At 35.9% G+C, this 110,948-nt stretch overlaps 2 protein-coding genes across 2 annotated transcripts; one reads left to right on the forward strand and one right to left on the reverse strand.

Annotated features, from left to right (window-relative positions):
- The first annotated feature begins 31,889 nt into the window (after window positions 1–31,889).
- Window positions 31,890–68,840, forward strand: LOC129004633 (eEF1A lysine and N-terminal methyltransferase homolog). The gene is made up of 12 exons (XM_054433181.1): window positions 31,890–32,204; window positions 33,054–33,176; window positions 39,814–40,027; window positions 40,158–40,376; window positions 50,274–50,455; window positions 54,045–54,128; window positions 61,392–61,581; window positions 62,058–62,241; window positions 62,508–62,683; window positions 63,219–63,354; window positions 63,584–63,712; window positions 68,511–68,840. Exons 1-12 carry the CDS (start codon window positions 32,113–32,115, stop codon window positions 68,771–68,773), a joined length of 1,992 nt encoding a protein of 663 aa, XP_054289156.1. The 5' UTR covers window positions 31,890–32,112; the 3' UTR covers window positions 68,774–68,840.
- Window positions 68,841–71,346: 2,506 nt separating this feature from the next.
- Window positions 71,347–100,101, reverse strand: LOC129004707 (elongator complex protein 3). The gene is made up of 11 exons (XM_054433272.1): window positions 99,853–100,101; window positions 89,848–90,095; window positions 88,734–88,937; window positions 87,576–87,730; window positions 86,103–86,274; window positions 76,432–76,548; window positions 75,562–75,746; window positions 74,567–74,732; window positions 74,123–74,263; window positions 72,518–72,686; window positions 71,347–71,473 (listed from the first exon to the last, which is right to left on the reverse strand). Exons 1-11 carry the CDS (start codon window positions 99,878–99,880, stop codon window positions 71,400–71,402), a joined length of 1,659 nt encoding a protein of 552 aa, XP_054289247.1. The 5' UTR covers window positions 99,881–100,101; the 3' UTR covers window positions 71,347–71,399.
- Window positions 100,102–110,948: the final 10,847 nt, after the last annotated feature.

The following is a 110,948-nucleotide window of genomic DNA, read 5'->3' on the forward strand; positions in this document are numbered from 1 at the left end:
CATATTTTGAGATTCATATAAAATGTATTACGCTTGAACATATCTGTTACGTTTCTGTAAGTAATTCAATGAGGAGCGGTATAACTGAGGTCCATTTGAAATTAAAACTTGACACAGGTGTTTCCATAGCAAATTATATTTAACAATTTAGTTGTATATCAGCTGACTTCTCTCTGACATTTAGGCAGATACAGAGCTATATATATGTACTATATGTCGAATGCTTTAAGGTAATAGTAAATATTAGCGAAAATATTAATTGGTACATACTAAATTAACAGACATTTAATAACACTCAAAATAATTATACAATTCATGCACTTAAACTACAGTATAGAAGATATTTTTTCCTACAGCTACTTGACAAAGCGGGCTGTCTTGTACTGATGATAGCATGCAAAGTTGCCAATTGTTGCATTTACTTACTTTTGCTGCACTCTTTTTACTTTAGCCGCACCCCAGTATTTCAACCAAACAACAAAAAACAGTGTGATTTTATAAGGCACGCAATACGTGTGAAAATAAGTTGGTAAAACTTAAAGATACTACAACTACGATTAGATGGTGCGGTGTTTTCCATTTCGTTCAACGCTTGGATTTAACCTTACATAAAACGTGTTGTTTAGTGTTTGAAAGACTAATTTTGCTTTATTATAACTGTAGGAAAAATATCATGTGTAACACGGGCGCAAAGTGTCTTTGCACACTAGTTACACAAATAGCTAATTTAATTAACATTTTACTGATGCATGAATGATCGAGTCAAAATCAACGTTCTTTTTATATTAGTTTACAAATAAAATTACCAAAAGTATAAGAAGAAATGTCATTTACATTATGTATTCGAAAAACTATATAAAAAAAATTACATTTGTATTTTGTCAGGTTTAGAAGGCCTAATGAACATACTATCTTAAGGATTTGTATCCTTACGGATCCAGCTGATGACATTTTTCACGTCCGTTGCCTTTGAAGGTGTTTTCTTTTAGGTGTATGGTGCTATTTTAAAAACAACTATCACCATCAATTGAAAACTATCTAATTCGATACTAGGACTGCTATGGTATCGCAGCTAAAGAATAAAACACACACCGTACATTTTACTCAACGGCGAGAGATAAATATCTATAAACCGGTGACCTTCCGGAATGCAATCCTCTGCGAAAGACACCCATTCCCAGTTTTACACGACCAAAAGATCACTGTCTTCTCTCATGATCACTACTAGTCCCAGAACCATCAACAATCTACGGAATTCTAAGGATTGGACCGGAGACCTTTATCCAGAGTATCCTGTACAGTGTTAACAGTCAAGGTATCTCGTGTAACGGTGAAGCTCTGCCAGCTTCTTGTAGCCAGACTGCAGATGCCAGGCAGCAGGCAGGTGGCACGTGCCGCCTCCAAATCTCTTCAACACCTGTTAGTCTACCTGTCTCACCACCCAGACCTACAATCGTCTAATGATAGTGTACTAGGGAGTTACACGGGGGTGGTTCTTTGTGGTGAGGACACGTCGAGGAATTCCTCATCAAGTAGACCACCACACAACGATGTAAGAACTAGTAGAGAACTGAGTTGTCTATCATTGCCACCCAGTGTGTTGGCTATTCGAAGATAAAAATGCTCTTACTTCATCACTAATAAATATTTATTTTGAGGGTGTTTCTTACGTTTTCTCAAAGGAACAACTAATTATAGATAAATCGTTATTTAAAAGCTCAACAACAAATGGACCATGGATTCAGAAATGACCCCAGTAGGGATTGAATCATATACAACTGTATCTTTAAATTAAAATGCGAACCGTACTACTTGGATACTATGCGATGAGGGGAATCTACTAAGGTTTAGTCTAACCTTAAACATGAAAGATGAGCGCGCTATAAGGGCGATGGCCTATGTGGCTTTTTTAATAACTAAGATCGGAAGTTTCTTTAGCCAAGGATGACAGCGGGAATCAGTGTAACAAGAGGAAAAGGCACCCTTTTCTCAGTATAGAACCGACGATAAACACAAAAACACAATAAAATGTATGGCAATATTATGAGAAACAGAAAAATTTAATTTAGACTGTATGGACAATATAATTGCTGGAAAGGTACACCTCAGTCCCTTTATCACAAGTTTTACTAGAATCAAATCAGGACCGGAAACATCAGGTGACTGTATGTGATGCTGAGATGTCCAATGATGTCATCTGAGAGTTATGTCTTTGGACCACCGCAACAGGAACAATGTCAGCTCCAGTTCTGGGTAACAAATCCCCAGAATCGTCTTATCCCATTCGGTTCCTCTGTGATAATCAAACGACTGAATTCCATTGTATTAATTAGGCTATATTAATTATATCAATTATTATTAACACGTTTTTATTAGCTCGCTTTCTTGTCCGGTACAAATTTTGAAATCAATTTTATACTAACTTCCAGATGAGCTAGAGACTTGAAACTTGAAACATAGCTCACAAATGGAAGACAATGCAATATTTTATAATTTAATTTTCATATTTCCCTTTGGCTACGCCCCATGGGCTTATTTTTGTTAACTCGCTTTCTTGCAAATTTTGATACTTCCCGATGAGCTAGAGACTTGAAACTTGAAACATAGCTCAAAAATGGATGACAATGCAATATTATATCATTTAAATTTCATATTTCCCTTGGGCTTCGCCCCGTGGGCTTGTTTTTATTAGCTAGCTTTCCTACAAATTTTGATATCAATTTTAAACGAAGTTCCCGATGAGCTAGAGACTTGAAATTTGAAACATAGCTCACAAATGGATGACAATGAAATGTTATATAATTCAATTTTCATATTTCCCTTGGGCTACGCCCCATGGGATTTTAAATTTCACATGTTTACATTTTGAAAGAATGTAAATACATAAATTAATTTAAGTCAGCTGTAAATACTTAAATTTGACAGTTCGAAGAGCAGAGGTTAAGAGGTACAGGAGAGAGATTCTTTATACAAACACTAGCAGAGTACCCGTCCTTCGTACGGGGTTGGAATATAAGTATAAAATGCTTATTGCAGTTATACTCAAGCTTTGCGTTTGCAATAAAGGAGGACACAGTTTGATAAAATTTGCTTTTTTAAATTTACAGTATTCTATAGTATTCTTCACATATTTATAAATTATTTTCCACTTTTTAGTGCGTTAAAAACCTTTTGTTTTAAAAAAGTTTTTTATTTATAAATTATTTTTTAAATAGGGACGCCACTATAGTGTATTTGAAGGATAACTTGGTACTAATTTGTTAATGGGAAGGTAACTTATATCATTTTATGATTATCTTCGTACAAAAATAGATTTTAATACTAAAACTAGTTAACTCCTCTCAAGTTTTTTTTGTTCAAACTAAAGAATAATGGATTGTTATAAACAGCCTTTATAAAATAAAATGAACTTGCCAAAACGTCTATGTGAAACATTAGGACGTAATAAAATGCAAAAATCCTGCACCTACTTCATTTTTGAAATTTTTACAATTTTACGTAAATCTAATTTGAATAGCACCTAAATTACAAAAATGTACTACCCTTAATAAAGCAACAAGCTTATGTCATAACTTCATAACAGTTTTAAAACAACTCTTTGAGCCCTGCGGCTTCTCAAAATTGATTTAACTTTGCTTCTCTTTTATCAGGTTCCTAATTTGCACTTTTTATTCTTACAATGATGCAAATATTTATATTTGAAAATCCCAGCAATATCGCTGTGCCAGCGACAAAATGTGGCGTATTTCAAGCACAGTGATCAAGGACAGTTGGGTACAGTTTTGGACCATTTAAAACTATTAACGTATGCAAATCTGTTATTTAGTGAGCAAAGATTTATTTATTTTCTACTGCTATATCATTTCATAAGCATTATACTAGAACCTCAGTACCGTCAAAAGCGTTCTAATGTCTTTATTTTCCATGACAAAATCAGTCCATTTTTAATATTTTGATAAGGAGTCAGAATCGTAGTTTGTTATCGCCAAAAATACGAGAACAAGGTACAGCGCAAAGGCCACTAAAACTTAACAAAAGTAAGAGTACCCATAAAATAAACAAACAAACTTCAAGAGGTACATACTATTTAAGTATATAAAATAAAGAAACGCTGTGTAATTTCTTATCAACTAAATATTCCCTAAAACCATGATTAAATGTTGCTTAAATCCTGCTTAATGCCACTACGAGAATACAAACCGTTTAAACGTTTACGTTTTCTACTGGCTCTATTCACCATCAATTGCGTAACAGATTGGCATTCTCAACTTCATTAGATTTCCTTCCACATCCGCTGCACTTGGCTGACGTGCAAGTTTTTCACGAAAATTAGTCATTCAGTGTGAAAAGCGCATATCCAGCGTTTAAGCTGCAATTAGTGGTTTTGCGCGGTTTAATTGGCGACCAATGAAGAACTTACGGAGCCAAATACGGAGCCCGTTTACGGATAATTGGTCTCTTACATGGATAGGATTGGAGCGAGTAGTGAGGGTGAGGCGCGGCGTGCATTATTCATCCCGGGGTCGCAGCTGCTGTTCTGATTTCTGGCCTGAAGACGACAGGTGCATCCTCTACGAAACGTCGTCGTCCAAAGGTAAATGTAGTTGCTGTTTAGCGATAAAGTGAGGTTTAAGATGACAATGACAATGGTTCCTGGAATATTCCTGTTAACTAATCGAATTTAACTATGACCACTATAACACCCTTCCACTTTGGTCTGATTATCTACGAATAACGTTAAAACCGGTTTTGAGATGGTAAAATTGTAAAAAATGTGTGAAAACACGAAAAAAGAGTTTAATCTTGGTCGCTGGTCCAGTTTTCCCGGAGTATGTGAATAAGCATTATCATTTTAGGTATCACCGACCGACACACGCAGACATAAATTGATATTTAACTTGTTTGGCTCTCTTAAGACGGTCAACTATCAAACGCAAATTACCTATAAAAAAGTAAAACTCGATGATTCTACTTTAATGTACAGACAAAACTGTGCTTTATTTGTAGACAGAGAGATTGTCAAGTGATTTGTCTCCGGTGTCTAGAAGTCTGCTCAGACACAAAGCAGGTATGCGAAGGTGCGCGACGCGCGTGCTCAGACACCGCACCTGCGCGAGATGTGGGCTAAATCACAGGCGCAGGCGCTACCCGCATGTGGCGCACAAGCACCTGCTTACAACTCGTCAGAAGCAGCATTGTCTTTGGCGATGCTTTAGATTTTACAAAAGCTATAAGAAGTCTTCTAGCACATGTAAGTCTAGTAGAATCATAGATGTACCAATATTAATGTTATGAAAAACTGTAAAATGTATTTTAAAATAAGTACCGGGGGACCATAGCTCCGTTTTAGTTAATTGGGTTCAATAGCTAAAATAAAACAATATTGTAAACAAACATTTTATGATTTACGAAAAACTATTTTATTACAAGCCATTGACAGACATTTTGATCCCTGAAATAATAACAACTCTGTAATATAAAAGCATGCAATTTAACAAAAAATAAGATACATTTAAATGATATAGCTTAAGTTTAAGGGCTACTCGCACGGAATCTTTCTCCCCTCTAGTAATATAAATCCGTTGTTCTACTATTACTCTCACTAAAGACGGCGGATAAAATATGATATAAACAAAACCTTATTAGTTTCAAAATGGCTTCAAGATGTATTTAGTTTATTTGGAATGGATCAGTACTTCAGGGATTAAGTTTTGGTAAGAGGGCTAAGTAAAATAATCAGTATTTGATCGGCACTACTTCCCCCAAATCTAGTAATATTATCTTGGCTCAATAGATGTTTACAGTAAAATTTACTGTATTTTATAATTTGCTAGAATTCTGTGGATGGCTTGTTATAAACCCATGTGAGTAGTGACAAATCTTTTGTTTACTTTTCCCTTGTTATTTTGTCGAACCAACATAGTTACTTAGCAAACCATAATACAATGTTAAACTTTTAAATGTTCAAATGAGTTATGTAGCAAAATACGAATTTTCCTGAGGTAGTGGCTGTCACCAATCACCATTTTAGGGCTATAAGTACCTAATTCCAAAATTTAATTAAAATCCTTCCTCTGGATTTCGAGATATATATATATATTACAGACAGACAGACAAACAAACATAGTTCGTAATAGAGAAAAGGGTATGCTAACCGGTACAACGTTTGTAACAGTTACTAGGCATAAAATTACGTTAACACGTTATTCAGTGATATGCTACCTCTTCAAGGAGATTGCCCGCTAGGAGGCAGCATAACATCTTAAATATAAGCATAGGTTGATATGCACACCATAAAAGGTCAAAAGGTTACTGCAATAAAATTCCACATACCAGAACTTAAACAGCTGTTCAAAGTCATCTTGAATGTTAGAATTTGTACAATAACAATGTGATGTAATAATTGGAAATCCAATAAATATTTCACAAAAGTTCGCGTGTAAAATAAACCCTAAATTAAGAAAATAATATTTTAATTCCATTGTTAAGGAATGTTTTAAAGGTTGAAGGTGTTGGTATTGCTATAACCAGCTGATCTCTTGTTGTTAAATATATTATGTTATAATTTCTAAGAATAAACACTATCTTGTTTCGAATTGATTATTTAATTAAAATAGTTTTAATTAATACATAAATGAACATGGTGTCAGTAGTACCGAATCCACTGGACTTAAGTGACCCAACGCGAGTACGAGAAAACTGGGAAGTGTTCAAGAAACAATGGAAGAACTATTTGATATTAGCTGAAGCAGGAGCATTAGGTGGTACAAGGTTAAGTACACCTAAACTGAAGATGGCCATGTTTTCAACTGTAATTGGCCGTGATGGACTATGTTTGATTGAAAGAATACTTGGCTCCAATGAATTGACCCTGGATCAGGTAATTGAAGCTTTGGATAAGTATTTTTTAGGGACAAACAATTCTTTGTATGAGAGATTTATTTTTAATGGCATTGTTCAAAAGACTGATGAAACGATTAAAGACTTTATAGGTCGTCTAAAAGAGCAAATACGATTGTGTGACATTGATTCTTTAGCAAATCTCGACAAGACAGGCCTTGAAGATACTCTAATTTGCGACCAACTTGTAGTAGGTATAACCAATACTGAATTAAAAAGAACACTTTTGCGTAGAAAAGACCTAAAACTTGATGAGGCTATAGAAATATGTATGCATCATGAAACAACTGAAAGGTTTGTTACAAAAATGACAGTGAAATCAGAAGATGCGGCATTTCAAGCAAAGAGTAGACACTTAGATAACAAATGGAAGTGTCGCTTTTGTGGTAAAAAACATATTAAGGGAGCAAAAAACTGCCCTGCGTTTGGCAAAGTTTGCACCACCTGTAAAAAGAAAGAACCATTATAGCAGCGTGTGTCGAAGTTCCGGTAAAATTAATCTGGTCCAAGATAATGACAGTGAATCAAATCAAGATAGCCAAAGTGAAGAGGAAGTAATGGAACTTAACGATATCCAGTATAAAAAACGACTTTTTGTGAAAATGATGGTCAACAAAAAGCTCAGAAAGTTCCAGCTTGACTCAGGTGCAACTTGTAACGTTATGGGGCTACGAGATCTAAAAACTATTCTTGACAATGAGAATCCTAAACTTAATAGTAGCTCCACTACTTTGTGTTTCTATGGCGGGTCATCCCAAAACTCACTAGGCAGCATTGTGCTGAAAGCAAAATTCAAAAAGAATATTTTTGATTTAAAGTTTGAAATTCTGAATTCTGAGAGAAATCCTCTTATAGGAGCAGCAGATTGTCTTCGACTAGGTTTGATTACGACAGATGAAGAGGTTTTCCAGGCTCTCACAGCATCTAACCAAACAGCCACACATCAACATACGATATTTGATCAATTTCCTACTGTATTTGAAGGATTAGGGTGTTTTGAAGGTCTTTGCAGCATAAGAACTGACCCGTCGGTACCACCTTCAATAGCAGCACCCAGGTGACAACCTCTAGCATTGAAGAAAGAAATATGTGCTGAATTAGATAGACTTGAACAGCTCGGAGTCATCGTCAAGGTAACAGAGCCTACTGATTGGGTCAGTAGTTTAGTAGTAGTGAAGAAACCTAACAAGATACGACTTTGTATAGATCCTTTTCACCTGAATAAAGCCATTAAAAGATCTCATTATCAAGCACCAACTATTGAGGAAATAGCCCCACAGCTATATGGAGCAAAGTTCTTTAGTGTTCTGGACCTTAAGGATGGGTTTTGGCATGTAAAGCTAAATGAGGAATCAAGCAGGCTAACTACGTTTTGGACCCCCAAAGGGAGATTTCGTTGGACTAGACTACCTTTTGGTGTTGCTAATGCTCCTGAAGAGTTTCAACGAAGAGTTCACGAAAACCTTGAGGGCCTTGAAGGAGTTGTGGCAATAGCTGATGATGTTATGGTATTTGGAAAAGGAAACACCGTTCAAGAAGCTAAGATTGACCATGACAAGAAGCTGAATGCCCTTCTGCAACAAGCTCAGCTTAAAGGGTTAAAGTTTAACAAGGATAAGTGTAAAATAGGTGTAGAAAAAATTCCATACATGGGACATCTCATTACAGCAGATGGGTTGTGTCCTGACCCTAGCAAAGTAGAAGCTATAAGAAAACTTTCAGCTCCTACTTCAAAAGAAGAAGTCAAGAGATTTTTAGGCTACGTTGTGTATTTATCAAAGTTTCTACCAAGACTATCAGAAGTAGCAACACCGCTTAGAAATTTGCTGAAAGATGATAGTGAGTGGGTATGGGACAGCCCACAGAAAGATGCTTTTCAAAAGTTGCTCAAGATGGTCCAAGAAGCTCCAACATTAAAGTACTTTGACCAGACACAGAGTTGTGTTGTGCAATGTGATGCTAGTCAATATGGCCTAGGAGCTTGCCTCTTGCAGCAAGGTAAGCCCGTTGCTTATGCTTCAAGAACATTGACTAAGACTGAAGTTGCCTACGCACAAATTGAAAAAGAGTGTCTAGCTATTGTGTTTAAACTTGAACGCTTTGAACAGTATTTGATGGGACATAGAGATGTTATAGTTGAATCCGATCACAAGCCCTTGGAGGCAATATTCAAGAAGCCCTTGATTTCAGCTCCTAAAAGACTGCAAAGGATGCTTTTACGACTTCAAAAATACAGCTTTTGTGTACAATACAAACCAGGCACATCAATGCATGTAGCAGATTTTCTGTCTAGATCGCCTCTTAAAGAAACCGGCAGAGAAACAGTTGACGACCTAATTTTTCAAGCAGAGTTAGAGAACATTAACGATTTAGACAACATAAATATTACCGATGAGAGGATCAATGAGATAAAAGAAGAGTCAAGTAAATGCCCTGTTATGAATAATCTTGTGGACACGATTAAAAAAGGGTGGCCTGAGAAACGTATTCATGTTCCTCAAGATCTACAGGAATACTGGAGTGTTAGAGATGAATTATCAGCGGTAGATGGAATCGTAATAAAAGGAGACCGTATAGTAGTTCCACGTTCTTTGAGACCTGCCATGCTTAAAATTCTACATTCTTCTCACCAAGGAGTCGAGTCTTGTTTAAGAAGAGCAAGAGAAGTGTTATTTTGGCCGGGAATGGCTGGAGATGTTCAAAGAACTGTTGAAACATGTTGGCCTTGCCAAAAGTACGCTCCAGCTCAGAAATCGGAACCCTTACAGCCTCATAATACTCCAACAAGAGCATGGCAAAGAGTTGGAATTGACTTCTTCCAGCTCGGCAGTGACCACTTTCTTATAATGACAGATTACTTTTCATCATTTTTTGAACTGAAGAAAGTGAATTCACTAAAAACAGAAGGCCTGATACAGTTTTGTAAAGAACAGTTTGCTCGTTACGGAATACCAGACGTTGTTGTTTCTGACAGTGGTACTCAACTTGTTAGCCAAGACTTCAAGCTTTTTGCCCAGACTTGGATGTTTAAAATTGTTGTTTCTTCACCACATAATCACCAATCCAATGGTAAGGCAGAATCAGCAGTTAAAATTGCAAAGAGAATGCTAAAGAAGGTAAAAGAAAGTAAAGAAGACTTTCAAGCAGCTCTATTAGAGTGGAGAAATACACCACTGGCTTACTTGGGTGCAAGTCCTGTGCAGTTGCTAATGTCAAGATCAACAAAGACTCGTTTGCCCATAACAGAAATGAAACTAAATCCAAAGATACACATAGGAGTCACAGACAAGTTGAAGGAAAAACAAGAAAAATACAAGAAGCACTATGATAAAGGCACTCAGGTATTGGACCCACTTAAAGTTGGACAAAAGGTATTGATACAGAAGAGACCAGACATGAAAGCAGAACCATGGACGCCTGGCGTAATAGTGTCACTAGATGGGTTGAGAACTTATCTTGTATCAATTGAAGGAAGACTATTCAGACGCAATAGAAGATTTATTCGTCCATTCAAAAGTTAAAGAGGGAGATGTTGGTATTGCTATAACCAGCTGATCTCTTGTTGTTAAATATATTATGTTATGATTTCTAAGAATAAACACTATCTTGTTTCGAATTGATTATTTAATTAAAATAGTTTTAATTAATACATAAATGAACAGAAGGTTTACTTGCACTAATTAAAGTCAATGGTATGCCAGAACATGCAATATATTAATTAACAAGTGTCTACAATGTAACAATGTATAGGGTGTGGTGAGCGTCGAACAAATAACTGCGTTCTTCTCCTATCTTAGTGATCCGACGTAAACTACGATACCGTAAATAAATCCTAAATTAGCAATCAGTAATCATTTCAGCCCTATGAATCATTACAATTTTAATTGTGGTTAAATTTGTCTGTAAGCTCGGGGATTTCTTAGTACCGAGGAGTTTAACGAAACGCCCATATACGGTACCATAATAATACTCATCAGTACCAACAAAAGCCACATCTCTACTTTTGTAATCAATGTTAAATGTAGCAAAATTGAAAAAAATTGTGGTACTGAAATAGACATTTCATTCATCAGGCCAGATGGATACAATTTAATGTTGAATAAGAACCAAGTTGAATATACTTATTAGGGTGTGCACTGTTTCAATATAAAAATAGACATGCCATCTAATATGTCAAGGATATTATATATTTGGTTAACATAAGCATATGATTAAATAGCAACATAACAAGAGTATTATTATTTTGTCGTGCAATCAAATCCAATAATATAATTATCAATTTAAAACAATCGATTTGGTGGATTCGTATATCAAATTTTAGGGCGTATGTTTAATCTATGGCTTTGCCGACACCTTGCGATTCACCCTGTATAGTCCCTCGTCTCATCATGACCTAGGGCCCAGCTGTCCTCCGCTCTCCAACTGTTGCTAACGGCCTCAGAAGCCCAGGTGACTCTGGCTTCCGTTACGAGTGCCCGTCGCGCGTGCCACCATTGGACCCTCATATACGTGATTAACATGCAGCTTGGATTCATACCATTATTTGTGTATGTATACGCCATTAGCATTTTTTCCGTGCGTAAACGGTCCTTCTTAGATACATCCTCATAGTCCAGTGACAAATGACATCTGAGTCCAAAACCGCCCCCAAATTGACACTAGCAAACTTCCAACATGAATGCATAAAGCTCACACTGGCCACATATTTGGCCAAATAGGCGATTGAAAACGCATTTAGTATTATAAATGTTTATAAATAGAGATTATGGGATATTTTCTGTATTTTATCGGTCAATTTTAGGTATTGGCGTTAACCTTTGGATATTTAAGTGACAATCTACAGAAATCATATTAAGCAATTTTTTCAAAAAGAAATTGAATGAGTCATCCATAGTATGAAACAGTACAGTATAAAATGTCTAACTAGTTCAATCTTGGATAAAAAGTCGTTGTATTGACTTTTTTACAGAAATCATTAATTAAAATCTACGACCTCTTTGGTTGACTCAAACTACGTTCGTATTCATCTATGCTATAACTGGCAACACTTTAACATGAATTGGAACGTCTAGATCTATCCATAGTCAAATATACTGTATAATCAATGCTTAATATAGTCAAACGCTTTATCGAGTTAACAGGCAACACGAATGGACACAAATCAAACAATCCACGAAAACATCGATAAGCTGATTATAGTGGTAATCGAAACAGAACATGAAACTTTCCCGATGATTTTATAATGCAAGAAGTCAGTAATCATATGTCAAACATGTTATCAGCAGGACATCGTTGCATAATATAAGGAGTATCGGTCTGAAGAAGCTAGGATACGTGTCTATCTGCATTACCGAACGTGTTATTAGGTCTTTATTGCTGGAATTACACCCGTTATTGCACAGATACTAACGTCGATTGCGCAATTCCATGTTCAAACTGTCACTTGAGTATCAACATGTTAAATATTTATGAGCCAGCTAAAGTTGCGGTAATTGTTATCGTGTATATTGTGATTGTTAATGTCTTCGTTAAATGCATTGCTGTGTTTATTGGTTGATTTTATTTTTTTATGATTTCATGATTGTGTATTAATGTTTTATTTCCTAAATCCTTTTTTTAAAGTCTGATACAAGGACAAGGAGTACTGATAGTAAGTTCATTCTCCTATAGCAAAGTCGACCTGAGCTCAAGTTTTACGATCGAGGCGAAGTCAAGGTCGGAAAATGAGCTAGGGTTGGAAAGACACTTTTTGCCCGTGTGATGAACTATATTTTTCGTCATATTAAATAGTTATTTAGGCTAAGGGTACAAAACTAAAATACTTTGTTGTAACGATAACCTCTCAAAACGACTTCCAGCTTGTTTTCACTCCCTAAGGTCTAAAACAGTTTTACTCTCTAAGGGAGAAAAGAGCTGTTTTATAGCAAAGCACATAGTATCGCAACACCGAAAACAGGCAGCAGCAGTATACCGAAAACAAATTCATTTCAAATAAAAATGCATAAAATTTTACCTATTTCATAGCAAAATATTACTAAATCCTATTTAGTAAAATATGTAATAAACAATATACCTGAGTTTACATTATCCCTAAATTTCAGTAAACGAACACTATACTACTATGAACAGTAATACTTTCATATACCGGTAAGTGAGTTTTGGTAGTTTTTGCCCTTAGCATAGATAAAAGGAGTCTACTTTTTTTAATCTATGCCCATAGCCGAACGAAAAAGGTATACTAAAATATTAATTATGTACATTACTCTGAGAACTTGGGACACCCAATGGCTATTGGCACCATACTAGCCCATATGGTAATTTTTGGTGACACTAAAGGGATTTTGGTATCATATTATGAGTCGTTGGGGTAATTTTCAACCCATAAAAAGGCACGACAATGTAAGAACTCTATATTAATTGAAATAGAAAACATTTATTATTCAAAATCGACAGGCTATACGGGAAAGAGTGTGAAGTGTGTATGATGAGGTAGGAAGTACGTTGGAAGGAACAGCACTGTCTCTATTTACCCCACAGTTGAAGCAAAATGCTCATGACAAGTATCAGGGCGTCAGAGAGTTATAGGAATATGTCGCTCTACAATTTTGATACACATGATTGTATAATCACCTGAGAAGATGCGGTGTTTAAGTAAATTGTGTTCGGATGTTGATTTGAAGATTGAATTCTTTAGCGAAATTTTAATTAATTTTTAGGAGCATTAGCTTCCACGACGTTTCAGGATCTGAAATCTAAACCCGTCTTCAGGCGAGAAAGAGCCTAGAACTATATTACATAGCATAATTAATACATATTGGAGTTAAACCAATCAGTGATAGTCAGTGTCTGAAAAAAAACATTTAAACGTCGATTAAATTTAAATAAAAAAACACATAGAGTAATCAACAGTAAAATACAGTTTATTCTATCAATGATGTGATTTGGTGTGTAAACGATTAGGTTTGCTGCTACAGGGAAGATAATAAATTGTTTAGTGAAATGCGATTAGCTTTGTATGAAATAAATAAATCTGTCAGATTAGATCAAATATTATATCTTTTAACAATCAAACTAGTTTACCAATTCTCGGTACCGGTAGTAAAAACATATGAGAATTTAGATGTTGTTTTTTTTCTTTTTTTCTACATAACCATATTTTTTTCAACAACGCTTCATTATAATAAACTATTTTTTAAGCTTTACAAAATGGTTTGTAAAGAAACTGCAAAATTTTAAGTTTTTAGGGTTAAAAAATGGGACAACTCAAATTTTACCCCCTTTTTACATTTCGTTAAATTCCCATAGAAAATAAAACTCCGATCGTGCCGTTTTTTCGAACAAGTTCGTATGAATGTAGAAATTGAGGTTTAGGCTACGCGTTTGTATTAAATTTCAACAATTTCGTGTTATTTTTATTTGAGATATCGTGCTAACGGACTCAGTGACTAGAAGTACAGAATTAAAAGTTAAACCATGGATAAAACATACTTCACTGTATCAATTTTGTTATTCTGCTCAATTTGGAATCGCGCTACACACTTTACTGACTGATCCATAAAATGATCAATTAGTGAACATATGGAATCTATGTAATTGAATCGAGCAACCAAAATTGTACTACTGAATAAATATGGTAATTTCGTTACAACTGTTAAATCGTTGAACCTGTAACAGTTTTGGTAGGCCTAGATTAAAACAGATTAAAGATTATTTAGTACTGTAATATTATATTATTATAGCGGCACGACTCGCTTAGTATTAGTAATGAATGATAAGAAACAAAATTTTAATATTTTTAACATAACGTTTTGTTAGAGTAAGTAATACAAAATTACAAACAGTTGTTGGCAACTGTTTTTTCTCTTTTTACATTGGCCAATCGTAGACGTAAACCATGTTAACGCCTTGAAATGTTTGCGCCCATCTCAAATCATGCACATTACACTGTTGCAAGTTTCTTAAAAATAATAATGTTCAATAATTGTCGATAGTTTAACTGATTAGGCCTACTTGACATCCCTAACTTGAGTCATTTAAGTGTTCTTTACGTACTAAATCGTTTTGAGTGTTTGAGTTTTTAAGTCATTAACATATTTTTGTTTTGTTTTAATAAGGGAACGGTCTAATCACTGGCAATGTTATAACATTTTTTAAATACTGTACTTTTTAATTCAAATAGCGACCATACAAATGTTGGTATTTTAAGCCCAAGTAAGAATTGAGATGAGTGTAGGTTGAGTGGCGCGATCTTGTAGTCTTTAAGGCCAATGAATAAAGACCACATGCCGACATATGCAGCCTGATAATGACAAAAGCACAGACTAGACCACTTAGACATTAATTGTAATTCAATTAATATCATATAATCTACAGTATGTTTTAAAATCTTTAAGAAACATGTCCGATCCGTCCATACTTAATAGTTTCGACCGGATGTTGGTTTAAAACATTATGAAATAATTGGTAAATTTGGGTTGAAAACAACGAATTGAGCAACAGAGACCACGTTCACCCACCTGGGAGTGGGGATTGCAACTACAGTCCCATATTGCACCGCATTTCGAGATTTATTCTGAACGTTTGCTATCAGGGGTTCAGAGCTTGGTAGGAGTTATCATGTTGAGAATCATTAGCAAGTGAGTCTAATACACTCTCATTTGTCTAAATTGGCTGTTTATAAGTTTATTAAGGCTGCGATTACATTAGAGGCATGCTTTGGGTAAGTAAAATGGTGGCGCACGCTTGGCCAAGCTTGCCCTTTGAAACAAAATTGTAACAGATTACTGGAAATCGGTGGCGACTTGGCCTATCCTGCGACTGTTACGACTCTAGTCGCGCGGCTGAAATAAATGACTGCTTTAATGCAAAGTAAATGCAACCGTTTCCTATCGAGCGTCTACAGCCGCGCGACTGAAACGACTCGAGCCTATCCTAGTAGCCTATTACGGAATTAATTCAGAACTTTACCGGAATTAGTAAAGATTTAAGTTTATACTTTTAAAATTTAACTTGACCTTAATTTTTCATAAACGGTATGTAATGCTTCTAGACTATTATCTTTGTTTATTTTAATTGTTATTTTGTTTGTATAATTATTGTGGAAGTAAATTTGATTTGATTTGAAATTATTTCTGTTGTGTGAGTCGATTGTACTCTAAAATAATGTGCCTTGGAACATATTTTCATCATGTTGAGAAGGAGTTTAATCAATACTCTTGACGTGAATAGGTTAAATATAGTCGTAATAAAACAGTTTTTATTAGATTTTATTTTGTTTTGTCAATTTACGTTTAAAATCGAGTTATGTGCCGTGGTGAGATAACGGCGAGGTACACATCGGAGCAGGGGAGTTTAGTCTGCGCGGAATTACCCCACGGTTAAGAAGTCTAATGCTCATGTTGGGTATCAGGGCGGCAGAACACGGCTAGAGTCCATGTCATGTCGCCATGTTTTTTTATGGGAAGAAACAAAGTATGCCTACTATTGTGATTTACAATTGTTCTAAAAGTTCAAAATGAAAGTCAAATTATAATATATTTACATTATTACTCATTGTGACTCTTGGTTGAAATATATTATTGACTAGCAGAGTGCCCGTCCTTCGTACGGGATTGGCATATAAGTATAAAATGCTTAGTACTGTACAGTTATACTCAAGCTTTACGTTTGCAATGGGGAGGACACAGTAGGATAAAATTTTCTTCTTTAAATTTATGGTATCTATAGTATTGCACATCTACCTGAGCCATAATGTTCTACCACTTCACCCAAACAGTAGAAAATTATTAAAGATTCACAAAATATCACAAATTATTCGTGAAATTAAAAACATAAACATAACACTGTTAACAGACAGTTATCATTGCGTATCAGTTTTTTGTTGCTGCTTAATTCAAATTAGCTGTTTTTATAAATGAACAAAAAATAATTGTGCTGCACCCTGTTGATAAATCGTTTAACTTTCTTTTTTAACTTTTAATGCTTTGCATATCATAGAACCAACCTTTTTAGTTAATACAGCTGACTAAATTATTTAACTACATTTAAATACGAGTTCTCATAAGGTTAACATGGGACACTCTAGAGCCACTAAGGCGGAGCCCGAAAGGATTTTTGAGATAAGAATATGCCTATATGTCAATCGGGAATTTTAGCTATCATCATTCCAAATTTCAGCCCAATCCGTCCAGTAATTAACACGTGATTGAACTTCAAACAAACAAACAAACTTTCACATCTATATATATATATATATATAATCCAATGTATGTTTGTTTGTTTGTTTGTTTGTCCTTTATGGACTCCGAAACCGCTCGACAGATTGTAATGAAACTTTCAGGCATTATTAAGCATTATTCAAGGTTGGTTTGTGTGAAGTTTGGTGCAGATCCGTCAAAAGGGCTCCGCCCCAGTGGCTCTGGAGTTTCCCATGTTAACCTTATGAGTACTCATATTTAAATGGATTTAATAGTATATTTCGTACCTAGGGCCGAAAATAAGGTTTTGCCGGCTCGAGATAGTTTTTATCGATCGAGAGCTGTAAAACCATTTCGGTCCGTGGTACGAACGCTATTTTTCGCCACACTACCCCTATTACCCTATTACCACAATTCACCACTATAATAATGCCCACTGATAGTCAACACAACTACAACTTATGTGAAAAAGGTTATGGGAAGAAATAATTTGAGGAATCAGCAAAAAAAAAAAAAAAAAATAGTTGCTAGGCAACGGTGACAATAACACAATTCTATTGCAATGCTATGGATTTTGATTGTGTATCTAAAATGCATTCATGTTTTATGTAAGTAAGCGGACAGCTGATTTTGCGGCCCCGGCCTGTAAAAACCTGCTCGGTCCCCAAATTACGATGACTGCTGGCATGGCCAGCAAAACGTAACTTTCAACCACCAATTATATGTAATACAGCCAAAAACATCACAGTGTGGTGAAAAGAATCTTAACAGCTGCTTCAGCTACACAATTTGATTCTGTGATGTTCAATAGCATTAAAAAGTTAATAGGTTTACCAATAGGGTGCAGCACTATTATTTTTTTAAATTTATGAACACAGCTAATTTGCAATCAAAAGGTGAGCGAGCTTAGCGAACGAACTTCAACCTGGAGGCGAGTTAGCGCAGCGAACGAGCTCCAACCTAAAGGTGAGTAGCGAACTAACTTCAACCAGGACGTGGTTGAGCCATGCGAACGAGCTCATCTTGAAAATGAACGAGCATTTGACATAAAACCACATTAGGACAGGACGACGTCTGTCGGGCCAGCTAGTTTATAATATTAGTAAGAAGATAAAATCAAATGTTTAAGCTGCGACCAGATTCCTCCTGCCCCTTCAAATACAAGGACGCAACCTCAACACACATCCGCATTGAGGATAAGTAGTGACTTTGAAGGCAGCACCTTTTTATTCAATGGCCATGTCTTTAATAATTTTACTCTTCATTCTTTATTGCTTTTCAAGCCTGTTTGACTTTGGTTTTTTCTTGCCTGTTAAAATTTTTATTTATTGTTTACAAAAATGTTATTCATATATAAATATTTTAATTATTGACTATTTTTATAAGAGTCTTCATCTGCCTTGTTAATTGTTATCCTGGTTTTCATACTAAGGTTATTAATTGTTATTTATTTTTATTCTTTATTGTAATAGTTAACTGATGGCCGTTATTGTTATTGATACAATTATGTCGTAAATGTATTAAAAAGTGGTATTTATTGAAAAGTAATTTTTTTAACAAGTAGGATGGTTCCTATCACTCGCTCCAAAGAACTGTTGAGTTTTACTGACGGCTTGTTTTAGCGAATTCCCCATATAGGGAATAAGCTATTACCGTAGGTCTCATGGTAAGACCTAGACCCAGGACCGATTTACTTTTTCGTTTTGAGGTCCCCAGAGGCCAAAAACACCATCCGTTCAAATTCATATATATATATATATATAGTTTGCTTGTTTATGTTATGGATATATTTTAAACAAATTTGGCAATTTGGTTTATTTCATACTAAGCTATCAATATTTCAATTGAAAAAAAAACACACCTCAACATCTTCCCCGTAGCAGCAAACCTAACTACTCACTAAAATTAATGTTATAGGAAATAAATCTGAAAATATATAGGGAATATTTTAGTAGAAATCAAGCCGGGTAAATGGAAATTCGCTTAGTATGCAGGTTTGCTGCTACGGGGGTATTTTATCTATCAAGAAGTCATCGATTTTTCATCATGTTTCTATTCTGAGTTACGCTCCACCATTGCCACATCAGGAGAGTAGAGACATCTCTGACTTGACTGCAATCATAGATAAAAGTAGTATAGATAGCCTATGTCTACACTTCTTTTAATCTGTGCTTCAATCGAGGTGTTGGAGGCAGACGTCAAATGTCTGAGGCGGGAGCTGAGAAGGCCTCGGGTACGATACGAATGGCGAGCGGTACCGGTAAACGGCTCGTAAGTTGCGGTGGTGGCTACGATACAAGCGCCACATTTATAACGCTCATCAAATTTCCCCAGTTTTATGAGCCAGTAACCTCGGCGGATCCGCCAAGAGTGTCCCTGGCCTTAGTCGAAAATGGTAAACTATGCTTGCCTGCAAGACGTGTTGCAACTATTGTTGCTATCTGACTATTATTCGCCTTTAAAGAAAAACTTAGATTTTAGAAAAACCTTAACCCTAATTTGGTCCCATACATTTCTGGTGACAGAAGTGATTGAAAACTTCCGTGCTGGTCATTCCACAAACATTCCCTAGACTGCACCTCACGTATCGACCCGTATCGCATGTTTTCTGCTGTTTCCCTGTCATTTTAGGCCAAAATGAAGCATGACTCACCTGAGCGGCGAGCGGGGTTTCGCGAAAATCGGTTTTGACTTGGAACCATGAGCGGCGCTGAGCGGTGCCACTTAGAGCCGCTCGCCGCTCAGACGTATCGTGGTCACCCTCAACAAATTTACACGCAACTAAATGAGACCCGATGTCAGAGCGGCGCCGCTCATGCCGCTCGCCGCTTGCCGCTCGTAACGTACCCGGGGCCTAAAAAAACGGCGAACTTCGACCAACTTGTTCACTGAGCTAGCAGCTGCTGAGTTGGATGCTGTCACACACAGACAACTTGAATCATCCCCAAACAAAACTGGAGAGGAGATGCACCGCTACACAAGATGTGTCTCTTCCCGCACCGGCCACACCGAGTTCACCTCAACCAAAAGAGACAAAAATCTCAGAAGAGAGCCAAAAACCATTTAGAGATATTTTTGTGATTGGTGATTCCCATCTTCGGTTCTTCACAAACATTGTTGCAGAGAAGGGAGCATATGTAGAGTGTTGTCCAGGAGGTGTATTTATAGAGATAAATACCCCACTGCAGCAAACCTGCCGACTAAGCGAATTTCTATTTGCCTGGATTGATTTTCAATTAATCTATTAAATTAACTTTTATGTTTAACGAGTACCTAGGTTATCTGCTACAGGGAAACTAATAAAGTGTGTGTTTTTTTTTATTAAAATATCAATAGCTTGGTATGAAATAAGTATGGTTTAAAGCACTACTACGATGAAAGCAATGTAATTTAATTTACATATTTACATTTTATTAAAAGAAACGTTGTGACGAGACAGCTCCACATTGTGGAGACCAGGCCCAAGTGTGAGAGGCGGTATGGGCCAAGTGTCCCATTGTGCCCCACGGTTTGAGTCGGTTGCTCACAACTAGTATCAGGGTGACAGACTTCAGGAGGAATCACATCCCACCGTAACTTATTATTGCAAGGTATTTGATTACATGAAGATGAAGGTGGGCTTACTCTTTATAGCCTTATGTTTAATTTATGGTAATTAGTATGTATAAAACTGTTTCTCTCCACCTTATGCTTTAGTTAAATGTTTTATATAATTTGAAACTATAATCGGGTCATAATTTATGCATGCTTTAAATTACGATTCACCACTTAACCTAACACACCATTGCATATTATCACTTACCGTACCTAATCTTATCTCCGAGAGCACTGAAACCTTAAGAGGATTCTGGTCTCCCATTCGCTTCTATACCCTGCCTATTCTAAAGTAGATCCCAGTCTGGAGATGTATTTCATTAATTGGTCTTTTCACTTTAACAATTAGGCCTCGGGTACGATACGAGCGGCGAGCGGTGAGCGGCAAGCGGCGAGCGGTAACCTGAGCGGCACGTAAGCGGGGCGGTGGTGGCTACGATACAAGCGGCACATTTATAACGCTCATCAAATTTCCCCAATTGTATGAGTCAGTTTAGTTGAAAATAGTAAACTATGCTTACCTGCAAGACTTATTGCAACTATTTTTGCTATATGACAATAATTGTTTGCCTTTAAAGAAAAACTAAGTTTTAGAAAAACCTTTACCCTAACTTGGTCCCATACTTTTCTGTTTTAAAAGTGTTTTAAAACTTGCTGTTGGTCATTCCACAAATATTCCCTGGACTGCACCTCACGTATCGACCCGTATCGCATGTTTGCTGCTGTTTCCCTGTAATTTTAGGCCAAAATGAAGCATGACTCACCTGAGCGGCGAGCGGGGTTTTCGCGAAAATTTGTTTTGACTTGGAAGCATCAGCGGCGCTGAGCGGTGCCGCTTACCGCTCATTTAGTTGACATGGGAACGCCACCTAGGTCTGTCTGTATTTTAACCCATATATATGAGTGGAGTGGAGGATGGATGTATAATGCTGTGAGATGATCTGTGTGTTACTGACTAGATCAGCTGTTTCATCAGTCCGGATCATTTATTTATTAAAGCTTAAAGCCCAATGATCAGGGACAGCTGGGTACAATTTCGAACCATCAAAAAGCCACTAACCTTTTTATTCTTTTTTCCTTCCAAGTGGTCGTCAACCTTGTGATACTCTTTGGAATACACTTTTAAAAGTTATGTGTATCCTCTCCACCACGCTTAGCCTGTTCATCCGAGCCTTCAGCCTTTTACTTTTGGAAACCACCCCTATATCTGGGTGATTATACATTTCTAGGTCTCTGTTCTTTCGTATCTCTCAACCTCCCTTATCTTGTACTGGTCCGTATACAGTATTTTCTCTGCACTTTATTCTTAAACCCAGCAATACGTTTTTCGGTTCTTTGGTGAGTGCCCATGTTTCTGAAGCACACAGTGCTTCTGGGATAGCCATAGTATGGTATGAATCAATTTTTGTTTCTTTTGACACCCTGCAGCTATGTCTTTTACAGTACTACTTCTTTTATAGTAGATATGTCTATACTCCTTTTATCTATGCTACTACTCCGGTTTGAAACCAGCACTGAAATCACATATTGTTAGCGGCGGCTGCTAGACTTTTTAGAAATTTACAGCTTAATTTAAAAGAACTAAACCCCTAAACTAAAAATTATAGCTTCGACATTCCCTTCATTTTAAAATTATCTTTCGTTTAACACAAAAATCATGAAAATTCGTCCAGTGTCTGATTCTCAGCATCGTGAAATAAAAAAGCCCTGTCACGTTTTAATATTAAGAAAGAAGACTAGTTAGTTTGGCTTACGGTGGCAAGCCTACAAGCCACAATTTATTGTTATTGTTCATATTTTTCTTCAAACTACAGTGAATTATGTACAGTACTAATAATACATTCAACCAGAAATAGATTTTTCTATTTTAATAACCTCGTGTGATAGGAATGGCTGATAGTTCAAAATACGACAAACGAGCGGGGTCACAACTCCACTTTAAGAAGAAGACTTAATTAATTAATACTCTTGTCGTGAAAAGGTTAAATATAACCGTAATAAAATTGTTTTATGATATTTCATTTATTTTTTGTCAATTTACTATTTAAAATTGCGTTATGTGCCTTCATGAGATAATGAATGGTACCGGTGAGAGAGAGAGGGGCCTGTTCGGAATTACCCCACGGTTAAGAAGTCTAATGCTCATGTTGAGTATCAGGGCGACAGAGCACTGTAGGGACATAAACCGCGACACGTTAGAGCCCATACTAATGTCGCCATTGCCGCCTATTGTGACACGATTTCCTCTACAGTAGGCTTAAATACGTTAAGCTGACATTGAAAATGCACCATGGCTTAAACACGAATTGGGCCGAATCTTTTGAGACCTTAAACGTTGAAATTGGTCCACAAATAAGGGAGGAGTTACAGTAGTGTTCACAAAAAACAGCCCTCACGTATTAATATAAGAGACTAGTGCACCTATTGCTCGAATTCGAGCAATGTCAAAGTATTACAGGCGTTTTTCAAAACGAATAACAGTCATAATTTCCGATGACTTAAAAGAGTCAACTCAAAGATAAAGTATCAATCACTCCACTCCAAAACGAACTCACTCTCAAAACGAACGTTCTTGTGTGTATCATGTGTTTACTATGAACAGCTGTAATTAATACAAATCAATCGTCTGTTTAAGTAAACAAAATCTTTTCTTCATAAGAAATACGTTGGTATTTTTAATGATCTGTGGGGCAAAGTCCGGGCACTTGTACAGGTATTGGTGAAAAGGGGCGACTACACAGAAAATACTTAATTTTATTAATTTTGACACATCGTTTCTAAAAATCCGACCATTATTAATGGAGGAGTAGTGTTTCGTAGAAATTACCTTCATGTATTATAAGGATAGAAGATTTATATACCTGGATACATAATTCTCTATATATAAATGCGAAATTCCTATCAACGCACAGGTCAAACCATAGCACCTAGAAGCATGAGATTTTGCATCCATATTCCTCTCATTGCCTAGGAAGGCAAAAAGAAGCGAAAGAAGGTCAAAGTTAGCATGGATAGAAGTTCATGTAGGAAGAATAATTTGTTTTGGGCTTTTGTTTACATTTGTCTGTAATTTATTTAATCATCAGCTGTTAGACTAAAATTAAGTTCATGTATTCAAATTATTGTTCAAGTAGGAAGAATAATTTGTTTTGGGCTTTTGTTTACATTTGTCTGTAATTTATTTAATCATCAGCTGTTAGACTAAAATTAAGTTCACTAAGGTTATTTCGGACCATATAAACATCATAGTTTTTATTGTGGCATTTTAGTTGTTTACATACACAAGTTATATCATAGATAAAACCATAGACTAACCAACACAAGAGAGTATGTTTTATCTATGATAAAACATGATAAAACATACTCCCTTAGTAGATTTCTCATCCTTATGGGACAGCTGAAGACAATTTTATTGTTAGTTCTGTACGGTTTATGTAGAGGTCGTGTTTTGTTTACAATTTGTTTCCCTTTATTACAGTCATTTAAAACCTCGTTTAACCAAATAATACGATCTAATCATAAACAATAACTTGTCCCCTAGTTATATAACCAAACAGTAAAGCACAAATCAAGAAATTAACCTTAAAATATAGAAACAAAGTTTCGTCGACACTAGCGCCCAAGTGTTACGACATGAACTAGACACGAAAAACGTGCTTCAAAATTTACAATGGGATGAGAAGTCTGGTTATATACACGAAAGTAGAATTGAACTTGGATTTTGCATTTTCATTTTTTTAAACTTATTATATAGTTCTGTTAATACTTTTGTAGTTGTTTAAACTGTTTCATAGTATGGACACTAAGGTTTTAAATGTTAGGCTAATGGCGAGTTCGTTTCACACAATATCATCCACATCAGAGGAAATGGTGCGTGTTTATTTACTTCATTCTCATTCATAATTCACCTTACACACATAAACACTAACTGTGCGAAGCAATTTTTGAACATTTTGTGACGAACTGGGACTACTTCTCAATCACATCCCACGACAGTGAGAGGAATAATTCTAGAGATACTTCTATGAAATGTCTAGGCCGTTTACCTTTGGTGGGTTGTGTAAGCTGGTTGCGGCTTCACAACTATTCCCATTTGCTTTGTCATTAACGCAATCCTGTGAAAAGACTCAGATTTACGCTATCCCTGTCTAACGGGCACTTCGACGTTTTAGAGCCACGAAAAGAAGAGCCCGTTTCTCCCAATTAATTGTCAGTTGACCCCGGAATCTCAACAAAATACAACAAGGCGTAAACGGCGTAGCAGGTGCACGGATAAACAAAGTAAAAAGCAGGTGAAGAACGCAAGCACAAAGTATGAACCAACTCATCCTGAAAGACATTCATCAAAAATTCAACGAATGGTGAAAAATCTAGCAATGGCATATAGGCCTAATCCGAAAATAAACTATGAAGGAAATAGCTTGAAGCTTGGTGGTGATAGATACCATGACGTTCAAATGTAAGTACTGTGAGGCCTTAAAATGGAAAGAAGAAACCCAGGGGATTTGCTGCAATGGTGGTAAAGTGCAACTACTACCTTTGCAGCACCTTCCTGAACCTTTGTGCAGTCTGGTCATGGGAAACCACCCTGAGCATACACACTTTATTGACCGGGTGAGACATAAGAGCTGCTTTAATATGACATAGTTTAGAGCAAAACAGGTTGTAGTTGAATTGTTGACTGATGGTTGTAGGCACTTAAACACTCTAATTTATTAAAAATATCAACCAATTTGAAAGTTTCCGTAGCGAAGCATGGGTATTCCGCTAGTATCCCTATATATTAATTAATAAACCACATAAGTAAACCAGGTGCTCAGGGACAAAATAATAAAAATAATGCATTACATTATATTTTTTATGTCTAGTCAGTTAAAATCAACTTAAATGATAAATTCCATCATTCGAGCAGTTTCGCTTATGCTACGGGGAACTAGACGAAAAATTCGAAGCATTCAATTTGAAGATAGTGCCGCAATTCCCCCATTGCTCTATTGAGCTTTCATTTTATTTTTTTATACATCCCAAGTAGCTAGCATTTTAAAATTTAATGTTTTATTATTCAAAAACTAAATGATAAATCATAGTTTCCTTGTTTGCTTGTGCGATTTTTTGTAAATTTCATTACATTGTGCCAAACAAAAAAATTATACTTAAAGATCGTTTTCATACATTACTTTGACAAATTTGAACCCTAAAGGGCAGTTGGTATTATTCCATCATCAGCTCTAGTGCTCTAGAGAACTTCAGATTAAAATAGGAAATGTCAAAAAGTATCGATCAAAATCAATAGAACAATACGATATGGGAAAAGAGTGAGTTAGTGAAGAGGATGAGGAGCCACGCCACTGTCTCATCTCACCCCACGGTTGTAGCAAAATGCTCATGGCAAGTATCAGGGTGACAGAGTATTTGAGGAATAAAGTCACTCTACAATTTGATATACACGGCCGCCATCGGGGCGTAGTAGGCTAAAAATTTATTATTATTTTACTTTTTAATAGTCCTAAAATAATCAACAAACCATTCGTTGTTTTATGTTTTAAATTTTTTTCAGAAATTAAGATTGCCTAATTTTATTGTTACCTAAAATACTATTCACTAATAATAAAAAAATATTTAATGAAGACTAGCAGAGTATCCGTCCTTCGTGCAGAGTTGGCGTATATCAGTGTGCTTTGGAATTTTGGCGATGCCTTGCGTTTGCAAAAGGTAGAGCAAGTGAAAGTGGTGGGACAATTTGGTTTAGGATATAGTAACATATCTACCATTGATTTCATAGATTTTATAGAAACAAAAACTAGCAATGTACTTTTTGAAATGATTTAGGAGATTTACAACACTTACACGTTTAAAGGGGTAGCGGATTTTTATCCCCCTGGAATTTTACCCCCTGGGAAAACGTGACGTCACAAACCAGGGGGTAAAATTCCGGCCGCGAACTTTTGAGTTTCGTGACATCAGCTCGATGGATTAAACGCGGAATTAAACATATATTTTCACGGTTGTGAATTTAATCAGAACACATCAAATTATAAAAACCTAGAGTGTACGGCTCGGATTTTTACACCCGGAATTTTACCCCCGGAATTTAACCCCCCGGAATTTTACCCCCGGATTTTTACCCCCGGAATTTTACCCCCCGGATTTTTACCCCCGGTATTTTACCCCCTGGCCAGATATATAAATTAGTGAGAATGATTAATTATCTTCATTCTGTAGTAAACATTTTATTATTAAGTAGCCTATATTAATTGATTTGTAATATTAACTAACCGAACAGGTTTTTAATTTTAATTTTGAGATTCTAGTAATTAGGATTCGATCTTTGAAGCTAACAGTTGGTTAATATGACGTATAAACAATCAACTGAATGATAATTGTTTCGAACATTTCTTTACAAAATAAATAAATAAAGATAGGGTACTAAATAATGAAATGTTTACAATAAATTAAAAACAGAAATAAGAAAATCAAACATTCAATTTCGAAAATCGGCCAGGGGGTAAAAATCCTGGGGGTAAAAATCCGGGGGTAAAAATCCGGGGATAAAATTCCGGGGGATAAAAGTCCGGGGGTAAAATTCCGGGGGTAAAAATCCGGGGGTAAAAATCCGGCCCGTACATCTTCAGTTGTCTAAACGCTAGTTATATGGACAGCTCCACATTGTGGAAATCAGGCCAAGTGTGAACATGGGCCAAGTGTCCCATTGTGCCCCACGGTTTGAGTCGTTTGCTCACGACTAGTATCAGGGTGGCAGACTTCAGGAGGAATCACATCCCACCGCAACGTTTTATTGCAAGGTATTTGATTACATGAAGGTGGGCTTACTCTTTATAGCCTTATCTTATCTCCGTGGGTACTGAACCCTGAGGATTCTGGCCTCCGATTCGCTTCTAAGCCCTGCCTATTCTAAAGTAGATCCTAGTCTGGAGATGACCTTTATTAATGGTCTTTCCAATTCATCAATAATCAATTACTTGACATGGGGACGCCACCTAGGTCCGTATTTTAACCAAAATATATATATGAAGGATCAATGTATAATGTTGTGAGATGATCTGTGTAGCTTTGTTACTGACTAAACTAAGACCAACTGTGGACAGCTGGGTCCAATTTCGAACCATCAAAAAGCCATTAACTTTTTTTCTTCCAAGTAAAATAAAGATAGGGTTATTGTCCAAAAATATTTTTTCAAGCACCAAAGTGGTCATAATTTAAATATCTAGTATACTGTGCGATTAGATATGTTCTTTGTAGTTTTGAATTGTTCTCCAAGGTCCATGGATGCTAGTGGCCATCTTGTATCTAGTATATTGTGAGGAGTTAGACCGTCTAGGCTCCAAGAACTCAATAGAATTCATTTATATATTTTGAGAGTCCCATGCCTCTTTAAAAATAAGGTCTCTTAAAAGTTACACTCGCTTAGTGTTGTAGAGAGGTGAACGGTTGAAAGAAACATAATACTGCTACAGGTGTGACCAAACGTTTAATAAAACAAAACAATTTAGGAAAACAAAGAAGCACAAAGGGTGACAAAACCAAATAAGACTTTTGAAAAAAAAAAACAAAGATTAACAAAGTAAGAAAAAGATTTAGGGTTACAAATTATATGACTTGATTGTTTTACATCTTTATAAATTTAATTATATTTTTTACATACTGCTAATGGTCCCTGAAGCACTCACACAGACTAAGCACTCCAATCTTCGTTGTTGCCCGCGGTAATCCTCTTGATTTTTCCTCTCGGGTCCTCCAATTCCAAGACTAGTCGCCCCTCCATCTTCTTCATTAGACCTTCTCATTGTCTGATTACCGATAGGGTGTTGCTTAGGTTAAAGTTGTTTCTCAGAAGTTATCCATACCGGCACCGGCCATCGCCCAGCTCACGTCAGCTGGGAAAGGAATTTGATAATCGATGCTCATGCTACACTGTTCACACCAACTGCTCGACTCCACTGGTTGTAAAGTGAACAAGTGTTCTGCTGCGTAGATGATCACCGCGGGTACAGGGTTAATCCCCCTTTCTTACAATTAACATTTTAGTAAAAAAATGTCATGACGGAACAACTCTACAGTGTGGAAATAAGGCAAGAGTGTGAGCACTCACTGTGGTTGTGTCCCATCTTTTGAGTCCATCTACCCCACGGTTTGAGTCGGTTGCTCACGACAAGTATCAGGGTGGCAGACTTCAGGAGGAATCACATCTCTACCGTATTATTGCGAGGTATATTTGAATCCCGAATAGTTTAAACTTATGTGAATTTTATTTTTGTTTAAACTTATGTGAATAATGTATTTATACATCGAACCATAAATGTTATAAAAAAGGATGATAAGCCACATCACATGAACAATATTTATTTACAGACAAACCAATGTTCAAATGATCTTTTATACTTAAAATTTGTTGTAGGCCTAGTGATATGCTTTTATAAAACTAGTTACAGTTCATAATTACTGTATCAACTTAATAATGCTGAAATATCGAAACCTATAGAATAGACGCAGATGATCGTTCACAGAAGACTTAGCTAGGCCTACTGGCCTACTTTCGGCCCACGCCTAGACCAGTCTTGCACATTAGATGATCTTTTACAAGCGAATGACAAAGCCATATCGGTAGCTAGTTTTTGGAAAAACGATGTCTGATTTCCGGACACGGAATGTAAGTACTGGCCTACTGATGCTCAAACCTGCCTATAGTACTAGTACGATCATTAAGAGCAAAAGAGCTGTACAAATATTATCACATTCGTAATAATAGTTAATGGTTGTATACGTTTCAAGAGATGAAACCCCTCTTCAAACTCTCCTCATTGGACAATAGTCAAGGCTTCAGTATCAACTGTCATAGGTGTAGGGTAACACGGGGTATTTTCTACTTGATTAACCCAATGTGAGTGCATATCGATTATATCGTTTCTGTTACAGACTCCCGGGGCTATACCATAAAATACACAGATTGCATGAATGTATGAATGTACCTAGCCTCGGACTTTACCCATTTACTACCGCATTGACTTAGAATATTTCAATGAAATTATCATTGATTGAATTATCGATTATATCGTTTGTGTTACAGACTCCCGGGGCTATACCATAAAATACATAGATTGCATGAATGTAGAATGTACCTAGCCTCGGACTTTACCCTTTACCCATTTACTACCGCATTGACTTAAAACATTTTAAGGAAATTATCATTGATCATTGACCTTATAATGGAGAATCCACTTTCTATTTAAAAATCCGAAGCCTGCTTTAATGTGTATTTGATTGGTTACGTTTGCGTTGATTATTGAGCGTTTCTCTAAAGGTTAATTTTAAATTTTACAATGAATTATAAAATGTCAGTATCTATTTTTAGGTATAACCAAAAGGATAACATATGTCATGTGGATAAATGGACAATTATATTTGTTCTAACTGAAAAAAGTAAATGAAACGTCAAATACCCAATACCCCGCAGCAAACCTTCAGACTAAGCGAATTTCCATTTGCCTGAATTGATTTTAAATTAAATCTTTTTAAATAACATTAGGTTTAACAAGTACCTAGGTTTGCTGCTACAGGTAGGCTAATAACGCGTTTTGTTTGTTTTTTTAGTAAAATATTAGAAGGTGATTTGTAATGTAGAATTTCCCATAAAAACTTATAAATGAACGGAAAAGTCGATTTTGATAAAAAAAAAAATGTGTATGTTGTAGCCCTTTAAATTATAAACAAAAAGGTAGAACTCCCATTTCTGTAAAAATTACGGTTCAAAAGTTATTGTAAATTATGTTAATTTCCCATTAAAAAACCCCATAAAATAAGAGAAAATCGTATTTTCGAAAGAAACCGGTTTGGATTGAAATTAGTTATGTTATAATCCTTATAATTCCAAACAACATATAGTGCAACCCCCCATAACTGTAAAAACATGGTGGTAGGGATGGTAAAAATTATTGTTCAAAAGTTATTGTACCGGTAACTTATGTTATTTTCCTATGTACACCCATTAAAAAAACTGAAAAATGGATTTTTTGAAAAAGAACCGATTCTGATTGGAATTCTTCTGTTATGGTCCTTATACTGTAATTCTAAACAAAATAGTGTGTCCCTTCAATCCTGTTAAAATCCCTGTTCAAAAGTTAATGAAACTTTTGTGATTTTACCTATTAAATATAAACTCTCATCGCTTACTCATGATAACGGTTGTTGATAAGCTAATGGGAGAAAGTATGTATGTGGCAGATTGCTCATACAGTTTTTTTTTTTTTTTTAGCGAATTTCCCTATAGGGAAGTAGCTATTACCGTAGGTCTCATGGTAAGACTTAGGCCCGGGACCGATTTACTTTTTCATTTTGATGTCCCCAGAGGCCAAAAACACCACTCGTTCAAATTTTTATATATGTATATATATATATATATATATATATATATATATATATATATATATATATATATATATATGTGTGTGTCCGTGAACACGATAACTTGAGTAATTTTTATCCGATTTTGATGAAATTTGGTTTGAAGGTGTAAGGCGGGATAAACTTGAATGAGTTCGCGATCCAGCATGATCGGACCATGGGAACAGGGTTTTATGGGGGGTTTTATGGGGTAAAAATTGGTTTTTCTCACTTTTGACCCTCAAAACACAAAATTTCCCAATTTTTCTCTAAACCTTCTTAAAGAGCTTAAAAAACAAACAATTCAGTATATCAAAGTGTTTTTGTACAGTTATTGGTTACGGAGAAAACTAAAAAAATGGTAAATTTAAAATTCCCATGTTATTCTTATGGAGAATATTGTAAACTGTTGTAGTTTGCTTGTTTATGGATATCTTTTGATCAAACTTGGCAAATATATTAATTTTATACTAAGCAATAATTATTTTACTTAAAACACACACTTTATTAGTTTCCTTGTAGCAGCAAACCTAGGTACTCGTTAAACCTAATGTTATTTAAATAGATCAATTGAAAATCAATTCAGCCAAATGGAAATTCGCTTAGGCGTCAGGTTTGCTGCGGCGGGGGTATTTTTTTTTTAGTGATGTTGTTAGTCACTATGCAAATGCAAAATATTCATCTGACAGTAGAAAAACCAGCTGTGTTTTTATTTTTGTGTTTGTTCTTTTTGTGGTTGGTGTTGGTAGCTCTGCTCTGGCAAACATGTGGTCATTATTGTTTGTTTACATGTTCACGTCCGTCCACGTCACGTTGACGTTAGGTTATGTTGTGTAAGCGTAAGGTCTAGGTTATGTGTGTCCTGTCTTGGAAATAATCCTTATAACTTGAATTGCAACTAATTCAAAATTGTTGAAAGGCTTAAGAAAATAGTGTGTGTAAACTCAGTTACATAGGTTCTAAACCATTACGATCTGTGAAATTAATATTTAACGTTTAATCTGCCAGTAGCCAGGTTAGGGAAATGAATTTGTTACCTAAAGCCACATCTGACTTCAGCCAAATAGGCTATTGGGACAGTTTCTTTAGAAAAAGAGGAAAGAGAGCATTTGAATGGTAGGTTTGATATATTTTAAAACCTCATAGCTATTTTAAGACGAGGACAAGAAAACAACAGTAGACTCCTGCTAACTTGATTTTATATCTCAAGCTATTATCGATCCCCTGTCTCAATAAATAAATACCGTAACCGTACACAACACAAAATAATTTATGGGTTTTATCTTACCCCTAAGATCAAAGGGTCACTAAAATTCTGTCTTTCATTTAAAGGCTATTAGGTACCTTTAAATACTGTTGTGTATTTTAATGATAACTAGTTGATTTCGGTAGGCTGTGTCATAAAGTCTTAAGTAGGCTTTATTATCTATCTTGGATTGTAGATGGTTCCACTCCAAGGTCCTAAGAAACTCATCCCCACCAAATGCCAAGAGTCTCTGTTGTTTTTATTTTTAAACTGGTCTCTGTCCGATCGCTCGGTTGGAAGTGTATTGAACAGTTCTGGCTTAACTTACTTCAATAAAAAAATGAAGGCTTATGCAAAAGTGCATCTTGGTTTATCCAGATAAGCACTTCCTCGGGTTTATCCAGATAAGCACTTCCTCGAGAGGTGTTGTGCTGATTTACTGTACCATGCTACATTAAGTCCCCATTAATACTCTCTTTCACGTAGCAAACAGAGTTAAGTACACATGCCTAACTTACTGACTAACTTATAACAAGTTAAGTGAACAGCACAAATGCCTGGCTGTGGTCCTGGCGGCCTACCGAAGCGATAACAAAGGCTGTAAGGTAAAATGAGCCACAACGAGGCTATGGAAGATAACCCCTGAAGTTTCAACATTACTAAGTTAGGCTATGCCTAGTAGGAAATTAAAAGTTAAATTAACTTATCCATCTGTTTAGGTATGGGGAGTACCCAGAACTGTGTGGAATATTGCATAAGTACATACGTCCTAAAGACAAGACACTGGTGATTGGATGTGGTAACTCAACTTTGAGTTCTGACCTCTATGATGTTGGATATAGGTAAGTAAACCTATCATCGGTAAAGTTTGCTTATTTTAATGACATAGAAGTTAGATCTCTTGTAACATTGACATGTCAAGGAACATAAACAAGCTCTGTCATGGGCTGTCCTAATTGGTTGTTATTTTTTACTATAGGCTACCTCATAGCACTTGGCCTCTGAGTTGGTGCCTAGGTATCAGTTTATATATTTTTTCCCTGCAATATTATTGAAAGAATTAACTTACTTACCGGTTGTTCTTACATTAAAGAAGCTAGGTAGGTACTACTGAATTCTCAGTAGGTACCTTACCTTCTCTTTGGGTCGACATATTCCACATTATTTCCTCCATAGTTTTAATTACTTTATATTTAAGGCCTATATTTAGCTTACCACCCCCTGCGGTTTCGGGGTTAGAATAGGATCGCAGCCCTCCCGGGCTTGTCGTAAGAGGCGACTAAAAGGGTGACTGACGTCCTCACTGGGAGTCCCTGGGAGTGCCCCTGTTGTGTTGCAGGGGCTGATGTGTGCTCTGCACTGCCGATGGGCATTCCCAGTGTGTCGTGAGGAGCCAGCCACTTCGGTCCTTGGTCAGGAAGTGCGGCATGGATGCAGAGGTCGGGCTCTGCATTGCAACAGGTGACCCCCGGCACGTCAGGTATCCGGTGCTGGGCAAACGGAGGTCGGGCCCCGGGGAACTGGGGTAGGGGATTGTCCCCGAGGGTATACCCGCTCCTGACTAAATCCGGGCCGTCTCTTGCCGCACGATGCGCTGGTAAACACATGTATGGCTTGTCAAAACCCCCCACCCAACACATTATTTAACAGCAGCTCAAATGAGCAAAAATCGAAGTCGGAAAAGGAGTGGAGCCCTTTTGGGCGTAGCTCCAAGGTCAAGAGGTCGCCACCAGCGAACAACGTTAAGGCAACTCCACCACCTGCAACCTTTAAGGGCTCAAATGAGTTCCCCCCACTAAGATCTCCTTTGACAAGTGGAGAAGGAAAAGTAGACGTTGAACCGGCGTTGACGGGAACCCTCCTGGAAAGTACAGCGCCGAAAATCAGCCCCCAGAGGTCGGATCCTGAACTTCAGCGTTACCGTCAACAATACGACGATGCTGATGAGGAGGAGTCTGACCTCCTGGTAGAGATGATGGACCTCATCAATAATATGGAGGGAACCTTGAAGCTCCGGACCAACGTAAACCGGTCAATCAAGGACGGTCTCCCAAAGGTGAAGGATCGGGTTGCCCGAGTTCTCGAAATTAAAGGCTTGATGAGACAGGCTTTAGTTAATGAACGGGAGCTTGTGAACCAAGTTTTAGCCCCTAAACTGAACGACAAGGGCGGGAATCAAAGGAAACGGGCAAGGAGCTCACCAGCGGAGAGCCCCGATCTTCCTGAATTGGCCAATCAGCCTCTGTCAGATGTTGAGCAGAAGGTCGAGGACAGGGCCACCCAGATGACACCCCCTACTGAGCACACTCCAGCTCTAAAGAAGCGCCCTCAGCAGACCAGGGAGCTTGCCTCTCTCCCAACGGTTGACGGAAGCAGCTCTATGAACTCTGCTGTGGCACCATCAAATGTGGGTAACTGGGAGAAGAGGCTTTCCCGCAAAGAAAAGAGGAAATTGAGACGAATGGAGGCTGTCTCTAACAAAGAACCTGCAGCAAGAGATCGAAAGATTGCTGATCCTGCTCCGGCGAGGGAGGTTCGTGGAAAGGCCCCCCCTGTTTCAAAGAAACCCAGGCCGAGAAAGCCCAGGGCTGAGGCAATCCTGATCAACCCCTTAGGGGGGCGCTCTTTTGCTGAAGTCTTGGGTCGACTCAAGTCTAAGGCCAAGCCAGAGGAGACGGATACGATTGTTAAGTCAATCAGGTGTACCCAGAATGGGAAAGTTCTCCTCGAGCTGGGGAAATCTGGTGACCGAGTGGCTTTTGCTGCAAAGGTCAGAGAGGCTCTGGGGGACCACGGTACTGTTCGGGAACTCGAGCCTAGGACCTCGGTGGAGATCCGGGACCTTGACGGTCTTTCGACTGAGGCTGAAGTCAGGGAGGCTATCAACAAGGCCATCCCTGATATCCAAAATGCCGACTCCCTTAAAGTATGGCTTACGCGGCCCAACCGCAGCGAGCAACGCATAGCTATCGCTGAAATGCGAAACCAAGATGCCAGCAAGCTGCTTAATCTCACACACCTGAGAATTGGATGGGTCAATTGCAGGCTCAGACGGAGGGTGGTTGTACCGCGATGCTTTCGCTGCCTCGGGTTTGGTCACTCTTCCCGAAACTGTAAAGGACCCGACCTATCCAAGAATTGTTTCAGGTGTGGCGGCTCGGGCCACAACAGGAAGAACTGTACCGCAGCAGAGCGTTGTTTTCTCTGCGCAGAGAAAGGCCAAAAGGACGCCTCATTAGGTCACATTCCAGGGGCTGGGCGATGCAGTGTTTTCAAGGCTGCACTCGACCTTGAGAAGGCTAGGTCTGGGAAGTGAGGATTCTCCAGGGTAACCTTGAGAGGTCCAGAACGGCTGACTCCCTCTTAGATCAGCTGGCCCAAGAGATCGGTGCGGACACCCTTCTGATCAGCGAGCAGTACCGTGACAGGGACCCACACTTCTGGTTCCCAGATTCTCTTGGTACTGCCGCTTGTTGGGTTCGAAACAGCACGGAAGCACCAGTGCGAGATCACGGACGCGGCCGAGGCTTCGTTTGGGTCAGGTGTAGGGACGTCACGTTTTTCAGTGTCTACCTTACCCCCAACGAGCCAATTCGGGAATTCCGTCTGAAGATTGACCGCTTAGAAGACAGTGTACGGGGTACCGTTGGGCATGTCGTTGTTGCTGGTGATTTTAATGCGAGGGCTGTGGAGTGGGGTATGACCTCTACAAACTCCCGGGGGAAATACATCCTGGACTTTGCCGCCAGGGCCGGACTTGTCGTCTTAAACGAGGGCGACACGCCTACTTTCCGGCGCCCCGGCATGAGAGGTACGATCCCCGATATCTCCTTCTCGTCGGAATCACTACTAGCACGGATCTCCAACTGGAGAGTCATCGAAGACCTCACGGCAAGTGATCATCAGTACATCGTTTTTGATATACTGGATGAACATCATAATCAGGCGCCTGTATCACGATCTGGACCACGCCGATGGAATACGGACAAGCTGGATGTTGAGAAGTTCACTGACGTAATCTCACGGGGAGCGCTGGTGAATTCTGCTGCACCTGTTGACGCCGAGGCATTGGTAACGTCCACGATGGAACTGATTGTCTCGGCTTGTGACCAGGCCATGCCACGCAGGGGACGCCGTCGCGATAAGCAAGCTGTGTACTGGTGGACTTTAGAGATCTCGAACCTTCGGAAAGCTTGTCTGAAAGCCAGACGTGCCGCTATGAGGGCCAGAAGATTCCCGGATTTCGAGGCTAAGTCAGCGGCTTATAGGGCTGCGAAGAAAGCTCTTCGTCGGGCTATCATCAGGAGCAAGGTTAGCTGTTGGAGGAGGCTTCAGGAGGATGTTGACTCTGATCCTTGGGGACTGGGCTACAAGGTTGTAACCCAGAAACTCGGCGCCCGATCACCACCTTCCGTCATGGAGGGCACCACCATGGACAGGATCGTCACCGCCCTTTTCCCGTCTCATCCTCGGCGGCCTTTTTTCGACTATGGCGAGGTAGGGGACATTCCACTCTTTAGCATTAAAGAGCTGGAATCATCTGTCCTCTCCCTGAAAAATAGAAAGGCACCTGGTCCTGATGGTATTCCCAGTGAGGCTCTCAAGAAGGTATTCTCAGTTAACCCCCTCTTACTGCTGAGAATGTACAACACATGCCTGTGCGAAGGGGTTTTCCCAACTCCTTGGAAAAGGGCTAGGCTTGTGCTAATCAGCAAGGGGAAAGGTGACCCGAATATGCCGTCGTCTTATAGACCCCTCTGTATGTTGGATGTGGCCGGAAAACTCTTCGAGAAACTGATCCGCTGCCGCCTGACGTCTGCCGTGGAAGCTGCCGGAGATTTGTCTCCTCGTCAGTACGGCTTCAGAAAGGGTCGGTCAACAATCGACGCGATATCCGAGGTACACAGAGCGGTAGAGCGTGCCGAGAGCTTCAATCATTACTCTCGCCGTATCGTGCTTCTTGTTACGCTAGATGTCAAGAATGCTTTTAACTCGGCGAGATGGGTCGATATGTTGAGCGCGTTGAGGAATAGCTTCCGCGTACCAGCATATCTGTTGAGGCTGATCGAGGACTACCTGCGCTGCAGAACTCTTAATTACGAAACTAAAGATGGTTCGCGGACGATGGATGTTACTTCCGGTGCCGCGCAAGGTTCGATACTCGGCCCAGATTTGTGGAACGCTGCCTACGACAGCCTTCTGAGATCTGAGATGCCAGAGGAGACCGTTTTAGTTGGGTACGCCGATGACGTCGCAGCCCTCATTGCTGCACGCAACGTTGAGCTAGCCCAACTGAAACTGAACCAAGTCATGCGCGTTGTAAACGCCTGGATGACTGATCATGGTCTGACACTCGCTCTGAGCAAGACAGAGATCGTCATCCTCACGAAAAAACGGATTGAAACCATCGTTCCGCTACGAGTTGGGAACGTAGTTGTCCAAACCACGCGAACCGCCAAGTACCTTGGTGTCATGGTGGACAACAAGCTGAGCTGGAGGGACCAGATCTTCCGTACGGCGGACAAGGCTGCTAGGAGTGTTGCTGCTCTTAGTAGGCTTATGGCCAATGTCGGTGGTACCCGGTCCAGCCGTAGAAGACTACTGATGTCTGCAGTCCAGTCCGTGCTTCTCTACGGCTCTGAGGTGTGGGCAGACGCGCTTAACAAGGAGGCGTATAGGTTGAGGCTCGCACGAGTGCAGCGTCAGGCGGCACTCAGGGTCGCTTCCGCGTACCGTACGGTGTCCGAACCGGCCGTTTTGGTGATCGCTGGAGTTATCCCAGTCAAACTCTTGGCAGCGGAGAGGAAGGCAATCTACCAGAGACAAGGCTACATTGGAAAGGACGCTGCAAGAACAGAAGAGCGCTCCCGCACTTTTCAGATGTGGCAAGAAAGCTGGGAAAGGGAGACTCGAGGACGTTGGACTGCCAGACTCATCAGGCAGGTCCAACCGTGGGTAGAACGGCGGCACGGTGAGGTTGACTATTACCTCACGCAGTTCTTGTCAGGTCACGGCTATTTTCAGTCGTACCTGCACTTGATGGCCAAAACGAATTCACCTGACTGCATTTACTGCCCATGCATTCCCGACGACGCGGAACACACTTTTTTCCACTGTCCACAATGGGATATGCTTCGCCAGGAGGCCATTCAACATCTTGGGGTGCTGTCGATTGAATCGATCTGTGAGACCTTGCTGAAGGGTGAGGACAACTGGGACTGCTGGTCGCACTTTGTCCGGAATGTCCTTCAAGCTAAAAAGAATGATCTAGATCGGAACATAGTCTAGATTTGATAAGAAATAAACGGCTAGACACGGCGTAAGCCCCTCGGGCGTAGGCAAACTCGGCCTAGTTCTGATGAAGTGCGACAAGTGTTCCCAGGCTAGTGTCCGAAGAGTAGAGGAGGTTTTTAGTGGGTAGTCTCTGGGCCTTAAGCCCGTTGGAGTCCCACACTACAGGCTAGCAACCTGTGTGCATAAATGCATTTTCCCACCTCTCCCTAAAAAAAAAAAAAAAAATATTTAGCTTACCAGCAGTTTTTTTTTTTCTAACGAGGTTGGCTACCTACAATATTTTTATAATTACAAACTGGGTTTGAATAGTAGGTGCTGTGTCTGTTTCATATTTTAATAAAGTTTGGCAGTTTTACCTTAAGGGTCCGCTCTACCCCTGCTGTTTCGTGTAAACTCAATGGTCTGGGGCAACATTGTTTCCGAAGGCTACATTTCACGTAGAATCAAAGTTAGGGTGTCATTTCAAAGAGGATTAAGTTATCTAAAATATAGTGGTTGCAATATATTTACTATCATACCATAAAGCCTGAAACTCTTCTTTTGAGTGTAAACAAAAAATGACAACTTTAAACTGCTGTAACTTATTATAGAGTCGTTACTTTAAAAATTTGAAACAAGGATCGCATAGGTTGTTACTTGTTCTTTAAAACCCCGTTTATTGTTTTTCACTAGCATGTATTAGGTAGCTTACAAATGCAGTTGCCGCGGACTAGCAAATTTGCAACTAGCAAATTTTAATCCGTAACGTAGGCTACCGAATGCAATTTTGCGTGTTGTATTATGTTCATTGTATTGAGGAATCCGAGCTGAGATAGAGCGCACCCTTAAGTTTTATTTCAACCTTTTCAAGATTTCCTAACCCATCTCTTTGAGCCACAGAGCATGCCTAGTAATCAGAAAGTTAGTTTCAATGAGCGCTAGAATGAAAAGTAGCCTATTGATGAAAAGAAAGGTTTAATCATTATTACTAAGCCAATCAGGATCCAAACCAATTTTGTCACTTCCTAGGTTCTGAACTCTATTACAGTCTCACAAACTAATCTTAGTGAACATTGAACAACAAGGTGCGTTGCAATTTACAGAAGGCATATTTGCCCATTAACAATCAGTTATTTTGATCGCCAACAAAACTAGTTTAGGCCTACTGTCTACCGTTACACATCTTCTTATGGACCTTTGTTTCAGACAAATTACCAACATAGATGTAAGCTCAGTGGTCATAAAACAAATGAAGGCCAAGTCCAAGATAAAACCTGGGCTAGAATATCAGCAGATGGACGCAACTAAAATGACGTTTCAGGACGCTTTGTTCAACGTTGTTCTGGACAAAGGAACTCTGGATGCCCTTATGCCAGACTCTAATCCAGAAACCATTGACAAAATAAATGCACTATTTAATGTAAGTTTTTGGACAATTTAATATATGTAGGCCTAGTCAATATTGCTACACTACTTGGGACAATTTACTTGAATTCCAGTGTTAAGCTGACTTAAAATTTGATTTTTAGCTAAATATTCTATTTTTCCAGGAGGTGGATCGAGTCTTGACACCGCTGGGCCGCTACGTATGCGTCTCCTTGCTACAGAGACACATCTTACAACATCTCCTAGACCAGTTCTCTGGTAGAGGATGGATGGTGAGGATTCTGCGTTGTCTTGAAGCTGAGAACAAGTCCGACTCTGGCATGACCCTCCCAGTGTTTGTCGTCATCTGCACTAAACTGAAGAAGATGCCGGGTAGCAAACCGGTTAGTTGATAGTCCTAATCACTAAAGTTGCAGTTTACACGGAGGCCAGTCGGCAGCTGCCTGCGGCCTCAGTTAGTATATTTCAAGTTACCTGAGACAACCTGCCTGCTTACTCGTGGAAACGCGCCTTAAGATTACTTCCTTCTGTCTAGTCTAAAAAAACCAGTGTTATTGGACCAATAGTACGAGTACTTGAAGCTGATACATAAAAGAAGTGATAAACTAAAATTTAAGGAAATTGTTCTTCAGTAGGACTTAAAAACGCTTTAATTTCAAATTAGGCCTATTTAACTTCATTCCACTATAATGTAGTGCAGTTCAAACAGAGTAGCCCTATCTCCATTCTCATTATTCATTCTAGCTCCTTAAGAAGACACAAAAAGTTAAATTATTTCAAATGTTTAGTTGTAACAGTTAATCAACTCAACACTTCTGATTAAGATGCTAACGGCAAGGCAATAGTTGCTGACTTAAGGAAAAATATTCAAGCCTAATCTTATTTCATCTTTATTCAACAATTGTACATTGTACATTGAATAGTGTCAGATTCCTAACCTAGTAAATAAAGTTATAAGCTAAAATTACAATTTATATAATACTAAGAAACTACTAATAAAATCAGGTTAATTGGGGAAACACCTCTTTAATGGAGTAGGGAGCGATTTCTATGAGATAATTTTTTAATTTGTTTTTAAATTTGATTGAGTTGCCAATGGGTTTTAAATGATTTGGAAGAAACCGTAAAAATCTTCTTCCGGCACAGGTGGGCTTTTTATTTGAAAATAAAAGATGGTTGCGACTATTTTCTCTTAGGGCTTTTCCTCTTGTATTGTAGCATAATTGTGCGTTATCTGATATACTTTCTTTCGCTATGAGAGCAGTTTCAAAAATGTATTGGGCAAACACAGTTAATATTTTAAAATTTTTGAAATGAATTTTAACACATTCATCATTTTTTAGTCCCATCATTGTTCTTAATGCCCTTTGCTGTAATTTTAAGATTTGATTAAGATTTTTCTTAGTTGTAGCTCCATATAAAGATATACCGTATGAAATGTGGCTATGGACAAGAGAATGATATATTGTTTTCAAAGTATTGATATTACATAGATATGACATCTTTTTCAAAGCAAATATCCCTGAATTTATCTTTGAGCAAACATGATCGACGTGGTCCTGCCAGGATAGATGTTTATCAACTTTTAAACCTAAAAAATCTATTTTTTCAACTTGTTTGATTTCATCGGAATCCAAAATAATCAACGGTTCTATTTTGTTTTTACATTGCTTAGTTGAAAATGATATAAAATTAGTTTTACTTTTGTTTATTTTGAGATTGTTGGATAGTAAGTAATTTTTAATATTTACAAGTTCTATAAAGGTATCTATTTCGATATGTTCTACTGTTTTTCCTGTAATTTTTAAGTTAATGTCATCAGCATATAAACACATATTTCCACAAGGTACACACGACAGAACATTTGGAATCTTATCAATGTAGCAAAGGAATAAAACAAGGCCTAGTATTGAACCCTGAGGGACACCAAAGTGATTAAGTTTTATTTCTGATCTGTTTTTTACCAGCCAATTATTTTTATTAGACATGATTTCAACGTATTGCTTTCTTTCCGATAAATATGATTTGAACCACGCCAAAATGTGACCTCTTACTCCCATATCTTCTAGTTTGAGTATTAGAGTTTGGTGACATACCCTATCAAAAGCCTTTGTAAGGTTCATTGATATTCCTATAACATTTTCGTGGCTATCAATTGAATTTATTATACTCTCAAAAAAACTTGAAGCAGCTGTAATTGTTGATCTGCCTGAGCGAAAACCATGTTGGCCACTAAATAGAAGGTTGTTATTTTCTATAAAAGACACTAGCCTAATTTTCATTGCCTTTTCAAATAATTTTGAAATAACTGGCAAAAGTGATATTGGTCGATAGTTTTCTACGCACTGAGGGTCCCCCTTTTTGAAAATAGGCACAACCTTAGCAACTTTTAATAATTTTGGAAAATGACCGGATATAAAAGATGAATTAATTAAATGAGTAAAAATTGGAACTAGTTCTTGTTTTGTATATTTTATTACTTTAACGGGAATTTCGTCGTGCCCACGTGAAGGTTTGTTACTTAAAGAGTTTATCAGTTTTTCTACTTCCTCACATGAAACAGGTTCACATCGAAATAATGTTTTAGATTTGACACAATTTGTTAGTACTGGCTGGTGATTATCTAACAACTTATTACAGTTTACAGAACCATTCTTTCCAGATAAACTTACAAAGTAGTCATTTAGTACATTAGATATTGCCCTGGGATCTGCAATAGTTGTTCCTTTGTACGCCAATGGTCATGTCATTCACTAAGTTATTTTCTTTGTTACCTACTTCTTTATTTATAATTTTCCAGGTTGTTTTCATAACATTATCCGAGTTGTTTATTTTTTTATCGTAGTGTAATCTTTTAGTTTTGTTTGCCGATTTTTTAAAAGTCTTCATTTTTGTTTTACAGAGGTTAGACAAGTTTTTGTCTTTTAATAATCTAGCTAATTTTGATGATTCCACGATTTCGTTGAATTCCTCCTTTAATGAATAAGTATACCACTCTCTACTGTTAGTTTGTTTCTTTATTACTTGTTTTGGAAATGCTGTGATAAAATGTGATTTGAAAATTTTATAAAATGTTTCGTATTTTTGTTCACAGTTCGCATTAAAAACTTCAAACCAGGACTCGTTTTGTAATGATATTTTGAAATTAATTAGATTTTCATCAGATAGGTTATAGTCTAAATACTTCAGTGACTCGTTTTTCCATGTTTTTTTGGTTAATTTATCAAGGGTCAAAATTTGAGCATCATGATCAGATAGATATGTAACCAGTCCCTCTATTTTTAGATTAGATTTGGGAATATTTGTCAAAAAGTTGTCTATTGCAGATTCCGAGGGCCCTACTACCCTTGTGGGAAAATCAACCAGATATTGCATTCCATGTCTAACTAGAACGGAGTTTAGATCCGTGGCATTCCTATCATTTCCTCATGTGTTAATATTTATGTCACCAGCCACTATAACATATTTATTCCTAGCTAGTACAATATCTAATAGCTTACTTAGCCTGTCTAAAAAAATTGGAACTTTAGAAATTGGTGATCTGTAAACTGCAACCAACAAGAATGATTCAGTATCGGATTTAAAACAAACCATGCTGCTCTCAAACTGTTTGTCTTCATGTAAGGATAACACTTCAGGAATAACAACTGGACTCCACTTCACAGCTCCACGCGCAAAGATGGCAACACCACCTCCCGTCGTGGTGGTGCGGCAGTAATGAGAAAGTAATTTAAATTTATTTACATGCAATCTGGATATCTCATTTTGATTTAATTTATGCTCTGTTAAAACTACTATATCGGGATTACTTTAGTTTAAAATAATTTCTAGTGGTTCGATGCGGCTTGCTAAATGTTGAATGTTCTGATGGAATATTTTTATTTTATTATTATTTTTATTGATAAAAATGTTTTTGGGCGGTGTTATTTTTCTTCCATCCCTAGCACGAGCGGGGAGTTTAAAGTGGAGTCCCGTGTGTTATTTTCAGATGGAAATACTACAATAGGGCTTGCACTCCCCACTTCACTGATAGAGACTTTTTCACTGATCCCTCCCCCACTGTATTCTTCTGCAGACTCCTCAGCGCTGGCAGACGCTTGTTTGACATCCTGTACTGTTGTGGATGCAGGTAGTGGCGATGGTGATGCCTGGGGTTGTGACTTCTCCTGCCCTGCTGTGATGTTGGTGGTAGGTGGTGTTGAGATGTTGTACCTCCTTAGCTCCTCAGCAATATCCTTTCGTAGCTGATTCACAAACTCATTGTGTTTTAGTCCTCTTCTGAGATGTCTGGTAGCTCGCTCATCATCCACAATAACCTTGACTGAGACTTTTGTGCTGCGGTGAAACTGAACAATATGTTTCGCAAACACGCTTGTAGGAATCTGGTCACGTATGCATCCCAGGGGAGAACAAATCAGTTCCTGCAGTTAGCCTTATTATTTGCTTGGATATACACTTTTTCCCCTTACTGTTCAAGTGCAGGCCATGTCGAGTGTGGTACCAGCGCTGGAGGAGATGCAGATCAAGAGTTTTAGCTTGAGGGAAATCTGCGAGCATACGTCTTATCATTAAATTTGTGTCATTTATAAACTTATTTTCAGGGCTTTCTGGTGTTAGATCGTATCTGTTAGGTATAGTAGACAGAATGAGATTTGTGTGCTCAAACTTGGGAATAGCCTCTGTCAGATACTGACAAACTGGATTTATTGGCGCTCGAATGACTGAACTAGTGATGTCATTTGTTCCTGCTAGAATAACAATACAATCTTCCTTTGTGTAAGTTTTGAAATAGGCAGAATTCATAACTTAGTGTAGTATTGGCTTAATAGGGGCCCCTGGCTGACAGTGGTTAATAACTTGGAGAACAGTACTAGCTCCGTGTTTTGTATGTTCGATGAATGCAGCTAAGCCCTGGCTGTCACTTGAGATGGATAACTTGTGGGAGTCTGATCGAGGAGCTGATACGTGTTTCTTCATTGGACCGGGCCTTGTATGTTTTGTTTTGTTTACATTGTTCTTCTTAGTGGTGGTTTCTGGAAGGTCGCTATTAACAGAGACTACATTCGATTGCGGTATTTCTGCTATTACGTCCAGAACTTCAAATCGGTTTTTAGTTACTAATTTTACATTAGGTTTGGACTTTTTTGTTTTAGATATAGTCTTTTTCGAGGGGATTGTCCTCCACTTATAGCGATTTTCATTTATTTGACTTTGTGATGCTGTCGCAATGTTGCAGTTGGGGACACCATTTGGTTTTACGGCTCCAGAATACCAGTCCGCAAAAGTTAAACCAATATTTCTTTTACAAAAGTGGTCTGCAATGTACTTAGTGTTAGCCAGTACATGGATCCCACATTCAAATGTCTGTTTCTGCTGGACACAGGGCATTTCGATCATGTTATCGGATTGTATTCCAAGTTTCGCAGCAACAGATTTTGCATTCTTCATATTCATAGAGTGGACAGAGTCAAAGTGATATGCGGCTTTGTTTATCCTATCTAAGAATAATAAACTCCAATGAGATCCAGTGTCTTCTGCTCCCCCGTCTGTGCAATCGCTTAAGCATAGAAATACATATTTACAGTTCTGGTATGATGTTAGCTTTAAGCTTTCTTCATAGATGTCTTGTGTACCGAGAGTAATAGTAAGGGTCACGGAGGGTCCTAAGAATAAAACATCTTTGTTGCCTAGGTTGTCCGACATGGCAGCGAAATAGTCGTTAAGGACAGAGTCATCTACCCATTTATCCTTGCCCCAGGACTTCTGTGACTGTAGTTTCAAAATATCGCATTTCATTGTGTCTAAATAAGATTTTAGTCCAGATATAGTAACATCTTTATTTTTGCTCTTTTCAACCAAGTTTTCATACTGCGAATTAGCTTTCCTGATTTGTTGTTGTAAGTCCAAATTTTCTGCAAGTAAGCAGTTATTTCTAGCAACGATGCTGTTATGTTGCAAATCCAGTTCTTTAATTTTATTTTTAAGTTTAAGCTTCTCAGTGTTTTCAGCATCCTGAATTGTAAATGAGTGGTTTAGATCAGAGGATCTTAATTTCTTTTCTTCATCTAATTTGTGTTCTAACACAGTGTTCTCTCTGAGAGATAGGTCTAGTTGGCTTGTCTTCTCATTGTTTTCAAGCATCACCTCGTCACAATGCTTTATTAGTGACTAGGTGAAACCCGTCAAAATCGACGGTTACTTTCAAGGCTTACGATAATTCATCTAACTGTGATACATTGAGTGAAATTATACATATTTTGATAATTTAGCATTGTTTAAAGAGTAATAAGTGTAAAACAATAATGATATTAATTGCGTTAGTTACCGAAAATGGTTGATCATTTAATGAATAAAATACTTCCCTTACCGTACGTCATCGGAGTTAATTACTGTAGTAAGTTATCTGGTATCTATTCATTTGGAAGAACCTTTAAATAGTATTACAATTGTACTGGTGGATCTTTTGTAGTTAAACACTTCCGTGATTTCATCAGTGTAATGCGGATTAATCTATGATTTTATTTGAAAAAAAATATCTGTTTGTTGGGAAGGCACGTTCTAACTTCAAAGGGAGGTATATCGGTTACAGTATAAGTTTGATTTTTCCTTTGTCACGTCGCGTCAGTTCATATCGTACTTCTGTGCCAATGAATAACTCTCTATCATAGTTTTGAGATATTGGTTGTGGGTTAAAGCTGGAATTCCTTGACAGGATGACAGTTAGCTGTCTCAGCCTTATCAATTACGTTTTCTATATTACGTTTTCACTAAGCTGAATGAATACATCGAAGTAACCTCTCTGAAAATTCTGCAGTATATAGCAGTTTTCCAGCTTAATGACTTTCTAAATCATGCACATATTTCTGCATAAATATTGTAAAATGTTTTATCCAGTTGCTGTAAACTACTTTTAATTTAACAAAATATGGACACAGCTCAAATGGGCACGGTGTACTTCTGCACTTGTATTACTTTGTACAGTATTGTTTGTATTGTACAGTATTGTACACAATCGAAGATTTTTCTAATGATTTAAAACATGTATGACAATAATCTCATGAACCTATAATGATCTGTCTAGAATAATGTGATAAAATATAGGCAAAAGTGGTGAAAAAGGCAGATACCAACCTGTAAAACAGATATAAGATAGTTCAATAAGAAATAATTGTAAGAGTTACTGTGATAAAAGGATTTTCCACTGATTTCGTAATGGAACTTTATATTGCAACACATGACATGATACAGAAGAAAATAAATTTTAAAATCAGAAAATAACATTGCAAATACCTCTTTTGGACAATTCAGTAACTCCCAATAAATGTGTGTTGTTTAAAATGCAATTTTAAAATTAACAGCTGTTTTATTAAAAAGTATTATCCACATGACCAAAATGTAAACAAATCTGTAGAGGGATTTTTAAAGGCTTCTGGGGCAGAGCCCTAAGCTAATTTACTTCGTTTTTCTTTTGATAACTCATCTACAGACCAAAACCTTTCTTTGGACACCTCTACCAAGTTTCTACGCCCAGCCGTTCTCTCAAATTAGTGGAGACAAAGTTTCCAAATAAATATTTAGATTCCCCCATGTTAATCTTATGGGAGAAACCCCAACTTTGATGGAAGATCCTACCCAAACTAATAAAGATATAAAAAAACGAAAAACACTTTGCAAAACTACAGATCAGGGCAATTTGTTTGACACTTTAATCATCAAAATCGGTCCAAAAATGAGGGAGGAGTTCTGTTCACAAAAATCTGCTTAGCGTATTATATATATAGATTCTAGTTCACATGTTAAATTACTTAAGTCTATTTCTGGGCAATTCGCTTTGATTTTATTTATTTCAAAACAAATAGCTGATATATAGTCGGTCATGCTATTTTTGTAGTCTGGAGATTCAATGACAATTTCCTCAAGCTTTTTCATATTTTATAGCTGAAGTAAAATAAGCAAGGAACAATGAGTGATTTGTAAATGAATGAAGGATGGTTCTATGAATGGCAGCGTAGCGATAATAGCTCCTGGAGTTCAGGTGACGGGAGATAAGGATTGCGGTCGCTGATAAGGCGGGTTTGTTGATTAGTGGTGGTATCTGCAGTCCAGATTTTGAAGCTCTTCAGAACAGAGGGAAATGTCTCATTATATTGTTGGCAGCAAGTCTTCAAAGTGTGCATGCGCCAACTTTGAAATAACGGTCGTGGACCACTTCAATTTGTAAAACTTGTAATAGGTTAGATTATAAAGACGTTGTAATAGTGTTCAGAATTGTGTAATCGTCCGTTATTAATGTAGTATTACGTGCAAAACACTTACGATAGATGGTTTCATGGGAGTAAACAGTAATAGAGTACGTCAGAACGGTAAAATAAGAGATTTTGCGGCACTTGTAAAAACTGTGTAGCTATAAGGCAGATCAGGTCTACCAACCAAGCTGATTTATTATTTTAGCATTTTTACACCTATTAATTCCGAGTATGTTTGTTACGGTACTGAATATATAAAAAGTGTTTGATATTTTTTGGTAAGTCACACATTGTTAGAGTGTAAACATTTCGACTCTCAGACTATTAAGTGATTAGTAAACACCTGAGTTCAACTTCAGCTAACCACCCTTTTAGCCATTTGATTATGCCGTAACTTAGACACTCCCACCTAAGATGTAGCCTATATCCATCTACAGTATCTAGAAAATATAAATTAATCAATATAGAGCCAACCAAAAATTTTTGTAAATAATACTGTCTTTTATTTATGAACAATCAAATTAATACACTTGATCATATCACCATATTAACAAAACACTGATAGAAGTTATCTACAAATACTATTTCAAACCAAATGTTTAGATTTAGTTGCTGTTTTTTTCAAATGCCAGTTAAACCCTAATCAGCTGCTTGATAAGACACTTGTTGAAGATGCACTTTACCCTGTCGGCTGATGCTGTCCGTCTGCCTATATCTGCAGACTTTGGTTCATCAGCTCATATGTTACTCCTTCCCTTTAGCCAGGCAAATATAAACATTGAACAAATCATCAAGTCTATCACATTTACAGTGTCATTATCAATTTCACTTTGCCGATTTAAGTGTTTAAGGTATGTTTCAATGGTGGACTCAGTTTATTTATTTTACTTTATATAGATTTTTTACATGAAGTTATGTGTAAGATAAACTTTTTTTCTCTAAGAGTGGTTATGGAATTACTTCTGGAAGAAATTAGTTTAGGTTAATATTAGGGATGGACGAGATTGGATTTTTTGTTCGAGACGAGATTTTTTATTTTTCATAAAATTTCGAGACGGGATTTCCCTTCTCATACACAACGGGAAATGCACGTTCAAAATTTTGACCTGATTTTGTAACATTGTTAGATGACTGTTTAAATACAAAAATAATGATAATAGGCAAGAATATTTACAATCTTTTATTAAAAAACATCAGCATAACTTAACATTGTTTTATTAATCACGCCTAACTTGTTAAAAATGCCTACGATTAGGAAACATAGTGATATCAGTTAGGATAGAGTTCAACTTATCCTAAAATAGAATAAATCATAAAATAAAAGCAATATTAATTTTTATATAATAATTTTTAATTTTTATATATTGTTATTACTTGTTTTGACTTTTTATAGTAATAAAACATTCCTCACACTGCTTACACTTAACAAAACTTCTCAAATGTTATTAAAGTAACATTATTAAAATAATTAAAGTAATATTTACATTTAAAGAATTAATTAAATAAGAACGCCTTCGCAAAGGAAGCGCAACTACCACACGCTCCTGTATTGCGGGTATTGCATGACTTTCTGCAGGCGTTTTTAATTTTTTTATTTTTTATTCTTGTCTCGATAAAAATCTCGGCTAAAAAGAAATCTCGTCTCGTGTAACGAGATTTAAAATTTCCCGAAATTTTGAGACTTGACCATCCCTAGTTAATATATACTAGAGGTGGTCCAGTGGTCGAAAAATCAACCAAAAATATGTAATGTACAGACTTCTCCATTTTCACCCCACACTGTAAATAAAACATGTGATTTGAATTTCTTGAAATTCTGTTTGTTTTGATTTTCTGTTTATATTTCGTTGTTATTTTGTCACTAGCATGGCAACTCATAAGGCCCATGTTAATTTTTTTAAATTTTAAATTCATTTTTTGTGCTTGTTTTTAGCCTATTTTAATTTATAAAGGGATTCTGCACAACTACTATATAATTTTTGGAGTTATTGAACCAGAAGTAGGCTTAACTATACAGTATATATGTGCTTGCAGGTATTTGAGGTGAGTCAAGGGGGAGAAATTGTTCAGAGGATGGCAACTCTTGAAGAAACTTTGGAAGCTGTCAAGACACAGCAGGACACAGCTCTAGTATGTTCGGGACTCAACCGATGCAGTGTTGCCAACGCAGGAGAGGTCACCATCGAACTGTCCCGGCCTGGGGATAAATACCCTCGGTACGAGAGATAACACACTGATATTAATTGTACGATTGGTATTTTCCTGTTTTACTAAAAAAGCAAATTTATTGTAATTATTTCTCATAGAACACTTAAATACAGTAGGCCTACTACAGTCCGGCTGATCCAAATGAAACTTGAGGAAAAACAATTTTTGTAACTGAGCGGAGCGAAGCGAAGCTCTTTGGGGCCAACTTCAATGCAATCTTTGTAAATCTTAATCTCATTAAAGGCTGAACATATTTTAGGCAAACTTACCAAGGTTGTTTTGTCAAATGCTTTGATGTTTTAGACATAACTAATTTCATTTTTTGATAATGCCTATATAATTTTAAAGTAACTAAAAGTGTTTTAATTTTAACATTGGCCTAACACCATGATGATTACTAAATAACAACGTAAATGTAAACAAAGCACAGGATATGTTAAAATCAAGCCACGACCTAAACACAGTACAAAGGAAAAAAATTTGGATGATGACAACTAATAAAATAATCAGGCCCGTTTTTGACCCTATTAGCGCCCTAGGCACAACTAATAGTAGCGCCCCTTTGCAATATATATATAAGGGTGTCCACCGACCGGGAAATCCGGGAATCATGCGGGAATTTTATGAACCGGGAAATATGTGTAAATTTTGTATTTCTACATGGAGTTTTCAAATTACCGTGATCGCGCATGACAACAGTTTCCATGACCGCGGGAGACGATAATATGTCTACACTCGGCCGCGAGATATTCATAATATTGCCACGATCACGGAAGACGATGATAATGTCCACACAACTGTGGAACATGATTAACATTTTGCTGCAATCGCGGGAGATGATTACCATGTATACAGAATGATGATGATCAGAATATTGCCGAGATCACGGAAGACGATGATAATGGCCACACGATCGCGGGAAAAGTTCAGTACTTTGCCTAGTTTGCGGAAGAGGATGATGATCTCCACAAGACCGAGGAAGATGATTACCATTGTGTCACAATCGTGGGAGGCGATTAATATGTTTACACGACCGCGGGGGACGATATAATGATGTCTTCACAGCCGCGAGGGGTGGTCAGAATTTGACCGCGATCGCGCAAGACGAAGATAATGTCCTTACGACTGCGGGAAAAAATCATAATTTTGCCTCATTTGCGGTAGACCATGATAATCTCCTCACGACCGCGGGATATGCTCATATATTGCTTCGATCATGGAAGACGATAATTATGTCTAAACGACCTGACCGCTGAAAATAGTAAGAATCTCGTCGCAAACGCGGGAGACGATTACGATGTCTACACGGCTGCGAGGGATTATCAGAAGTTTACCGCAGTCGCATGCAAACAACCACCAATTTTTTTTATTTTTCAAATTTTTGGCGCCCCCCAAAAAAGCCAATTGCCTCGCACCCTAGGCACGTGCCTACCGTGCTTATTCGGTAAATCGGCCACCTGCAAATAATACAGAAAATGTCTTAGGTTTACATTTAAGTAGCAATTTGGAAACCACCACTGATCAAATAGGTACAGTCATAGATAAAACATACTTTATTAGGTATCGGTACAGTATTTAACTGATTTGATTTGCTTAATTAAATAAGGTTTATAACGTTATAACAAATAACATTTTATCTTAAACAATTCGTCGGTGAATCACATTCATGGATCCATCTCATAAATGGCAAACTTAAACGGGTCCACGACGTAGGAAGTGGTGAAGGAAGTTGTAAGGGCAAGAAGAGCGAAGTGTGGGAAACGTTTGTGGCAGTTAGATAATTTTATCTAAAATACTAAAATGCTATGGGATGGGAGGGAAACAGGTCCACGAAGTAAGGAAGTGGTCAAGGAAGTAGTAGAGGCTAGCAGTGCAGAGTGTGGGAACCACTTGTGGCAGTTACATTAATGTATCTGCAGTACTAAAATGCTGTGGGAAGGGAGGTTAATAAGAAACAGGACCACGACGCAGGAAGTGGTGAAGGAAGTAGTAAAGGCTGGCAGTGCGGAGTGTGGGAACCGTTTATGAGAGTTACATTATTATTAATGTATCTGCAATACTATAATGCTATGGGAAGGAAGGAGAACAGGTCCACGACGTAGAAAGTGGTGAAGGAAATAGTAAAGGCTAGCAGTGCAGTGAGCGGGAACGCGTTGGGGCAGTTAGATTATTGTATTTAAAATATTAAAATGCTATGGGAAGGGAGGGAAACAGGTCCACGATGTAGGAAGTGGTGAAGGAAGTAGTAAAGGCCAGCAGTGCAGTGTGTGGGAACTGTCTGTGGCAGTAAGATTAATATATCTGCAATCTTAAAATGCTCTAGAAAAGGAGGGAAACAGGTCCACGACGTAAGAAGTGGTGAAGGAAGTAGTAAAGGCTAGCAGTGCAGAGTGTGGGAACATTTGTATTTTGTATTATATCTATAAACATTTTTTCATTTAGGCTATTGCTTTTTTTAAACCATGAAACATTACTTCTCCGCTCATATGGCTTTCACTGCTATGAAAGCAATCCTAGTATTTTTTAACTGAGGAAAGTAATTCTACATAATTTTTAGGTACCTAATTTATTATTTTAATTGTATTTTTAAAAACTAACAAGTTTTGCTGTTAAACTCAGTAGTTTTAACTTTAACCATCATTTTAGACTTCATCTATGCAGTCGTTACCCTAACACTAGTATTTACTAGGGATGGACGAGATTGGATTTTTAGTTCGAGACGAGACGAGACGAGATTTTTTATTTCTCATAAAATTTCGAGACGAGATCGAGACGGGATTTCCCTTCTCATACACAACGGGAAATGCACGTTCAAAATTTTGACCTGATTTTGTAACATTGTTAGATGACTGTTTAAATACAAAAATAATGATAATAGGCAAGAATATTTACAATCTTTTATTAAAAAACATCAGCATAACTTAACATTTTTTTATTAATCACGTCCAACTTGTTAAAAATACCTACGATTAGGAAACATAGTGATATCAGTTAGGATAGAGTTCAACTTATCCTAAAATAAAATAAATCATAAAATAAAAGCAATATTAATTTTTATAAAATAGTTACTTGTTTTGACTTTTTATAGTAATAAAACATTCCTCACACTGCTTACACTTAACAAAACATCTCAAATGTTATTAAAGTAACATTATTAAAATAATTAAAGTAATATTTACATTTAAAGAATTAATTAAATAAGAACGCCTTCGCAAAGGAAACGCAACTACAACACGCTCCTGTATTGCGGGTATTGCATTGACTTTCTGCAGGCGTTTTTAATTATTTTTTTTTAATTCTTGTCCCGATAAAAATCTCGCCCAAAAAGAAATCTCGTCTCGTGTAACAAGATTTAAAATTTCCCGAAATTTTGAGACTTTGACCATCCCTAGTATTTACCACACATAGGAATCGACTGTGGAAGAATTTTCCAAAGAATCAGACACCTGTATGGAGATGAAATATTCAATTTTATTTAGTTTTTACTTTATCCTGCCGTACTAGCAAAGTTCTAGGTCAAAACATAGTGCAGCTTTTTAAAAATGTATCATTATTTTCATCCATTCAATATTCTTAACTGTTGAATACATTTCTCAGGTATACAGTGACTGTGGCTGATTCGCCCAAGGCTAAAGATCCTGGGAGTATGAAGTTTGCTGCTTTTATCGTGCCTCAAGGAAGGTTAGAAAATGTTATATATGGCATGTTGATTGTGTTGTCTTAACCACGATCTCAGATCAAATTATTCGCAGGGAGTTTCACTCTTACAGTGAAATGGCAATCTGAGTGACCAAACTGATACTCACAAAGGTAAGCCTAGCCATGGCAAATTTCACTTCACAGTAAGAACAAAATGTATTACAATAAACTTATTCTGATGATGTAGTTGAAAGCAAACAAATTGAGATATAGTGATACTGTCCGCAAATGTATGCGTATTAAGCTCATTCACTCTGGTAATTTTGCCAATAGCTTAGCACTTAATTTATTATCAATAGAGAATTGTAGACTAGGTACCAAAATACCATTTGATAAAGCAAAACAAATAAACCAACTTAGAATTAAAGACTATTCATTTGCATTTTCAAAAGGGCAATGCTAGTAGTTGTTAGAGGAAGCTGAGATTCAAATCACAAATTTTTTATCCATGTCCTATGACCTGGAGGTCATAGAGAGTTGGCCTCTCGACTCTTTTATTGGTGGAATAGGCTTCTTACTTCTGTCTGTTGTCAACATTTTCTTCAACATCCAATGAAGTTTGGACTAAAAACCTATTTTACCTAAAAACCTAGGTTTGGTAAGAAACCTATTTTGCCGACCTTTTAAGGTACACCTATTTTGAATAAAGATGAAACTCTCAGACAAATGGACAATTTAAGATATTGGAGAACAATGCCCATGAATAAAATAAAATTTAATATAAAAAATAAACTATTAACACACTTTTTAACATAAAAATACTAAATTTCGGCTTGAGCCTTCTACAGGAACAATAGGCTAACAAAGACAAATAATAACATAAAAAATGTGTTAATAGTTGATTTGTTATACTGAAAAAACCTTTTGGTAGTAAATAGGAAGAAACAATTACGATTATTTAAAGAAGCCAATTAGAGACAGAAAAAATTGTTGTCATAAGAATATAAATTGAACAATTATTTTATTGGACTAAACACTACCATTGACTATTGTATAATGAAGTTGACATTTCATCTACAGGGTGTAGAAAATAAGGGTATGGGGTAGAATAAGGCGAAGCTAGTCAGGTTTGCCTCATTTTACAACTAAAAACCATTATATTTTAGCTATTTTTTATCAATCTTTTTGAACTTGGTACCGTTTGATAGGGTATTAAAAATGCTAAATAAAAGTGTTCTAGACATTTATTCATAAAATCAGCATTATTTTGGTAATTTAAGTTTACAAGTTTTAAATTGCTGTTAAATTGCAAAAGTTTTTTTCCGTTGCTTAAATAATTCTTGAGATATAAATTGTTTTGTAAAACATACAAAATAGCGGCTAGCGGCTAAACAAAATTTGTTTCTACCTATGTTTATTATGAACTTTTTTTGTTTGGATTGATTAGTACTATCAGCCCCTGAGGTTTGTGACACCCCTTTATGAACACCTTGTATATTAACCAGCTATCGCCAATTTTTTTATTTAAAAAGGACATAGTTGAGTTAGCCAGTCATAGTTTAGTCTAAATTTATATTTTCTTATTTTTTGCTGTTACAGTACTTAGTTAAAGTGACGTCAAAGATGCTATAGCTTAAGTCATCCTATCAGTTTCACTTGGTTAAAAAGTCCTGTAAATGCTACGTAAAACAGTAATTTACATCTGCACGATCTGTCGGTAGCTCACTTCAACTACGTCCATTTTGATTGAAAAATCAGCTTCTACTTTAATATGAGGATAAAATGTATAGTTTTAACAACAGTTGAATGTTTTTGATAATTTGATTTTAAATACACTTTTGTTAGACATAAATGTAACACTCACTTCATATTTTAATTCTTTATTTTTACAATATAGTCTAATTCTTGTATCATTGTTTTTGTTGTTCTCTTAACATATGTTTCTATTTCTTCTTTTTACAGTATAATATGAAAGTGCATAGGGTTGATTATATCAATTGGGATTATATCAATTGGGCCTTAACATACCGCCCGCCAAAAGAAACATTTTCTTTTCAATAAGGAACAATTAAGAAGTCTATGGTAAAGGGTAACACCAATTTTTGTGATAAGTTAAATAGACAGAACACTAACAAAAAAAATCACAAAACTATGTGATTAAGTAGTTACAGCATTTGCTCGAGCTGAAACTGATGACTTGTTCTGCTTCTGTAGAACAATTCACTTTCTTTTTTATTCCAAGTATGATGTTTAGATGTATTGTGTAGCTTGGGTCTGTGAGAAAAAGGTGGGCCAATGTCTATGCGAGGTTTAGCATTATAGATCCCGCGATAATGACTGGACATATTCTGGTACATAATAGTTTGAGCTACACCATTTTTTGGATGGACTTCATAGTTGTTCATTCTTTTCATAGCTTTGATTGACGACTTCATGTTCCCAAGCGACTCTCCAATTTTAGGATCTTCGTTTTTAAAAGGGAGCGGAACTATGTATCTTCCTTCCTGATTCCGTTTCACAGCATTACAATAGATCATCTCACATTTTTCTTCTTCAGGGTTAACTGATGTATGGACTGGGATTTCTTCTAATTTGCAAATTTGTCTAAGTTGATCATCTACATAATGTTCAATGGTTGCAACATTAGTGCAGTAAAAATATGAGAAAAATTCCATAAACCTAAAAAAAATTAGCACAACCGGGGAATTTGGTACAGATGTTGGGTGTACCTTCCTTTTGAACATACTAAAAGTCCCCTTAAATTGAAGCTGTGCTACGGCCGCAATATTGGAAAATGGCGGCATATTTCTGTTTTTTTCGCTATAGTGACTTTAGTATTAGAGATACATGAAAAAGCTAAATATACAAAATGTAGGTCATCTAAAAATACACATTTTTTGTATTTACCATCTTTCTCTAAACCCAACGGTTTTTGAGTTATTTGTTATTAAGTATAGATAGTTTTTTCTATTTATCAAAAATAGGTGAAACACATGGAAATTGACCGTTACTTTCAAGGATTATGATAATTTATCCTATTTAGTTAAATAGTGTGATACTATAAAATCTTAAAATTTAAGCTTATTTTATGAGTAAAACAACTCTCTCTGCCACAGCAAACCTGCAGACTCAGCAAATTTCCTTTTGATTGGATGTTTTATTAATTGTATTTAAATAAAATCAGATTCAACAGGTACCTAGGTTTGCTGCTACAGGTAGGTTATTATAGTGTGTTTTTTTAGTAAAATATCAATAACTTAGTATAAAATAATTAATTTTCCAAGTTTGATCATAATAAATCTATAAACAAACAAACTGCAACAGTTAACTAATTCATAATAATAGCATGGTAGCTTAAGATTTACAATTTACAAATTTGAATATAAAAATTTTGGTTGTGTTTACTAAAAATATGGCGATTATTTGTCACGATTCAAATACTAACCGAAGGGGTTTTCAAAACGAGATGAAGCAAGTAATTTAAGTACTGTAATATTAACTCGTACCAAGTATCGGAAATATTGTATGGAGTGAGGAAATCAACCATATTTTGTAAACTACGCAATAGTCATATTAATATTTTATACTCATTTGTACCCATTTAATAAATTAACATTTTAATATTTTGATGACACTACCACTATCACTCTGATATCAACTAAGTGGTATGAATAATTGTCGTAAACCTTGAAAGTAACCGTCGATTGCGATGGGTTTCACCGATTTTTGATAAATAAAACTAACTATACCATGCTTAATTAGTCACCAACATGAACTAGACACGAAAAACACCCTTCCAAATTTACAATGGGATGTCAAGTATAGTTAGTTAGTGTGGTGGTGCCATCAAAATACTAAAATGTTAACTATTAAATGGGAAAAAAATTAAGATAAAATATTAATATGACTATTGCGTACTTTACAAAATATGGTAGATTACCTTACTGCATACAATATTTTCCGTGTTTGGTACGAATTAATATTACTTAAATAACAGGCTCCATCTCCTTTTGAAAACCCATTTGGTTAATATTCTAATCGTGACGAATAATCGCCATCTTTTTAGTAAACACAACCAAAATTTGTATATTCAAATTTGTTTATTGTAAATTTAAAACTCCCATGCCATTCTTATGAATTAGTTAACTGTTGCGGTTTGCTTGTTTATAGATATATTTTGATCAAACTTGGAAAATTAGTTATTTTATAGTAAGGTATTGATATAAAAAAAACACACTATAATAACCTTTCTGTAGCAGCAAACCTAGGTACCTGTTGAACCTAATTTTATTTATATACATTTTTTAATAAAACATCCAATCAAATGGAAATTTGCTGAGTCTGCAGGTTTGCTGTGGCGGAGTTGTTTTACTCATAAAATAAGCTTAAATTTTTAGATTTTATAGTATCACACTATTTAACTAAATAGGATAAATTATCATAATCCTTGAAAGTAACGGTCAATTTCCATGTATTTCGCCTATTTTTGATAAATAGAAAAAACTAAATATACTTAATAACAAATAACTCAAAAACCGTTGGGTTTAGAGAAAGATGGTAAATACAAAAATGTGCATTTTTAGATGACCTACATTTTGTATATTTAGCTTTTTCATGTATCTCTAATAATAAAGTCACTATAGCGAAAAATACAGAAATATGCCGCCATTTTCCAATATGGCGGCCGTAGCACACTTTCAATTTTAGGGGACTTTTAGTATGTTCAAAAAGGAAGGTACACCCAACATCTGTACCAAATTCCCCGGTTGTGCTAATTTTTTTTGGGTCAAAACATATTTTTACTGTACTACATTGGAAACAATAGATGAAACCTGTTCATATGGCTGTATTTTGTCATTAAAATCGATTGGACCCATCAAAATATACCCGAAACTACTTTGGTAAGGAACGGGGTAACCTTTGGGAGCAGGCATCCGCCCGCCATCTATTACCTCAGGGTACAAGTCTGCACCCAACAAAAATTCAATTTTTCCTGGTACGTCAAAAGTAGGATCTGCAAGTTCTAAATGTTTGTATTCGTCTTTGATACATTCTAGAAGGGAGGTAGAAGGCATTTGAGATGTAATTTTCTTCAGAATCACAGCATTAGTCTGAAGGCGAAATTCAGAATCAAAACGAGGTTTCAGAGTGCACGATACAACTCCTTTAGTAGATAAAACAGTAGATTCTGCAATACCAGATACATGTTCATTGAATGTCTTTCGAGGAAGGCACAGGCGCTGACAACAATCTTCAGTTATAAGGTAAGTCTGAGATCCAGAATCAATCAAATAAGTTCTAACTGGTTGGAATTGACCTGATCTATCCTTTATATGAATTAAAGCAGTTCCTAACAAAACTGAAGAAGGCCTAACACTGCTGCATGTATGCAAGGGACTTGACTTAAGTTTTTCAGCTGGTTGAATGGAATTTTCATTAGGACCTACTTTATTATTCTGCCTTACCCTAACCTGAGCCTTGTTGGTTAGGCCAATATCATCATTATGTAGTAAACTGTTGTGTCTTGCTCCACATTTAAAACAGCTAGTTTTTTAAGTACACTCATTTAGTTTATGCGAGGTCCTTAAACGATTAAAACAAGCATTTTGTGTTTTAATCCAATCCCTACGCTGAGCAGGAGTTTGTCGTCCAAAACGTTCACATTTATAAATTGTGTGAGCTTCCTTGCAAAATAAGCACTTTACTGCATTGAGATTACAGGCTCTTTGATGAAAATAAGGCTTATTATTAGTGTATTGATTATACGGTTTATTTGTAGAAACTTCTGTCACAGAAGTTTGAACCGTTTCAAGAGCTTTACACTGTTCATCTAGAAAACTCAAAAATTGGTCAAAAGTAGGCAATTCAATATCAGAATGTTTAAGTTCAAAATCAGTGCGCATCTTATGATCGATTTTGCAAACAACACTGTGAAGCAAGAGAAAGCTCCATTGCTCAACATCTAGGCCTAGTGTTTTTAAGGCACTTGTATTTTCAGATAAGGTATCAATGAAGTTTCTGAAAGCCTTTGGAGATTTTGAAGTTACTGGAGATATGTTTTATTTGTATTTCATCCAAGTAACATGTAGCAAGTTTACGCTTATTTTGAAATCTAGATACAAAACTTTGCCAAGTAATGGTATAATTGACATCAGTTATGGGGAGATTCTTTGCTAACCTCAATGCATCATTTGTACATGAGCCAATAAGGTACATGAACCGTTCAATGTTTGACAATGATTTATTTTCATGCACTAGTTGTCTAAATAAATCATAAAAGGTAGGCCATTCTTTGAAGTTGCCAGAAAATGTAGGCAAACTAATTTTAGGTAACTTTGCTTGGCTTTGTACGGGCAAATGGTTAGTTTCAGATCTAAAACTAGGTGTTTGTACTTGTTCAATTTCGGGAGGGACAATCTTTGACTTAACAGTTAAAATGTAGTAATATTTGTCACTAACATTATCAGAAAGCTCTTCTACTTCACTATAATCTGATTCATCTAGCCTAATTGACTTTTCAAAGCAATTATTTCTGATTGGAGTGTGTTAAATTCCTCAAATAACTCATGAATGGATGCACTACGAATTTTAAAGGATTCACAATCTTCAGACTTGGTGGTTGTTCCTAAGCTTAAGCCTAGGTTATAAACTTTGACTATTTTCTTTAAAGTACAATTTCTACGAAACTGGACCGCATCAAGTTGGCTTTTAAGTTTCTTAACTACTTCATCCGTCATGTTACTAGAAGTGGGTTAGAAGAAACTAGTTTGAATTGTTGTAGTCTAACAATGGGACTAATTGTGGCTGTACATACAAGGTAAAGTAATTGAAAAGGGTCAAAAGAACAAAAAATGAATAAGAGATGTAAATTCAGGTCCAATATCCTAAAGCTTAGACTGTGATTGTGTAACTTTTTGATTCCTGGATGGGAAAACAGCACAATGTGAATCTGTTGATTCCTTGGTGGAAAACAGTAATCTTCAAACTGCAGAAATTGATAAAAATGGACTTACAATAGATGCTGTGCACAATTAATGTGGCTGCGAAGGACCATAATGTTTTTGATAATTTGATTTTAAATACACTTTTGTTAGACATAAATGTAACACTCACTTCATATTTTAATTCTTTATTTTTACAATATAGTCTAATTCTTGTATCATTGTTTTTGTTGTTCTTTTAACATATGTTTCTATTTCTTCTTTTTACAGTATAATATGAAAGTGCATAGGGTTGATTATATCAATAATTGGGATTATATCAATTGGGCCTTAACAGTTGAAGGTTATAAATTGTGTTGCACAGGGAAAGGGAGTGGCTGTTTGGGTCACCTGAAGGACGTCAAATTCTAGTGCAGAACTCCGGGTTTGACCGACTTGCAGTGATCAGGCTACATAGAGAACACAAGTACGAGAGTCTGAAGGCAACGCAGGACGAGACATCTGACACAGTATTGCGACTGGCCCCCAACTACAAGAGCTCAGGCCCACGACCGGTTAGTTGTATTCGATACTGTTGTGTTTGTATACAGGTTAAGGATGGCCTAATTAGAAAAACAAAACAGTAGATATTAGTTTTTTATGTGCTATGGCGGTTATACTGTAGTAACAAGCCATTTTATCATGACACCATGATTACGTTAGAGATCAAAGATATGTTGAGACCGTGGGAGATATTGACGGATTTGCTGCGACCCCATGAGACGTTTACGATTTTGCAGTGATCGCAGAAGATATAATGACCCCACGACCACAAATCTGAAGGGCGCTGGTTCGAATCCATGCGAGGACACAGCCCCTTCTTTTCCTACCTGGTGGCACCCATGCTCTTGATTGTTCAGAAATAAATGATAAATTCTCATAATTAGATTGTGTTAACTACATATAATACAACTAAAACAAACGAACAAGTACAGTGTGCAAGTACAGTTTCAAGAGTTTCAACACAAAACACTGTATTTATTTTTTGCAGAAAATCCCATTCCTCTCTGTGGCGGAAGACCTAGGTAATGTGACGGAGATTGCCCGAGGGACGAGTGACATCTCGGGTGATTTCATAATAGAAGACGCTGAGGGAGGAGACAAACAACTCTACCGTAGACTGGTGTTTCTGGTCAATCAGAGTGTCGTACAGTCTGAGTCCAAGCTGAAAATAGGTATTGGACCAGCATGTGTGGATTCACTACAGTTCTCTTTTTAATGCGTCTGTGTTTAAATAAGTTACCTATTGGCATTGCACCATCAGACGTTTATGTACTTTTCTATGTAATTCAAGCTTAATACTATTGTTGAATGATTTCTTAAAGGAATCAAGCAAGTTAGAAGAGATTAACCAGATCAGACCATGAGACCCTAAGTAAGCCTAAGCAAAAACTAGTTTTATTTTAAGTTAAAATTTTAACTCATGTTTTCTCATTTCCAGTTCAACAGAACGGAGAGACGATCAAGACAGTGGACCTATGTTACTTGGGCTGTGACCACCACGTCTACATGACTATGGGGGTGACTATGGTGGCTACGGAGAAACCCTTCCATGTTCTGGTCATCGGACTGGGGGGTGGAGGACTGTGTACATACATACACAACTGTTTCCTTTCCGTAAGTGGACCGGCTAATTTATGAGTAGATTACTTGTTATGTCCTTCCTTCACATCCTAGTAGTATGGGCTTTGGCTCATAACCGTTTTACAGGATAGGTCTATAGAGGGTTGTGGCATCCAAAAATTCATGACACAGGCTCCTCTAAGTGTGCTTCTTCAGAAGAACTAGGCTTCTTAAACTATTTCTCCAAGGGCTCTCGCCTCAAAAACTACGCTTTGATCAGTGATGTGTTGAAACCAAAATTTTGGGGGAAAAAATTAAATGTAAAACTCAGAAAATTTGTTATTTTAGTATTGTTCGTTTTGAAAAGAAATCACCTTTTCATTGTGGTAAAATATCACTTGTCTTCAAGATTTCTCTCTTGGCTACTCTATCTTCACTAGTGAAGTTGTCGATAAAACACAATTATTTTCCTTTACCTTCTTATATTGTAAATTATTATGAAATATGCATCAATTAAGAGTTTAAAGTAAATAATTAAGCTCAATATTATGTGAGTTTTTGGCGTTGATAATGACATATCATATTACAGGTGAGGGTGACTGCTGTAGACATTGATCCTAAGATTCTTGAAGTTGCTACAAAATACTTCCATCTCAAAGAAGACGAGCGACTACAAACAGTCATAGAGGATGGGCTCGACTACTTGAAAAAAGCTGCTAGCTCAGGTAAAATATTTCCGTACTGTTTCAATTCTTTGAGCTCAAATCTGATGTTTTGGCTGTTATGTGTCACATCTACATACATTTTTCTTTTTGCTTATGCTTGCAAAGTAAAAATAACTGTATCAAAACTTGTAAGATTAATTCCAGTTATAAATTGCACAGTTGTAAGAAGAAAGAGTCATAACTCTTAAAAGTAAAAATTATTTCACCTAATCTCTTAGTTTTTTTGCAGGTGTAAAGTATGATGCGGTCTTGTTTGATATTGACTCCAAAGATTCCAGTTTGGGTCTCAGTTGTCCACCAGCGAGCTTCCTGGAGTCTGACATACTCACTGCTACAGCTGGCTGTCTCGACGACTCAGGTAACATCAAAATTACTACTATCAAATGTGAAGATGGTCCGATAGAAATTGTAGCCTAACTCTTGTTAATTCTAACTGTAGCAGTTCCCAAACCAAGTGTCGAGATAGGGATTTGAGTGGGTTAGAGAATTTACCTTTTACATTGCCTATTGATAGAACTAGACAATCCATCCCCATGTAATAGTTTAGTTTAGTTTTACACCAAATACTGATAGGCCTTTAATTTATTGTAAGCTAAGCATCTGTTATGTGTATATATATAATTTTATAGACCGCAGCACACTCAATGGATCATTCTACTATGCTCATTTTAATAAAGAATCAGCTTCAACTAGTCCAAATGGGATGTACACTTAAGCCAATGCTGTATATTCAGTACAGTAGAACTCCATACAGAGATAATTAAAAATACCCCCGCCGACTAAGCGAATTTCCATTTGTTTGAATTGATTTTCAATCAAATCTATTTAAATTACATTAGGTTTAACGAGAACCTAGGTTTGCTGCTACAGGGAGGCTAATAAAGTGTGTTTTTTAGTCAAATATTAATAGCTTAGTATAAAATAAATAAATTTGCCAAGTTTGATCAAAATATGTATCCATAATCAAGCAAACTACAAAATTTTAAAACAAAAACACTTTGATATACTAAATTATTTGTTTTTTTAAGCTCTTTAAAAATGTCTAAAGAGAAATTGGGAAAATTTGTGTTTTGGGGGTCAGAAATGAGAAAAACCATTTATTTATTTTCCCATAAAACCCCGTTCCCATGGTCCGCTCATCTTGGTTCGCAAACTCATACAAGTTTATCCAGACTTACACCTCCAAACCAAATTTCATCGAAATCGGACATAAATTACTCAAGTTATCGCGTTCACGTACGTATATAATCTATATACATAAGTAATAGCTACTTTACTATAGGGAAATTCGCTAAAACCTAAAACTACATAGATATGAATTCAGAAGCCTTTAATGTATTGTAATCTGGATAAGCCGTAAATATAGGAATTGAATTGAAGCTGTGATCGCGACAAAATCCTGAACTTCTTTTGCGTTATAAATCATTATTTTCCATGATCATGATAAAATCCTAAATATCTCCCGCAGTCGAGTGGGCATCATCGTCTCCCGCATTCACGAAAACTATGAATATATTCTAAAATCACGGCAAAAACGGGTATTTTACAATCACAAACGTTTTACAGTCATGATCTGCCTTCGTAATAATATCAACATCGATAATTTTGCTGTACAAAAATCAACTCGCTCAACTATATTTAAACATCTTGTATATTTTACATGTAGCATGAGCAAGATAATCTGTAAAATTTTCCTTTTTTATTCACTACTAGCTGTGTGCCCGTTCTACGCACGGGGATCTTATAGTAGTCAGTTGAAACCTTCTTATATTAAGATTAAGAACAGCAGTTAGTTTGCATATTTGCAGATATGCTGGCAAAACTATTATATATAAACCTTCGCAAATACAGTATCTGACAGTTCAAGCCAAAATAAATGCTTCGCAATTAAATGTCACCCGGGTCGTTATGGTCCATATGTCCAATGATTAAACTAAAAAATGTTTTATAGATCCATGAAGCGTAGCCCTATAATTGAAAGTTACTTTCCACATCAGTTAACTTAAACGTATTTAAAGTACTACCTCAACCTCACCATTTAACACTTTATTCCGGTTGACATTTTCAGTATCAAAGGTGCTCTTGTCCATTCCGTGAAACACTGAGAAATAAGGACATTAATGCGTTACCAACAGACATACACACAACAATCCAAAAAAGGCCACGAACTATTGATACATAAACAATACAGGGTGAGTTTTAATTGTCCCCCCCCCCAACTTTTTTCAACATTTTTTTAAATATCAATACCAGACCAATTCCAAACATTGTTGGGTAGTAAGTACTTCATTTTGACAAGGTGGTCATTTCCGGCCGCCATCTTGGATCCGCCATATTGGATGCAAAATATTTTTTTCAAATGTAAAGGTGGGGTTGTGGCCCACTATTTCAAATTAGATTTTTACCCTGATTACAATGCCACAAACCGTTTTTAAAAATCTTGATTCATTCAAAAGTTATAAGGGCTTTTTAAAACTTCATTTTCAGTCCATTTTAACATTGTGCATTTACAAACTAAGACCATAATCTCAAAATAGTGCTAGATAAAGATAAGTATACACTACCAGTCATTGTCAACATATTTTATCTTTGTTATGATTGATGTATTTTTTTCGGCCGCCATCTTGGATCCGCCATTTTGAAATGTGATATATTATTTTAAATATGAAGGGTGTGTTGTGACCCATCATTTCGAACTACTTTTTTAAGCTAAACTCAATACCGCAATCATTTTTTTGTTATCAAGTTTTTATTTATGAGATATTGCATTTTTTTGGTTAAAAATGTGAATACGGTATTTCAAAATCAAAATATGAAAATGAAAAACGGATCATGGAATTGAGTTCAGCTTAAAAAAGTAATCCAAAATGATGGGTCACAACACCCCCTTCATATTTAAAATAATTTATCATATTCCAAAATGGCAGATCCAAGATAGCGGCCGAAAAAATTACATCAGTCATAACCAAGTGAAAATAAATCGACAATGACTGGTAGTGTATACTTGTCTTTATCTAGCACTATTTTGAGATTATGGTCCTTAGTTTGTAAATGCACAATGTTAAAATGGGCTAAAAATAAAGTTTTAAACAGCACTCAAAACTTTGGAATGAATCAAGATTTTTTGAAACGGTTTGTGGCATTGTAATCAGGATAAAAATCTAGCTCAAAATAATGGGTCACAACCCCACCTTTACATTTGAAAAAAATATTTTGCATCTAATATGGCGGATCCAAGATGGCGGCCAGAAATGACCACCTTGTCAAAATGAAGTACTTACTACCCAACAATGTTTGGAAGTGGTCTAGGATTGATATTTGAAAAAATGTAGAAAAAAGTTGGGGGGGGGACATTAAAAACTCACCCTGTATAAAGGCGTAAACAATTCATGATGGTTTGCCCAACAAATGTTTTACTCAAATAGGTTATCATTTTCTTAGCATACCGGGTAAGCTAAGATTTGGAATCCAGACAGAAAAAGCAAAACTTATACAGAGTTAAGACATCACTTAAATTGAATACGGACGGCTCTAATAAATAAGGTGCAACACCAACGATAACTAATTTGTAAACTACAGTGATGTGTTGGTACCTACGTAAAAATGATTCTAGCAGCTACCAACGGTTCTAAGGAAAAGAACCAGTACCTATGTAAGAACCTACCTAAGAACTATAGTACCAATTCCGACCAATTAAATACATTAATATCTAGTCCCGAGGTTATTGATCTCTTGCTTTTGGATTTTCTCGTAAAAAGTTATAGCGTAAACTTATCGGTGTCAGTTTGAAAAAAAAAACAACCTTACCCAAACAACTTTTTGTTATTTAATAGATTACGCATTCTCTAAACAATGATTAGTATATCTATTAACATTAGAAGGAAATGTGACGAAAATCACACAATGTTGGGGTTTTGGTCATTTGTAATTATATTTCTTAAGTAGGTAGGCCATGTATTCTATGGAAAAGTACCGGTATCAAGGATCGTCGTCAAAAAGGTTGTTATGAATAAATATGTAGGCTTACGTACCCAAGATATGAGCTATGGGCCTATTGGCTGTATGGTCCAGCGATTGCATCACACGGTGAGTAGAAACAGAAAGTGACACATTGGAAAAGCGAGTTTAGCACTTCCTCTGTTAAACCTCTGTTACAATCACCCACTGCAGTTGTGATTTTTTACTTTACACTTTACACAACCGCCATTGAAGCGCCGTCAATGAGTGGAAACCTTTTTTGTAAGCTATTGGCGACGATCATTTCAGTGTCCAGCCCTATACAACACTGATTCAAGGTCTTCTTTCTGGTTGTCAAAACTCAAGAAACATTTTATACTCAAAGAATTTCTGGTTCCGATTTGGACGATGTCTAGTTATTTAATTTCATTTACGGTTACACTATTAGACTATATTATTGCACTTGCGATTAATTAAATCCGTTATGTAAGAAAAACGTTTTTAATCTCACTTGGTTGGGATTTGCTTTCAAAACGTGATTCGAAATGGTTGCGGTATTTGTAAACAACATTTGTAAACATATCATTGACAGCTAGAAAAAAATAATCTTGATCCGAACAGCTGTTCGTTATTTTATAGACGATTATGTGATAAAAATTGAACGAAAATTTGACAAAAATCGCACAAAACTGCATTTTTGACCGTCCGTAATTTTATTTACAAAATAGTAAACTATATTTAAATCACTAAAGACACTCTCGCCAATCCAGTGAATACATTAAAATGACTTGGATCTTGATAGGTACTCTGGTTTTCACGGAGAAGATTGCGTAAAATGCCATCTTGAGTGTTACAGACAAAGGGAAAGACAGACAGACAGAAATAGAGATAAGACTCGTTTCTGCTTCTTTAATGTATAAAACGTAAAAATAACCTAAAAGTATATAATTCTGAGCAAAGTACAGACAAAACTCTAATTTTATTTATATAGATAATTAAAAACTCATACAGTACCAAAGATGAAGTATTTTCTCTATAATACCCCAAATTATGATAAAAATTCAACTAACGGTATTTTCAGAATGTTGTTCAGTCCCAATTGATTCTCTGTTTGTCAAAGATAATGAGTTTCAATTGTGTATGGTGAAATAAGGTCCTCATAATTTTATCACTTTTAATCTCATAACCACTTTTTGCAGGAGTGTTTGTTCTGAACTTGACTTGCCGCATTGCGGATATCAGGCAGAAAACTTGGATCAGACTTAGAAAACTTTACAAGGACATTTCAACAGTAAAACTGGAACAAGAAGTCAATGAGATTTTCTTTTGTTGGAAGACAAAAGCCACCATGTCTCTCCCAGATGCGGCAGATAAACTAAACAGCATCGTCAAGATGAGGAAAATACAAGAAGATGATCTTGTTGATAAGGAAGAACTCTTGACTCTGATAAGATCTAAGTAGTGAATCTTTCTTCATGTCACTGACACAAATTTGTACAGATTTTTATTTTACGTGTATAACATTATATTGGAAGTGTATATATTGTGAATAAATGTATAAACAATTGATAAACTCATGTCATATTTTCTCATTTTTTTAAGCATTTACTATTTCAGTTAAAACAGTTTACTGGATTGGAAACTAATAAGGTTTATTAATTTCCAAGGGTTGTTTAACGGGGATTTTAATATAGCTCTTTAGAATTGAATTGTAGCCTACCATAAATATTTAAAGTGGCTAGCCCAGTACACTGGATTCAATATCTATCAGTAGCCTCAATATTTACTGTAGGACACGATTATTAGGAAAAACTAACAAACTCTTCTCTTGAAAATTTATCATAAAACTTCTTTTGTGGCTCAATAGTGTTTTAATCCACCACCAACATCATTTATGTTCTGTAAGAATTTGGGAAAACATTTATTTCCTGATAGTGACATTTCAAAAGTTTTTGTTCACTTTGTAAAAGTTAGGCAAATGTACACCTAACAAAAAAAAGGTGTCAAAACAAAAAACAAAAAAAAGGGGTGTAAAAAGGTGTCACCCCTAGAGATTCGTCAAACATTTAATTTTGATACAGTAGACCCCCTCTTAACCGACCTCGTATTAACTGATAATCGGATTATCCGCCTTCGATCGTAAAATAATACAGTTTGTTTTAACCGACCTTGCTTTGAGAGCAGCTCGGTTTAACCGCCGCTTTCTAGGAATCTCGGCATTTCCGCTCCCACGCTGGGCGATGAGAACTGAACCATACGCTTATCTCCACAGGATATGACTAAGAATAATTTATTTTGTATTGATCACAAAAAATATAGCATAGCCTATAAATCAGTCAGTTTGTCATCATCGTTCGTAGCGCGAGCACATCTGATCTGATTTGTTATCTGCGTGGCAAATTTATAACATCATAAAGTGCGTTACGATTTTGAGAACTGATTCTTATCGCTGGAGTAAACAAACAACTCAACTTGTAGGGAGGGCAGGGAAGGGGGGTTAACAACTCCAAGGTCAAGATAGTTTTTGTGCCTCGAGCCTCCAGTGAGAGGCTATAAATAAACATCCTGCCTTGTAACAAAATGGTTGCTTGTATCTTTAATTTCGACAAAAGGTTCTGTAAGATAGGAATTTTTATTGACTCTTGCCTTGTATGTACTGTATTATAATATATTCCACTGAAAGTAGGCCTATTTGACTTAACCATGTTTTGTGTTTTTTGTGACTTTTCTATGAATACGAAAAAGGAGATAAGAGTAGTTTATTTTATAAATAATGCAAGTATGACTTCAAAATAATGAGTATACAATTCCAAATAAATAGCACTTCATGTTATGATTTTAGGGATTGCCTGTTTTAACCGACCTTTGGAGTTATCCGACCTAGGTCCGGTCCCATTAGGGTTGGTTAAGAGGGGGTCTACTGTATGAATATTTTGTCACATACAGGGTGTCCCGGAACACCCTACCAATATTTTAGGGCATTGCTCCTGGGTAAGAAACATACCTAAATATCATATTTAAATCGTCCGGAAGTCCTTAGTTACTCACACAGCCGCCATTTTGTTTTTTTCAGTTATTAATTTTTTTCTAAAGAATGGTTGAACATATGAAATTGAAACTTTACACAAACATTTATGACAACTAGACTAAGCTACAAAAAAATTATGACAAATTTTCAAATTCAAAAAACAAAATGGCGGCCATTTTAAATTTTTATAAAATCAACGGTTTTTGTGTTATTTAAGAAACAAAATTTTAAATGGCTGCCATTTTTTTTATGAATATGAAAAATCGTCATAATTTTTTTGTGGCTTTGTCTAGATGTCATAAATGTTCGTGCAAAGTTTCCATTTCATATGTTTAACCATTCTTTAGGAAAAAATTAATAACTAAAAATAACAAAATGGCGGCTGTGTGAGTAACTAAGGACTTCCGGACAATTTAAATATGATATTTAGGTATGTTTCTTACCCAGGAGCAATGCCCTAAAATATTGGTAGAGAGTTCCGGGACACCCTGTATAATTTAAACTTATGTATACATACAATAGTTATTTGTGTACCTAGTCAGTTTGCACTCGTGTTACACATTATATTTTTCCTACAGTTACTATAAATCATATAAATAATTTAGTCTTTCAATATATATATAAAACACTGTACAACACGTTTTTAGGTTAGGTCAAATCCAAACATGGAATGAAATGGGAAAGGCTGCATCAGCTGATTGTAGTCGTAATATCTTGAAGTGTTGCCAACTTATTTTCAAGTGTACACGGATTACGTGCATAATAAAAACACATTGTTTTGTGTTGTTTGGTTGGAATACTGGTGTGCGTCAAAGGAAAACCGTACTCCAAAGTAAGGCTTGCTGTATTATAATCTGTGCAAAGCCCACTTTGTCGGGTGACTGTAGGAAAAATATAATAAATTAATATCAGCTTAGTACTTAACTCAATGGTTGAAAAATAAAAAATAATTTTAAAAGTGCATACATTAAAAGAGTGCTACAAGGTAATAAAGATGTACAGTAAAATAAAACCTTTTTGCAATAGTTAATATAAACATAATTATACTTTAGTACATAAATTACAGCTGCTTAGACATATAAGGTCCATCCAGTGAATATCCAATTTTCTTGTAGTAACTTCTAGTCCCAACACCTATAAGACAAAAAAAAAATTAATGGTAGCCTATCTAATCAAATAATATAGTAATAGTAGTTTACGCAACGATCACGTGAAAATAGTGTTAACGACACAAGTAGAAAATTTAAGGGCCAAGCCTTAAAAACTTCTATGAGTGTCGTTAACACTATTTACGCGAGTTGCGTACACTACTTTTACCTATCACAGTTTTTTAATTACTAACAATCACTACTCATAACTTCTAAGAGAGGTTATGTTTTTCGTTTATAACCCCTAATTGCCACTGACAGTAATGCAACAAATCATTGTACCAAACACTACTGTACCACTCATTAACAATTCAATTGGTCTAAATAGCTGATTATTTGGCGTTCGAAGCATTACAATTTTACTTCTTCTCTCTCAATCCTTGACCCTCGTTGGTCCATTAGTGTTGTTAAGTAAAACAACCCCTTGATCAGCATTGTACGTGTTGATAAATTTACGGAAAGTAAATAAAAGATACGTCTAATAACACTTAAAACATATTTTCCTTTTATGCTTATACTGTTAACTCTCAAGACAGTAAATATAAATAAAAGATGGTAAGTGGCTAGGTGGTAAACCATCTTGTGAGTTAACAGTATAAGCGTAAATATATTTTTTAAGTGTTATTAGACACATCTTTTGTTTACTTTCCTTTAAGTAAAACAACAATTCTGTTGCTATGTGAATCTTTTCATTTCTAAGAACTGAACTGAAATGACTGCTTAACCCTATTGAGGGCGCACGTCGGTGGAAAGACTGAAATGTACCATTTCGGTTATTACTGGAAGGGGGGAGCAGACCGGGCCACCCCTCCTAGATACTCCTCTGGCTAGGGTTGAGCTATTAAATGACAGCGGTTGGAAGGGGTTAGTTCCAAATTAGCCGTCACAGTAACAAAAACAGTGCAAGGTCGGTCATTTTGACCGAAGCACGCGTGTTTGTATGAAATTGGTCGTTAACACTGATGCGTAAGCAATATTTTAAAACCTAAGGGTCTATAGTTGATCTATATCTTTATGAAAACAGACTGACCTGATATGACAGCTATCTTGGTAGAACCGTGTTCCTCCCTGGCTATTCTTTCTGCCTCCTCCATGAGCAACATTCCAAAGCCTTGATGTTGGAATTTACCAGGGTCTCGAGCGCTCACAGGCACCACGGACCCATAAACATGTAACTCTCTCACAATCGACACTGCACCCTGGATAAGCAACAAGTATCAGAGAAACTGTTGAAAAGTTTTGTAGGAAATAGTAGAAAGCCCTTATTTCAAATTCAGCAAAAGTGATAAATTACTTCTACTTCAATATGTGCTTAGAAATATGTGACAAGGACAACATACAGGGTGGCTAGTGACCTGGAAAACCTGGAAATGTCAGGGAATATTAAATATCTGGAAAAGTCAGGGAACTTTGTTATAAGTCAGGGAAAATTGTAAAAGGTTTAAAATAATTTTAATAATTGTTAGGAAAGGTCGATCTAGTGAGAGTACGTGTGCCGTGTGGGTGAAAACAAAGAAATATGTCTGTACAAATAAATTTTGTGTTTTTGTACAAATTAAATTTTTTTATAAACTGCGTATCATCTTATCAAAATCAGTTTAGTTTTACTAAGGTAACTTGCAAAGTTTGAATATAAGCTAGCCTGTATCTATAGATTTTATGAATGTTTTTCATATAAACAAACATAAGACATTCTTCAGAAAAAGATGAGTCTTTATGAAGAATTAGTTAGTATTAAAATTGTAATTTTGAATTTGTCGATCAGGGAAAGTTTAAAAAAAATCATGGAATTGTCAGGGAAAAGTCAGGGAATTTTTCAATGTGATTTCACTAGCCACCCTGATATAACCGATGTCTTATAAATGATTGTTTAATTTACACCAATGTCTAAGGTAGAGATGAGTGTTGAAAACTCATTCAACAACATTTTTCAACAACTCTACAAGGGGTTTGTGGGTTTTTTTTTGTTTGTATCAGGTCAAAAGCGTTGGACTCTAGGTCTCAGGCTGTATTGGGTTGCTTTGGAAGGTATTGATTTATCTGAATACAGTACTAAAATCGGTTTAAATAATAGGTATTGTACACATCCTCCCGCAGTTACAGTTAAGTCTTGAACATAATCATGGAGTAATAGTGAACATCTTCCACAGTCACGACGAAATCTAGAACATCCAGGGTCTTAGTAAAATTGAGAACACCTTCCAAGGTCACTGAGATATAATCATCGTCTCCCACAATCATAGTAAAACCTTGAATATCACCCAAAAACGTCAAATTTGAATGTACATCATCACAAATGTTTTCTATAATTTCAAAAATAAAGCCTCGGCTCGAAAATCACGCTGCTTGCCCATTTCCAACACAAACAACTTGGCACGGACATTTTATCCAGCCCAATCCCTTGGGCCAGCAGTTGGCCCAACCTGACCTTAAAACATCGGGGACTCACAAACCGCAAACCCCCATTTTTTATTGACCAAAGGCTAAGATCATCAGTTTCTTTAGGGTTTTTTTAAAAGCCTATGATAAAGGACAGCTGAGTTCATTTAAGATAGAACAATTAAAAATACTTGGCCTTAACCTTGCCAAATGAGAACTATAACCACTCAGTTACCCAGTTTTTGAATTCTCTTACCTTGAGTTCAGGACGAAACGTGTCAGCAGAGCACTTTCTGAGACGTAACAGACCAACAAGTATATCCTGCTGAGGATCCTCATAGGCCAGGAATGTCTCCCAGCCTCCGTTGGCCACATAGTCTCTCCTCACTAGCTCTACCTACCACAGAAAACAGCACATCACTACACACTCTGCACAAGCAACTAACTGGCAAAGCTTGTTCCTACTACTGTTGGGGCAGATTATACTACTTTTTGAATTACAATGACGATGTCTCAAGAATCCTACTATTATTATGTCATTATTTTGCAAACATCATGTGACTTAGTGAGATTCTTAGACTTTACCATCATCGCACACAAAAACACAATCAACGATCATGACAGAATTGACAATTCTCACACATTGGAAGAAATATTATGAAACCACAGTAAACTCACTGATTTTGAACTGGTAAGTTACCTCATAAGGCCGCACTTTGTTGTGAATCTCCTGAATTCCGACCTCCCGAGTTCTTACGTCTCGGCAGTCTGTTCCAAGGTCCTTCATACGAGCCAAAGCCAACTCTCGTAAGTTTCCGTTCTCAACTCCAGAGCTGACCAGTGGCATTGGAATATCCCTTTGGACCCTGTCAAAATCGATAAAAAAATATGTTCAGGTCAATATTAATTAGTGGTTTTTTTTAAATGTATAGTTACAGACTGCAAGGAATTATTACAACTATCGTTAATTTAGGATAACAAGATCAACAAAGTGTATATTCTAAGCTGTAGACAAGGTGTGTGTAGAATGATGGGACGTTATCTGTGTAGCTTTGTTACGGACTATGATCAAATGCTTCTTTAGCCAGGGATATTTAGCCCAAATGATCAAGGACAGCTCAGCAAAGTTTAAACCATAAAAGAGCCTCTGGCTTTTTTTAGGATCAAAAGCGTAATTAATAACTTTTTGATTACCTAGGGAGTGTAGACACAAAAAATCATAGATGATTAAAAATCCTCTAACGGAATAAATGAAGGTACTACACTTTTCCAGCAAGAAGTTAAACCAGGTTTTCCTAGCTGGTAATTACAGCTGATTTTATCCGCGCCAACTCTTTACACTCTTGTACAACTGTTTTCTTACCTGCTGTAATTTGCAGGGATGTGTTAACATGAAAAATACAGCCATTGAAACATTTGCACAACATTCACAGCTCTGCAGCCATATTAGGCAGCTGGGAAACCCTGCCAGCTCCGCAGCCATATTAGGCAGCTGGGAAACCCTGCCTTAAAGCGGAAAGGAAGACATCGTACAGCAAGGGGAAGATGAGGAGTTTTATTTAGAGAGACATGGATGGAAGAGCGTACCTGAGAGAATAGAGCTACGCAATAAATCGATCATGATACGACTGTTATGAAAAAGAAGTATCTTCCTTAAACCTACAGTAAACTTACAACTCCACCTGAGACACTGACCTGTAGACTCTAGTCCAGGGAGGCACCAGAGAAAGAATGTGAGCTATGAGGTCCACCAGAGTACTTGGAGGATAACTCTTGTACCTTCCAGTCTTCCACAACTCGTACAGTCCTGTCCCTCTGATCACCAATGTCGGGTAAATCTTGAGACCGTCTGCTCGAAACGCGGGGTTCTCAAAGAACTCCTGCAAAGTAACACAATTGACAGTAAAACTAATTTATTTAGTTTGCAGAAGACAAGTTGTTCAGATTTGTTAAGTTTGGACTTGATATGGTTCGGACAGCCAATTATATATCACTTTCCCATTAGCATACACACAGCGCTTTTCCCAAGCCATTTTTACCTTCAGCCTAAAATGGCTTTGAAAAATGGACTTATTTATATGAGAATATTGTTTTTAATAAGGTTAAAGAGATTTATTGACTTTTGCTACTTAATTAGTTAACGAACGATGAAGACAGTATAACTGTTTTTAACAACACAAAGATGTTCTCGCAGTAAAAAAATCATTACAAGTTCTGCATGGTCATACATGTAGAACAGTATTGTCAAAATCAAAATTAGTTAAAATTTCACTGTTTATTTTTCTCCCAGGAATTAGTTTACTAAACATATTTAAAAGTGAATCTAAATAAAAGAACATAAAGGATGGGACAAAATTAAATAAATGGTTAGGTTAGCTAATGTATAAACTCGATAAAATACAGCTGTGTTTACACTAAGCCAGTTGGCAAGAACTGGGCAGTAAAAGTCACCTTCCTCTGGTAACTTAAAATGCACTAGATGCGAGTAACCTGCCTTCTCTACTGGCCTCGTGCAAACACAGCTTAAGAGTATAACTTTCATTGAGATGTTTTAGTTTTGCTTACAATGAACTGTTCAATATCCCGTTCAATATCTACGTTGGGCAGGTCAGGCATCATGTGAGCGACCACCTTGAACCCTGCGTCCTTGGCCATGTTGAAACTCTCACTCACCGCTCTCACCTGGAATATGCAAAAGTTAATTAAGGAAGTGTAAAAGTAAACTAGACCATACTCTCAGTGTTTTGTGTGCGAAAAGATATGTCGCTGACCTTTCTTTCATTGTATCACAGACAAGGGAAACAAAGCAGACAGCCAACGGTCATTCTCCAATAGCTCACCAGAGTGCAGGCGCGTGTCGTCTGCCACGCTCCGCTATTGACTCCTCTCTACGTTACCGACCTTCGCGACGCAAAGGAAATGACTTACCGTACGCACGCGCTTCGCCAACACTCGCGAGGCTGTACTATCACGATCACGTGTATTCACCTACCGCGGCAGCTCCCTTCGTTGACGGATTTGTAACAATCTATTGTACTGTTAATATTTAGTAGTATTTTTTAGTTTTATAGTAAATTTTTATATTGTAATTTAATATGTAAATTAGTAGTATTTTTATTTTTAACATGTCCGGTAATTTGTGCGCCTACGCAAAATGTACAAACAGCAGAGCCAAAGTGAGGGGGCTAAGAATGTTCTCCATCCCTCATCACAACACAGACATTTGGGTCCGGAACTCTGGTAAGTAAATTTATATAATTTTTATTACTTACATTTTAATTATAAATTTTGCAACATTTTAAATTTACATAAGAGTTGCTTAGATTAAAAGTATGTTCTAAACTATTTCTAAGAGACGCTTAGAGATGTTTAAATGTGTATGTGCAGCAAAACTGCAGACTAAGCAGACTGTGGCTGGTATGTTTACGAAAATATTACGGCTGGTATAAATATACTATAAAAATGTTCCCTAAAAATTGTCAGATTTACTTCCTATCTAAACAACATTAATGTTAGTGAGCATTTAGGTTTGCTACTACGGGGAATATATTGAGGTGTGTTTTAGATTAATTAAAAAATGGCCACATTGTATTTATTCTCCATAAGAATAACATGGAAATTTTTAATTTAAATTTTTTTATTATCTCCGTAACTGAACATGTCTCCGTTGTGACAAGTATTTAGCCACACTACATCTGCAGCTTTGAAAACCGCCGTATCAACTGGACAGCTACAAACGGAAACCGCTACAAACACTGCAAATTTTGTGAGCAAAATAAATTCAATTTTTGATAGTATGAACAGTCGAACACGTTTTTCAAAAAATCCAGACAAGTGTGCACTAAGCAAAACCAACAATCACATTTTAAACCTTTTTCATGACTCTCTAGACATATTTTCAACACTCAAGAAATTAAATGCCAAATACCCTAGACCACCATGCTTTGACGGATTCATCATCACCATTCGGGCATTCCTTGGACTTATTCAGAATGAGCAATGCAAATATATTATGACATCTAGGCTCAATCAGGACCCTCTAGAAAATCTTTTTTCATCAGTCAGGCAGCGAGGAGGTTTTAATAGAAACCCAACAGTGAGAGTTTTGAGGGCCACACTGAAGATACTAACAGTTCAACAGCTGATTGAACCTCCAACCACGACGTCCTACGATCCAGACGTAGATGAACTTCTGGAAGTAACAGAAATGCCTAACCAGAATATTCATCCAAACCCCTTGGAGGAAGCAGAATCATCTTCACAAACATCGACAATTTCATCTAATGACAAAGGCTTGCAAGCGACGGTGTCAACGTGCAGCATTACACTGGAGGACTGTTCTCAAGTTTATTTCTCTGGATACTTGGCACATAGTTATCTAAAGAAATTTAAGTGTAAAGACTGTTGTAAATTAATGTGTGATCCCCAGTCTTCTCTTACGGATCGAAAAGAACTGCTAATACTAAATAGAGCATATTCAAACGTCAAAATCGACCCAGCAAGTGGACTTAACTTTCCTTCGGAAGCGTTATTGTATGTTACTTCTGCTGCTTTCAAGGTTTACAAAAAACTGTATCCAAAGATTGCTCACAAAAAGAAAATACTACGCAGACTCATGCGAGTAACTGAGAAGGTTGTAAGTTGTGATTCTATAGTATGTATAAAATGTTGTAAACAATCAAAATATGTGTTAAATTTGTTATTCAAAGTTTTGATTCACAAGCAGTGTAAGTGGACATCCAGTAATCTGAAAGAAGTGTCTACAGGAAAACTTAAAATATTGAAACATCAATAGGTCTAAAAACATAAAGCATTCGGCTTTTTGGGGTTTTTTTTCCATGCTCAACTTGTACTAGTTTGATTGAATATCTTTAATTTTCATTGTTTATTGCCTAAATACGTATCATTAACAACTTCCAACTGTCACGGCATTTTAATTTTGTTTATCTGTGTTTTCTATTGTACATATGGACATCTAGCAAACAAACGTGGAGACAAGGTTTAAACATGGAATAAGTTTTGTATATTGTATTTTATTGTAAATTAAGTCACCACCGTTAATGTGTAATGTAAGTTAAGTTGTAAAGTTACCTTTTTAACGTATTTTATTCCCTTGTCTGTGGTCACGTTCACGTAAATCTACGTATATGTAATATTTGTCACATCCAGATTGAAACATGAATTAAAACTAAAAGTGCAATACCATTTTTAGGTGACCTTAAATCGTTTCTGACTCCTGTAGAATGCTAAAAAGCTCATTTAGAAACTTTTCTGTAATGTAGCCCATGTATAATTATTTTAATATTTAATAAATAGGTAAAAAAGATTTCATTTCATAAAAATACTTACTGTTTTGATGCAGTTTTCATTATACTGAATTTTTTGTTTTTATGTCATAAAATGTAGCATAAAAACCGTATGTTATCTATATGTAGCCTACAACATAATTATTTCATCATGTTTGATTTAAGGGTACACATTTTCATGCAAATAATTTTCAACCGTATGTTATTTATATGTAGCCTACAACATAATTATTTCATCATGTTTGATTTAAGGGTACACATTTTCATGCAAATAATTTTCAACCGTATGTTATTTATATGTAGCCTACAACATAATTATTTCATCATGTTTGATTTAAGGGTACACATTTTCATGCAAATAATTTTCGGTCCTTTTTTACACAGATAAATCCATGATTTGCAAAATGATAGTTAATTATATGTGTCATGAATATAAACTGTACGATGGTTTACCGGTTTTAAATTAAATGCATCTGAAAAGTAGCCTGCCACAGTTGTAAATAGTATTTTGTTGTAAGTACTTTGTTTATTTAGTACGCTTTACATCTAATAATGGTGTATTACTTATTTGCTTTCAAATAGGATTGATAATGGAAATCTTATTTATACTATCCTTTGAAATTAAGTTGGCGTTCTTAAATGTCCCATTATACATTGAGTATATTAATATTAATTGCAATAGTAAAACTAATCATGTATAATCGTATAAATTAATTTTATTGGAAATTCATTACATTTATTGGCCTACTAATTCACAAGGATAAAAGTACTTAATAAAAATGTTTAAAGGCAATTTGGTTTATCATTTTCTTGAACGACCCTGTTTTATACTTTAATAATTTAGAAAAATAAGTGTTCAGTTAAGCAGCGCAATAAGTGCACAGGTAAGATAAAACGTGTTTTATCATAAATAATTTCTTCAAACATTTGTATTATTGGTCAACATTCTTTTAAGAGGTATAACTGTGACATTTTTTTGTTATTTTGTCAAATATTATTAGATATATATCTTTCCCATATTCAGAGTAATTTATCTACAAACATATTGATTTAAAATTATTAAAATAAACTCAACAGTATTCTACAACAGAGTTCTTGTATTTTGTGTTCAAAGGAATACCTAACATATAGTTTCGTAAGTAACATGTGTTTATTGAGAAAATAAATAAAAACTCACGAGTTAATTAAAATGTACCGTGTTGAATTTTTAAACAAAGCTTTAGGCCTAATTACCAACACAACAACAGTCACAATTGCAAACTTTAATGATTAAAACCGTAATTTTACATTGCTAGGACTGCATGCTTGCTTTGTACTAAATGGAATTAGACATTTTATCCCAGTAAATAGAAAATATTTTTTGTTTTAGGGTATTAAAGTAGCTTTTATCTACATTTTATTGAAATAATAATTTTGTTCTATCCTTAATATAAAATTGAATTATACGCTTGCAGCGTCATTTACGTCTATGTACTCATGAATTCACTAGAATTAATTTGAATGATTTTTAGACTGTCGTGTTTTGTAGCGTTTGTAGATTATAAATATGTATATTTCATTCTAAAAACGTAAATAATTTAGTAGTAGAACACTGTTCCTCGTACTCGCGTCGGTAAAGAAGATCGTTCGCATCATCGACAGTGGCGCTGCCTGATATCCGCATCATGAACTAACTCACGGCGCAACGACGGCTGGCTGTCTGCTTTTGTTTCCTTAGTCAATGATTGTATTTATATGGGACAAGTGTTTGCAGAAAATGTCATCATAGGGTCATTCCATTTCAAATCATCCAATAAAAAAATAAAATGTCACCCATGACCTCAGATTTGGCTGATTTTTTTTTATTTCTTCATTTAACCATCTTAATAAGCTATACCAAGTTTTAAAAAATTATCTTTAATAGTTTTTGAGTTATGAATTTTTGAAATTTAGCAAAATACGCTTATAACGGCGCTTCCGAGGCATAAACGTTCAGTGACGTTCTTTTATAAAAAAAACCATAACTTCTACAATATTCAACACAAAGCAATAGTTTTTTCACCAAAATGTCCAGAAAAATCAGAGGATTATAGAAAAAAATACATTTGGTTAGTTATTACTTCATACTTATATGTAATGCATTGCTAAATTTAAATTTTGGGTTATTTTACAATTTACAAACAAAAGATTTTTAAAAGCGATTATTGACCAAAGGCATAGCAGTTACCAAAGTATTTTTTTTTTTTAATTAACCCTAAAGATATAAACTAAAGTAATCTGGAATAAAATTAATGGTTTTTTACCTGCTAATATTTTTTTTAATTCATAAAAGTTACAATATGGGTTATGGCGCAGAACTCCTATGAAATTGATAACTTGACTTCGCTTTCCAAGTTTAAAACCTCTAATCACTTTTATTAGCAAAACAACATATTTTGATAGTGCTCATATCCAGTAAAATATATTCTGATTATGTAATATAGCATATTACTTGTAAGTAGGACAATTTCCAGTACTTGTTACTTACAAAAAATGTAACAGTAAAAAGTCTTAAATTCATGCAACTTAATATAAAAATTATATTCTAAACAAAAATTGACTGTGTATTAGTAGAACAGTAATAATTGATTTTATTTAACTTATTAAGGTTCTCTCTATCTCTGTTAAAGATAACTTATCAACAAACAGGAATCAAGAACAGTATAATTGATTTTATTTAACTTATTAAGGTTCTCTCTATCTCTGTTAAAGATAACTTATCAACAAACATGAATCAACCTGAATCCTCCAATCCAGTACACACTGGAAATAAATGTTCATGTTTTATTCTGCAAGGCTTTCATGTCTCAACATGAAACCCCCTCTATGTCTTCCTCCCACTCTATTAATTGTTAGTTCCATTTAATCTGTTGCCCAGTCAATATCAGTGAATAATGAATGTGACTTTGTTGCCAAGTTTGAAATAATAGTGATATTATAACAACAAATAAGTTTTAGTGCAGTGAACCGGTATTCATATAATTGTTTAATACCTTCTAATTTTTTATGTTTTTATAGTTAGTTAGTTTTTTGTTCTCTAATGAAAAAATGTCTGAATCAGAAATTGAACAGTGCAGTGTTGGTAAAGAAAACAAAAGTGAGTGCCATAAAGTAAGCTACACACAAAAAAAACAGTTAGTAAACATTTCAGATTTGGACAAAGCGGAAGTTCATCTTATATGTTTAAGGAGTGGGGTAAGTGTAGAAACCCTGAAACACATATGTGAGCATCACAAAATATTTTACCTACAAAAATATGAGGCCTATCAAACATCATGCATGGATCCATTTCTGTCCCACAAGAAAAAAATCACCAAATCTCTCAGAAAAATAAGTTTAGAGTTGTCAGAGAAAATAAATCGTATTGAACAATGCCATAAGGTTATCCCAGGTCAGAAAATATGTGATGTTTGTCGGGACAAAGTTAATAAATATCAACTTTTGCAATGCAGTAGCACTAACTCAGATAATGATAATGACATCCTAAGCGATGAAGAAATAAGTAAGCTGGAAACATCTATTGAAAAACAGAAAACTTTAGAAGAATTAAATTTGTCATTCCAAAGTATTGGAGAATCACCCTTAAAGGTCCATGCATTACCTTCACACTGTAAAGCATCATATGCAAAACGAAAAATAGAATCGGCATCCTCAACATTAAAATCAAAAGTTGCTAAGGCCTTGGAAGCAGATTATTTTTCAGATGATGAAACGACAAAGAGCAAAAGATATGGACAGATTAGTTGAACTACTAAAACTTAAACTAAACATTACAAATACAAAAAGAGAGAAAATACAAATTTTAACTCTTGCACCCAGCTCTTGGAGTAGGAAAAAAATTTGTCAAGAGTTCAATGTAAGTGAATACATAGCTCGAAAAGCCAAAGAACTAGTTCGGGATAAAGGTATTTTGGCTCTGCCTGAGCCAAGAAAAGGAAATGTACTTGGTGAAAATGTACTTAGTTTGGTCAAAATGTTTTATGAAAGTGATGAATATTCTAGGGTAATGCCAGGTGCAAAGGATAAGATTAGTATCTCAAAAAATAAATACATGCAAAAGCGGTTGTTACTAGCAAATTTAAATGAATTGTACAGTGCATTTAAGTTTGATCACCCCTACATTAAGATTGGATTTACCAAGTTTTGTATGCTCCGGCCAAAATGGTGTGTTCTTGCGGGTGCTTCTGGCACACACTCTGTTTGTGTATGTACCATTCACCAAAACGTTACCCTGCTACTTCTTGCGTGCTCAATTGAAGAACATTACAATGATCTGATTGATAGACTTGTCTGTTCAAGAACTAATAGAGATTGTATGTTAAGGCACTGCACAAAATGCCCGTCTAGTGATAATCTCAAAACGTATATCAAGGAGAAATTTGAAGAGTGGGACCCTAATGATGAAGTTACTTAGTCAGCTTGGATATCAACTATCAACAGACCGAACCCACCAGGTACAGTATACCATTACATTTGAAGAATATTTAGAAACTTTGATCAAAAGCCTTGAATCATTGGTACCACATTCTTACATAACTAAAGCTCAGGCAAAATATTTGAAAGAATACAAAGACAATCTAAAATCCAACCAAGCTATAGTCCTGTTAGATTTCAGCGAAAACTATTCCTATGTAATACAGAATGAAGCCCAAGGTTATCATTGGACACGCAACAGTTGCTCTCTGCACCCGGCTGTTATTTATACTCGAGACGAAGACAAAGATGAACTTGTAGTATCAAGTTTATGTATTGTATCCGACGACTTGGAACATGATGTTCCCTTTGTTCATGAAACACAACGAGTTGTTGTAGAATTTATGAAGGAAAAATTCTCTAACGTTAACAGTTTGGTCTACTTTAGCGATGGTTGCGCAGCACAGTACAAAAATTGTAAAAACTTTATCAACCTTTGCAACCATGAAAATGATTTTAACTTAAGTGCTTCATGGGGTTTTTTTGCAAAGAGCCATGGAAAGTCCCCATGTGACGGCATCGGTGGAACGGTAAAACGTCTGGTTGCCAAAGCCAGTCTTCAAATGACACCTGGCACTGCAATAGACAATGTCAACAAGTTTTTTGATTTTTGTAAGTCCAGAATTGAAAATATTAATTTCTCTCTAATCAGCAAAGAAAAAATATTAGAATCTAGAAGAAGCCTTGAGGAGCGTTTTTCAAAAGCAAAAACTGTGCCTGGAACACGCAGTTTTCATCATTTCATTCCAAAATCAACAGACCGAATTGCCACTAAACGTATCAGCTTTGATGAGAAATTTAGTACAATATTTGATTTTGTAAATGAATTACCATCTCTGCAAATGGTAGATATAAGTGTTAATGACTACATTGTGTGCACTTATGATGACAATTGGTATTTCGGATTGGTCATTGAAAAAAATGACATTGAGTGTGATATTCAAGTCAAGTTTCTACATCCCCACGGACCAGCAAAATCGTTTTATTGGCCTTCAAGAGAAGACATCTGTTGGATACCTCTATGCAACATAATTTCAAGTGTCAATCCACCTACAACTAAAGGCTCAGGGAGGATGTATTATTTTTCTGAAAAGGAAATTCAAGCTGCTGACTTGCATTGCAAGAAAATGTTGAAACTTACACGCACCCATATTCAAAACTAAGGTAACTCCTCTACACTGTTAGATGCCTTTATGATTATCACAAAAATGTTCTAATCCAATAAGCCCTTGTATAAATTATAAATACATGTCTTTGTAAGTAGGTACATAATATTGGCATATCATTTACTGTAGCTTTAATTTTATGTACAGCCTAATATACGGTAGGCTACCGGTAACAGTTAAAAATACATGTGTTCACATTTAATATCTAAGGGTCAGTGCATAAATTTTAAGTATTGAGAAGGCATTATTATATAATTAAAAGATGTTGTTTGCAATTGTATAAATATTAAAGGTTTTAGACTTGGATAGCAAAGTCAAGTTATCGATTTCATCTGATTTCTGCGTCATAACCCATATTGTAACTTTTATGAATAAAAAAAAATATTAGCAGGTAAAAAACCATAAATTTTATTCCAGATTACTTTAGTTTATATCTTTAGGGTTAATTTAACAAAAAAATTACTTCGGTTAATGCTATGCCTTTGGTCAATAATCGCTTTTAAAAATTTGTTGTTTGTAAATTAAAAAATAACTCAAAATTTAAATTTAGCAAAGCATTACATGTACATATGAAGAAAATAACTAACCAAATGTATTTTTTCCTATAATCCTCTGATTTTTCTGAACATTTTGGTGAAAAAACTATTGCTTTATGTTGAATATTATAGAAGTTATGGTTTTTTTATAAAAGAACGTCGCCGAACGTTTTCGCCTCGGAAGCGCCGTTATAACCGTATTATGCAAAATTTCAAAAATTCATAACTCAAAAATTATAAAAAGATAATTTTTTTAAACTTGGTATATCTTATTAAAATGGTCAAATGAACAAATAAAAAAAAATTCAGCCAAATCTGAGGTCATGGGTGACATGACCTGGATGAAGAGGCATGGAATGACCCCAAATTTTTTGTGTAATCTTGAATTGCTCAATTTATCTGAAGAAATCTTTCTTCCCAACTAAATCTTTTGATAGTTCAGGTAAGCTTGCTATCCCCACAAAAATTGAATGTGTAGCTGATTGGTTACAGTGCTCGCCCTCAAATCTGAAGGTCGCTGGTTCGATTCCATCCGAGATAGTTTCTGGACGTAGACGCTATTTGTCATTGGGCATTAAATTAATTGTGTCTAACTAGGTCGACTAGGTAACAAGACTTGAGTTTGGAGTGTTTCCTGTTCCCTTACAAAAATGTAAAAATGTCAATCAACAAAGATAAACACAAAATAAAATATAAAAATAAAATACAACAGTATTAGTTATTCTTGTGTACACTACCGTATGTCCTCGGTTGGTATCCCTGGCTACATCTTCATACACACTCTGTACTCCTATCTCCAGCCTGGTACAGCCGTAGCCGAGCATATCACTGAGGTGGCGCTTCAGGCAGTAGTCTGGCCTCGTCTCTATCGTGATGCCAATACATTTTGTCTTGCTTTTTTCCGAGTATCTACAACAGCACTCTAGTATGGTATACTGGGAGAAAGACATTAGACAAGTTTTGAATATTTGATATTTTAAACTTTTGATGTAAAATGATTATTGGGTTGGTCTAATCAATCAGGTGGCCAGGTGCATTAGTCAGTTTTCTCAAAACAATTTTGATAAATTAAATAATACATTCGTCTTCCCAAGTAAACAGATGAACAGTGGTACTGCTCTACAAAAAAACCCAACCAAACACTTGGAAGTTATTGTTTTGATAGGCCTACCTACTGTTTTGTTATAAACAGTGAGCATTTTTGAAACTAAAATAATTAAAAAGCTAGTGGGGAGAAGCCAACATGATAAGTGCCAGGCTGATAAGCAGAGAGAAATTACCAGTAATAATGGTAGAAAGTAAAGACAGTCTATTAAACAGTCCAGTACCATTTGAGGGTTATGCTCCTAGATGGATATTAGCATGCCAATTTGTAGCAACTAGAGAACACTACGTAACCTAAATATCAGATAAAAACAAAAACCTTCCGCTATCCCTCACCCACACAACTAACTCTAGCTTTATAGTATAAACAAAGACTATTGATTGCAATATGTATATAGATTAGTTTTATTATTTAGTGATTAGCAAGTGATGTGTTGACAAGACTGATTTGGTTAGCTCAAATAATGCCAGTCTTGTAACTGACATTCAACTTTTATCTTGCAGAGACCCCTTGTAGAGGCGAAGTAATCCAGCTACTAGGAGGTCACGAATTGTGGATATTTATAGGCATGCACTGTGTATGCGATACTCCCTGGTGTGGATTAACGTCCGCACGGGTGAGTACTACGACTATCCGGAGTGCTATCCTGATAATTAGACCAATTCGTATATACCAAGGAAAAAATGTGGTTCGGATTCCACTATAAACTGTAGGTCCCTTAGTCGCCATTAGCTGTATGGGCTATTAATTGACAGCTGTGTCTAAGGAAAATGTCGGCCTTAGTCACTAACAAGACTACAAGATCGCGCCACTCATCATACACTCATCACCATTCATACTTGGCTTAAAATACCTACTTTGTATGGTCGCCATTTCAAGGAAAAAGTATTAAAAAAGTATTAAAAGAAGTATCAAGTTAATTGTTCTGGAACTCTTATCTTAGGTAAGTTAGTTGTGTATACATTCCTACTTCCTTATTGCATTTCTAAGCCAAGGGTGTTTTCATCTAATAACCAATTTAATCGTTAGTAGTCCAGGGATGGACACAAACACTTTCTATTATCATTAATGAAAACAAAAAGAACAGAATAGTTTCAAAACTCACTTGACAGCTTCTTCCACACTGTTGCTAGTGTGTCCAGACAGAGCATCGTGCAAGTTACGGATGAAGAAGTCCCGATATTCTGCCGGAAGAGACATAAATGTTCCTCCCATCACAATAAACTCAACTTTGTCCACACTGTGGCCTAGTTGACGTAGCTGAAACATTTACAACACAAATTATTTTACAAGAAAGAATAATGTTGATGCCGTTAATATTTGTTTCTCTCTAAATGAGATGGTGTCTACGCTGAATAAGCCTTCCGGAAGAAAATAGCAGGCTTCGCTGGCAATCATTTGAGGCGAGGTCTGAACAATCACCACAAAACCAATTATGCTTGAAAAATAGGTATTTGTTATATCATTTGAAATTGTTATAAAAATAGTTATAATATTCTATACCGAACATAAAAACTGAAATATTAAGTGTAGAATAAAGTGGGAGACTGATCTCAGTGATTTAAGTAACTCAGCCCATCACACCCATTCTTCTTAGAATGGAATCCAACAGAGAGGATTTAAAGGAACAGTTTTTAAGGATTTCTTTTCTTGGGGAGCAACCATTCAGTGATGGATAATGTTAAAGCTAAAGATGGGTAGCTGAGTGGTTATACCGTAATGCCTGCCTAGAAATCAGAGAATCACCTAAAAAAACTCTTAAGAAAATTCAGACCTTTTTGATTGTTCAAAAATGAAACTTGAGTGACCTTACAAATTATTTGACTGCGTGTTCACTACTCAGTTGAACTCGTAGAACTAACCTCTAAAAAGTTGGCTTATTTTTTTCAGTACAGTACTGGTAGGCTACAGTACAGTAATTGTTTTGTTTCGTAAAAGAAGAAAAAGTTCAACACAAAATTACACACTATTTTTAGTTCTACAAATCTTTAAACATCTGTGAATTTGTAATATTTGTATGATAATTACTAATACGATTTTCTATTGATTTTGCAAAAGTGTGTTTCTTTCCTTTGAAAATCACAAACAGACTTAATACTAATTTTTACTATCATGTATTGATTAGGCCTACATATTATTATTAGGTAGAAATAATCACTTATAGAATAGGTTGGTATATAAGGCCAGGGGCTTGGGTCCCGTGGTGGCCGGATATATGAGGGGTTCTACTGTGAGGAACAAGCCAACTCAAGTAAGTTAATACCTGATCAACTCTATGCCTGGTCTGCAGGTAAGGGTTGTAGCGAGCCCGGATGGCTCTCATGGACGTTGGTTCGTAGCCAGTGTAGGACTGAGTTGAGTACTCAAAGTCAGAGTCCGGACCTCCGGGACAGTAGACACATATGTTGCCCGTCATGTTGATATGCGGACATCTGTGGGGCTTACACATCACTGCCACCACGGCAATCTGCAATCACAAGTCACAATGTCAGCAACAATAACAACACAATAAGACAAAGTTTCCCTCTGGTTTAAATTAAGATAAATTTAAGGTAGTTTAACAAGTTATTGTTAATATATATACTACTAAGTTACATGAGTAATCTAGCAAGTTATCATGTTATAAGGTTGGACAAACTGGTTATATATTTTACTTGTATTTTTTGTACTTGACAACTTCCGTTCCTTCTCTTAAATCATGTCAAGCAATGTGACTGTCGTGTATAATGAAACTTTTATTATTATCCGTTTAAATCTTGTATTTAACAACGTGTAGTTTTTCACTACCCTCAGTGACCAACAGTTATCAACTGTAAATCTGCAAACAATTATTTTAACACCAACAGTCTGGAGGTAAAATAAATTAATTATTAACTCAGTTCATTATAACCTAAAATTAGGTTACTAATCTAACTTTATTTTGAAACTGATTTATAATAAATCATCTCCTCTTCATTATAAAGAAGATTTCTCTAAAGAAAAAAAATCTTCTCTGAAGAAGATTTCTATAAAGTAGATCTTCTTCTCCTCATCATAGATCTAAAGCCTATTCTAGTCCCTCCTTAAACCGCTACAGAATCGGAATAGCTCCATTGTGTTAATTTAGTTAACTTTTAGGTTATTGGACACTTAGGGCTTTTTCCGACTAAAATCAATTGCATTTTCGGATTCAGGGTGAAAAATACTGTAAGTCTGCAAATAGCCTAAAAATATAGTTTTTACCAGACACATTAGAACTAAATTAATTTTCATTGAATTTTTACTAAACGTTCTAAAAAATATTTACATACCGCTAGTGTTATCAGGGGGTTTTAGGAGTTAAAAAATGTATAGCCTCAGGATACAAAGCCGCTGACTTAAATAATAAACATACTTACACCACTGGCTGTCCTTATCGGTTTTGATTTCAATTTTGGGTATAAAATCTTTTTATATTCCGTAGGTACTGCTGCAATTATGTCAACTAGTCTAGGGGAGGTGTCAAGACCATACTTAGAGGCTATTTGCGTTTTCAGCCTGTTTAGATTAACGTCTTTCTTCTCATGTACTGCCTGCAGTAGTTCTTGGATTATTTCTGCAATGGTTATCACCATCCGTTGCTCATGACTCATTTTAGCAACTGCACCTGAAACCAATGAAATCACCAATCATTGACATAAAAGCTTCTTTTTCTAACACACCTTAATTTTTTTTATGGTAGTATAAAATAAACAAGTACCTATTTGAGAAGATATATGGAGAATAGAGGAAGAGACAGAACTAAGCTTAGGGCCTACTTAATTTACTACAACTCAAATTTTACTTATACTTTGTTAACAGGCATCTAAATTACTGTGCCTCTAGCTTGCGGGACTGGGGAGATTCCAGGAACAAATCTTACCCATCATTTACTTAGAACATCCATGTACGTATTTTATTAATTTTTATGGGGGAGCTATCTATCCCATGTTAATATCGTCAACATTTTTTTTAAAAAGTACTAGAGTTAGGGATCTAACTTTGATGTTACTGAAAAGAGTGTATGTTAATGAGTAATTAATTACAGCTGGTAACTTTTTTTTTAATATCAATCAGGTCATTTTTGAATTTTTTTTAAAGTCGCTTTTATTTATTTTGTTGATTTTATAATTTTTATTGATTTTGATAATAATTTACGAAGTTTAATACATATTTTATAACTGTAGACCATATACATCAGAATATTATTAATGAAAAAAGTGCAGAAAGACTTGATAAACAATTTAAAAAAATTATCTTTTATAGTTTGGGATATAACAAAATTTAGGCCCTAAAATAAATAAATATGCTGCCCACGTAGTGATAAAATAAATATAATATCCGAGAAATACAGTATCTTGAGCGTAACTGATTCAAACGATCAATAGCTCAAATTAAAGCCTATAATTTACTTATTTACTTATTTTTAGTCTAAAACGTATAAAAAACAAGAACAATACTGGAGCTATTGATTTTTTATCATAGAAAAACCTTATGAAATATAATTTTTATGTTGGTTATTCACCTCGTGTTTGCTTGAAACTCGTCCGAATTTAATAACTAATAAACTTTTAAATGAAAGCCGGTATTTTAATGTTCTTAGACCAAAATATAGGATTATATATAATTATAACTGGTGAAATACATCTTAAATTGAAGTAAGAATTCAAAAAGGAATCATATTATGTTTTTTGGTCGAGTAATACAGTAGGTACAGGTACTGAAGCGGAAGTATTAGAAGTGTTTTAATAATAGACTAGTCAAAATAGCTTAAAATTTACCTGTAGGCTACCTAGAAGTAATTGTAATATATACTTTCTGCCAATGGATTCTTATGTAAAAATGGCTGAAAAAAACGATGGTGAAAAGTCTACGGAGGTGCGTTGGCCTTGTATGAAAGGTTTTTCAAAATGGCTACCGGAAATATTTATGTTTTTAGCCAATAAGTCCTAAATTATTACAGGTAGGCCTAGCTTATTTCATTTCATTTCATTTCAATATCTTTATTCAACAATTGTACATTGTACATTGAATAGTGTCAGATTCCTAACCTAGTAAATAAAGTTATAAGCTAAAATTACAATTTATATAATACTAAGAAACTAAAAATAAAATCAGGTTAATTGGGGAAACACCTCTTTAATGGAGTAGGGAGCGATTTCTATGAGATAATTTTTTAATTTATTTTTAAATTTGATTGAGTTGCCAATGGGTTTTAAATGATTTGGAAGAAACCGTAAAAATCTTCTTCCGGCACAGGTGGGCTTTTTATTTGAAAATAAAAGATGGTTGCGACTATTTTCTCTTAGGGCTTTTCCTCTTGTATTGTAGCATAATTGTGCGTTATCTGATATACTTTCTTTCGCTATGAGAGCAGTTTCAAAAATGTATTGGGCAAACACAGTTAATATTTTAAAATTTTTGAAATGAATTTTAACACATTCATCATTTTTTAGTCCCATCATTGTTCTTAATGCCCTTTGCTGTAATTTTAAGATTCGATTAAGATTTTTCTTAGTTGTAGCTCCATATAAAGATATACCGTATGAAATGTGGCTATGGACAAGAGAATGATATATTGTTTTTAAAGTATTGATATTACATAGATATGACATCTTTTTCAAAGCAAATATCCCTGAATTTATCTTTGAGCAAACATGATTGACGTGGTCCTGCCAGGATAGATGTTTATCAACTTTTAAACCTAAAAAATCTATTTTTTCAACTTGTTTGATTTCATCGGAATCCAAAATAATCAACGGTTCTATTTTGTTTTTACATTGCTTAGTTGAAAATGATATAAAATTAGTTTTACTTTTGTTTATTTTGAGATTGTTGGATAGTAAGTAATTTTTAATATTTGCAAGTTCTATAAAGGTATCTATTTCGATATGTTCTACTGTTTTTCCTGTAATTTTTAAGTTAATGTCATCAGCATATAAACACATATTTCCACAAGGTACACACGACAGAACATTTGGAATCTTATCAATGTAGCAAAGGAATAAAACAGGGCCTAGTATTGAACCCTGAGGGACACCAAAGTGATTAAGTTTTATTTCTGATCTGTTTTTTACCAGCCAATTATTTTTATTAGACATGATTTCAACGTATTGCTTTCTTTCCGATAAATATGATTTGAACCACGCCAAAATGTGACCTCTTACTCCCATATCTTCTAGTTTGAGTAATAGAGTTTGGTGACATACCCTATCAAAAGCCTTCGTAAGGTCCATTGATATTCCTATAACATTTTCGTGGCTATCAATTGAATTTATTATACTCTCAAAAAAACTTGAAGCAGCTGTAATTGTTGATCTGCCTGAGCGAAAACCATGTTGGCCACTAAATAGAAGGTTGTTATTTTCTATAAAAGACACTAGCCTAATTTTCATTGCCTTTTCAAATAATTTTGAAATAACTGGCAAAAGTGATATTGGTCGATAGTTTTCTACGCACTGAGGGTTCCCCTTTTTGAAAATAGGCACAACCTTAGCAACTTTTAATAATTTTGGAAAATGACCGGATATAAAAGATGAATTAATTAAATGAGTAAAAATTGGAACTAGTTCTTGTTTTGTATATTTTATTACTTTAACGGGAATTTCGTCGTGCCCACGTGAAGGTTTGTTACTTAAAGAGTTTATCAGTTTTTCTACTTCCTCACATGAAACAGGTTCACATCGAAATAATGTTTTAGATTTGACACAATTTGTTAGTACTGGCTGGTGATTATCTAACAACTTATTACAGTTTACAGAACCATTATTTCCAGATAAACTTACAAAGTAGTCATTTAGTACATTAGATATTGCCCTGGGATCTGCAATAGTTGTTCCTTTGTACGCAATGGTCATGTCATTCACTAAGTTATTTTCTTTGTTACCTACTTCTTTATTTATAATTTTCCAGGTTGTTTTCATAACATTATCCGAGTTATTTATTTTTTTATCGTAGTGTAATCTTTTAGTTTTGTTTGCCGATTTTTTAAAAGTCTTCATTTTTGTTTTACAGAGGTTAGACAAGTTTTCGTCTTTTAATAATCTAGCTAATTTTGATGATTCCACGATTTCGTTAAATTCCTCCTTTAATGAATAAGTATACCACTCTTTACTGTTAGTTTGTTTCTTTATTACTTGTTTTGGAAATGCTGTGATAAAATGTGATTTGAAAATTTTATAAAATGTTTCGTATTTTTGTTCACAGTTTGCATTAAAAACTTCAAACCAGGACTCGTTTTGTAATGATATTTTGAAATTAATTAGATTTTCATCAGATAGGTTATAGTCTAAATACTTCAGTGACTCGTTTTTCCATGTTTTTTTGGTTAATTTATCAAGGGTCAAAATTTGAGCATCATGATCAGATAGATATGTAACCAGTCCCTCTATTTTTAGATTAGATTTGGGAATATTTGTCAAAAAGTTGTCTATTGCAGATTCCGAGGGCCCTACTACCCTTGTGGGAAAATCAACCAGATATTGCATTCCATGTCTAACTAGAACAGAGTTTAGATCCGTGGCATTCCTATCATTTCCTAATGTGTTAATATTTATGTCACCAGCCACTATAACATATTTATTCCTAGCTAGTACAATATCTAATAGCTTACTTAGCCTGTCTAAAAAAATTGGAACTTTAGAAATTGGTGATCTGTAAACTGCAACCAACAAGAATGATTCAGTATCGGATTTAAAACAAACCATGCTGCTCTCAAACTGTTTGTCTTCATGTAAGGATAACACTTCAGGAATAACAACTGGACTCCACTTCACAGCTCCACGCGCAAAGATGGCAACACCCCCTCCCGTCGTGGTGGTGCGGCAGTAATGAGAAAGTAATTTAAATTTATTTACATGCAATCTGGATATCTCATTTTGATTTAATTTATGCTCTGTTAAAACTACTATATCGGGGTTACTTTCGTTTAAAATAATTTCTAGTGGTTCGATGCGGCTTGCTAAATGTTGAATGTTCTGATGGAATATTTTTATTTTATTGTTATTTTTATTGATAAAAATGTTTTTGGGTGGTGTTATTTTTCTTCCATCCCTAGCACGAGCGGGGAGTTTAAAGTGGAGTCCCGTGTGTTATTTTCGGATGGAAACACTACAATAGGGTTTGCACTCCCCACTTCACTGATAGAGACTTTTTCACTGATCCCTCCCCCACTGTATTCTTCTGCAGACTCCTCAGGGCTGACAGACGTTTGTTCGACATCCTGTACTGTTGTGGATGCAGGTAGTGGCGACGGTGATGCCTGTGGTTGTGACTGCTCCTGCCCTGCTGTGATGTTGGTGGTAGGTGGTGTTGAGATGTTGTACCTCCTTAGCTCCTCAGCAATATCCTTTCGTAGCTGATTCACAAACTCATTGTGTTTTAGTCCTCTTCTGAGATGTCTGGTCGCTCGCTCATCATCCACAATAACTTTGACTGAGACTTTTGCGCTGCGGTGAAACTGAACAATATGTTTCGCAAACACGCTTGTAGGAATCTGGTCACGTATGCATCCCAGGGGAGAACAAATCAGTTCCTGCAGGTTCTTACTTTTGAAATCTGTTATGAGCTGATTATGTGCCTCCGCATAGTCTGATATACTAGGTTTTTCGCAGTATCTATTTTTAGTTATAAGACTATAAACAAGTGCCCCATTCGGAGTGTTTTGTAAAGCCAAAGCTTTGCTCACACATTGCGCTTTTGTTGGTCTACCAAACCTATTGCGGAAGATGACTGCCACTCCTTGGCTCATCTGTCTTTGGTCTCCAAAATCACCCGATATACAGTGGGCGAAAGCAACAGACGACTTGTTTTGATTTTCCGAAATAACGCTGTCCATATTTCCTTCAAGAACTTGAATTTGGCTATCGAGTATTTCAGTAGATACTACATTCGAATGGTTAACATCTTTAGTAGAACAAACAGATGCAACATGACGTGTTACTACAGGGGATGGCAATGTCTTAGATGCGTTGTTTTGTTTAGTTTTATTTTCATGTAGGAATTCATTAGTTAGCCTTATTATTTGCTTGGCTATACACTTTTTCCCCTTACTGTTCAAGTGCAGGCCATGTCGAGTGTGGTACCAGCGCTGGAGGAGATGCAGATCAAGAGTTTTAGCTTGAGGGAAATCTGCGAGCATACGTCTTATCATTAAATTTGTGTCATTTATAAACTTATTTTCAGGGCTTTCTGGTGTTAGATCGTATCTGTTAGGTATAGTAGACAGAATGAGATTTGTGTGCTCAAACTTGGGAAGAGCCTCTGTCAGATACTGACAAACTGGATTTATTGGCGCTCGAATGACTGAACTAGTGATGTCATTTGTTCCTGCTAGAATAACAATACAATCTTCCTTTGTGTAAGTTTTGAAATAGGCAGAATTCATAACTTGGTGTAGTATTGGCTTAATAGGGGCCCCTGGCTGACAGTGGTTAATAACTTGGAGAACAGTACTAGCTCCGTGTTTTGTATGTTCGATGAATGCAGCTAAGTCTCTTCCCTGGCTGTCACTTGAGATGGATAACTTGTGGGAGTCTGATCGAGGAGCTGATACGTGTTTCTTCATTGGACCGGGCCTTGTATGTTTTGTTTTGTTTACATTGTTCTTCTTAGTGGTGGTTTCTGGAAGGTCGCTATTGACAGAGACTACATTCGATTGCGGTATTTCTGCTATTACGTCCAGAACTTCAAATCGGTTTTTAGTTACTAATTTTACATTAGGTTTGGACTTTTTTGTTTTAGATATAGTCTTTTTCGAGGGGATTGTCCTCCACTTATAGCGATTTTCATTTATTTGACTTTGTGATGCTGTCGCAATGCTGCAGTTGGGGACACCATTTGGTTTTACGGCTCCAGAATACCAGTCCGCAAAAGTTGAACCAATATTTCTTTTACAAAAGTGGTCTGCAATGTACTTAGTGTTAGCCAGTACATGGATCCCACATTCAAATGTCTGTTTCTGCTGGACACAGGGCATTTCGATCACGTTATTGGATTGTATTCCAAGTTTCGCAGCAACAGATTTTGCATTCTTTATATTCATAGAGTGGACAGAGTCAAAGTGATATGCGGCTTTGTTTATCCTATCTAAGAATAATAAACTCCAATGAGATCCAGTGTCTTCTGCTCCCCCGTCTGTGCAATCGCTTAAGCATAGAAATACATATTTACAGTTCTGGTATGATGTTAGCTTTAAGCTTTCTTCATAGATGTCTTGTGTACCGAGAGTAATAGTAAGGGTCACAGAGGGTCCTAGGAATAAAACATCTTTGTTGCCTAGGTTATCCGACATGGCAGCGAAATAGTCGTTAAGGACAGAGTCATCTACCCATTTATCCTTGCCCCAGGACTTCTGTGACTGTAGTTTCAAAATATCGCATTTCATTGTGTCTAAATAAGATTTTAGTCCAGATATAGTAACATCTTTATTTTTGCTCTTTTCAACCAAGTTTTCATACTGCGAATTAGCTTTCCTGATTTGTTGTTGTAAGTCCAAATTTTCTGCAAGTAAGCAGTTATTTCTAGCAACGATGGTGTTATGTTGCAAATCCAGTTCTTTAATTTTATTTTTAAGTTTAAGCTTCTCAGTGTTTTCAGCATCCTGAATTGTAAATGAGTGGTTTAGATCAGAGGATCTTAATTTCTTTTCTTCATCTAATTTGTGTTCTAACACAGTGTTCTCTCTGAGAGATAGGTCTAGTTGGCTTGTCTTCTCATTGTTTTCAAGCATCACCTCGTCACAATGCTTTATTAGTGATTCTAGTTCACATGTTAAATTACTTAAATCTATTTCTGGGCAATTCGCTTTGATTTTATTTATTTCAAAACAAATAGCTGATATATAGTCGGTCATACTATTTTTGTAGTCTGGAGATTCAATGACAATTTCCTCAAGCTTTTTCATATTTTATAGCTTAAGTAAAATAAGCACGGAACAATGAGTGCTTTGTAAATGAATGAAGGATGGTTCTATGAATGGCTGCGTAGCGATAATAGCTCTGGAGTTCAGGTGCCGAGAGATAAGGATTGCGGTCGCTGATAAGGCGGGTTTGTTGATTAGTGGTGGTATCTGCAGTCCAGATTTTGAAGCTCTTCAGAACAGAGGGAAATGTCTCATTATATTGTTGGCAGCAAGTCTTCAAAGTGCGCATGCGCCAACTTTGAAATAACGGTCGTGGACCACTTCAATTTGTAAAACTTGTAATAGGTTAGATTATAAAGACGTTGTAATAGTGTTCAGAATTGTGTAATCGTCCGTTATTAATGTAGTATTACGTGCAAAACACACGATAGATGGTTTCATAGGAGTAAACAGTAATAGAGTACGTCAGAACGGTAAAATAAGAGATTTTGCGGCACTTGTAAAAACTGTGTAGCTATAAGGCAGATCAGGTCTACCAACCCGGTTTTGGCTACTAACTTTTTATTCTTATTTACATTAATTCAATGTAAATACTTAGCTTAAATAAGTTAATGAGTAAATTTTAAAGAATTAAATTGCGCAACTTTTGGTACCCAATAAGTTAAGTTAAGGTAAGTATTTACATTCTTACAAGAAAATAATTTTGTCAAACAATTTTAATAATTTATTGTAATTCAGGGAAATTTTGAGTTAGCCTATGGATATCAAGTTGGTAACAATGATTGTTTTGTTCCAGCTGAGAGTTTTAATTGTTGTTGTTAATATTTCAACATGTTTCTAGTTTACTTTCATGAGTTTCATGTTAATCCCCCTTCGTATGACGATTGTAAAATAGAAAAATGAATATCGAAACCTGTTTTATTTGTGAAGAAATTAGGCTATACAAGACCGTTGTGAGGTGTCATCTCGCACGGAAAAAGGAATTGAAGCAATACACCGAACCTGTAAGGCAAGGAACATAACTGAATTCCATGTAATTGTTGGTCAAAAAGTTCAAAAAAAAATGTAGGGCGCAGTTTATTAATTCAAAGTCTTCATTCAGAAAGCAGGAGGATGAAACCAGTTGTTCCCGTTCGACACGTTTTAGTGAAACCTATTTTGATTTCAAAAGTATTTTTTAATTTTTTTTTGAACAGCTGAATTAAGCCTAACATATAAACAGAGGAAAAAACAAATGGTTTGAAGCTCGGACGCTAAACTTAAGAACATCAGTGCTATAAAAGTGCAGCGAACGTAATGATGAATGGGCTGACAAAGTCAAAATACGGTTTCTAAATGTGTTCGATTTGCCTGCTATGAAAGCATGTTTCAAACACAATGTTTAGTATACTTTCAAAATGGAAAGTACGTTTCTTATGTACCCAAAAAAAGGACGTGTCCTGGGAAATGACGACTTCTGGGATCCCTAACCTTGGATGAATTTACACTCAGAATTTGGTACTTTCGTATACGGAGACCACCCAAATACAGCGCGCTTAGGTTACGGCGGTTAGGTTAGGTTGGGTTATCACAATTTTATTATGACTCATCTGGTATCGTTTGATTCATAACGAAACAAGGAAAGTACTACAAACATATTTATGATAACCCAGCCTAGCCTAACCGCTGCAGCGAGCTGTAGAAGTGGCCTCCGTATAGTGAATAGTACAAGTACCCAGAGTTTAATTATTTTTAATTAAAGAATAACTTTTTTCTAATTTTAGACATTTGAGTTATGGTCTATCTTTGGTTGTATGGCTAAATCTTACAATAGCCATTATTCTAAAAAGTCTTGTCCGTTAAGTTTACAGCTCTAGGGTAACATCTCATATGGTTTGTATGTTTTCTCTGTCCCTCTGTAACTTAACTTAGTGTAATGAATTCATTACAGAGCAACTACCTACTTGCCCAGAGTTAAATAGCTCATTCGTGTAGCTATTGAGAACAGGAAACTATAACTTAATTTCCTGTGTCTCAAGTCACATTATGTAGGCCTACCCACTTTGAGCTGTAAGAGACAAACTGAAAACATGCAAAATGAATTATTTTAATAGTCCCATCTTGGAACTGTGCTGCTGCTGGATGTTACTGGCTTGCTGAGCGTTTGGATGCAGCATAGTCACTCTCAGTCGCTCCACTAGACCACTACGGCTCACTTCAAATCTCACCACCCTACTTTTATAGTCACTATACTTGTATGTGTGTCTTTAGGGCTGCACTTTAGTATCTGTCTTACACTCATTTGAATGAATATATCGATTAGGCTATTTCATTTGATATATCAAGTTTGGTTAGTTAGGTTAACCTAACCTAACAAACCAATGAAATAATCGATAGGCTATGATAATTGTAATTCGAATGAGTGTAGGACAGATACTAGAGTATAGCCGTTTTTAGCCAAAAGAATACCCATTTAAATGCTAACTTACTATGGTCTTCAATATTCTCTAACAATAGCTTTGTTTAGCTGTGATTAGTTAGTTACCTGAAAGGTTGCCTTTGGGTTTGCCCATCTTGATTGTTATAAAGATGAGTTTATTCCTAAAAGATAGGCCTAATAATATTTCCAGTAAAATTAAACTTAAGATTGAATGAGTAAAGTTACAGAATACGAAATTTCAAGTAAGAAAAAAAATCACATAGGCTAATAAATTATATTACAGTCTACTCTTTATACTACAACTTTTGTTTGACGTTCGTTTGTAACCTCTTCCTAGTTGAGTTTAGTTAGAGTTCCTCCTATCAAAACCAAAACCAAAAACCAACCTAGTAAACATAACCTCCTTCTTCACCACTACTTACCTTTTTTCTTCTTCTTCTATTGTTTACAAAAAGCTGGTTTTGTTAAGTTACCATGTAGCTACTATAATTATACCTTATATTACCTTATATCACTATACATTTTACATTTACATTTATGATTTTACTTTACATTTTAACGACTTTTCTATCTACGGCCACCTTTGACTCCAGGCCGCGGCCTTCGAAGTGGCAACGTCGCAAGTGGTGTTGTAACAGCTGTTTTGTTTGGAAGCAGCTATAATGGTATTTGTGTATTTACGAAAGATCGTTTACTGGACTATGACAATATTGACTCCGCTTAAAAAGTACAGATATAGATTTTAATTAATATTTTTTTTTTTGTTTTCAATATTCTGTGTGTTTTATTTTCAATATTTTAATAAATTTATATTTAAATTTTAATCAATAAAGTGGGAATTAGTGAGCTGATGTAACCTCTGTCTGCCATGTTATCTTATGGGACGTATGTCTCTAAACAGCACCTCTTGCGACGTTGCCAATTCTACCAGGCCGCGGCCTGTAGTTACAGGTGGCCGTGGTTCTATCACGGCCACCTTTAACTCCAGGTCGGGGTCTGGTAGAATTGGCAACGTTGAAAGTAGGGTTGTTTAGTGTCAGATATCCCATAAGATAACATGGCTGACAGGTGACATCAGCTCATTAATCCGCACTTTATTGATTTAAATTTATTAAAATATTGAAAATAAAACACACAAAATTGAAAACCAAAACAATAAATTGAAAATCGAATATCTGTACATTTTAAGCGGAGTCAATATTTTAGTGGTAAAGATGTTGCAGACGGATTTAAAACAATATTAAGTTTTTTTCCTGTCATTGATCATTACAACATTGAACAATATTCATCAAGTTAATGAACTAAACTGGGCTCAATGGCAGTTTTCTTCATGATTTTGTTAAATAATTGTTTCTATTATATTATAAAACCGTCTATAAAACTTCGATGTAAAAAAGTAAGGTAACCTGAATAAATATTATTTAAGTTACAACCAATTAAGGAAAAGAGGTAAACGATTTCAAGGTTTTGTTTGTGGCCAAACAAATCAGAAATATTATAGATGTTAAATAAAGAGTCGTCTAAACAAATATATGTATCTTTAGAAATGATACCATTGTTAATTTGATTAAAATAACCTAGAAGACACCTATGAGCAAAGGAAGAAAGCAACGAAATTCAAATCATAACGTTTATTCAACCAACCATACAACTACAGCTCCATGGCGTTATTTATGGTCCACCTCTAATTGAAATAAAACCAAGAAATATGGTTTAATTAAACCGGAAGAAACTATTGATAATAACTCGTACACAGTTTATGATGTACTAGCTGTATCCGCGGGCTTTGCCCCGTTTAACTTCATAAGTATTCGCATGGCTCAATCACGTCCTGGTTGAAGTTCGTTCGCTACGCTCACTCACCTTCAGGTTGGAGCTCGTTCGCTGCACTCACTTGTTTTCAGGTTAGCTCGCTCGCTACGCTAACTCGCCTCCAGGTTGAGTACCAGGTTGAGAACCAGATGTTCGTTCGCTACGCTCACTCACCTTTTGGTTGCAAATTAGCTGTTGTCATAAATTTTAAAAAGTCATCCCTTTTATTGTTTATAATACTTTGATAAAGGTTTTTATGTTTTAATATTTAACATTGGAGAATTAAAACGTCGTTAAGTGCACAGGTGTGCTGCGATGGAGTATGTTTTATCTATGATTTGGACTTATTCAAAAGTAAAATAGTTTTCTGTGCTGCACTCTGTAGAAACACTGTGGCACTATTTCAAATCATGACTATTGCTAATACAGAATGTTGTGATTATTCAAACCTACAAAACAGTTGGTGAAAGTAAACATCTGCTTATGAATTATATTTATTTGTAAACATTTGTAGATCAACAAGTCTGACATTGGCCCACTTATTTTTCAGCTGATGAACTTTAGCAAACTAACATGTATGTGAATTTTCTTAGTGATATATTTTGATTTTCTAGCGATTTGCTTTAAAGAGTAACTGGTTTTTTGTGTTAAAACAATTGTTTATATCCGTTTCAATATGTAAATACTAAAGGTTCGTGTGTTTTTGTGAAATCATACATTTATAAACTAATTCTGATTTAAGTGACTGTCCAGTTTGTTTCTTAGGTGCGTTATTTAATTTTGTTACCATGGCAACGAGCATTCACACACGTGAACATGATTACTATCGGCCTAGCTCATCCTTGTCCAAGGAAAGTTCAAACGACCAAAATCTAATAAATAGGTTACGTACCTTATAAATCCGACAAACAGCTCATTTTAATTGAAGGTCGTTTACATGTTTCGGCTTGTATCGACCATTGTCAAAAATTTGCAGTTGGATGGTGAAATCCTTGTCATTGTTTTCTACTAAAAGTACATACATAAGACTCCCAACACCCAAACGAGACCACTCTACAAATACCCCTAGAACCATAGCTCACCTAAAATCACCACCTACACTCATCAGGAACAAAACTACCAATAACTCCAACTCAAAACCGCAAAAAAAGACAGATAGGGCTGATAGGCCTACCTTAAAAATTTATCACCTAAACATCCAGAGAGGGCTACAGAGTAAAATAGACAGGCTACAACTAGAAATTCAAAACCTCGATCCAGACATTCTAATAATTTCAGAACATGGTGAAAAAAAAGAAAACCTAAAAATAACAAACATTCCAAATTACATTTTGATAACAGAATTCTCAAGAATAACACATAGATGGGGAGGAATAGCAATTTTTTGCAAGGAAAACAATGTCGACATCCTAAAAATCCGAGAAATCAATACGCTCACCTTCTGTGAAGAACAATCTTCAGAACTTGTAGGAATTGAACTACCCGACTTCAAGACTGTAATTATTGGTGGATATAGATCCCTGAACCTGAACACTTTTTTTTGAAAATTTCTCAAACTTACTTTCCACAATATCTCACAAGAACAGAAAGATAATAGTGATGGGTGATTTAAACATAGACCTATTTAAAGATAACGAAACTGAAACAAAAACTCTTTTAAATATATTAGCGGAACATAACTTGAAACCATCGGAACTACCTCCAACCAGAATAACAACCACATCAAAAACTTGTATAGACCTTTGCTGTACTAACATAAACAAGGAGGACCTTGAAGTAAAACCCCATAGTAACTCAATATCTGACCATCAAGCAATTACCTGCCAACTAAAGATAGGACACAAAAAACCTATAGCACCCATAAAAAGACAAATTAGAATAACATCTCCAGCAAATCTAGACGAACTCAGAGCATCCCTCAAAAATCAAGATTGGTCTACTGTCTTTTCTAAACAAAATGTGGATGAAAAGTATGATGCCTTTATAAGAATTTTACAATACAAAATCGAAGAAATTATGCCTAAACAGTACAAAACTTTTCACCGTAGCAAGAAAAAAAAGATATTCTGGAATGAAAAACTTACTAGACTGAAAAACTTACTCCAACTAGCAGAACATAAATACTTACTCTCAAACAGGGTTGAGGACAAACTCTCGTACGTTAAAATGAAAAGAGCATATGACTTAGAAGTCAAAATCCAAAAATCAAATGCTGTTGTCCAGAAAATAAAAAATGCGCCCAACAAAAACAAAGAACTCTGGAGCACCATAAATAAAGAAAGAAATGCGGACAGGAAAATTAGAGAGGAAATAAATCTTATCAGCAATGAAAAACTGACTACCGACCCAACCCACATCTGTAACCTTTTAAACGACCACTTTATTACCCTCGGAAAACCACGCCAAACTCTGCACAATAGGACCTCAACCACCCCAAAACCGAAATCCAAACCCAATCTGCCACAACAACCCAGAGCCGACTCACTAGCAAACTTTAACAAGATAACCAAAAAGGAACTTGAACAAATATTTGACAATCTACCACCTAAAAACTCTTCTGGACTAGATCAAATATCTAACAAAATGATCAAACACTGTAAAAGGGAAATAATCACGCCACTCTTACATATCATCAATACATCTATAGAACAATCTAAAGTCCCCAAATCAGCAAAAATTGCCTTAGTTTATCCCAAATTTAAGAAGGGTGAGAAAACCTGCATCTCAAATTACCGGCCAATATCTATCCTACCCACGCTCTCAAAATATATAGAAAAGGCAATACATAATCAGCTCATCACATACCTGGAGGACAAAGGAAAGTTCACCCAATCACAGCATGGCTTCAGACATGGCAGATCAACAAATACAGCCCTTGCAAACCTATGCGAGGACATAACATCAATCTGGGGAAAAAAACTCCAAGCAACAAGCATTTTTCTAGACATAGAAAAAGCCTTCGATAGCTTGAATAGAGAAATACTAGTTGAGAAACTTCAAGAACTAAATATCACCCATAATGCTTTAATCTGGCTCCAAAATTACATGACAGACCGACAACAACTTGTAGAACTAGAATACACTAAAAAAAAACTATGAAATCAAATACAGATCTAAACTTCGAGAAACCTATCAAGGAATCCCGCAAGGATCAATACTTGGCCCGATCCTCTTCCTAATATACATAAATTCTTTTCCGAATGACCTATCTCGTGATAGCTCCTGCATAATGTTTGCGGACGACACTACCATAATTACACCAACAAATTCCAACACCCAAAAGGAAAAAATAGAAGAAACACTTCAAACTTCAATAGCCACCTGCAACTCATTAAACCTAAAAATAAATCAACAAAAAACAACAGTTTTAAACTTCACTTCTAACAGCCAGATACAGGAAGGAAATGAAAAACGAAACGCTAAATTTCTCGGAATCACACTGGACAACCGATTAACATGGCATGACCATATTGAAAATCTGGACAGTAAACTATCCCAAGTTGTATATGCTCTAAGGAGAATCAGGAAGATCACAAACAAAGAGATCTGCAAAACGGCATACCACGCTCTCTTCTCCTCACACATTAGATATGGCATAATTGCATGGGGCTCTGCCAATGAAACCGACCTGAAAAAAATACTAGTACAACAGAAAAAAGCCATCAGAATCCTGGAACAAGTTGATCGGGAAGAACACTGTAAACCTCTCTTTGTCAAAAACCAGATCCTCACCTTAACATCCTTATATCTTTACGAAACCATCCTTTTTATCAAATCAAACCCACCTCAACTCAGAATAAACTGTCACGAACACAACCTCAGAGTAAAATCAAACTTTAATCTAAACCAACACAGACTAACGAAAACCAGCAAAACACCAAATTACATGGGAATAAAACTATACAACATCTTACCCAACAAACTTAAAGACATAAACTTGCTCTCTAACTTCAAAAAACAGCTGAAACAATACCTCTTAAATCGACCTTATTACACAATTACAGAATATCTAGAAGAACATAAATTTCCTACAAAATAACACTCATCATACAAATCACACATTCAACCACACTACAACACTACACACAATCAAGAAGCTAGCAAGAAGAAAGATGAGAAAAAAATTGACAATTCCCCGGTCTCCAAGGACTGCGGCGAAGACTTCGATGGTAAATGGTAAATGGTAAATAAATACACAAACACATACACACGGACGGGACGAAAACATTACGAAAAACGAATAAAACTTTAAATAGGCCTATTAAATACACGGGCAGGACGCCGTGTATTTAATATACACGTCCGTGTGTATGTGTTTGTGTATGTACTTTTAGTAGAAAACAATGACAAGGATTTCACCATCCAACTGCAACGTTTTGACAATGGCCGATACAAGCCGAAACATGTAAACGACCTTCAATTAAAATGAGCTGATACGTACTTGTCCAAGGCATTCTTTCTCTTGATTACTTATAAGAATAAACTTTTAAATTAATGAGAAACAAATTATATTAAAGAAAGGAATTCACACTTTTATTTTGATCACACAAACATAAACATGAACACAGCTTAATATAAAAAGTGAAACATATGATCTTGAGACAATGTACATTTAAACAGTACATAAGCAAAATTGTCAATGTTCCAATAGTATGTAACCTATTTATTATATTGAATACAACAGCTCAGGAGCTAGAATGGAAATGAATTTTAAGACCAAAATCTCTCTGATGCTAATGAGTTGGATAAAGGTAACACCAATGATTCCTGGCAAATTGTCCAATCAAGAAATGTCAAGAGGAATATTGCTTCATCCCCAGATCATGTGCAAAAAGTCATCGTGTAACAAATCATATAGACTCCATCCCCCTTCGAAACAGCTATGACCCTCTTTACTCAACGGATGACGACCAAATGGACGATGAAGTGCCAGCACGTCAGACGACTAAGCAGGATGCCAAACCTCCACCAATCTTCCTTCCCGGAGTAACAAATATTGGACCAATGGTCAGAGCTTTGGATGCCTTGGTTACCAATACTGGATATACATACAAGTGTCTTGGTCAAGATAGAATCAAACTGTTTCCATCGTCATCTGATGATTACAGAAAAATTGTAAAAGGTCTAAGGGAATTGAACGTCAGCTTCCACACCTACCAGCTTAAGCAAGAACGAGCTTAACGAGTAAGAACGAGTTGTTTTGAAGGACACGCACTACCTACTCAACAAGTGTTGACGACATTAAAGCTGCAATCGAAGAAAAGGGACATGTGGTAAGAAACCTTACTAATCTTAAAAATAGATTCACTAAGAAACCCATGTCTATTTTCTTTGTAGATTTGGAACCTAACGCTCAAAACAAGGATATATTTCAAATCCAGTATTTGTTAAATGCTAAGGTTTCATCTGAACCACCTAGAAAGAAAAAAAGAAGTTGTTCAATGTAAACGTTGTCACCAGTATGGCCACAACAGATCCTACTGTCACAACGACTTTCGTTGTGTAAAATGCACACAAAATCATGACACTAAAGTTTGTCCTAAGCCCATATCAGAGCCTCCGACCTGTGTGTGCTCCGGAAAACACCCGGCAAATTACAAGGGTTGTCCCGTACCTATACAAGGATGCTCAAAATAAGCAATTCCCTCCCCTTCGGCGAAAAACTCCTGAAAAAACTCAGGAACACACAGGTGACCGAACCTCTAGTGACCCCGGTAAGAGCAGTTTAATAACTGAAGGTATTTCGTTTGCACAAGCTACAAGAAACAGTTATGAGGGCTGTGATTCAAGAAAGCAAGTCGAAGTAACAGAACAAGAAGCAGGTTTGTCATTCATAATTCAAGATTCGTTTGCTCGCTTCGAAAGTATACTATCCAAGCAAGCAGAACAGATTAATAGGTACACTTATTAATCTGTTAACAACAGTCATTTATAGTTTAAAATGAATATTGTTCTCAAAATTGCTCTTTGGAACGCCAATGGCTTGGCTCAGCATGGTCAAGAAGTTCAATTGTTTATAAATAATCTTAAAATAGACGTTTTACTTACTGCTGAGACTGATTTTACAGATAGAAGCTATTTTAAAATTCCAAATTATACTTTATACTTTACAAACCACTCGGACAATACAGATCACGGAGGTAGTGCCATATTGGTTAAAAACTGTATAAAACATCATGAAATTCCAGGTTTTAGGGAACAGTACCTGCAAGCTTCAAGCATTGTTCTCGAAGACATGCAAGGACCTCTTACTCTTTCTGCAATTTACTACCCTCCAAGACATGTTATAGCTTATGAACATTTTGACCGATTTTTTACTTACTCTAGGGACTAGGTTCATCGCTGGAGGAGACTATAATGTCAAACATCAAGAGTGGGGTTCACGCTTGGCCACACCAAGAGGTCAACACAGTTGCTGAGGGTAATTAATGACAGCACTCTAAATCATATTTCAACAGGTGAACCTACTTATTGGCCGACTGTGGACTTCTTCATATCAAAAGGTATTAATCAAAACTACACTAATATCCAATCAAGTCTCGACCATTCTGGCCATTCACCGATAATATTGCAAATCAGTACGCAAGTTTTTCATCAAAAAGCAACTGAACGGTTATACAATAAGAGCACTAATTGGGGCTTTTTTCGTCAAGAAGTAAACAAAAATTTAAACTTAAAAATTCAATTACAAAGCAATCAAAATTTAGAAGACGCCATTGGCTTATGTATAACTTGTATTCAAAATTCTGGGAGTACGTCAACTCCTGTCCTTCATTATTTGTCGAAACCTGGATTAAGTTACCCTATTTTTGTTAAAAAGAAGATTGCGGAAAAAAGAAGGTTGAGAAGAATCTGGCAAAATAGCAGGAATCCAGTCGATAAAACAAATCGTAATAGGGCATCTCGACATTTGAAGTGGCTGTTATATGATGTAAAAAATCGCTGGTTTGAGAATTACACCCAATCTCTATCAACTTCCGAAGCTACGGATTATTCTCTCTGGAAATCTACGAAGCGAATGAAGCGCCCAAAGATTTGAATTTCGCCTATTTTAAAATCTGATGGGAGCAAAATGTAACACAGAGAAGTCTGAAGCCTTTGCTCAATACTTTGAGAATGTGTTCAAACCAAATGCGGCAATAAACAACGAGGAAGAGATACCTACTTGAATATTTGGATGCTCCGCTACAACTTGACTTCCCATTGCAGAAGTTCAAACCATCAGAACTTAAATCAATCATCACCGAAAATCCTCATTCTGACAAGGCTCCTGGCTACGACCTCATAACTGGTAAAATACTTAAAGAGCTTCCACGAAAAGGAATAATGTTTTTGACTATTTTATTTAATACAATGTTAAAACTTGAATATGTACCAGATCATTTCAAAAGAGCACAATTGATAGTCATTCCTAAACCTGGGAAGCCTCTTGACCAGGTAAGTTCATACCGACCCATAACTCTTTTACCAATAATTTCTAAGTTATTTGAAAAACTTCTTCTAAAAAGGATACAAGACCTAATTGGCGAAGATGTGATTCCTGCACATCAGTTTGGTTTCAGACGGAAACACAGTAACGTAGAACAGGTTCACTGAGTTGTTGACGTGATACGTCAATGTATGGAAGATAAAAAGTTTTGCTCAGCTGCCTTCTTGGATGTTAGCCAGGCATTCGATAAGGTGTGGCATGCTGGCTTGTTATATTAAGTGAAAATGTGTTTACCCCAGTCAATTTATACCATTTTAAAATCCTACCTTCAAAACAGGACTTTCCAAATTAAATATCAAGATGTCCTCACTGACCTACGTCCAATTGAATCTGGGATTCCTCAAGGAAGTGTCCTCGGGCCGTTTTTGTACATTCTCTACACAGCAGACCTTCCAGAAAATGAGTTGGTATAAATTGCTACATTTGCGGATGATACTGCAATTTTGTCTGTTCATCGTGATCCATTTCAAGCTTCTCTAAATTTACAGCAAAGGAGTGCAACTATGGGGCTCGGCGAGTACTTCTAATATAGAAATTACCCAAAGATACCAATCAACAATGCTGAGGAAGATAACAAATGCACCATGGTATGTCAGCAATAGAACACTACATCAAGACCTTAAGATGCCTACAGTTAAGGACGAAATCATGACCTTAAGTGAACGATATATTACGAAATTGGAATCTCATTTATTAAACAACATGGATACAATTTACAGACTTAAGAGGCCATCAATTCTAGACCTGCCCTTAAGATTTTTGCATAGTTTTTTTTATTGAAAAATTTGTTGCTGACAATTCTTAACAGCTATTTTTAATGTTCAAAAGTTAATTTGTTGTATTACGTAGCATTTACTTATTGTTCAATATGTTATAGAACAGATTGTAAAGTAAACAAATAAAAAAAAAATGCCCACTTAGAACCCTCTGGGGCAGAGCCCTTTTGACGGATCTGTACCAAACTTCACTCAAACCATCCTTGAAAGATGCTTAATAATGCCTGAAAGTTTCATTACAATCTGTCGATTGGTTTCGGAGTCCATAACGTATATACATATGTACACACATACATACATACATACATAGTTCCTCTTTTATAGATATAGATTGAAAGAAAAACATACAAAGGCTATAATTCCAGACATTTTTACTCAGATGGCAGATTACCAGATGGCATGGACAAAATTCCAAAGCTTGAAAATGCAGAAATAACATCAGAACATGAACATTTAGAAAAGATAGCAAGAAAACTTCATGGTGTAGACCTCCTGGAGGTCCAGGAGGAAGTTCATCCGAAAATTGGACAGATTTTTTTATTGCGTCATGGACGAAAAGTACTTATTTAAGAACAGCCATAGCCACCTTGGCGATTAATTAAATGGAGAAGTAGTACCATGGCACACCATAAGAGCTCTGATGGCAAATAGTTTCATTGCAATTGACAAATGTACAGGTGTGAGGTCCATTGGAATAGGAGAATGTCTCAGACGCATTCTGGCCAAATGCGTAATTTTAGCTTTTGGTAATGATGTAAAACAAGCATTAGGTACAGATCAACTTTGTGGAGGGCCCAAATCTGGTGTGGAGGGAGGAATACATTTCATGCGAACGCAATATAGTGAACATAGTAATACAAACAAAGAATGGTGTGTGATCCTGGTTGACGCAGATAATGCCTTCAACAAAATAAACAGAATTGAAATGAAATAAAATGAAAATGAATTGAAATGAAAATTAAATGAAAAATTCTTTATTTAACCAGGCAAAGTTAAGGCCACATGGCCCTCTCTTACACTTAACCTGACAAACTTAAATATAAATAAATAAAAATACAATGAAATTTCTTAATCGAATATAAATATATATATTTAACACATCAAGAACAGATTTAACAAAAATT

Source organism: Macrosteles quadrilineatus, unplaced genomic scaffold (genome assembly GCF_028750875.1).
Source record: "Macrosteles quadrilineatus isolate MER2022 unplaced genomic scaffold, UCM_ALF_1.0 Scaffold_10__1_contigs__length_6754688, whole genome shotgun sequence".
Taxonomy (NCBI): Eukaryota; Metazoa; Arthropoda; class Insecta; order Hemiptera; family Cicadellidae; genus Macrosteles; species Macrosteles quadrilineatus.

What these genes read in the sequence shown, in the direction of transcription:
- LOC129004633 (XM_054433181.1), top strand. Translation starts at nt 32,113, where the DNA reads ATGAATTTGTTACCTAAAGCCACATCTGACTTCAGCCAAATAGGCTAT. An exon ending in AGATGCCGGGTAGCAAACCG is followed by an intron (nt 40,377 to 50,273) that starts GTTAGTTGATAG and finishes ATGTGCTTGCAG; the next exon opens with GTATTTGAGGTGAGTCAAGG. An exon ending in CCTGGGGATAAATACCCTCG is followed by an intron (nt 50,456 to 54,044) that starts GTACGAGAGATA and finishes TACATTTCTCAG; the next exon opens with GTATACAGTGACTGTGGCTG.
- LOC129004707 (XM_054433272.1), bottom strand. Translation starts at nt 99,880, where the DNA reads ATGGGCAAACCCAAAGGCAACCTTTCAG. An exon ending in ACAAAGTGCGGCCTTATGAG is followed by an intron (nt 74,264 to 74,566) that starts GTAACTTACCAG and finishes TTTCTGTGGTAG; the next exon opens with GTAGAGCTAGTGAGGAGAGA. An exon ending in CAAGATAGCTGTCATATCAG is followed by an intron (nt 71,474 to 72,517) that starts GTCAGTCTGTTT and finishes TTTGTCTTATAG; the next exon opens with GTGTTGGGACTAGAAGTTAC.